This window comes from Odocoileus virginianus, chromosome 28, assembly GCF_023699985.2.
Source record: "Odocoileus virginianus isolate 20LAN1187 ecotype Illinois chromosome 28, Ovbor_1.2, whole genome shotgun sequence".
Taxonomy (NCBI): domain Eukaryota; kingdom Metazoa; phylum Chordata; class Mammalia; order Artiodactyla; family Cervidae; genus Odocoileus; species Odocoileus virginianus.
Window position 1 is genome coordinate 34,410,841 of NC_069701.1, and position 105,750 is coordinate 34,516,590.

At 51.6% G+C, this 105,750-nt stretch overlaps 2 protein-coding genes, 3 long non-coding RNA genes and 1 pseudogene across 11 annotated transcripts; 4 read left to right on the plus strand and 2 right to left on the minus strand.

Moving 5' to 3' along the window:
* The first annotated feature begins 529 nt into the window (after positions 1 to 529).
* On the plus strand, positions 530 to 1,534 carry LOC110153010 (transmembrane protein 183 pseudogene; annotated as a pseudogene).
* A 4,929-nt stretch (positions 1,535 to 6,463) lies between these two features.
* On the plus strand, positions 6,464 to 34,810 carry LOC139031861 (uncharacterized). 2 transcript variants are annotated; one of them, XR_011484370.1, is made up of 4 exons: positions 6,464 to 6,550; positions 8,466 to 16,270; positions 32,255 to 32,422; positions 32,810 to 34,810. It is a non-coding gene; the product is annotated as an uncharacterized lncRNA (long non-coding RNA). The 2 variants fall into 2 exon arrangements; XR_011484371.1 differs by lacking the exon at positions 8,466 to 16,270.
* On the minus strand, positions 11,496 to 40,860 carry LOC139031860 (uncharacterized). Its single transcript, XR_011484369.1, has 3 exons — positions 40,771 to 40,860; positions 22,478 to 32,557; positions 11,496 to 21,796 (listed from the first exon to the last, which is right to left on the minus strand). It is a non-coding gene; the product is annotated as an uncharacterized lncRNA (long non-coding RNA).
* FADS2 (fatty acid desaturase 2) lies at positions 40,634 to 78,292 on the plus strand. Of its 3 annotated transcripts, XM_070457470.1 has the most exons (13): positions 40,635 to 41,011; positions 53,340 to 53,450; positions 54,923 to 55,120; positions 55,240 to 55,341; positions 60,768 to 60,893; positions 63,814 to 63,897; positions 68,915 to 68,975; positions 69,380 to 69,456; positions 74,904 to 75,001; positions 75,264 to 75,360; positions 75,656 to 75,735; positions 76,196 to 76,321; positions 76,677 to 78,292. In XM_070457470.1, the coding sequence occupies exons 1-13, from the start codon at positions 40,805 to 40,807 to the stop codon at positions 76,726 to 76,728; spliced, it is 1,419 nt and encodes a 472-aa protein (XP_070313571.1). In that variant the 5' UTR covers positions 40,635 to 40,804; the 3' UTR covers positions 76,729 to 78,292. The 3 variants fall into 3 exon arrangements, with proteins under 3 accessions (XP_070313572.1, XP_070313571.1, XP_020772530.1); XM_070457471.1 differs by lacking the exon at positions 53,340 to 53,450 and having other exon boundaries at positions 40,634 to 41,011; XM_020916871.2 differs by lacking the exon at positions 63,814 to 63,897 and having other exon boundaries at positions 40,638 to 41,011.
* On the plus strand, positions 41,159 to 49,692 carry LOC139031862 (uncharacterized). Its single transcript, XR_011484372.1, has 2 exons — positions 41,159 to 42,340; positions 49,387 to 49,692. It is a non-coding gene; the product is annotated as an uncharacterized lncRNA (long non-coding RNA).
* Positions 78,293 to 81,149: 2,857 nt separating the features above from the next.
* On the minus strand, positions 81,150 to 99,146 carry FADS3 (fatty acid desaturase 3). 4 transcript variants are annotated; one of them, XM_070457479.1, is made up of 12 exons: positions 98,738 to 99,139; positions 89,659 to 89,769; positions 89,022 to 89,219; positions 88,297 to 88,398; positions 88,052 to 88,174; positions 87,729 to 87,789; positions 87,127 to 87,254; positions 86,613 to 86,710; positions 86,172 to 86,268; positions 85,954 to 86,033; positions 85,649 to 85,774; positions 81,150 to 84,365 (listed from the first exon to the last, which is right to left on the minus strand). In XM_070457479.1, exons 1-12 carry the CDS (start codon positions 98,942 to 98,944, stop codon positions 84,314 to 84,316), a joined length of 1,383 nt encoding a protein of 460 aa, XP_070313580.1. In that variant the 5' UTR covers positions 98,945 to 99,139; the 3' UTR covers positions 81,150 to 84,313. The 4 variants fall into 4 exon arrangements, with proteins under 4 accessions (XP_070313580.1, XP_020772545.2, XP_070313581.1 ...); XM_020916886.2 differs by having other exon boundaries at positions 87,178 to 87,254; positions 98,738 to 99,137; XM_070457480.1 differs by lacking the exons at positions 81,150 to 84,365; positions 85,649 to 85,774 and adding an exon at positions 87,520 to 87,631 and having other exon boundaries at positions 98,738 to 99,146.
* Between the last annotated feature and the right edge of the window lie 6,604 nt (positions 99,147 to 105,750).

Below are 105,750 nucleotides of genomic sequence, written 5' to 3' on the forward strand. Positions count from 1 at the left end.
CTTCGGGGCTTCCCTTGTGACTCAGTTGGTAAGAAAACATCTACTTCTGCTTCACTGACTACACTAAAGCCTTTGTATGGATAACAGCAAAGTGTGGAATGTTCTTCAAGATATGGAAATACCAGAGCACCGTACCTGCCTCCTGTGAAACCAGAATGCAGGATAAGAAGCAACAGTTAGAACCAGACATGGAACAATGTACTGGTTCAAAATTGGGAAAGGAGTACATCAAGGCTGTATATCATCACCCTGTTTATTTAACTTCTATGCAAAGTACATCATGCAAAATGCCAGGCTGGATGAAGCACAAGCTGGAATCAAGATTTCCAGGAGAAATATCAATAACCTCAGATAGGCAGATGACACCACCCTTATGGCAGAAAGTGAAGAAGAACTAAAGAGCCTCTTGACAAAGATGAAAGAGAAGAGTGAAAAAACTGGCTTAAAGCTCAATATTCAGGAGTGGGATGGCAGCGGAGCCAGCCAGAGTTGGCCCTAGGCTGACAGATCCCACACTCTGGCCTGAAACATGGCCTGGGGTCCTGGCCCTTTAACCCAGTCTCACCCCAACACGGTCGCCATGCCCAAGAGAGGGAAGCGACTCAAGTTCCGGGCCCAAGATGCCTGCTCAGGCAGAGTGACCATGGTGGATTATGCCAACTCAGATCTGGCAGAGGTCTTCAGGGTCAAGGGTCAAGGGTCAAGAAAGCTGTCGCCAATGCTGTTCAGTAGGAAGCCTCCCAGGTTCCTGCAGTGGAAGCTCTTTCTGGGGCTGGTGAGCCCTGCAACATCATCGACAACAGTGGGGAGACTGATGCCCAGGAGGAAAGCATCTGTGAGAGAACTATCTCCAGAGAAAAGAAAAGCAAGAGGCACAGAGAAGACTTGGATGGACTGGAGGAGAAGAGTATTCCATGGATATTTGGCTATTGCTGGCCTCCTGTATCTGTCCTGAGGACATTGTGAATTTTTCCCTGATTTGTAAGAATGCATGGACTGTCACTTGCACTGCTGCCTTTTAGACGAGGTTGTACCTCCCTCTCTGCCTTTGCACCTGTGACCAGAGTCGGTGAAGAAGCTGCTCTGTCTTCAGGCATGTGTGATCCGATCTCTGTACCATAAGTATGAGCCATCTGCTGCTCGAATCTCCGAGAATCCAGCCATTCCAGAAAGTACTTCTAGCACATTAAAGACTTACAAATGCTTACTTTTCTGATGCAGAAAGATTATTGGGAACAGACAGGATCCAATGTGGGAATTCAACTGCAAGTTTGAAAAACAGTCCCCAAGATTAAAAAGCAAGTGTATCGGAGGATTGCAGCCTCCCATTCAGTACAAAGATGTTCATAACAATCCAGACCAGGACTGCTGCCTACTGCAGGTCACCACCCTCAATTTCATCTTTATTCCAATTGTCATGGGAATGATATTTACCCTGTTTACTATCAATGTGAGCACGGATAGTGCAGCATCATCGAGTGAGACTGGTGTTCCAAGATTATCATGTCCGTGGTGGTCAGAAACTGCGCAGTGAACAGGGTGTGCAAGTCATCCTGAGCCCAGCACACAGCGTTCAACTTTTTGACTGGTGGCATCCTCAGTATCCGTTTTCCCTGAGCGTAGATATTGCTTCCTGTCACCGAGAGCAGCCCTGAGCTAAGCCAGTCCATTTGTAATCAGATTCCAGTTTGGAAGGGGCAGCTGGTTTGTATATCTAGTCAGTAATGCGCATGCTCTTTAGGGTTCTGGGGCTCCTGGTTGAAGAAGGAGAAGGATTGAATCAGGAGGAAAAACAGCTATGATTTATAGACATATTTTAATATAAAATTTTGCATTTGAAAGGAGAAACCTGGCCCTATTTTCTGTGTTAAGCCCCGTTTGGTGCTACTGAGTTTTTTGTTCTTTATTCTTTTATCCCAGCCAAAGTGGATGATCTTGTTTTAGGGGAAAATTAAACTCTTAAATCTCCAAACAAGGAAATTTTAGCATTCCTTTATGGATCAGAGTAACCTTAGAGGCCTAAAATTGTTGCTACTATTGCTTTCAGTTTAGCTGCCCCTCAAATTCAAGTGAATATTTCCTTGTTTCCCTTTACCCTTATCTAAAAATAAAGCAGGTGACAGGGTTTTCAGAATCTTAAAAAAAAAAAAAAATTCAAAAAACTAAGATCATGGCATCTGGTCCCATCACTTCATGGCAAATAGATGGGGAAACAATGGAAAGACTGACAGTCTTTATTTTCTTGGGCTCCAAAATCATTGCAGATGGTGGCTGCAGCCATGAAATTAAAAGATGCTTGCTCCTTGGAAGAAAAGCTATAGCCTAGACAGCATATTAAAAAACAGACATTATTTTGCCAACAACAGTCCATCCAGTCAAAGCTATGGTTTTTCCAGTAATTATGTATGGATATGAGAGTTGGACTGTAAAGAAAGCTGAACACCGAAGAACTAATGCTTTTGAACTGTGGTGTTGGAGAAGACTCTTGAGAGTCCCTTGAACTGTAAGGAGATCAATCCTAAACTAGTTAAACCAGTCAATCATAAAGGAAATCAGTCCTATATATTTATTGGAAGGACAGATGCTAAAGCTGAAGCTCCAGTACTTTGACCACCTGATGCAAAAAACTGACTCACTGGAAAAAACCCTGATACTGGGAAAGGTTGAAGGCAGGAGGAGGGAATGACAGAAGATGAGATGGCTGGATGGCGTCACCAACTCAATGGACATGAGTTTGAGCAAGCTCCAAGAGTTGGTGATGGACAGGGAAACCTGGCGTGCTGCAGTCCATGGGGTCACAAAGAGTCGGACATGACTGAACGACTGAACTAACTCACTGATAAGATATTGAGCGTAGTTCCCCATGCTATATAGTAGGTCCTTTTTGCTTATCTATTATGTTCAAGTTTTTGAAAAATCAATTTACTTTTGATGTCTTTTCCCTTAAGTGTCTAGACCTACACTGCCCAATACAGTAGCCCCCAGCTCCATCAGTTACTTAAATTTAGATCAGTTAGCATTAAATAAAATGAAAGATTCAGATCCTTAGTCACATTAGCTACATGTCAATTGTCCAGTGGCCACATGTGATTAGCAGCTCCTGTATTTCTATCAGCCCGGAAAATACTACTGAACCGTGCTGGTCTCCACTGTAAGACCTTTCCTGAGAGTGGGAACCAAATCGGCCTCTTTTATCACCATATACCCAACGTCTGGCATTTTATTGCTATTTTGTGAAGGAAGGAGGGAAAGGAGGAAGTAAAAAAGAAGGAAGGAAGGAAGGGTTGTTTTTAGAGCCATTCCTTCATTTCATCTTCTCCATGGATCTGTAGGGAGGGAGAATGACTTTCTATTTTTTTTCAGGTGAGGAGCAGGGTTGGGAGTGAAATACCACACCCACTGTCACTGATCATGACCCTAGACCCTCCCACTCTCTCAACGAGGCAGACACCCAGTGATTCCTACGACATTTGGACAGAATAGGGAGTTGATGGCCTGGACAGAAAACAGTAGAGGCAATAGAAAAGTCATTCTGACTCTGGTAGAATCAAGGCACTTTTGACTTGACAAGGACTTTGAGCAGGACCTTATCCACTCTCCATGTTTTATAGGAGAGAGGCCTTAAGAAGTTATATGTCCACAGGATTAGTGAAGAAGCAAAAAGGCTTGATTAGGATCAGTCCCTGGAGCTTGGCAGGCTGTGGCTTTAGGGGAGTCACTGAAGATTACAGCAGGGAGATCAGTTCCGTGGCCTCTTAAGATCAGTCTGGTAGCTGGACCAGACAAATCGAGGCTGAGGAAGGAAAAAGTCAGAAAGCAACTGTAACCAGAAGCAGGATGGTAGTGGCAGGGATAAATGGGAGTCAATGAAATCTGAATAACATGAAAGAAAGAATATTGAGGAGGGAAGAGAGAGGGCAATGGGGATCATGTGTTTTGTTACTGGGAGCCCGGAAGTATGATAATACAGATGATAATACTGGGCAGAAAAAAATTTGGGAAAGAAGTTGACGTATCCAGAAAGGTAAAGTGAGTCTTAGACATGATGAATGACTCACTCCTAGAACATTTATACTATTAACAAAAGCTATGTTATAAGTAGTATATAGTGTTTACATCTTTGTTTTATTTTGTGGGAAACAGAGGTCCAGAGAGGAGAGGCGCTGGTTTAAAGGCACACCGTTTGTGTAAAATAAGACTGAACTGGAACTCAGGCCTCCTGAGTTTCATTCCAGGCCTCTGAAATTCCTCTAATCACCCTCACCCAAGACCTCCCAAGGCAGATTTGCTGGCTGATAAACAGATGCTATTTAACTTTACACTTAACTTCAACTTAACCCTGAATTCTCTCTAGTAAAATCTCACCTGATCATGGATTACACAGAGGAAGTCTAAATTTATACAGATCCTTATCACATATCCTTGGGCTTGAACAACACAGTCTGATGAAGACCTCTGAATGGGTTTTCAGTTAGTACCTTTGTGGTTTGGAGTACATTATTTATTGTCTCCGAGTCTACATTTCCTCCTCCATAAAGCATAAATGAAAAAACCTGCCTCACAGGTAGTGACTCACTTGTGAAATAATACATGGAAGGCACCCAGCATATTTCTATTGTATCCTAACTATTGGCTGTATATATTCTAGTTCCTTCCCCAGAGTGCTGCATAGGTGATCAGTTTGGCTCATCACAGCATTAGGTTTGCTGAATTAGGGAGATCAAAGACATGAAAATTCCTTGAAAATAGAAACCCGCTGGTATTGCTAAGAGCACAATGAATTAGCGTAGAGGAATCAGATTGTGGGACTTCCCAGGTGGTGCTGTGGTGAAGAAGCTGCCTGCCAATGCGGGAGATGCAGGAGACACGGGTTTGATCCCTGGGTCAGGAAGTTCTGCTGGAATAGGAAATGACAACCTGCTCCAGTATTCCTGTCTGGAAAATTCCATGGACATAGGAGCCTAGCAGGCTATAGTCCATGGGGTCGCAAAGTGTTAGACACGACTGAGCATGCATGCATGCAGTCAGATTGGGGGGATGTTGTCTATGGAGATGGGGCAAAAGTCACGACAATGTCTTGAAAGAGGACACTGCAGGGTGTGGGTGTTGCTAACATAACATTGCCAGTGCTGGAAGAAGCATGGTGACCCAGCCTCCTCTTCCTTTCCTGTCCAGTTCTGGGGACACTTTCACTGGAACAGACAGAAGAGGAATCACTTTCCTATCAGCTTATTGACCAGGTCTCCTGGGGAGGAGGTAAGAATTTGTAATTTATCTCTTAGGTTAATTATCAACAGGCTTTGTGATTGATCAGCAGGGTGATCTCTCCCAGGGTCATTCTAAAACCGTGTACCTCAAACTGGGACTTGAACTCAGCCAAAACCCTGACTGAAACTTGAACCCACGCAGCCAGGACTTGAATCCAGCCGAAACCCACGGTCTTCCCACTGAAATCACACACCTGGTTTCAGGACTTAACGAAGCTCTGGCTCTTGATGTCTTATTGCAGAAAGAATTCAGAGAGAGACAAAGTGGTGGGTAAGAAGTGGATATATTTAGAGAGAAACACATTCCACAGACAGAGCGTGGGCCATCTCAGAAGGTGCCAGAGCTCTGAAATATGGTGGTGTTAGTTTTAATGGACTGGGTAATTTCATAAGCTAATGAGTGGAAGAATTATTCCAACTATTTTAGGGAAGGGGTGGAGATTCCCAGGAACTGGGCCACCTCTCACTTTTTGGTCTTTGATAGTCGGCCTTGGAAGTGTCATGGTGCCTCTGAGTGTGCCGTTTCCCTTGCTGATGTGTTACAATGAGTGTGCACTGAGGCTCAAAGTCTGGTGGAAGTTGACTTATCTGCATCTTGGACCCATTTGATTCTAATCTGTTTATGTCATGTCCTCTTTCAAAAGGCTATGTCATTCCTTCAAAGGGTGTGTCCTGCTCTCCTCCCTCCTGTTTCAATTCAGGTCCTATCCCCCAGAGAATATCACAGCACCCTCTCTGACTTCAGCCTCTTCTTCAGTCACCTGCTCATGTGAATCCTTAATAGCAGTCCTGGGCTTGAGTGTGGGCAGGCGGCCCAGAGGGGAGACAGTCTTCCAGTGTGTGTTCACACCAGCCTGCTTCTTACAGCCTGGTGTTCGCCTGTCCACGTGTTCACTCGCTCAATAATCACTGAAGCCTATGATGTGCCAGGCAGTCTGAGAGGGGGGACACACAGCAGGCGGGCAAAAGGACCTGGTCCCTGCTCTCAGGAAGCCTCCAGTCTAGTGGGAAGAAAAGCAATAACCCAGTCAACAAAGTGAGACAGCTGCTATGAAGGAAACCGGGCTGTAGAAGCTAAGGGGTGGGGGTGGAGGTGGTGATGGTGCTCAGTGGGAGGAGGCGGGCAGGTTGGCGAGAATCCTGCTGAGCTATGACTTGGGTCAGACGTGGGCGGGGAGAGAGGAGAACACTTGGGGAAAGAACCTGATTTTTCAAAACCAGCAAGCAGGCTTGAAGTGGGGCGTTTGGACAACTCTAAGTGCAATGGGAAAGGGCTCAAGCAGGTGGGTGACAGGACCCGGGGTGTATTTTAAGGTGGTTCAAGCTGAGTGGAGCAGGGAGGGGTCAGGAGGCTCTGCTGGGGAGCGAGAGGGAGTCTGGAGATGCTGCAGCTACAGACAGGCTCTCCATGGGGCAGGATTCTGGGGAGGGCGTGGGGGCAGGGAAGAGTTCCCCATTCAGCTAATGCGTCTGGAACGTCCTGCTGGAAGCTGGCATTAGAGCAGGGACTTTGCTTGTGAGAACAACTAGCCTGAGCCAGACCTCCTAAATCTTCTCCTGCAGCGCCCTGGGGGTGAGCTGGCCGCTTCTTACAATGAAAGAAAGCAGGAGGCCTCTGCAAGCCCAAGAGTGGCTGGTGGATGAATCAAAGCTTTGCATGAGGCCTTTGCAAAGGCTTTGCTCAAGGGTGGCAGACATGGGAACAGCCTGGGAAGCTTCCTGGGATGGCCCTGTTTTCAGGGTGCTCAGGAGTTTGGGGTTTCTTGTTATGAGTAACGGGACCTGGGTGTGAGTACGTCTGAGCAGAGTCCACGGCTCACTGCATCTGTCTACATCACAGCAGGACTTCGGACCCTCTAGGCTAGTGTATGCAAACCCTTTTTTATTCTCATGCCCCTAAGGATCCGTTTTAGACAGTTACCCCAAATCATATCCCATCTAGAAAGTTTAATACCATAGATGACTGTCCACTTATTGTTTGTATATCTATGTTTATTTCTGTTTGTCTTTTAACTTTTTTATGTTGGAGAATAGCTGATTAACAATGTTATGATGGTTTTGGGCGAACAGGAAAGGGACCCAACCAAATATATACATGTAGCCATTCTCCCACAAACTCCCCTCTCATCAAGACTGCCAGAGAGTATTGAGCAGAGTTCCCTGTTGCTTGTCTGTCTGTGTTTATATATAGAAAGAGTAAGATTTTTTCAGCCCCCAAGAAGGCAATTTTTGTCTCCTTGGCAGTGATCCTGCCCCCCTGAGATCAAAACCTCCTCACTTATTACAGGACCAGAGAGAGTAGCTCCTGTGACTCTCTGACCTGCCCACTTTGGCATCTTGAAAGAACTTGCCTGGTGGCCACCCAGTGTTGCAGAAGACCTTGTGCTTCCCAAGGTCGCCTTCCCACACTCCCAAAGTAGCTGGACCTGATGGCCCCAAAGGGTGATGATGTCTCACGGAAAGGAGGTGCGTGCCTCTCCCCTTTCCATCCCTCTGTGTCCCCTGGCCGGTGGCTGCATGGCCACCTTAAATCCCAGAGAGATCCCATGAAAGCATCCTTCAGGGAATCCCCTGGTAGTCCAATGATTAAGACTGTGCTCGCAATGCAGGTGGCATCCGTTCAATCCCACATGCCAGTTGGTGCAGCAAAAAAATTTCTTCAACCAAGTGAACCCAGGTTGAGCAAAGACACCACCAACCATCTGTCTGCCCTCAAGGCTCCCAGACACACTCTGTGATGAGCCCTCTCACTGACTCATCAGTAAAAGCAGCAATGCAGCAGCAGCCGCAGCCAAATCCCAGCTGGGCTCAGCTGGTCTGCACAGTCAGACCTTACGGTTCTGACAGCGTTCCATCTTTTTTTTTTTTTTTTTTAATTTTTATTAGTTGGAGGCTAATTACTTTACATCATTACAGTAGTTTTTGTTATACATTGATATGAATTAGCCATGGATTTACATGTACTCCCCATCCCAGTCCCCCCTCCCACCTCTCTCTCCACCCGATCCCTCTGGGTCTTCCCAGTGCACCAGGCCCGAGCACTTGTCTCATGTACCCAACCTGAGCTGGTCATCCATTTCACCCTAGATAATATACATGTTTCAATGCTGTTCTCCTGAAACATCCCACCCTCGCCTTCTCCCAGAGTCCACAAGTCTGTTCCATACATCTGAGTCTCTTTTTCTGTTTTGCATATAGGGTTATCGTTACCATCTTTCTAAAGTCCATATATATGTGTTAGTATACTGTAATGGTCTTCCGACTGCCGGCGACGGCCGGGTATGGGCCCGACGCTCCAGCGCCATCCATTTTCAGGGCTAGTTGATTCGGCAGGTGAGTTGTTACACACTCCTTAGCGGATTCCGACTTCCATGGCCACCGTCCTGCTCTGACAGCGTTCCATCTTACAGGTGAGAAATCTGGGACCAGATAGGTTCTCCTAGAAGCAAGGTCATGGAGTGACGATTGCAAGGCCTCCTTTCCTTGTCCTGCACCAGATGAGCAGGGAGCCTCCCCTAAGAGCCTCCACCCAGAAGAACTGGGGAACTGGTCACGCGTCCCGGGTCTCTCTGGAGCCTCACCAGCCACGATTTGGTTTGCTGCCTGTCCATACCCTGGCATTTAGAAATGCTGGGGCTTCGCTGATGGCTCTGCAGTAAAGAACCCACCTGCCAGTGTAGAAAACGCAGGAGATTCGGGTCAGATCTCTGGGTGGGGACAATCCCCTAGAGAAGGAAATGGCACCCTGCTCCAGTAGGCTTGCTTGGGAAGTCCCATGGGTGGAGGTACCTGGTGGGCTACAGTCCATGGCATTGCAAAAGAGGTGGACACAACTTAGCGATTAAACAAGAACAGCAACAATTTAGAGATGTTTATAGCTAATTGATGTGAGAGTTTTGTGCCTACTATCTCTAATTCTAAAGCATTCTCCTCCTGGATACTGGCTGTTTTGGCTTTCATTACTTTAATGATTCATTTTTAATTGTATTTTATGAAAGCATAGATCTGTGATGGATTGGAAATTAGTTTCAAAACACTAGTCCTTCACCATCGATAGTCGGAGAGGCACAGTGCAGAAGCTGTGTGCTTCCCACCTCCCACACACAGTGTGGAAGTTCTTTGACCTCAGCGTTAAAGAAAAATTAATACATGGTTGACTGGCTGAGCTAAAAATGGACGGAGCTCAAAGGTCTTTCTTTCAGCCCTGGGCAGATACAACCTTAGCAACATAAAGCTTGACTCCCGGGTGCTTCTCCATCCACCGAGCTCTGTCCCAGGGGAATGGCTCCATAGCCCATGGGATGTGCAGTGAATGGCTGCACGAACCTTCACTGGGGGCTCTTCTGATCAGAGATTTGGTGGAGCAGTTGTGATCTTGTGTTCTAAGTCACTTCAGTCGTGTTCGACTCTTTGCAACCCCACGGACTGTAGCCCGCCAGGCTCCTCTGTCCATGGGATTCTCCAGACAATACTGGAGTGGGGTGCCATTTCCTTCTCCAGTTGGGATCTTAAAAATCATTTAACCTCTCCTCTCATCGTACCAATGGGGGATCCAGACCGTAAATGGAGCTGACATTTGTTTTCCTATTTCCACTGTCTGGAAGGGTACCTGTCACAGAATACACTAAGAGCCAGAGTCGGGGTCTGACCTGGGGTCCGAGTTCCTGCACCAGTAGCCTGGTTCTGCTGTTGGTGTAAAGCGTCCTCCCTGCATCTCAGCAGCGCCAATTCAGGAGGGAAGATGGACACGGAGTGGGGAGGATGAAGGACAGACCGGAAGAGCTCTCACCACCTGCGATCTTCATGTTGTGGTGCCCTGGGGACCAGCTGGGGCCCCACACCCCAGAGGCGCACACACCCGGCCCAGGGTGGAGGGGCTGTGGTCTCAGGGGCCGCCCCACCACTGACAAGTGTGCCTGAGCCGCCCTGCCTCTGTCCTCCTTGCTCCATCCTCAGAGCACAAAAGGGCTGCACTTCCCCTGCACCCTCAAGTCCTGCACACCTGTCTCTCCTGGCTGCCCCACAGGGAGGGGAATTCCAGGAAAGGTTCACCTTAGCTAAGGTGTCACTCTCCAAAGTCCCACCACACCTAGAAATGCTGAATGAAAGAAAGAAGTGACTTGCTCACATAGCACATAGCTAGGGGCACATAGCAGGCAACTGAAATGCAGGAATGTGTTCTAGCAGAGGGCAGTGCTCTCCTCTCTACCACATTCACTTCTGAAGGGGGCCCAGGCTGCCCAGCCCAGCACTGGGGCCAGAGGCTGACATGACTGAGAGACTAACCCACCCACAAGGTGGGGGGGTGAGCAGTCTGTCCAGGAGAAGAGCAGGGACCAGGAAGACCGAAGGTCACGCATGGCCCTGCTGGGGGAACATGGAGTGCTTCCCCGGGGCTGCAGGGCAGGATGACAGGAAGAGAGGAAAGAGCCAGAAAAGTGAGGTAGGCACCAGACCACAGGGGATCTTCCACGCTGACTTCAGAACCCTGGCAGGAAGATGAAAATGCCTGGACATAAGTAGTACCTTGGGGGCTGGGGAGGAAATACACTTCAGAGATAATTAGAGGTGGAGCTGGGTGGACATGGGATCACTTTGAGGGCGTAAGAAGGTGCAGATTTGCATGTGGGGGCTCATAAAAGTGGCCTCTAGGGAGGATGCCTCCCCTGAGCCACACCCAGCATCAGGAGCTAGGGTGGGAGGTGAGGAGAGGCAGGCTGGCTGCCTCCTTTGCCTTGGGATGAATCTCTCCTACTAGCATGTCCTCCCTTAACATTGCCAGTTCAGACAGGACTCGCAGGTGACTCGAGCTGGTGGGTGACTCCTCTCGGCAGCCAGCATGGGTACCGGGCTGACCCCAGCTCACATTGCCCAATTGCCTCTTCGGCTCGGGCCCCTCGAAGCAGCGCAAGCGGTGCCTTCACCAGGAAGCATCATATGTCTCTAAAGCAGAATCAGAGGTTAGGAGAGAACTTAGAGACGGTCCATTCCTTTATAAGAAAGGAGAGAGCCAGGAGGCGCAGTGAGGCCAATGAACTTGGGCCTGTTCTGCCCCCACTGGTGTCGTATCTCCCTTATAGAACCTCACTTGTCTGCTCGTCCCCTGCTTCGCGTGGCCTTCAGACAGAGGTGGCCAAGGACAGCACGTGGTGCTGCCAGGGCTGGGTGTCGACTGTTCTGCCCGTAGTCCGAGTCCCCGGTCGGGAAAGAAGACTCCTCGAAACAATGCAACTTGCAATAGGGGAATTTATTACCGACTCGAGCCAGGGCCTCCCACCCTCACCAGGGGTGTGAGGACGAAAAGGCCCTGAGCCCCAGTTCTCTCGGGTATTTATTAGGTCAAAAAAAGCAGCAGGTAGTTGGCACAAGCGGATTGGTTACACAGCGGGTAGTTGGCGCAAGCGGATTGGTTACACAGTTGCAAGGCAATTTTTGTTGGCCCAACGTGGGGCTTTCAGCTTTCCCCTGATAGGTTCCCTTTTCTCTTGCTAGGCATATGTTGACTGGCTAGCTCCAGGAGGCCTAATAATTATGTTACCCCGGGAAACTAGGCCTACTCCTAATCTAGGCTGCCTGTCATGGCGTTAGCCATGACAGCCTCATATTTCCCCCCTGTCTTTGTACTTTTGTAGAGGAATCTTTCTCTTCACCCTGTGAAATTGACTGATATTGTTGTCTCAATACCATAATTTGGATGGTATTTAGGCGCTCCTTAATAAATGAGACCAGACGGTTTAAAATGCATGGACCAAAGGTCAGTGACAATATTAATATTATGAGTGGACCCAGGAGGTTGGAAATCAAAGTGGTCAACCAGGGGGAGTGCTGAAACCAAGATTCAAACCAGCCTTGTTGGGCTTCTCATTTTCTCTTCCGCTGGGCTAGTCCTCTCTTACTTTCTGGAGAGATTTTTGTACCACCCCTGAATGGTCGATATAGAAACAGCATTCTTCTTCCAGTGCTGCACATAATCCTCCTTGTTGCAGAAACAACAAATCTAAACCTCTTCTATTCTGTAACACTACTTCAGCCAAGGAGCTCAAGGATTCTTGGAGGCGTGAAATGGACTTCTCGAGTTTTCGCAACCCCAAGCGGCGCAATAAAAAGAGTCAACTCTCCCACATTTTTCAATTTGGTTCCGATCCCTTCTTCCCCCCGGGCAGACATAGACAGGCACCTGTTCGTAGTACCGTGGGCCTTTTCGCTCACAGTTACGGGTGAACAGACCGAAAGAGCCGTGGGCAAAGAACTTGGTCAGTTGGTGGGGACCAAACCCATTACCGTCAGCCGCCAGCACGCACAAATCAAAGGTCAGTACTGGTCACCATGTCTCTTTGGGGGCCACGTTGGAGCTCGAATTAAGCACTTCTCCAGTCTCAGGATTGTAGATCACCCAAGTCAGGTTAGCCGGCTGATGGGGGTTGTGGCTGGTTGCTCCTGGGCCGATGAAAACTGTATCAGCAGGAGAGTTAAGAGGGCTCCCGTCGTATGAGTTTCAGTTTTAAAGGATTTGACGGGTGAGGTCTTGCCTCCCATTCTGCTTGCGCCTTCTCCTGTTCTTCCGGGGTGGCTTGTCGAGTGTGATTGCAGTGAACCTAGGGCCCAATCCCGTCGACCTTAACAGCAGTAGAAGTGGTAAGGAGAACAACATAAGGGCCTTTCCATCTAGGTTCTGATGCTTTAGATTGGTGTCGTTTTACCCAAACCCAGTCACCCGGGCCAATATTATGTGAGGGGATGGTCCCCTTGCTTGTTCCCTCGTGTATCTCTCGAATTAATTTTCAAACATGGCTATGCACCTTACTTAATGCCATCAGTGTTTGCTGGAATTGTCCCAAGGTAGGGGGTGGTAGGCATTTTCCCTTGAATATAGGACACACAGGAGGGGGTCTTCCATACAGAATCTCAAAAGGGGTAAGATTCAGCTTATAAGGGGTGTTACGCGCTCGAAACAGCGAGAAGGGAAGGAGGGTCACCCAGTCTCCGACAGTCTCTATTGCCAACTTTGTCAAAGTTTCTTTTAGGGTCTGATTTATTCTTTCAACCTGTCCTGAGCTCTGGGGATTATATTCACAATGTAACTTCCATTTTGTCCCCAGATCTTGGGCCAGCCCTTGTACAATCTGGCTCACAAAGGCAGGTCCATTATCAGAGCCCATAGTCACTGGCAGCCCGTACCTAGGCACTATCTCTTCTAAGATCTTTTTAGCAACCAGTGTTGCTGTCTCTCCCTTAGTGGGGAAGGCTTCTACCCACCCCGAGAAGGTATCTACCAGAACCAACAGATAGCGATACCCGTACTTGCCTGGCCTTACCTCAGTGAAATCTATCTCCCAGTGTTGCCCTGGCTTTTCCCCTCAGTACCTCGTTCCCGTGTGCTGCTTCTTCCCTGTCCTCATCAGCTGGCACGCTTTGCAAGCCTGAATTATCTCTCGTACAGTTGCATTTTGTCGAGGGAACCTCAGGCAGGCCGTCTGGAGAAGTGTCAAGGTCTTTTTTTCCCCCAAGTGTGTAGTTGTGTGCAGGTGTTCACATAGGTGATGACCCAGGATGGCAGGCAATATCAGGTTGTTGTTTTGACCTCAGTACCATCTATCTTTGTCATCCTTCTGGAGGGTGGTATCCTCGTTGATCCAAACGAGGTCAGGGAGGGAATAGTCGGGGACTGGCGGCAGAGTCCCCATACCAGGAGGTGGAAGTCCCACGGCTAATATAGGGGCGGCATAGTCTCAGCTAGCCGCTTCTCGAGCAGCCGCATCAGCAGCCCGATTGCCCCGTGCCCTAGGGTCTTCTCCTTTCTGGTGACCGGGGACATGTACAATTGTTACTGTCCGGGGCAGTTGAACAGCTTTCAGGAGCCTGCGGATCTCGGGCAAATTCTTGACTCTTTTTCCCTCCACTGTTCTAAATCTCCTTTCCTGGTATATCGGACCTTGAATATGGACAGTGCTAAAAGCATATTGGTTGTCCGTAAAAATGGTGACTCTCTTTCCTTTTACTTGTTCCAGCGCCTGTATTAGGGCAATCAACTCTGCTTTTTGTGCAGACGTGTTTGGGGGAAGTGTCTCAGCCCATGTTGTCTGTCCAGAATCATCAACTATAGCGGCTCCCGCCTTTTTTTGTCTATCTTTTACATAGCTGCTCCCATCAGTGAGGGGAGTTTTTGAACCCTTCTGGGAGGCGGGTCCAAGTTAGTTGTACTACCGGTTGGCCTTCTCCATCAGTCCACTCAAAGGCAAATATCTCCTGGCTCTGGACCGCCAGGGGTAGGCTGAAAAAAAAGCATCTTTCAAGTCCAACACAGTGTACCAAGTGTACTCAGGCAGCAGACTGCTCAGGAGGGTATACGGGTTGGGGACAGTGGGGTGTGTGTCACTCACCCACTTGTTGACTTCTCGCAGGTCCTGGACAGGTCTGTAATCCATACTCCCTGGCTTCTTCACTGGTAGTAACGGGGTGTTCCAAGGGGATTGGCACTGCTTGAGAATTCCGGCATCCATGAGCCATCGAATGTGGGGAGTGATTCCCCCGCCGAGCCTCCTGGCTCATAGGGTACTGCCTCACCCTCTCAGGAGTCGCCTCGGCTTTTAGTTCGATGACGACGGGATGTCTCTGTTTAGCCAGTCCCATTCCTGCCGTTTCTGCCCAGGCCAACGGGTATTTGTGGACCCACGGTTGTATATATGGTGCTGTGACCTCTGAGGGCTTAGGCACAAAAAGTCTGTATTCATCTCTTAAAGCTAGAGACAAGACATGTATCGGCTGCCCAAGTCCATCCGTGACTGACATCCCCCAGGGTCAAAATGGATCTGAGCATTAACTTTAGTCAACAAGTCCCGTCCAAGTAGAGGGGCTGGGCATTCTGGTATCACCAAAAACGAATGGGACACCTGGTGGGTCCCCAGATTTCCATGGTCCAGCAATATCTTTTTGTCCCTGTGGCTCCCTGCACCAAGCTGGTTTTCTTAGACATTGGTCCCAGTTTTTGATTTAAAACAGAGTGTTGGATGCCAGTGTCCACCATGAAGCCAACGGGTTTCCCCTCCACATGTATGGTTACCCAGGACTCGGGGAGGGGTGCCGAGTCTCGACTCCCCTAGTCACTGTCTTCCCCCGCATATAGAACTCGAGTTCCAGGGGAGATTCTCTCTCTCTGGGTCGTTCCTCCCCTCGGGTCCCTCTTAGGGCACTCGTTTTTCCAGTGTCCCTGTTCTTTGCAGTAAGCGCACTGATCTTTCTTTAGGGCCTGCCTTTTTGGTCTCTCTTTTTCTCCCGACGAAGTCGTTTCTCCCTTTCTTCTGGGGTCTCCCTATTATTAAATACCTTTTCAGCTGCTTTCAGTAAATCCTGTATCGTCTGTTCTCCTAACCCCTCTATCTTTTGTAATTTTCTCCTAATATCTGGGGCTGCCTAATTCACAAACGCTAACAGAACTGCAGCGCGTGACTCCTCAGCCTGGGGGTCCATAGGTGTATATTGCCTAAAGGCTTCCATCAGCCTCTCTAGGAAGGCTGCCGGGCTCTCAGTGGGCTCTTGCCTTACTAAATTTACCTTCGCCAAATTTGTCGGCTTTCTAGCTGCGGCCCGCAGGTCAGCCATTAGAGTCTGGCGGTACACACGGAGACGCCCTCTACCTTCCGCTCGCTCAAAATCCCAGTTAGGCCGCAACAGAGGAAACCCCTCGTCCACGAGATGAGGCTGGGCGGTTGGTCTCCCGTCGGCCCCCGGGGCCCGTTTCCGTGTCTCTGCCAGGATTCGCTCCCGTTCTTCCGTGGTGAAGAGCACCTGCAACAGCTGCTGACAGTCATCCCAGGTGGGGTTGTGAGTGAACAAAATGGAATCTAAGAGGTCAATGAGGCCTTGGGGTTTCTCCGAAAAAGGAGGGTTTTGGGTTTTCCAATTATACAGATCACTCGTGGAAAAGGGCCAGTACTGATATGTTCACTCTCCGTCCAGATTAGCTGGTCCCACTCGGACGGGGAGTGCCTGTACAGTAAATGAAGGTAACTCTGGGTCCCCATGATCCTGCTCACCCCTATTTCCTCTATTCCTTCTCCGGGGTCGGGGTTCCCTTGTCCCTTCTGATTCATCGGGGGGGGGGGGTCTTCCCCCCGGGGGAATTTGCAACGGAGGAGGGGCATATGGCGGGGGCCTAATTTCCGTCTCCAAGTCAATCAGGTTCCTGTTCGAGGATTCCTGCAAGACCGGTTTTGGGCCCTTATTCTTCTTGGCTTCCTCTGGGGGAGTGGGGGTTTCCATAACCAGGGCCTGTACATTAGGAGAATCAGGGAGTTTGTGAACAAAAGGTTTTAACCATTCGGGCGGATCTTCTATTAGATCTTGCCAGACCATAACATATGGGACTTGGCTCGGGTGGCCCCAGGGATCAGGAGCCATAACTTTCTCTTTCACCGCCCGAATAATAGAAGGTTGAAAAGTTCTCTCTGGAGGCCATCCAACTTGGAAGGTGGGCCACTCTGCAGAGCAAAAGGTTATTAATTTACTCTTTTTAACCAGTAGCGACAGATCATACGCTCTAGCCCTGACATCCAAGAAATGATCAGTCATGAGAAAGAGTGGGGTAGATTCTCCTTGCCCCATAGCGAGAGTCAGAAGAAAGTCACCGAGAATTACCACCAAAAAAATCCTATCGGGAGTGGTGGTGGCCAGGAGGTTGGGCTTGTGGTATGCTTTGTGGAACTATTTGAGTGCCTTAGTCGTTGCACGGAAGTTTTCTTGTTGGGGGCGGGCACCCTAAGGGTTTCTAGCCCGTTCCGTGACCCCCTTATCCTTTTACGGGAGTCTTCCAGTGGCAGGTGCCCTATCGGCTCTTAAGTGCCTGTCCCGTGCCCACACAGACGGGTTCTTATTTGGCCAGATTCTCGGTTTAGAATACGAGAAAAAAGAAAAGAGTTTCACCCTCTCGGGCTCCCGTTACTGGGGCTGACTTGTTGGGAGGCCTTCAGAATCCACCAGGGAGTAGCCCTGGCCAGGACTCATCAGTTGCCCTGACAACTGTCTGCCTGTTCACTGAAACTCTCAGAAACAGAAATGAGGCTCCAAGGCTTTATAGGAGGAAGTAGACAACGACACACCAGAGAACAACGAGACAGGAGACAATGTCGGCAGTTATACAGACACGAAAGGGCATAGAAAAACACATAGACAGACACACATTGGCAGACAACACAGAACGGGGGGGCGGGACCCCCTGAGTTTCCCTATCCTCTGGAACAAGGGTACCTTACCGAATGGCGTCCACTATTCCCCAGATCCGGGCCTAGGAGAGGAGGTCTCCTTCCTGCAGAGCTGGCTGCCCTCCAGCATGCTCACTGGTCTCAGCCTCATGCCAGCCGGAACGGCCAATCCATTCCCTCATGGAAAGCTTTCCCTCATGCCAGACACCTTCCTGCCTTTTAGCATGGCCCCAGATTTACACTGGGCTTCCTGCACCAGATACCTTCCTGCTTCACAGCAGGGCCCCGGATTTACACTGGACTTTTCCAGACCTGCCTGAGCACCGGTGCTGTTACCTGTCCTTTTTCCCCTTTGTTCCAAAGAGCCTTCTTCCCCGGTCAAGGGATCCTGGACGAGCCCCCAAATGTTCTGCCCGTAGTCCGAGTCCCCGGTCGGGAAAGAAGACTCCTCGAAACAATGCAACTTGCAATAGGGGAATTTATTACTGACTCGAGCCAGGGCCTCCCACCCTCACCAAGGGTGTGAGGACGAAAAGGCCCCGAGCCCCAGTTCTCTCGGGTATTTATTAGGTCAAAAAAAGCAGCAGGTAGTTGGCACAGGCGGATTGGTTACACAGTTGCAAGGCAATTTTTGTTGGCCCAACGTGGGGCTTTCAGCTTTCCCCTGATAGGTTCCCTTTTTTCTTGCTAGGCATATGTTGACTGGCTAGCTCCAGGAGGCCTGATAATTATGTTACCCCGGGAAACTAGGCCTACTCCTAATCTAGGCTGCCTGTCATGGCGTTAGCCGTGACAGCCTCACATCGACTCCCCCGGGGACAGGACCCAGAGTGAGGGATGTGGTCCATCAACACAGGACGGGGCACCTGAGGTCTGACAAGCCTCTGCACAGCTGAGGCAATTGGTGGTGGCTGCATTTTAGTGATACTTTATATATTTCATCGAAGATTTTTAATTTCAATGAGGGTAGATCCAGATGCTTAGACTGCTGTCAGGTACAGGAACCTCTTAGATTTCCTAATTGCTGGCTGATCTTGAACAAGCCAATCGCTGGGCCTGTTTCTCTCTCATAAGGTGAGAAAAGGCTCCCTTCTAGCCCAAGTTACAGCATTGCTGCCACCCTGTTGCATCTTGGCCTACACCCTGGCCTGATACCCCAGGGGGAATCTCATCCGAGAGCCCAGGCCCACATATACCTCCTGTGTTTCAGCTCCGTTCCTGCCACGCCTGCAGCTCTCTTTCCTCCAGTGCTTCTTTGGCACCTTCTAAGCCTCTCAGAGTTAGTCTCAGAAGTTGAACTGTGAGGCCATCTATCAAACCTAACAGCAGTCGTGGGAAGAGAGCCCTAGAGAACAGTGGCAACATTTCTGCCCAGTTCTGCTGGCCTCTTTGGCAAGGAGCCCTTAGATTAGGAGCCAAAAATCTAAATTGTAGTCCTGGTTCAGCAACCTCCCAATTATATTATTAATGGATGCTGAATTGCCTCTAACCTTATAGATAGGTATAAACATCCTATCTATACCTTGTAACTCAGCTGGTAAAGAATCTGCCTGCAATGTGGGATACCTGGGTTCAATCCATGGGTTGGGAAGATCCCCTGGAGGAGGGAAAAGCTACCCACTCCAGTATTCTGGCCTGGAGAATTCCATGGGCTAAGTCCACGGGGTCTCAAAGAGTCGGACACAAGTGAGCGACTTTCATTTCACTTCACGTACGTAGATATGCTTCAGCATCATTTCATTAGCATCTATAACAATTTAAAAGTGCTTTTCTATTCATTAAGTGCAGCCCTCAGAAGTGAGCACTATGTGAAGGTATCTTTGTTATTTGTTTTGCTGCTGTTTTGTCACCAAGTTGTGTCTGACTTTTTGTGACCCCGTGGACTGCTCACACCAGTCTCCCCTGTCCTTCACTATCTCCCAGAGTTTGCTCAGATTCATGTCCACTGAAGTTGGTGATGCTGTCTAACCATGTCATCCTCTGACATCCCCTTACCCTTTGGTTTTCAATCTTTCCCAGCATCAGGGTCTTTTCCAATGAATTGGATCTTTGTATCAGGTGGCCAAAGTATTGGTGTTCTGGTTTCAGCATCAGTCCTTCCAATGAGTATTCAGGTTTATTTCCTTTTAGGATTGTCTGGTTTGATCTCCTTGCTGTCCAAGGGACTCTCAAGAACCGTCTCCAAGACCACAGTTTGAAAGCATCCAGCTTTCACATCCAAACATAACTATTGGAAAAACCATAGCTTTGACTACATGGACCTTTGTCTGCAAAGTGATGTCTCTGCTTCTTAATACGCTGTCTAGGTTTGTCAAATCTCTATTTTTACAAATGAGAAAGCCAAGCATCCAAAAGGTTAATCAATTGCGAGTTTGGAAAGAACTTATACTTTGCAATTAGACCTAATGTTCAAATCCCAGTTACGTGAATTACTCAACTTCACAGAGCTCCAATTTCTGCAACTGTAAAATGGGGACAGTAAGGGCACGTTCAGTTCTCAGGATGTTCCCTCCCGTAGGTCACTCCATGTTTGGGCACAGGCACTGGAGTCAGCTGCCTGGCAAACCAAAGACTATGAATAGGGGTGTTGGCTGGAGACCAGCCTGCCAAAGCCTGTAAGTTCCAGCAGATTGAAGCCTATGTACCCTGGGTCTCTACAAGGTGAGAAGAGAGGACAGAGATATCACCAAGGGCCAGGCAGGAGGAACCTTCAGGATCCAGGCTCTGAGACCCTTTGGAGCTCTGAGACCCCATCAGCCTCCTGTTCAAACACACATGTATGTTTTGTCATGTAGGATGAAGTCTTGCCATGTGAATCTGTCTTATTTGCTGTCCATAACTAGATCACTAATGAAAGAGCTGTGACCTTTGAGTCAGAACTTGAGCTTCCAGTCTTTTTTTTCCCACTAGATTGCCACACAGCCTTGGTTCAATGCCTTAAGCCTTGCTGGACCTTAGCCATCTTGGTGATTTAATGAGGTTGTCCCAGCTCTAAAAACTATGACATTCTGAAATGAGCAAATGCACTTGAACTTAGTAAACTTGGCAGTGAACCCAAGGTCCCCAGAGCAGCTCTTCTTCCTAGGAGGCCCGCTCCATCCACTGACTTTGGCCACCTTGTTCCTGTTGAGCCTGGTATAAGTGGGCCCTCGATCAACAGCTGTTGCATGAATGAATGAATGGTTTTCGTTTTTACCATTTAGCATTTAGACTCTACTCTTACCGAGAAGTACAATTTGGTGGAAAGCGCTTGGGCTACAGAAGCAGACATATTCCAAATCTGCATGTAAGCTGTGGGACCCTGGGCAAGCTACTTAACCTCTCTGAGCCTTAGTGTCCTTATTAGTCCTTGTAGGAGTTGTTATGAGGCTTCATATGGATAACGGATTTAAAGAATTTAACATAGTGTTTGGTGCATAGGAAATGCTCAGGAAATGTTCCTTATCAGTCTTGACAGTCAAAGAAACAAATAGTGGCAAAAGCACGTAAGCCCCAGAACTCCTGAGATGAAACATAGAAACAGCAGTAATCGTAAGTCCTTTATACTGTGTATATCACATCATAGACGGTCAAGTGTTGCTAGTTTTGTTGTATTTGTCTGATCGTATCTTCATAATCCTGTGAGGTAGGGTTTACCTCCATTCTTCAGAAGAGACAGGCTCAGAGGAATAAAGTGACCTACCTGGTCAAGGAGGGTCACACAGACTGTGGGGATCAGAGCTTGGACTAGACTCTGGGCCTTGTAATACCCGTATTCTCTGGGGTCTGGCCCATGGTCCACGTCAGTGTCCTTCCCTGACCTGGATGCTCTGTAAAAATGTATGATAACAACATCTGATATTAGAATGAGAAATCAGAATACTGGATTCCCAAGTATTCTAGACTAAGCATCACCCTTTCGTTCTTACACTGGTTCCCCACCAGATAGTCCCACCCTTGTTTGTTTGGTTTTTTTTTTCCTTGTTTGGTTTTTTAAAAAATATATCTATTTTCTTTTTAGCTGCTCTGGGTCTTCTTTGTTGCTGCGAGTGGGCTCTCTGTAGTTCCAGTGAGCAGGGGCTACTCTCCAGTTGCGGTGCTCAGGCTTCTCACTTCAGTGGCTGCCCTTGTCTCGGAGCACAGGCTCTAGAGCACATGCTCAGTACTTGCAGCGCACAGGCTTAGTTGCCCCGCGGCCGTGACATTTTCCCAACCTGGATCGAACCCATGTCCTCTGCCTTGGCAGGTGGATTCTTATCCACTGGACCACCAGGGTAGTCCAGCCTTGTCTTTATATACATTATGTTCAGTCTCCTCTTCATATCTCCAGGAAGCTCCTCCTATTTTGATATTCTAGAATTTCGAAAAAAAAAAAAAAGCTTTTCATCTTATATTTGTAATATGGCTGATTGACAATATTGTGATAGTTTCAGATGCACCGCAAAGTGATCCAGCCATACATACACATGGATCCTTTCTCCCCCAAACTCCCCTCCCATCCAGGCTGCCACATGGCGTTCAGCAGGGTTCCCTGTGGTACACAGTAGGACCTTGTTGTTTATCCATTCGATATACAATAGTTTGTGTCTGCTAATCCCAAACTCCCAACCCAACCCTCCCCCACACCCTGCCCCCCCTCAGTAACTGCAAGTCTGTTCTCTGTGTCTATGAGTCTGTTTCTGGTTTGTAGATAAGTTTATTTGTGCCATATTTTAGATTCTACATATAAGTGATAGCTTAAGGTATTTATCTTTTCCTTTTCCTCTCTTTTAACAGAGCGTCCACAGGGTTAATAAATTGCTAGTTTGGAAAGAGCTTGTACTTTATAATTAGACCTAAAGGTCAAATCCCAGTTATGTGAATTACTTAACTTCATTGAGTTCTGATTCCCCCTACTGTAAAAGGGGGACAGTAAGGGCACATTCAGTTCTCAGGATGTTCCCTCCCGTAGCTCACCCCATGGGAGTCACAAGCAAGGGAGTCAGCTGCCTGGCAAACCAAAAACTGCAAGTGGGGATGGTGTCTGACACTAACCTGCCAGGGCTTGTAAGTCCCAGTAGACTGGAGCCTATGAACCCTGGGTCTCTACAAGGTGAGAAGAGAGGACAGAGATGTGACCAAGGGCCAGGCAGGAGAAACCTTCAGGATCCAGGCTCTGAGACCCTTTGGAGCTCTGAGACCCCATCAGCCTACTGTTCAAACACACATGTATGTTTTGTCATGTTGGATGAAGTCTTGCCATGTGAATCTGTCTTGTTTGCTGTCCATAACTAGATCACTAATGAAAGAGCTGTGACCTTTGAGTCAGAACTTGAGCTTCCAGTCTTTCTTTTTCCACTGGATTGCCACACAGCCTTGGTTCAATGCCTTAAGCCTTGCTGGGCCTTAGCCATCTTGGTGATTTAATGAAGTTGTCCCAGCTCTAAAAACTATGACATTCTGAAACGACCAAATGTAGGAACTTCCCTGAGGGTCCAGTGGCTAAGACTCTACTCTCCTGATGCAGGGGACCCAGGTGGGATCCCTGGTCAAGGAACTGGATCCTACATGCTGCAAAGAAGAGTTTGCTTGCCAAAACTAAAGATCTCATGTACCATAACTAAGATCTAGCTCATCCAAATAAATATTGGGGGGAAAATGGTTCTTTCGTGGAAAAGAAAGAAATGAGCAAATGCATTTGAAGTTAGCAAACTTGGCCGCAAGCCCAAGGCTCCCAGAGCAGCTCTTCCTCCCCTGAGGACTGCTCTATCCACTGACTTTGGCCGCCTTCTTTCTGTTGAGCCTGGCGTGAGTGGGCACTCGATCAACAGCTGTTGCATGAATGAGTGACTGAATGGTTTTAGGTTTTACCCTTTAGCATTTAGACATTCACCAAGGAGTGCAAGTTGATGGGAAGGGCATGGGCTACAGAATCAGACATATTCCATCCCTGCTTGTGGGACCTCTGGCAAGCTACTTAACCTCTCTGAGCCTTAGTGTCGTTAGTGGTCCTTGTACGACTGCTATGAAGAGTAAAATGAATCGTGGGTTTAAAGAATTTAGCAGAGCTTTGTGCATAGGAAATGTTCAAGAAATGTTCCTTATTGGTCCTGACAGTCAAAGAAACAATGGCAAGAGCACGCAAGCTTCAGCACCACAAAGATGAAACAGTAGAAAGAACAAGAATCATAAGTCCCTTATATCATGTATATTACTTCATAGATGGTCAAGTGCTTTTAGTTTTTATTGTATTTGTCTGATTATATCTTCATGATCCTGTGAGGTAGGGATTACTTACATTTAACAGATGAAGAGACAGGCTCAGAGGGATAAGGTGACCTGGTCAAAGAGGGTCACACAGCCAACAGTGGCCAGAGCTTGTGCTAGAATCTGGGCTTTGTACACATCCCATGAAAGCCACAGCCTCAGAGGCAGAGGGTTCTCGTGGGCACCGGAGGGGCCAGGCGGAGGGCTTGGCAGTGGGCCCCCCGGCTGCTGATGCACTCTGGCCTGGAGCCTCCCCTCTGCCAACGAGTGTGCGCTTTCCGACCCCTCCTCCGGGCTCCTCTGTTCTTCCCGTCGATCCCGCAGCCCAGGTGCTCTGCAGTCTCCACCGCCTCTCAGGTACTGCCCTGCCCTCCCCGCCCGGGTCCCTGCCGGCTTGCCCAATGCTCCCCTCGGCTCCCCTCATAAAGATGCTGCCTGTAGTCTTTTTTTTTTAAACATTATTTATTTATTTGACTGTGCTGGGTCTTAGTTGCAGCATGCAGGATCTTCAGTTGCAGCATATGGGATCTAGTTCCCTGACCAGGAAACGAACCTGGGGCCCTGCTGCTTTGGGAGCAGGAAGTCTTAGCCACTGGACCATCAGGGAAAGTCCTGCCTGTAGTCTTTTAAAAAGTAAATATAAGACAAGCCCTGCCCGTGACTGTGGGCAAGTTGTCTCTTGTACAGAAGCAGGAGGGTAGCTTGGCTGACCTCCGGAGGTGGTTTCAAGCCCTTCTGTTGGTGGCTGCCTGGCGGGGGTGTCTGTCCAACAGTCACTGTCTGTAGCCTGGGTTAGCCTGGGTTCTGGCCGCAGACTTCTCACTGGTCACATGGTCCCTCTGTGTCTCCTGCTTGTAGTAAGAGCTCCCATACTGGGCTTCAGCCCAAGGGACATACTCTTCTTCTGTGCACAGTCTCCTAAATACCATTGAAGAGGCCACCCTTGAGGTTCCTGCTTGGCCTTCAGAGTTCAGCAAGAGGCTCTCACTGAGCTCGTCATGGCCCAGATGGCAGAGCGACGGCCACGGTGGCCCAGGCACTGCCTGCACCCCACATGGCGGGGGGGGGGGGTGCGGTGCGGGGGACGGCGTCTCTTCTCCCCTGAGGTCGTCACTAACAGGACGATGCCTGACACAGTTCATCTCAGAGTTACCTTAGTCAGTGTAACAGGTTACTTTTTAGATCCTGAATTTTGTAATAAAATTACATTACCTAAAAAAAAAGAAAAAAGAATCTGGGCTTTGTAATACGGGTATTCTCTGGGGTCTGATCCATGGCTCATGTCACTGTCCTTCCCTAACTCCAATGCTCTGTAAAAATGCACGTTTATATCTGATGTTAGAATGAGCAGTAAGGATACTAGATTCCCAGGTATTCTAGACTGAGCATGACCCCTTCGTTCTTACCCTGGTTCCCCACCAGGTAGAGTCACCCTGGTTTATATACATATATATTTATTGTGTTTGATCTCCTCTTTAGGTCTCCAGGAGGCTCCTCCTATTTAGGTTCTTATTCGTGCTTCCCCTTAGCCCAACCTTTATTATTTTTTGTTCCTCCTCTTTCAATCTGCAGGGCAACAAGGAGCATCTTTTTTGCAGTAAGACACCCACCTCCTTAGTCATTAGTTGGCCTCATGATCAGAATGATAGAAGATGTTTCTACTATGATTTGGCACAAAGATAAGGTCATTTCCCCTCATCACTGATGACATCCCGTATTTTTTTAGCCTTTTGAGCTGGATGTCTGGGCAAGACCAACATCTTCAGGAAACATTACTGCCATTTATGTCCTTTCCTCCCTTGCCTCATCCCTGGCTGATTCACTGGGCAGGGCATTGTGAAACCATGGAAAGTGTTGGGGCCGAAATCCCAGCAAGAGCTGGGCTGAGCCAAAGGGCACTGCAGCAGTGCATCAGTGGCTGGGGGTTTCGGAGAACCTTCAATGAGAGTAAGCAGCAGTGGCATCAGAACAAAAGGGGCTGATGGGAAACACTGATGGAGGTAGAATCTGTCAAACACAACTTTTTTTTAATCTTTTGGCTGTGCCTTAAGGTATATGGGATCTCAGTTCCCTGACTAGGGATCCAACCCGAACCCCTTGCATTGGCACCAGGGAGTCTTAACTACAAGGCCACCAGGGAAATCCCCAAACACAGCTTTTTTGCAAGAGTGGGAAGCAAGAGAAGTGAAAGTCACTCTAGAATTCTGATGGAATGACAGGAAGAGGAGTGGTACCATTAATAGAAACAGATGTGTTAAAAGGAAGGGCTTTTGGAATGGAAGAGGACAAACTCAGCTTTATACCAGAAACAGTGAAGGTTAGACCTGAGTACGCCCAGGGAACACACCTGCACAGGCCTGTCTCTGGACTCAGGGAAGCTACCTGGGGTAATGGGATGGTTAGTTTTGTATGCCTTGGTGGTTATATGGATGTAGATTTGAGAGGCGGAGTCACCCCAGATGTGGTGCCTGAAAGTGAAAAGACTGAGTGAGTCAAGGGTCAAGAACATTTAGTGGGAAGGAAGAGCGAGAGAAATAAATGGATGAGATCAAAGGGGTGGTTCAATAGTAGAATCAGGATCACGTCTTGACCAAGAGCCAAAGGACATGGCCTGGCGAGAGGGAGGAGATGTCAGCCTGCCAGATGCCTCCCAGAGGGCCAAGAAGGAGTGACCGCACTTGCTGGTGACTTTTCAGATCAGATTCCAGAAGCCTTGGTGGGGGCAGGCTCTGTCTAGTATCTGCTGGTTAAGGGTCTGTCATCTTCCTGAGCATTGGAGTCCTCTTCTGCAAAGATGGAGTCACAGTAGCTACCTCAGGAGTTAGGAGAAGGAGGAGGAAGTCACTGGACCAAGGGCTTTTGTGCACTTGAGAGCCCTTTGAGTGCCCTAACCTGATAGAGGTCACTGATGCTTTTGAACTGCGGTGTTGGAGAAGACTCTTGAGAGTCCCTTAGACTGCAAGGAGATCCAACCAGTCCATCCTAAACGAAATCAGTCCTGAATGTTCATTGGAAGGACTGATGCTGAAGCCGAAGCCCAATATTTTGGCCACCTGATGTGAAGAACTGACTTGTTTGAAAAGACCCTGATGCTGGGCAAGATTGAAGGCAGGAGGAGAAGGGGAGGACAGAGGATGAGATGGTTGGATGACATCACTGACTCAATGGACATGAGTTTCAGTAAGCTTCAGGAGTTGGTGCTGGACAGGGAAGCCTGGCATGCTGGACAGGGAAGCCTGGCATGCTGCCATCCATGGGGTCGCAAAGAGTCAGACACGACTGAGCAACTGAACCGAACATGCTGGACAGATAGGAAGGAAGGTTACCACCACTCTCAGAATTGGAGAAGATTATAGCAATCTGAGAAATGAATAGGAGACATAAAGTAGACCCAGAAAGGGTCTGTGGTTCCCCAAATTCAACAATTAATGGCCTGTGAAGGAGCAGTGGTGGCTTGAGAAAAAGATGACTGTGAAGACTTTTTAAAGATCCAAGTGACTTGGCCATATCTATCAACCAAAGGAGGGAAGAGATAAAAATGGCCAGAAAGAGCTTTTGGCTTGGGCCAGCTGGTCCTCTGCCTGTGCTCACATCACATTCCCTGTCACTGCCCCAGGGCCTGATCCCTTTGGCTGTCTTTGACTTTCACCCTTCTTCTGATTAACCAGTCTCTTTGCTACCTGAACCCCGCCAGTCTACTGCTGACTTCAGAGACTCCTAGTGAGGACAAGACAGAAAACCCCACTCACCAGTTCTGTGGGGACTGGTGTTATGGGCTCCATCCTTCCAGGCTCTGTCTTCCTGGGTAACCGCCCCACCCTGCCCACCCTTTCACCTGAGACGACCTTTCAGCTGAGACGACCTCAGCTCCAGGCCACCATGCTGGTCTGTTTGTTCCTGATAAAGTGCAAGGATCACAAAGAATTCCTGACAAGATCCCCAGTAACTGTGGTCCTTGGTACTGCTGCATGCCAGGGCAGGGTTCTGTGGGGCAGGAGGACGCCATGGCAAACTCATCCCTCTCCGAAATCACCCTGATTCCTGAAGGACCCTGTAGTCAAGTTGGAAAACTGGGGATTTTCTCTAAGGGGACAGTCTTACCAGTCCATCCAAGTAGTGAGAGTAGTGAGTAATAGAGCAGGAGGAGGTAGGTATGGGCAAGGCCATGATGCTGCAGACTTCAGCCTTCTAAAATTCTCCCTTAGGAGAGTTCCCTAGTGGCCCCAAGGTTAGGACTCAGCACCTTTGAAACTGTGCAACTCCGGTTGGACTTCAACCCACAGTCTTTTAATTGCCATCACACACTTCATTTTAGGACTTAGTGAACCTAGGATTCTTGATGTCTCATCGCAGAAAGAATTCAGTGAGAAAGTGATAAGTAAGACATGGATTTACTCAGAGAGTATAGAGAGAAACACACGCCACAGACAGAGTGAGGCTCATCTCAGAAGGTGTATGGGTTGTCAATTTTTATGGGGGGGGCGGGTAATTTCATAAGCTAATAACCGGAAGCGTCCCTGGTAGCTCAGCTGGTAGAGAGTCTGCTTGCAATGCAGGAGACCCCAGTTCAATTCCTTGGTTGGGAAGATCCACTGGAGAAGGGATAGGCTACCCACTCCAGTATTCTTGGACTTTACTGTTGGCTCAGATGGGAAAGAATCTGCCTGCAATGCAGGAGACCTGGGTTCTACCCCTGGGTTGGGAAGATCCCCTCCAGAAGGGAATGGCTATTTCCAACTATTTTGAGGATGGAATGGAGACTTCCAGGAATTGGGCCACCTCCCCCTTTCTGACCTCTTATGATTGGCCACAGAACACCATGACACTGGTGGGCGTATCATTCAGCATATGCTAATATATTACAATGAGAGTTTAATGAGGCTTGGGTCTACTGGAAGTCAGCTCATCTGCTATCTTGAACCTGGTTTGTTCTAACCAGTTTCTGTCATGTCATATGGCTATGTTACCTTGGGTTTCCCAGGTGACTCAGTGATAAAGAATCCACTTGCCAATGCAGGAGACATGAGTTCAATCTCTGGGTCAGGAAAATCCCCCAGAGAAGGACATGATAATTCACTCTAGTGTTCTTGCCTGGAAAATCCCATGGACAGAGGAGCCTGGTGGGCTACAGCCCACGGGGTTGCAAAAGAGTCAGACACTACTGAGTGACTAAACAATGGCTATGTCATTCTTTTAAAGGTTGTGTCTGCCTCGTTCCCTTCACTTTCGTTGTCAAGGCCCTGGGTTCAGACCCTGGTCAGGGAACTAAGATCCCACAAGCTGCATGATGGGGCAAAAAGAATAAAATAAAACAGAGTTCTCCCTTAGTGCAGACTCCCTCCCCTTCTCTCTGATGGGACACTGCAGTGCCTCTGAATGGATCTTACTTCTTGTAGGATGTCTCCCCTATATTCCACCCCAGCTCCAACTTGTCCCCCAAAGTCTCTTTTTACACCATAGATCTGGTCCTAGCACACTCCTGCTTTAGGAGTTTCCTTGCTTCCTCCATGATACAGTCTTGCCATCCTTCCAGCAGCATGCCAGGCTTTTCCCAGTTTGAACCCTACCCAGAGCAGTTCTTACCAGAACTCTCCTGGAGCCATTCCTCACTCTTCTTATATTCATTCATTCATTTGTGTCTTCATCACATGATTTTCAAGGTCTACTCTGAGTAGTGGTTCCCTGGGATCTGCTGGGAGCCCCACTCCTCCTGGCCGATCCACCATTCTTGCTCACCCCAAATGTGTTGGCTGCCTTTCAGGGCTTCAGCACCTTCTCATATGCCCCTTTCTCAGCCTGTGAAGCTTCCCCATGAGATGACCCCTGGGTCTTCCTTTCACTTAGCACTCCTTCCCCTGAGCTCCAGGACCTTTTTAACATTTTTCATTCATCTTCTCTATGTATTGTGTTAATCCCCCTTTCAAAAATTAACAATATTGGTTACTGTTTCAGTAAACTTTTTAAAAAATATATTTTTAAATTAATCTGTTTGTTTGGCTGATTTGCAGCACTCGGGATCTTTCATTGCTGTATGTGGACTCGAGGGTGCTTGGGTCTAATTGCTCCGTGGCATGTGGGATCTTCCCAACCAGGGATTGAACCTGCATCTCCTGCATTGGCAGGTGGATTCTTAACCACTGGACCACCAGGGAAGTCCCAGCAAACCTTTAACAGGCATAAAAGTCAGTGTACTCTTCCCAAGAGTTTGCCTCATCCTCTCTTACCTTGTGACCAAGGCTTTAGATGTGAATGTCTATGTCCAGTCTTCAATGCCAGAGAAGTCTCATTCGTGCCATCTGGAACTGAGACCAGCATGACATGACGTTGCTAGAGAGGAGGCTGACCACTGCAGGGATGGCATGCAAAGGACCCGCTTCGGCTCCCCTGTTGCCCCGCCCTCCCACCTGTTGTCCAGTCACCTTCGTAGCCTCTTACTGCATCAGGCTGCACCCAGCAGTTTCTGCAGCGGTTCCTCCCACAGTCCATTAGGAGAAGGCGTGTGATGTCCGTGGCACTTGTTGCAACCATGCATATTTGGCTGTTTCACCTTTCTTAAACTGCAGTCCCTCCATATTTAAGTAGCTATAACAGTGTGGATCCTGTCCACCTTACAGGGTTGGGATGAGATGCTAATGAGGAGCGTGTGTGTGTGTCTGTGTGTGTGTTAGTCAGTCAGTCATGTCTGACTTTGTGACCCCATGGACTGTAGCCTGCCAGGTTCCTCTGTCCATTGAACTCTCCAGGCAGGAATACTGGAGTGGCTTGCCATTTCCTTCTCCAGGGAATCTTCCTGAGCCAGGGGTTGAACCCAGGTCTCCTGTACTGGCAGGCAGATTCTTTACCATCTGAGGTTGCCACAACTCCGGGACTTGGAAATCACCCCACTGAAATATAGGACCACTTGTTCACTCCTAACTCAGTCGCTACGCTGTCTTCCCTTCTTCCCTGTTCTTACTACTATGGGGGAGCAAAAGTTGTCACCCCAAAATATGTTTCTTTGGCTGATTATTTTAAGAAACTGCAGACACAGGAGAAGCTCTGAAAACTGAGTATAAGTTACCCTTTGATAAGAGACATTCATGTATATAAGGGAAATTTCCATTTATAAGGGTATCGCCCTCTGTGTTCTGGGAAGAGGAGGATGACCTTACCTCTAGAAATTCTTATCAGTGCAGAAGACATAGAATTCAATCTGCAGAAAAATCTAACCTTTGTTCACTGCGCTTTTCCTGGTGACCTTCCAAAATGATTTTCCACCACCAACACTTCTATTTTTTTTTTTTTTTTAGCTGCTACCCAGGGCAAAAGGGATTCTTAGTTCCCAGACCAGGGATCAAACCCATGTCCCTTGCAGTGGAAGCACAGAGTCTTAACCAATGGATCACCAGGGAATTCTCTTTTAAAAATTTTTTTCCGACACCTTTTGTCTTCAGCTGAAGATGATGTTTAAGGTGAGGGTTTCTGCCATTTTGGAGAGTTACTTATTTTTCCTGTGGATCTTCCACGTATACAAAAGGTGTTGCTGTTGTTTAGTCACTAAGTCATGTCCGACTCTTTGCGACCCCAGGGACTGTAGCCTGCCAGGTTCCCCTGTTCATGGGATTTCCCAGACAAAAATCCTGGAGTAAGTCACCATTTCGTTCTCTGGGGGATCTTCCCAACCCAGGGACTGAATCCACATCTCCTGCATTGACAGGCCGATTCTTTACCAGTGAGCGGCCAGGGAAGCCCCACACGGGAGGTATACATGTTCTTAAGCTTTTTTTGTTTGCTTTTCTCCTGTTAATCTGTCTTGCATGCTTGCGTGCTAAGTCGCTTCAGTCGGGTGTGACTCTTTGCAACCCTATGGACTGTAGCCCACCTGGCTCCTCTGTCCATGGGATTCTCCAGGAAGAATACTGGAATGGGCTGCCATGTCCTCCTCTAGGGGATCTTCCCAACCCAGAGACCGAATCCACTTCTTTTCTGTCTCCTGTATTGGCACTTTACCACTAGCACCACCTGGGAAGCCCATTAATCTGTCTTGTATGTGTGTTAGTCACTCAGCCATGTCCAACTGTCTACGACCCCATGGACTGTACCCTGCCAGGTTCCTCTGTCCATGGAATTCTCCATGCAAGAATATCAGAGTGGGTTGCCATTTCCTTCTCCAGGGAATCTTCCTGACCCAGGGGTTGAACCCAGGTCTCCTGTATTGGCAGGTAGATTCTTTACCATCTGACCCACCAGGGTAATCTGTCCTACATCAGTTAAACTATTAGACTAGACAAAGACCCTAGAAGGGTAAAAGAAGAAAATGCTTCCCCGGTAGTTTAATCTGTGTAATCAACTGCTGCAGCTGAGAGAACCTGGGGCCTCAGGCAAAAGCTGGTAGAAATTAAGAATTCTTATCACATCAGTCTCCTGGATCTCTGCCTGCAGGATCTGATGGAAATGAGAGGTGAGAATCCTTTACTTTATGTAAATTTAGATTAGCAGGAGAAAATATCTGTGGAATTAGTTCCTTGGTGCTCCTGGATTTTGGTAAGAATGTTTTGAGTTTTCTAATGACCCCTATCTTTCCAGGGAGGGCTGCTGTTTTCTTTGTCTCTGTCATCCATGTCCTGAGGGCGTGACTTTATGCCCAGGGAGAATACTCCGTCAAGTCTCTTGCCAGCAGGGAGGAGCACGTACCAATGTGCATCTAAGGGACACATATGAGCTGTGGATCCAATCAGCCAGTCAGATGCTCAGGTAATGACTTGGGCTTGCAGCTGGGCTCTCCGCAATCTCTCTGTTCAATTTTGCCAGCTCTTATGCGACTTTGTCATAAGGTGTCCTTGTCCATAAGAGGCCTTTGTCTTGTCAACTTCTGTTGCTCTGTTAGTGCTAAAAAAAAAAAAAAAGAAAAGAAAAGAAAAAATTCCATGCCGGGAGCACCTGCCAGGTGTCAAAGATTAGCAGTTCCATAACCGGAGGCACACGGCTTGCTATCGGGAAACTGGAGATACATTTTCACAACATCATTCTTTACTGCCTGTAGCAAGAAAGGGTTTTACTTCTTAGGCTGTCTTTAGAGTGAACTTTCTGGATCGTGTGATGTCTGCATGTTTTTCACTCTCTTGTGGACGCCTCTTGCAGGAAAGAAAGGAAGGCTCGAGAAGATGGTCACGTCCCAGGTCTCAGGCAAGTCCCTGGGATGGCTGCCAAGGGTGGATTCTTGGCTTTGCACAAGAAAGAATCAAAGAGCAAGTCATGGTAAAACGAAGGAAGGTTCGTTGAGGGAGATACACCCTCTGTAGACAGAGTGAGGGCCATCTCAGAAGGCGAGAGAGGCATCAGGACACAGTGTTATCACTTTTTATAAGGGTGGGTAATTTCATAGGCTAAAGAATGGGAGGATTATTCCAACTATTTGGGGGAAGGGTTGGGGATTTCCAAGAATTGGGCCACAGCCCATTTATTTTTAGTTTGTATATTTAATCATTTCTCTCTTCTTTTGTATTGGGATAAAGCATCTGCCTACAATATGGGAGACCCGGGTTCAACCCCTGGGTTGGGAAGATCTCCTGGAGAAGGAAATGACAACCCACTCCAGTATTCTTGCCTGGAAAATCCCATGGATGGAGGAATCTGGTAGGCTACAGTCCATGGGGTCACAAAGAGTCGGACACGACTGAGCAACTTCACTTCACTTCGCTTCAAAGCTGATTAGGGCTTCCCAGGTGGCGCTAGTGGTAAAGAACCCGCCTGCCAATGCAGGAGACATAAGAGGTGTGGGTTCAATCCCTAGGATATCCCCTGGAGGAGGGCATGGTAACCCACTCCCATATTCTTGCCTGGAAAATCCCCATGGACAGAGGAGCATGGCGGGCTACAGTCCATGGGGGTCACAAAGTCCGACATGACTGAAGTGACTTAGCATGTCTGGCTAGGCAGAAAATGTGGGTTACATTTCATTTGTGGCTAGGTTCTGACCCTAGCCCTTTGCTGCCAGCCCTCAGAGAAATTGCAGCCTAAAACTACCATGACCAAAATGGGGAATGTTCTGATTAGATAAGACCATTTAGGAAGTGCACTTACAAGCAAGGGCTTCTGAAATCAAACAGTTAGAGGGATACCTATTTTAATTGGTATGTGGAAGCCTCCCAAAGGTTCCAAAATAGCCTCTTGAAAGATTTGTTGTAAAAGGCTAATGAAAAATAATGATACAAGAGGTATCACAACAAAAGGTTAGGACTTCCCTGGTGGCACAGTGGATTGTAATCCACCTGCCAGTGCAGGGGACATGGCTTTGATCTCTGGTCCAGGACGATTCCACATGCTGCAGAGAGACTGAGCTTGTGCGCTGCAACTGCTGAAGCCCATGCTCTGCAACAAGAAGCTCGCACACTACAGTGAAGAGTGGCCCCTGCTCGCCACAGCTAGAGAAAACCCAACTGCAGCAATGAAGACGCAGAACCACCAAAGCTAAAATAGCTAAATAAACTAAAACAAACAAACAAATGTAAGAAATTTAAACTAAAAGATAATTTACAGAAAAAAACAAAACAAAACATGAGATTAATTTAACTCCTACTGCTCCTCTCTGTCCTCCTTTGAGTGCTTATCCCAGTAATCCTTTGCCTGAATTCCCTTTCCACTCTGAAGAGACTATTAGACAATTATTTTTGAAAATAAAACCATTTGAGGTTGCAGACAGTCTTTCTTAGATACCTGTCACTCCTAGGTCAAAGGCTAAGCTAAGGGCCATAGTTAAAGAATGCCTTAAATGCAGGAAGGATTCTCTAAAGTTTTTGTGGATTACCTCCTGAGATTAATGGTTTGATAAAAGACAGAAAGAAAGTAAGGTGAGAGGCCACCAGTCTGGCTGAACTCATAATGACAGCTGATATTCAGATCCAGCAGGAATTTTTCCTAAACTAAATGGAGCGAGAGGAAAAGCAAAACACTCCAATGTATGCAGAATCAAGGAGATTCAAGAAAAGGAATTCTGACAAATACACATTTCTGATAACTTTAAGACCATAAAACTGAACTGGATAAGAATTAACAGAACCCTAAGGAAAAACTGAATTCATAAAACTGCTAACAAGAGATCAAGAATTAATAATATGGAATTGAATAAACTGATAAGAATGATTATAACTTTTGTGACTTTGTTTTATTGCTTTAAGGTTCTTTAAGGTTTTGTCTTTTCACACTTAGGCATCCCAGGTGGTGCAGTGGTAAAGAATCTGCCTGCCTGGGGTAGCAAAGATTTGGACACGACTGAGCATGCATACACACATGCACGCTCTCCACACTTAAGGAAACTTTTTTCTCTTAAGCTATCTATGACTTACAGTAATTTAGTAAAATATATCTTGTGAACAAAGATGAAACATTTATGTCTTCTCTCTACCAGATCCCTCCAGAATTCAGAAACTCTTAGTTTCTAAGAATCTGTTCTCCTTATAACAGGACACAACGAGAAACACTGGTTATAGTACCAAACCTTTGACTGGAATGCCATATTTGAGAGATGTGCAGAGACTCAGATTTGACCAGACAGTTTTAAAGAACTCAGGTTGACTTTATGGAGCCAATAAAGCCCCTTCACAAAGCTGGCCTGGCACCTTACTTACAAGATTACCAGCAAGCTTACCAGATGAATAAGGCCTTCATCTGCCACTTCCTGGCAGGGGTAGGAATCTCATAATATTTAGGGGAACCTCAAAAATAGCGGACTCACTCAAATCTATAGGTATTGCAGGAGAGTCTGATGGTGTTGCCCTAAAACAAAACAGTCAGTTATTTTACCAGCAAAATGGGTGTATACAGAAACAGCAAAGAACTGCAATTTGGTACATACAACCTACAGCAAATCACAAGCAAATCTGGAGAACAAAGGGGAGAACTGATAGGGACAGAGTAGGATAATCAAATAGTTAGCTCAGAAATCCCATTAGGCAATTACAGAGGGAACTTTAGGGGGCTTTAGGAGACCTCAGTAAGTTAATGATCACTCAAGAAAACAGGTTTGCTTAACCATAAAACCATGAAACAGAGGCAGGAGACATGCCTCAAAACAATAAAACAATGGTGGCATGAGACCCACATTCAGTCCAGTGAGCTCAGTAAGTTAATGACCTCTAGGACATGCTCTTTGCACACATAAAAAACAACAATTTCTGGAAAGGTGACACTTCAAAGTGAAAGTTCCTCATTGTACTGAGACCCGAAATTATTTTTCCATAGTGCCATGACAGTCCCGGCTTGACCATGTAGGGATATGAAAACTCCACTGCCCAACCTGGAGGAGGAGCTGATGATGGAATCGTGACGTCTACTCAAGAACGAGGAATAAAGTGGTCATTCCCCCACCCCCACCCCACACACTTTTCCTTTGATTATAAAACTGTAGCCCACTAAGTTCTCAGGGCACAACATCCTCTCTCCTACCCACTTGTAAGTACCACAAGTGTCCTAATCTGATAAATCACTTCTTAGCTATCACTTTGCCTCTTGCCGAATGCCACCTAGCAGTTTCAAAATCATTCTTTGATAGAAAAGAAAGGGAAGCTGGGAGGGGCTGATATAAACAAAGAGTCCACCGGAAGAAACAGGAAGTTTGAAATGTAGTGACTTTTCATTGGCCGGGTTATGACAGTCTCTCGTTGGCTAGGCTGTTGCAGGGCAAGGAGAAGTTCTTCCTTCCTCCTGCTGGGCGTTAAGTAGTAACCTTCTTCTGCTGGAGATGCAAAGTGCAAGTTGCTCAGTCGTGCCTGACTCAGCGACCCCATGGATTATACAGTCAAAGTACTTTCTGTCGGGTTTGCAGTTGACATTGAATGGTGGGGCATGAGAGCTCCCTCTTCTGACCTCGCAACTCCATCTTAAATGAGGTTTCTGTTAGTTAATTAATTTTCACAATGGCTGGTCCTTGGCTTGGCTTCTTGACCTCAAGAAGCTGTGAAAATTTCACTCTGAAGTTTCCTTATATAAAGTTCCCTCAAACCAGATTTTAGAGAGCCTACATGATCAATCACTATTCTTGCTGCACTTATGTATATAATCTGGCCAAGTCTGATGAGGCTATACTTCTTTTGCAAACAAACTGGCCTTAATTTGTCTATCTTTGGTAGAAATTAAGGTGATTTTAAGATGGCTTAAAACGCAACATTCCAAAAACTAAGATCATGGCTCCGAGTCCTATCACTTCATGGTAGATAAATGGGGAAAAAGTAGTAACAGTGACAGCTTATATTTTGGGGGGCTGCAAAATCACTGTGGCTGGTGACTGCAGCCATGAAATTAAAAGACAATTGCTCATTGGAAGAAAAGCAATGTCAAACCTAGACATCATCTTAAAAAGGAGAGACATTACTTTGCCGACAAAGGTCTGTATAATTATGGTTTTTCCAGTAGTCTTGTATGGATGTGACAGTTGGATCATAAAGAAGGCTGAGTGCCAAACAATTGATGCTTTTGAACTGTGGTGCTAGAGAAGACTCTTGAGAGTCCCTTGGACAGCAAAGAGATCAAACCAGTCAATCCTAAAGGAAACCAACCTTGAAAATTCACTGGAAAGACTGATGCTGAAGCTCCAATACTTTGACCACCTGATGCGAGGGGCCAACTCATTGGAAAAGACCCTGATGATGGGAAAGATTGAGAACAGGAGAAGACGGGGGCAACAGAGGATGAGATGATTGGATGGCATCACCGACTCAATGGACATGGGTTTGAACAAACTTCAGGAGACGGTGAAGGACAGGGAAGCCTGGCGTGCTACAGTCCAAGGGGTTGCAAAGAGTTGGACACAACTTAATGACTGAACAGGTTGATTTTAAAGAGAAAAATTGTTTCAATAGCACACCTTTGTAGATATCAGACTCTAGTGCTGTTCATTGTCTTTGAGATTTTGTTATTTACTTGTGAACTGAACTGGATCCTGAATTCTACTGGTTTCCTTCAATATCTGGTTATGATGCTCCAAAATAAACTTTCCAATTTTCTCCCAATCTTCTGACTTGGAATCACCAAGAACAAAAGCTGCTCTTTTCCTCAAAGCCATACAGACTGAATGACTTCATATAAACTTCAGAGAAATTGCCACAATACCTCATGTTTAGACAATCTTCTTTGTGTTTGTTGTTGTCTGGGCCATTCAGAAAAATTTGATGGGCCACCAGCATGCATGATATCATCAGACATTCAAACTGCAAATCAGGAGAATCTGATTGCCACCACTTGCCCACACTGCATGTGAAGATGCTTTGAGCCTGACATCTAGAACTGATGTCAGCTCTCATGGCAGCTCTCAGGACTCAGACATTGGGTTATAACTTTCTCCAACCATTCACTTTGTTTCCTTAGAAATTCCTCATATTAAGACTCACAAACTTGGAGAACGAACGTATGGTTGCTTGTACACGATCCTGGATTTAAAATGGATAACCAGCAAGGACCTCCTGTATAGCACACGGACTCTACTCAGTGTTATGTGGCAGTCTAGATAGGAGGGGAGTTTGGGGAGAATGGATACACATATGTTTATGGCTGAGTCCCTCACTTGAAACTATCACAACATTGTTAATCGTCTATACCCCTATACAAAATTAAAAGTTAAAAAAGAAAAAGAAATTCCTCTTATTACCCCTGATTTCCTGCACAATATAGGGCTAACTTTGGGGACCCAGTTGCATCACTTACCTCCTGAAATGAGATATATAACTCTAACTGAACTGACCTAGTCTCACCATTGGGAAACTGGTTCAACGTGGTATGGACCAATCTATCAACTTAGTTTCTGGGCTGTGAGACATCTTGGGAAATTTTCAAAGGAATTTCCTGCTATACAGGAACAAAATTTGCCACCACAGAATTTAACTCTTTGGCATAAGGCTATTTCAGGCTGATTACTTTTAAGAAACTGCAGACCATGAAAAGCTCTGAAAACTAAGTAGAAGTTACCCTTTTGTAAGAGGCGTTCACATGTACAGGGGAAATCTCCATCTGTAAGGGTACCTCCCTCAATGTACCAGGAAGAGGAAGATGACCTTACTTCTAGAAACACTTACCAGTGCAGAAGTTCAGTTCAGTTCAGTTCAGTTCAGTAGCTCAGTCATGTCTGACTCTTTGCAGCTCCGTGGACTGCAGCACACCAGGCCTTCCTGTCTATCAACAACTCCCGAAGTTTACTCAAACTCAAGTCCAGTGCAGAAGATAACGCCTCAAAACCGCACAAAACCTAACCTTGTTTACTGTGCTTTTCCTGGTGACCTTCCACAGGTCTCCACCCCCACCCCCAACATCTTTTTGTTTGTTGTTGTAAATATTAGCTGTGGCATGTGAACTTTTAGCTTTGGCACATGGGATCCAGACCAGGGATGGAATCTGGCCCCCTTCATGGAAGAGCGGAGTCTTAGTCAGTGGACCACCAGAGAAGTCCCACATCTTTTGTTTTTTTTTTACTGAAGATGGTATTTAGGGTGAAGAGCTTTCACCGTGCAATTTTCAGGGAGTTACTCAGTTTTTCTGAGTATCTCACATGTATACAGGAGGTATGAAAAAGTGAAAGTGTTAGTCCCTCTGTCCTGGCTGACTCTTTGTGACCCCATGGACTGTAACCCACCAGACTCCTCTGTCCACAGAATTCTCTAGGCAAGAATACTGGAGTGGGTTGCCATTCTTTTCTCCAGGGGATCTCCCCCAACCTAGGGATCAGAATTGGGTCTCCTGCATTGCAGGCAAATTCTATCATCTAAGCCTTCAGGGAAGCCCTACAGGAGGTATACATACTATTAAATGTTTCTTTTTCTCCTGGTAATATCTTATATCATTTTAGTTATTAGACTAGGCAAAAACCTGGGAGGGTAGAGGAATTCTAAGGAATTCTTAGGAATTCTAAGCCAGGCAAACCTTTCACTAGGGCACTAATCCCAAGCAGCTCGGTCCATTAGCCCTGGGGGCCTGCACAGGCCTATTCTTTTGATATCCCCATCTTTATCTCCTGGAGTCTGTATAACAGCACTGAACAGTTCATCGTAGGAGGTCCTGTATCATTTCCATAGTATTTCTTCCCAACTGCGAGATTCCTGAGTTCAGGGCCAGAACCAAGTCCTCGCGTCCCCACCACGGCGTCCCCCTCCATCCTCTCCCCACCATGGCGCCGAACACAAGGAAGCACATAAGAGGTTCCACAATTCTTTTCTAAGATCCACTGATTACAGGCTTTGGAGCCCTGGGCCAGCCGCAGGCTGGCGTTCCCCCAGGGAGGCTGCAGGAGGGCGCCAGTGTGGACAGCGAGCACAGTGTGGAGATATTGGAGTACCGATTCCAGAGGGTTAGGGGAGGGCGTCATCTAATCAGGCCGGTCCCAGTGGAAATAGCCCGCCCGGTGGCTTGGCCGCGCCTGCGCGCCCGCCAGCCGGGCCTTGGGCCGGTCCCCACCGCAAAGCGCGCGGAGCCGCGCGGCCCTCTTTGTGCGGGCATCAGGTGCACACCCGGGAGCGCGGGTCGCCGGCATGCGCGTAAGCGCCGGGAACCCCAACCGCCGCCCCCTCTTGCCCGCCAGGCTCCCCTGGGATCTCCTCGGGCGCCCGGGGCTGAAGTGGGGGGAGGGAGGAGTTCGGACACGTAACCGGCCTCCCGGCCCCTCAGGACTCCGAGTGGCCCGGCTGGCGGGGGAGCCGGGAACCGCTGCCCCAGCCCGCTGGCCTTCGAAAGATCCTCCTGGGCCAATGGCAGGAGGGGCGACGTGCCCGGATTGGTGCAGGCGCTCTGCTGATCACTGTGGAAACCCAGGAGGAGGGGAACGCGGGAGGATGCGGAGTCCCGGGCGGGGGGAGGCGGAGGGGCGGGCAAAGAAGGCTTCGAGGCCCTGAGCTACCCAGGAGTTTTCTCTGGAGGCAAAAGTCCGCTGCGAGCTCGGGGTGGGGGGGGTGGGGGGGGGAGGCGGAGGGAGGGCCGGAGGGAGGGGACCGCTTCGGGGCACTTGGAAGCGGAGAGGAAAGGCAGGGATACTCCGGAGCTAGGCGAGGAGGCTGGGGGAGGGGACGTCGTGGGAGGAGGAGAAGACAAAAGCCGAAAGCGATAAAGGTCCGGACCGCACTCACCTCAGTGCACTGGGCCACCCGATCAGCAGGCAGCATGGGGAGCGGGGGGAACCAGGGAGAGGGGGCCTCCGGGCTTGAGGCGCCGATGCCCACCTTCCGCTGGGAGGAGATTCAGAAGCACAACCTGCGCACCGACAAGTGGCTGGTCATCGATCGCAAGGTCTACAACATCACCCAATGGTCCAGGCGGCACCCCGGGGGCCAGCGGGTTATCGGGCACTACGCCGGGGAAGATGCTACGGTAAGGGCCTGGGGCCACTCCCGCCACCCTTCTCCGCTGAAGGAGGGAGGCAGGAGCCGTGGGTCTCAGGACGTCAGACAACACCTCCAGCGCCGAGTGGAGCTTGGGGGGGGGGGGGGGGGGCGGCGGGGAGCCGTCCCGGTGGGAAGGAAAAGTGTCTACGGCGCTCACCTCCCCCTCCGAATCCTCGTCCCGTGGCACAGCTGGGTCAGCGTGCGGTGGGGTTCGGATTTTGGAGCCCCGGAGGCAGATCCAAGCGGTGGAGATCCGTGCAGGATCTACCGCGCGCGCTCGGACCCTTGCGTCCGTTCCTTCCTCCGAGTTCAGCCGGAGCCTGGGAACTCCCCCAAACCGGGGAGCCGGGACCCTGAGACTTTAGCGCCCCCAGCGTGGAAGATGGCCGCCCCTGGGTCCCGCGGAGAGGAGCGGGAGAGGAGCCAGGTGTAGGACTCCGCGCGCGTCCCCCACTCTCCGGCCAGACAAGGGGGCGGGGAAGGAAAGCTCGTCCCCGGCCGGGGCTCGCTCCTGCTGGAATTGCAGTCTCAGAAGGTCCGCAATGGCTGCCTCGGAGACCCCGCCTGGTAGCTCCTGTTCCCACGCTTTCTGAGACTACCGAGACCCCCCCTCCTCGCCCCCACCCCCCGCAAATGTCGGCGATCTTGAAGGGGAGGGAGGAGACGGTGCTGATGGAAACTGGTGGAAAGAAAAAGGGCTGGAGTTTGCAAAACCCAGGTGGAGAGGGGCCTTGGGACGGGACGTTACAGCAGCACCAGGCTGGCAACAGATCCGGCTGCACCCGAGGTTACTCTGGGATTTCAGCTCAATGGTCCTCTGTTCTCAAATCCTGCCAAGAATGCCTTTCCTTCATCCTTCCCTGGGAGAGGTAGGGGCGCCCTAGGATCTTCCCCGAGCCAGGGCTGCCCATCTCACCCTCAACTTTACTCACCAAACCGGCAGCTCTGTGACTGCACAGCACCGCTATCGCGCTCCCTCTTCCCCCACCTGCCCCTGAACTCGGAGAGGCAGGGAGGAAAGAAAGGGACCACTCTTGGTGGCAGTGAGCCGGAAGCCGAGAAGTCTGACAGCGAGGAGAATTTGGGAGAGTGACTAGGGAGGGATCAACTTGACATAGCTCATCCCACCTGGAGTTCTGGCATGCCGAGCTGATTGGGCTTTTGCTGTTCAAGCTCTATGGGCCTGTCAGTGGGTGGAGCTCTACATCTCCCTACCTCTTCTATCTCTTTGGGACAGGCAGAGTCAAAGGATGAGGGCAGGTCAGACAGCTGTAATCTAAGCTGTTACTTGGCTCCTTGCTTTGACCAGCAGAGGGTAAGTGATAGCTTTTGGCCCCATCCCATTTTACCTGCTTGTGAATTTGGCTTAAGCCCTTGGGGCTGTGAAAGTGATCGTGACTTAAGTGGGTATAAGATTTTTAAGCACCATCAGTTTATTATTTCATTGGGACCTTTATACAACCGTGTGAGGAGGTGGCGTAAGACGAGTTCCTAAGTAAAGACTTGACTCTTGGTTGGAATGCTGCCATGACTTCATTAATAAGTTCTGAAGGTTCCTGCCCATGGTTGAGTCGTCATTGAAAAGTTTCCTAGAAGGAAAAGTCAAAAGCCTGTGGATTGGTCTGGTGGATTGGTCTGTTTATTCCGCTGTTTTCTTTAGTCGCTCAGTTGTGTCCGACTCTTCTGCAACCCCATGCACTGAAGCCCACCAGGCTCCTCTGTCCATGGAATTCTCCAGGCAAGAATACTGGAGTGTGTTGCCATTTGCTTCTCCAGGGGATATTCCCCACTCAGGGATCAAACCCGGGTCTCCCACATTACAGGCAGATTCTTTACTGTTTGAGCCACCAGGGAAAGGGAAGCCCATTTATTCCGTAGTGTTAAATAAATATGTTTTCTTAGGTGGCAAGGCATTTCATAAACTGCAAGCATTAGATAAATGCAACGGAGTGTTATTTACTGCAACATACTAAGTCTAAGCTTGTACTGCTCACTGTATGACAAGCTAATAGTCAAGAGACAGTTGTTGCGACAAGGAATAAGGACCTTTTACCTAAGGCCAGCAAACTGGGAAGACAGTGGGCTCCTGCCCCAAAGATCCATCTTGCCTGAGTTAGAATTCAGGATCCTTTTATACTGAAGGGGCAGGAGTAAAGTCGAACACTTCTGGTTTTCATCAGCCTCGAAAGGGGATGTGTTAGTGTCTTGTTCCCTGCAGTCATTCACAGGTTTGGTCAGGAGGTTTTCTGGGAGCTAAACAAAGGTATTAATATTTTAGCTCAGTGTTCATTACCTAGGAAGCAGGGCTCCCAGAGATGAGCCGTTATGTATAATTTAAGTTTATAGGCAAACATCCCTTCAGTGATTAACTTGCAATAGAGTACAGACAAGATTCTTCCATATTACGTTATCAGAGAAGTGAGTGTAAGAGTGAGGATTATGTAACAGCTGGAATGTAAAGTAAACAAGGAGGAATTTGGAGGAAACTTTTTAAAATCTGCGCCAGGTCCATTTGGTGTAGCAAGACACAGAAAGAATCTCTATGCCCAGAGCTTACTGCCTTGTGAGATAAAACTTTGGGGGCATGAAATGCATTAATCTTGTTGAATAATGGTGGAATGAGCAACTGGATTTCCTTTCTCCCTCTCTCTCTCCCTCCCCATCTCTTTCTCTCTCTCTTTCTCGCTTGGGACCACAGTTGCATAAGACCACACAGGAAGTCTGGTGTCTCTGGAAAGGGGACTCCTGGGACACTGGCACAGGCTGGGAATGGAGAGACTACTTTTTGGCTGTTGAACAAGTGGCTTTGCCCTTGGGCGTGGACTTCCTCAGAGTGGGAGCAGTGAGAATATTTACAGTCCTATAAGGTTTGGGAAGTGTTGATGGGTAGATAGAGGTCAGCTTCCTGGGAGCACTGGAATGCACCGTTCTGAGTCAATCTAGATGCAGTAGAATCCTCACCTGAGGCTGGCAGTCAAGGAAGCCAGATAATCCGGGGCCTCAGCAGGGGGTTTTCCTGTTACCGAAGAGCAAGAGCAAGCAGTTGTCATTTGGTCCTGCTTTCAAGCAGAAAAAATGAAACTAAATTTTTACAGCTCACAAGGCACAATTGTACAGATCAGGCCTGTAGTGAATAGCTCTTATTGATCTTGGGTTTAAAAACCTTGCTTTCTTGGCAGCATGCCTGCTAAGTCACTTCAGTTGTGTCTGACTCTTTGTGACCCTATGGAGCCCGCCAGACTCCTCTGTCCATGGGATTCTCCAGGCAAGGATACTGTAGTGGGTTGCCATGCCCTGCTCTAGGAGATCTTCCCAACTCGGGAATCAAACCTGCATCTCTTAACATCTGCACTGGGAGGCGAGTTCTTTACCACTAGCGCCATCTTGGAAGCCCCTCTTGGCAAAGTGAAGTCGCTCGGTCGTGTCCAACTCTTTGCGACCCCATGGACTACCTACCAGGCTCCTCCGCCCATGAGATTTTCCAGGCAAGAGTACTGGAGTGGGCTGCCATTTCTTTCTCCAGGGGATCTTCCCAACCCAGGGATCGAACCCAGGTCTCCCGCATTGCAGCCAGACGCTTTACCATCTGAGCCAGCAGGGAAGCCCCTCTTGGCAACACTCAGACCACAACTCAGGATCTACCATCAGGGAGACCTCTTAGCCCAGCTTCCCATCCCTCCTCCTCTACTCTTTCCTTCCTGTTTTCACCTTGGGTTTCTTCCCCTCTAGTCCTCTGGCTCTTCTCCGGTCTTTGCCGTGCTGTGGGCAAAGGGAGCCCTTGCCTGTGTTCCAGGGCGTCTTTCCTCTTTCAGAGGCAGGGTCCCACCACTGCAGAACTTTTTTTTTTTTTTTCTATATTTCAACTGAAGGATAGTTAATTTACAATGTTGTGTCAGTTTCAAATGTACAGCAAAGTGATTCAGTTACATACATACATACAGATTTCAGATTCTTTTTCAGAGTCTATTACAAGACATGACATATAGCTCCCTATGCTATACAGTAATGTCCTTGTTGTTTATCTATTTTATATATAGTAGTATGTATGTGTTAATCCCAAACTCTTAATTTATCTCAAACCTCCTTCCCACCCTCCATCCAGAATTTTTCATGCTTAACAAAGACTCATCATACATTTTTGGGCTCCCCTGATGGCTCAGCAGGTAAAGAATCTGCCTGTAATGTAGGAGATGTGAGTTCAATCCCCAGGTCAGGAAGATCCCCTGGAGGAGGAAATGCAACCCACTCCAGTATTCTTGCCTGGAAAATCCATGGACAGAGGAACCTGGCGGGCTGCAGTCCATGGGGTAAAGAATCACACACAACTAAGCATGCTTGTGTTACAGTTACTCATCACACGTTTTCCCCAGCATCTCTGTAGCAGCAAGTTGGTCCTGGGCACAAAGGTGAATAATTAAAAGGTAGTGAATGCACCTGCTGGATTTGCTTCTCTCCTTTCAAACTGAGACTTGAATCTGGAACTTTTACCTCTAGACCCCAGCTGCCCCACCTCTGTGCATTGTTACAGTGCCTTTTCTTACCCTGTCTGCATCCATTGCCTCTGGGAACCTAGGGAAGGTGAGAAGAGGTCAAGATTCATTCCTCTTTTCACTTCCTCCTAGGCTGTTCTTGGGAAAAGGCAACAGATTGAAAATGGAATGAATCTCTGGCCTCCTCAAGTCAGGAGGCTGCAGGTTTGAAAGGCAGAGGACCTGGGTTTGAGTCCTAGCTTTAGGAATCCTAGGCAAGGCACTTAACCCTGAACTTCACTTTCCAGGTCTATGAAATGGGAAGGTTATTTATCATCAGGCTTACATTGGCTGTGGGTGAGTCATTCTTTAAATTTCAGAACACTCCACTGGTGTGCAGGGTCATTACTGTGGGGCCCTTAGCCTCCTGCACACGGGTATACAGGTTCCCAGCATGCATAATAGTTCAGTTCAGTCACTCAGTCATGTCCAACTCTTTGCAACCCCATGGACTGCAGTACACCAGGCTTCCCTGTCCATCACCAACTCCCAGAGCTTGCTCAAACTCATGTCCAGCAAGCTGGTGATACCATCCAACTGAAACCGTTTACCTCAGATTGGGACTCGAACCCCCATGGCTGGGACTCAAACCAGCCAAAACCCTGCTTGGGACTTGAACCCACATGGCTGGAACTCGAAACCAGGCAAAACCCTGCTTGGGACTTGAAACAGCCAAAACACACAGTACCTGGTTTCAGGACATAATGAAGCTCAGGTTCTTTCTGTCTCATCACAGAAAGAATTCAGTGAGAGACAAAGTGATAGGTTAAGAAGTGGATTTATTCAGATCCAGAGAGAAGGGCCATTGCAGAGGGCGAATGCAACCGCAAAATTTGATGTGGTTAGTTTTTATAGGCTGGGTCAATTCATATGCTAATGAGAGTGGGAGGATTGTTCCAGCTATTCTGGGGAAGGGGTAGAGATTTCCAGGATTTGGGCCACCGCCCACTCCTTGGTCTTTTAACAGTGCTGTGGAACTGTCATGGCACCTCTGGGTGTGTCATGTCACTTGAGGAGTGAGGATTAAGATCTAGTCTTGCCTGCTACTTTGGTCCCATTGGATTCTAATTGGTTTATGTTGTGTCCTTGGGCTATGTCATTTTTTTAAAAGTTGTGCCCTGCCCCTTTCCCTCCTGTTACACAACGATCTGTCATCCCCGTCTCCTCCTCCCTTTAGTCTTTCTCAGGTCGGGGTCTTTTCCAAAGAGTAAGTTCTTCGCATCAGGTGGCCAAAGTATTGGAGTTTCAGCTTTAGCATCAGGCCTTCCAATGAATATTCAGAACTGATTTCCTTTGGACTTGACTGGTGTGATCTCCTTGCAGTCCAAGGGACTCTCAAGAGTCTTCTCCAACACCACAGTTCAAAAGCATCAATTTTTTGGCACTCAGTTTTCTTTATGGTCCAACTCACATCCATCCATGACTACTAGAAAAACCACAGCTTTGACTAGATGGACCTTTGTTGGTAAAGTAATGTCTCTGCTTTTAAATTTGCTGTCTAGGTTTGTCATGGGCTTCCCTCATGACTCACAGTTGGTAAAGAGAATCTGCCTGCAATGTGGGAGATCTGGGTTTGATGCCTGGGTTGGGAAGATCCGCTGGAGAAGGGAAAGACTACCCACTCCAGTATTCTGGCCTGGAGAATCCCATGGACTGTATAGCCCATGGGGTCACAAAGAGTCGGACACTAATGAGTGACTTTCACTGCACTACTTCTACTACTAGGTTTGCCATAGCTTTTCTTCCAAGGAGCAAGTGTCTTTTCGTTTCATGGCTGTAGTCACCAACTACGCTGATTTTGGAGCCCCAAGAAAATAAAGTCGGTCACTCTTTTCATTGTTTCCCCATCTATTTGCTCTTTCACTTTCATCAAGAGGCTCTTTAGGTCCTCTTCACTTTCTGACATAAGAGTGGTGTCATTTGCATATCTGATTATTTGCATATCTAATTATTGATATTTCTCCCAGCAATCTTGAGTCTAGCTTGTGCTTCATCTAGCCCAACATTTCGCATGATGAACTTTGCATATAAGTTGAATAAGCAAGGTGACAACATACAGCCTTGACGTACTCCTTTCCCAATTTGGAACCAGTCCTCATAGTAGGGAGTTCAGTAAACCAGAAAAGAACAAGCAGGAAGCAGAGGAAACTTGGTGACCTCTTTGCTGCCAAAGGTAAAAGATATTTACATGAAATCCCTCTGGTGTTTGTGCCTGGAAGGCAGCTCCACCCCCTCAGCTAGATTTTTGTCAGCAGTCCACTTCCTGCTGGTTGCAGCCTTCGGAAGGTCGTGTACCCAGCCCCAGCATTGCTGGTATGTTCTGCATTTTACTGAGATGTGTTTCCTTGCTGTAATCCCTTCATGCCTGGGTTGCCTGTGCCTGGCATCAGCAGGGACCATCTTGTCAAGAGCCCTCTGGCCACAGAACACTGCCCCCCACCCCCACCCCGGCCTCCATTGCTTCTTTCCCTTGGAGGGGACGTGACACAGGGGCTTCCCACCCTGCCCTCATCCTGCTTAAATCTCCCCACTGTGGAAAGGAAGTCAGCATCCTTGGATCCAGCTGAGAATAAAGGATCCCTCCTCTGCATCTCACTCTGTAACCCCTTGTTCTGCAGAGTCCCTGTGCCTGGGGCCACCCTGAGTTTGCTTCTCCTTGAGCTTCCCCAGTCCCTGGCCATGTGCCCAGATATGGGGAGCTGGATTAGAGATTCATCTTGCTCTGCAGAGCTGGGAGGCTTCCCAGAATCCACCTGCCAGTGCAAGAGACATAAGAGACGCAGGTTCGAGATCTGAGTCTGGAAGATCCCCTGGAGTAGGAAATGACAGCCCACTCCAGTACTCTTGCCTGGAAAAAAAATCCCATGAACAGAAGAAGAGCCTGGCTGGCTATAATCTATAGTCTTGCAAAGAGTCAGACACCACTGAGCACACACACACACAGCACGCCGCAGAGGTGGACACAGTCAGAAATAAGCTGTGACACCTGATGGTCAGTGCAGGAGGAGCTGTGAGTTCTGCTCAGCGCATGAGGGCTGGGCAGGGAGGATCTCTTCATGCAGAAAGGGCTGGCATGGGAAATGGGAGATGGTGGAAGTAGGAACTGGTGAAGGTCTTGCCTTGGGGAATCTGGGTGTTTTGGTCCTTTATCTACAGCCTAACCTCCCTAGGATCTAATACACACATCTACCCTCCTAGGGGTGGGTCTGCCTCCCCTGCTCCCCAACCGCTGGCCACTCCCTCCCCTTCACCTATGTCCCTGGCCTTCCTGTAAAGTCTTTGGTTGCAATCTCCCTGCCAGAGAAGGATAAAGCCTGCTTCCAGTTCTTATTCCAAAGTCAACATTTGGATTGGTCTGTACTATCTTGCCCCTTGGCCTACCTTGTGTCAGTCAGATGCTTTAACCAAGCAGCTGCTGGGAGCCCCCTGCAACCTTGTGAGGCGTACCTGTGACACTTGTAAGGGGGATACACAAAAAGTGGTCAACTTTCAGGAGGAGGAAGTTCATTTTGATTGAGGCCTTTGTATGAACAGGGCTTCCCTGGTGGCTCAGATGGTTAAGAATCTGCCTGCAATGCAAGAGATCCAGGTTCAATCCTTGGGTCAGGAAGATCGCCTGGAGGAGGAAATGGCAACCCGCTCCAGTATTCTTGCCCATGGATAGAGGAGCCTGGCAGGCTACAGTCCATGGGGTCACAAATAGTTGGACACCACTGAGCAGCTATCACTTTCACTTTTGTATGAAAAGCAGAAAAGTCTAGAGTTAGGTGCACCTGGAGCGTGACCCATTGGCTTCACCTCCATCAGTCTTCTTTTCTCACCTCTAAACTAGGAACTGCGGCACAAGTAAAGATTCATGGGTATACAAAATCCATGGTGCAGTGGCTGACCTGCATAATCTCAGCCACCAAGAAGGCAATGATATTCTGGAAGCACAAGAGCTGCAAAATGGCTGAAGAGTGGAAAAGTCTGCTGAGCTGAGAGGGTGCACGGCTGTGGGATCCTGTGAACCCCACATCGTTGGAACATCGCCGTTGGTACTGAGGTCATTGCAGTGAACGAGACAGGCTTGGCCTTTTGGTGGAGCTTATGTTCTAGTTGGGGAAACAGGCAATAAAGAAGTGAGCATGTAATATAACTTGTGGTTTTTGATAACGGTTATGAAGAAGGTAAAGCAGGGTGATGTCCCAGAAAGCATGGGACTAGGGCGTGGTTCTTTCAGATGGGGTGGTAAGTTGGGGCAAGCCAGCCCTGAGATGCTGAGGAAGCAGGTCGCCAGGCAGAAGAGCATGGTAACCAGCTTGGCAGGTTCCCAGGTAGTTTCCACCAGGCCTGCTCAGAAAGCTGCTGCATCTGCCGTAGACAGTGAGACAATTAACAGAGCTTGGCTTTCTCAGCCTATGTGAGGCTTGTGGGGATGTGGTCCCTGGGCCGGGTGAACCTGGATTTGACCCTGAGGATTTCCCTGGTGGCTCAGTGGTTAAGAATCCACCTGCCAATGCAGAAGATCTGGGTTCGATCCCTGGGTCAGGAAGATCCCCTGGAGAAAGAAATGGCACCCCCCTCCAGTATTCTTGCCTGGGGAATCCCATGGACAGAGGAGCCTGTCAGGCTGCAGTCCACGGGGGTCCCAAAAGGGTCAGACATGACTGAGCGACTAAACAACAATGCCACTTGAATGAATGTCACCTTCCCGGGTTCCAGGGCCTTGATCTGTAAAGTGGGGCTTGAGGCTTCAGGGAGGTAATGGAGACCACTTTCCTTTCTCCCCACGTGGCACGTTGTGGCACTTCCTCTCCCTTGGCCTCTGGAGATGGCCCAGGGGTGGCTTCGGTCAGGACAGGAGTCTTATCTGCTCCACCAGTTTCCTCAATCCAGGCAGAGGCTGGGAGATGTGACCTGGACCTGGTTGGGGGAGGCCATAGGCGCTGGGTGAGAGGCGGTGGCCTGGCAGAGTAGAGATTGTTTCATTATTATCAGCCGTTGTTCGTCAGGAAACTGCCATACCGAGAACTTCCCCTTTTTTCAAAAGCTGTGGTGTCATTTGAGGTGAAGCAGTGACAGGGCCTTTCTCAGCTCTGAATTTGGAAGGCTGTGCTCACTGCAGGCCAGCTCCCCGGTGCCTCAGTGGTAAAGCGTCTGCCTGCAATGCAGGAGCCGCCTGGGATGCAGGTTCGATCCCTGGGGTGGGAAGATCCCTGGAGGAGGGCATGGCAACCCACTCCAGTATTCTTGCTTGGGAAATCCCATGGACAGAGGAGCCTGGGGGGCTACAGTCTATGGGGTCACAAAGAGTCAGACCCGACTGAAATGACTTAGCATGCCCGCACGCTCACTGCCTTACCACCAAGGCCACATGCAGAGGAGATGGAAGCAGGGGTGGGGCGGAGGTACCTGCTGGCCCAGAGCAGACCCCAGGCTCCTCACTGCTTGATCCGGGCCCCTGCAATAGCAGCCCATCTCTTCTCTGAAGGGGTACTTGCTCAGATCTTCTGCTACCATCCCTTCTGGTTCAGCAAGGTAGGGGTGCAGACATTTTTAAAAGACTCCGGGCCCAGTTTTCCTCTGTACAAAGTGTTGCTTTGTCAGTCTGTTCTAGACACAAATAGAATAAAGACCAGGCAGAAGAGCTTGATGCCAGGAAACGGAAGAAGACTGGCAATTACCCTTGTGAGATACTTGGGCACGGGGGCTGAACACACTTTTATGAGTTGTCAGCATCTTCCTCATTTCTTCCTTGTTTTTTCTTAAGTTATGAAAATTTCCAAATATACAAAAAAGTTGAAAGAATTGAACACTTGTGTATCCTTAACCAAGATTCACTAATCTCAACATTTTGCCACATTTCATATTCCTCTTTATGCATATATGTATTGTTTTTTGCTGAATCATATGAAAATAAACTGTATCATTATTATGCCATTTCAGCATCCTCTAAGAACAGGGACATTCTCTAACAGGATCTCAATACTTTGGTTACATTTAATAAAATTAATACTGATTCTTTATTAATTTTTAATATTATTTATTTATGACTGTGCTGGGTCTTTGTTGCTGCTTGCCAGCTTTTCTCTAGTTTCGAGGTGTAGGCTTCTCACTGCAGTGGTTTCTTTTGTTGTAGAGCAAGCTCTAGGGCCTGTGGGCTTAGTTGCCCAGCAACATATGGAATCTTCTCAGGCCAGGGATCAAACCCTTGTCCCCTGAACTGGCAGGCATATTCTTAACCTCTGGACCATCAGGGAAGTTCAATAGTGATTCTTTTAATATGACCAGCTATCTTGTCCATATTCCAAATTTCTCATTCAACCCCAGAATGTCTTGGAGAACTGCTGGGTTCCCCCCACCCCAAACAGGAGCCTTTCAAATCAAATACTGCAATCTTTATAGTTTTTTGTTATATCTTTTTCTGTCTCTTTTAATCTATGGCCCCTCCTCCCCCACACCTCCTACACACACACAGACATCCTCACTTTTCTACAACTGCACTGATTTTTCCAATTGTTTCTCGTGGTGTCATTTGATTTGTTCTTCTCTCCAAGCAATCTCAAAACTTGATTTTGTTAAAATTTTAAGTTGAAATACAGTTGATGTCCAGTATTATGTTGGCTTCCCAGGTGGCTCAATGGTAAATAATCTGCTTGCCACTGCAGGAGATGCATGAGATGAAGGAGACATGGGTTTGATCCCTGGGTCAGGAAGATCCCCTGGAGGAGGGCATGGCAACCCACTCCAGTATTCTTGCCTGGAGAATCCCATGGAGAGAGGAGCCTGGTGGGCTACAGTCCCAGGGGTCGCACAGAGTCAGACATGACTTATTGACTATGCAGGGACACACAGTATGATGTTAGTTTCAGGTGCACCTTGACGCTTTGTTTGATGCAAGGGGAACACTGTTTATCACTGTGACCTCACACTGCATACTATGGAGGTAGGGGACTCTATTGTCAGCTCATCTCTAAGAGAAATGCTGTATTTGTTTTATGTAACATACATGTATAGGAAAAAAAACTGGGAAAAAAATCCTGATATATTAGCAGTGGTAGTCATTCTCTGAGTGATATTAATTTTCCTCTTTATTCTTCTGTACATTTTGTGAATTTGCCAAAATTATCCACATTGCTTAATAATTGGAAAAAAAGATTAAAAGGCACAGCATTCATTCTTTTAATTTTAAAAGCAATGCAGCAGTATTAGAGAGTTTGGAAAGTAACGCAGATAAAGCAAGGCCTGATGCCACAGGCTTAACACATAACAGTTTAGAGATCTGCATAAAAAAGCTTTCATAATCTTCATAATTATTTTCATACCTTTTCAAAATATGAAAGAGCTCCTCCCACCAATGCATTTATGTAATCGTGTATCTGTTTTGGGTATAGCATCATCTAAGCATATTTTGCATACCTGTGGTACGTTCCAGGCTTGTTCTTTGCTGACAGCTGTGTGTGCTGCATGGTGGGTGGCAGTGTAGCCCTCAGAGAATTTGGTTCCCAGCCCTGCCCAGCCCACATCCCTGGAGGGGCACATTTTTTGGTAAACATCCTTGGTGAGCTCAGCGGCCCCTCATCACGGTGCAGCTGCAAGTGGCATCTCCATGGGAGTCCGGCGCCGAGGGACCTGCCAGGAGGAGGCTCAGAGAACACTTGGGGTCGGATCATGGATGCCCCATTTGGGGTCCTGCTGTCCTAGTGGCACAGAGCTTCTGCTGGCAAGCCCTGCCCTCCCTGGGGTGGAGGCGCTGGCCAGAGCCGGGGTAGAGGTACTCACCACCTGCCCCCTGCTCTCCAGGACGCCTTCCTGGCCTTCCACCGCAACCTTGATTTTGTGCGCAAGTTCATGAAGCCCCTGTTGATTGGCGAGCTGGCCCCTGAGGAGCCCAGCCAGGACCGCGGCAAGAATGTGAGTCTGACCAGATGAGGAAGAAGGGGAGGGGATCGCCCCAAAATGGTGAGCGTAGGGTACGGGGTAGGAGCCTTTGTGCCTGCCCAGGGAGAACCACTGCTCATCACCTGGGGTCAGGGAGGACTCCCCTGGCCCTGGTGAGCCCTCCTCCTCCTGTGCCAGCTTAGGCTTGCCCCCCACCCCTGCCCTTGGAGTAATTCATTCCTAGCCTCTCTACCTCTGGGGCCTCAGTGGCGCCAGGCTGGGCACAGAGGGTTTCTCTCTTCCCCAGTCACTTGCCCTTATATCTGGGCTTTCTTCCGCTCATGCCCTGCCCCTGCCTCCTAGCTTCCCTCTTTCTCCCAGTGATACCCTCTTTCCCAGACTCACCCTTGACTCTGCTTCCCGTGTGCCCAGCGCACGGAGCCTTCTCCTGTCTGATAGAATGTTCAGAACAAGGGGTGCACGTCAGGTAGTGGGAAACATAAGCTTCTTTATCATTTAATTTAGTTCATGTATTTGGCCACACCACATGTGGGATCTTAGCTCCTCTGACCAGGGATTGAACCAACATCCCCAGCAGTGGAAGCATGGTCTTAATCAGTGGACCTCCAGGGAAGTCCCAAAACTTTTTAAAAAAGAAAAAAATGGTGTAAAATAGACATAATAAAATTTACCATTTTAACCTTTCTTAAATAAAATATTTATTTTAAATATTTATTTTATTTTGGCTGTGCTGGGCAGCTTGCAAGGATCTCACTTCCTTTACCAGAGATTGAATCGGGGCCCTTAGCAGTGAAAGGGTGGAATCCTGACCACTAGGCAACCAGGGAATTCCCCATTTTAACTCTCTGGAAATACACAATTCAGTGGCTTTGAGTACATTCACACTGTTGTGCAACCATCGCCACCATCTGTCTCTAGAACTTTGTCATCACCCCACACTGAGATTCTGTTTCCAATAAACATTAACTACCCATCTGTCCCTCCCAACAGCTCCTGGTAAACGCTATTCTTTCCACTGAAGAATCTCTTCTAGATACATCATAGAAGGGGACTCATAAATATTTGTCTTTTCATGTCTGGCTTAATTTCACTTAGCTTAATGTCTTCAGGGTTTGCTCATTAGCAGTATGTGTCATCATTTCCCTCCCTTTTGAAGGCTGTGTAATATTCCATTGTATGTATGCACCATATTTTATTCAGCCCTTCCTCCATTAATAGAATTTGGGTTGTTTCTGTCTTTGGCCTATCTTGAATAATGCCGCTACACAAAATGGATAGCACTTTGAGTGAAATCCTTTCTCTGCCACTGAACTGGCTGTGGGCAAACACATAGTTCCAAGGCTGTGCCAGGTCCAGGCAGGTACAGAGCAACAGCAGCCGTTATAGTGCATAGCAACTGGGCTCCTCTGGGGCTTGGGTGTGTGGATTGGTCCCCCCTGGAGCAGCTGGGCGGTTGACTCCTTCCTCGTGCTCTGGCTCAACAGTCCCAGATCACTGAGGACTTCCGGGCCCTGAGGAAGACCGCTGAGGACATGAACCTGTTCAAGAGCAACCAGCTCTTCTTCCTTCTTCACCTGGCCCACATCATCGCCATGGAGAGCATCGCCTGGTTCACTATCTTCTACTTTGGCAATGGCTGGATTCCAACCATCATTACGGCCTTCGTCCTTGCTACCTCTCAGGTGAGGCGTGACATCCTCACCTGTCACTTGAAGCCCCCGCCCCCTGCCTCCCCCAGCTGGCAGAGGCCTGGTGCCTAGGTGCCGACGCTCTGAAAGTCTCTGTGGCCCTCTCTCCCCAGGCCCAGGCTGGATGGCTGCAACACGATTACGGCCACCTCTCTGTTTACAAGAAGTCCATGTGGAACCACATCGTCCACAAGTTCGTCATCGGTCACTTAAAGGTAAATGTTGGCCACCCTGGGCATCCATTCCATCAATTAGTGGTGGGCACACTGCCATCTTGGACCAGGTCACCGCTCCGGTCAGTGTCCTGGGTGAGCTGCAGGACTTGCCAACCCTCTGCTTCTCTGAGCTTCCAAGGCCTGTCTCCTAACCACACTAGACACACAAAACTAGGGTAGTTGTTCTGCAAACAGGCACATGCTTCTTAGTTGATTATATTTGTTCCTTACCTAAGGACTTACTGATAAATTCCTTTCAGTTTGGAACCAGTAAAGAAGCAGTCTCTCTCACTTTTTTTTTTTTTTTAATTAAAGCAGAATTGGTTTACGATGTTCTGTTAATTTCTGCTGTATAGCAAAGTGATTTAGTTATATGTGGGCTTCCTTGGTGGGCTTCCCTGGTGGCACTAGCGGTAAAGAATCCGCCTGCCTATGCAGGAGATGTAAGAGACGAGGGTTTGATCCCTGGTTCAGGAAGATCCCCTGAAGAAGGAAAAGGGAACCCACTCCAGCATTCTTGCTTGGAGAATGCCCTGGACAGAAGGAGGAGCCTGGTGGGCTACAGTCCATAGGGTCACAAAGAGTCGGGCATGACTGAGCAACTTAGCACGCAAGCATATACACATTCCTGCATTCCTTTTTCATATTCTTTTCCATTATGGATAATGAATACAGTTCCCTGTGCTACACAGTAGGTCCTTGCTGTTTATTCATTCCATATATAATAGTTTGCATCTGAAGAAGCAATCTCTCTTGATACATCGGTATGCTCCCTCCATCAGGTGATGTTTTATATCTGAGACCTCGTGTTTCTCTTAAGTCTTTAGATAAGAGACTTCAAACAGTGTACTGAGCCAAAGGGCAAGAGTTGTGTAAAACCCAGAAGGGCAGGTAGCTGTCTCATCACCCTACAGATCAGGAGGCAGACCTGCAACAGCCTTGTAGCTTGGCAAGTTTGTACAAAGCTCAACTGGACTTGCCAGCGACCTTGTGTTCATGTGATAGGCATTATCTCTTTGGTTTTGGAAATAAGTCCTTGCCAAGTCTCCCTTTGAAACAGATTCTCATCCTCCTGCCCCGCACTACCCCAGCAGCATCTAGCTGCAAAGACTCCTGTCCTTCCCTACCTTGGCTTGGGAAAAGCTACGTGTCTGGGTTAATGTCAACCCCTGCGACCCAACAACATCCAGTCTTTCACTTGTCCACTCAGGGTCTGGTTGGGAGTGAATCACCACTGAACTGGTAACCAGTTTCTTAGTAAGCAGTTTGCCTGGCCCTGAGCCTGGAGCTGTCTGAGAACCTGGTTTCTTTCCAGAACTTCAGGGGTGAAGGATGCACATAGTAGAGGGATTTGTTTCATTTTATTCCCTTTTCTGTTGGAGAAAACCCTCCTCGGTGTTGAGAGTAACATTTCACTCCAGACCCAGGTTATCCCTACACACTTAACAAAGATGAACTTTGTCCTGTTTCCAGATTCTGGGTGGGAGCCGGGAGGGCCTGTCCCTCCTGATGTCTGTGTAACCTTGAAGGGCTCTGGGACACAGCTCTTGTGTTAGAAGATGAGGTCGGGACAGGGGACTGGCCTTCTTGTAGAACGTTGATTTGTGAAATCTGGAGTGACGGGGTACTCGGGCTGGAAGGTTCTAGGAGGTCAGGGCCCTGGGTTCTGCTGATGGCTTGCCAGCTCCCTGCTAGCTGTGTCCTGCGTGCTGTGTCCAAGCCAGTGGCGTAACTGGGCAGCTCAGTCAGGGGTGCCCCAGAGCGAGGAGCATTCTGGCTTTCACGGCATCACTCTGGCACGTGGTGGGCACATGGTCCTATCATAGTCTTCAAGGACCCCACCAACTTGGACATCTTAGCTCAGCCCACTGAGGGCCCTGAACGGGGTGCTGGGAGCTTCGGGGTGCTGGGAGCTTCAGGGTGCTGGGACCCACTTCTTAATGCCAGCCCAAGCTGCCGTGGGATTCCCCGGGTGAGCCCTCCACCTCTCGACTATGCCTTTTCCTTTGGTCCCCATCACTTCCGGCGGCCATTTCTCCCCATGTCACTTCCGGTGGCCATTTCTTCCTGGGGTTAACCTTGTACAGACATGGTTCTGTGAGGGTGAGCATCTATTTGGCATTGCACTCAGGATAAAATGCAAACCGCCAGGCCTGGCACCATCTAGACTGCATCTGAAAATGGAAATCTTTGGAACCCACAAGTCTTTCCTCAGCCTTATCTGGGGTCACCAGGGCTGGGACTAAGGTGAGGCAAGTGAGCACACAAGTGTGTCCCAGGAACACAAAATTTAAGCGATGACAAAAAGAATCAGGAATGAAATAAGTAGCATTTTAATGCAATATTTTAAAAGCTTTTAAATTTTATATTGGGGTATAATCTGATTAACAATGTTGTGATAGTTTCAGATGGACAGCAAAGGGACTCAGCCATACATATACATGTATCCATTCTTCCCCAAAGTTCCCCTCCTATCCAGGCTGCCATGCAATTTTTTTTTTTTTTTTTTTGTCTAAGTAAAATTGATGCAAAAAAAAAAAAAAATCCACAATGAACAAAATACCAACATTTTAAATAAATATTAGGACTTTGAGACTTATTGGAATATGAAACCGAAGGACAACTTGTATCTTACATACATGTTTTTATGTGTTCTCTCTCTTTTTTTTTAAACTGGTTGCATTTCGTTCACCAGAGAGTTAAAGTAGTTGAAAGCTACTTAAAATTTGGAAAGGTGGTATATAAAAAGCCCCAAGATGAAGTTTAAGTTTATTATTTATACTGAAACCAAATTTATTATTATTTTACTTCAACTTAATTTAATTAAAAATTACTTGACTGTTGCTTGGTTGAGAGAGATCATCAAACTCGGCAGTTCTCTCGTTTCAAAACAAGATGAGCAAAAGGGTGATAGATTTTTGAAAATATTGTTAATGAGGCTCTACTATGGCTCTGCCCACCCTTGCTGGCACCAACCAAGGAGGCTTTCTCTCCTCTCTGTGACAGCTCACGCTCCCCTTCCCCCAAGGCCGTCACCCCACCTCTGTCAGAAAAGGGACCCTCACTCTGTCTGCCCCCTCCTACCCAGTATGCTGCCCAGGGGCAGACCTTCTGAGTGGCCTCCCAAAGCTTTTACAGCTCTGTCAGCACATTCCACTGTGGAGTGAGACCCACCCAACCCCAGTGTGGGGTGAAGCACCCCAGTGTGGAGTGAGGCCCCCTACCCATGTGGAGTGAGGACCCCCTACCCCAGTGTGGAGGGAGGCCTACTCTCCCTTGGTAGACAAGGGCCGGCCTCCTTCCCTGCTCCATCCCCGGGACAGGCATCACTGAATCATGGCTCCAAGGCAGGCAGGGCTGCCGTGTCCCAGGAATGGTATGTAAAGTTGGGCCTAGTGAAGAAGAATGGAAGAGAATCAGCAGAGAAGAGCACCATCAAAAGCTACTTCATCGTTGCACCCCATGCCAAGTTCGGGGGTGGCCCCACCTTGCCACATCTCATCCTTAAGGTGCTCACAGCCCCTCTTTCTTTCCTGCAGTTATTCATTCAACAAACATCTCTTGGTTGGTATATTCTAAACCTCATGTTTCACATACCTTGCTCCTTAATTCCTTTGTACCATGGACTCCATTGTGCTTTTCCCAGGAACTTGGCTTCTTTTGGCTAGAAAGACCAATGTATCATCTCATTTTCCAATCCTCTAAGCTCTCATTTGCTGTTATTTTTTATTTTTGTTCTGTTGGGTTTGGAGGCCCAGAGACCTGAGGTCATTGCAAAGGCCACAGCTGCTCAGAGCTGTTCCCGCCCTTGGCCCTTAGGGTCCAGGGACTACGTTTGTACCCAAACATCTTCCAAGTAAAATGTTTGTTTTTGCAATTAGGCCTTTTTGTAGATGGCCAAACCCTAGGCCAAAGCATTGATTGATTCAGCAGCTGCTCACTCATGAAACCCTCAGGCTGACGAGTCAGAGGGTTTTGTTTCCTTCTTTGTATGACTGGGTGACTCCATGGAGGGACATGCCCTCAAAATACATCTGGAGTTGGAGCTGGTGAGACAGAAATTCGTGGCCTTGAAAGAAATACTCATGTAATGCGTCTTGTCTCCTAGAGTTGTAATTTTATTATGACTTTTATTATAATTTTTTGTTATTTTTGGCCACATTGTGCAGCATGTGGGATCTTAGTTCCCTGACCAGGAACTGAAGCTGGCCCTCTATGGTAAAAGCTTGGAACTCTAATCCCTGGACTGCCAGGGAGTTACCTGGGATTATCATTTGCCTGTTGGAAGCAGAAAGCTCTTACCTGCTTGTGTTGGTGATTGTTTATTAAGCTCCCCCAAGCCGTTTGGACATGGTGTGACACCCACATGACTCAGCGGTCACCTCTCAGTGCAGTGGCCCCTCTGGCTGTGGGGCTGTCTCTTGCCAGCTACTCTCTGGGCCCTCTGAAAGCAGGAGCCATTTGTGGTCTTCATTTTTTTTTTTTTAAGCTTTCTTGATCTAATTCACAAGCTCTACAGTTTGCCCATTTACGTGTGCAAATCCATGACTTGTAGTATATTCACAGATTTGTGCACCCTCCATCCCAGTCAGTTTTGGAACATCTTCATCACCCTGAAAAGAAACCCCACACCACTTAGCCGTCACTTCCAAACCCCTCATCCCAACCCTGGAACTAGGTAACCACTCGTCTTTCTGTCCATGGATTTCCCCCATGCTGGACATTTCATGTAAATGGAATCTCAGGACATTGTAAATAGACTCCTTTGAGGCTGGTTTCTTTCACTTAGCGTCGTACTTTTCAGGTTCATCCATACTGTAGTGTGTGTCAGTACGTCACACCTTTTCATGGCATGGCCAAACAAGATTCCATTTGGGTCTGCCACATAGTGTTTATCCCTTCTTCAGGGCATGAGCTTTGGTTATTTTAAATAATCCTGCTAGGAATGTTTGTGTACAAGTTTTTGTGTGGCCATGTTTTCATTTCTTTTGGGTACACATACCTAAGGGCACAGTGCTGGGTCCATATGGTAAGGGAACACTTCTTACTGTTCCCCAAATGGAAGTGTTCCCCTCTGCACAACAGCCACAAATGAGAGACAAGCAGAGGATGAGGGGTGTTGGCCTCCCCCCTGGGACTGGTGGACAGCTGAGGCCCCTCAACGTGTGCTGAAGTGCTTGCCTCTCCATCCATCACCAGCACCATCTTATGATCAGGGTGGAGGGGTGGCATAAACTGGCTCCATGCAGAAGTCCTGTCCAAGGGGCTGCCCAGCACTCTGGACCCAGCACTTGCAGAGTCAGTTTCTGACTTTTGGGACCTGAGTATCGGACCTGCTAGGATCTGGTCCCAAGACGTGCGGGTCCTGGGCTCCCCCGCCCCTGCTGCCAGGATTGCCCTGCTCATCGCTATTCCTCCCCTGACAGGGTGCCTCTGCCAACTGGTGGAACCACCGCCACTTCCAGCACCATGCCAAACCCAACATCTTCCACAAGGATCCCGATGTGAACATGCTGCATGTGTTTGTCCTGGGCGAATCGCAGCCCATCGAGGTACGGATGAAGGGGACAGGGTAGCCACGGGAGTGTTTGGCTTGCGCAGGAATCAGGGGAGGGCAGGGTGGAGAGTCAGACAGACACCTGTGTCTGATATTTACACAGAAACCTTTCCTGGACACCCTGAGTCATTCCAGCTGGAATTTCTATGGAATGGCCTCCTAAAAAACAAAGGCAGCTCCTTATCAGAGTGTTAGATACCTCCTTGATGCCCATGGGCTGGGGAAGAGCATTTCCTAGCTTGTTCCTTACAGTTTGGCAGGAAGGCACAACTCCAAGGCTCATGCTTGGTTCCCAAAGACCAGCTCCAGGAAAACTTACTTGGAGAGTCACAGTCCCTGATGCTGGAGGGACCTTCACAGGGTCTGGTTCCATCTGCTTCACCACGGATGCCAAGTGAAGATCAGCAGGAGGAGGGCATGTGGTCAGGGTTACATCATTTAGTGGCCATTCTAGGATGAGGCCCCAGATCTGACAACTGAGCCATTTCCTTCCACTCCATCACACTGCCTTGTCTTTATTTTATTTATTTAATTAACTAATTTAATATATATTTTTAATGTGGGCCATTTTTACAGTCTTTATTTGTTAGAATATCATTTCTGTTTTTTATGTTTTTGTTTTTTGGCCACAAAGCATCTGGAATCTTAGCTCCTGGACCAGGGATCGAAACTTCACCCCCTACACTGGAAGGCAAAGTCTTTTTTTTTTTTTTTTAAATTTTTGGTTGTGTTGGGTCTTTGTTGGTGCACACTGGTTTTCTCTAGTTCTGGTGATGGGGGCTTACTCTCTAGTTGTGGTAGAAGGACTTCTCAATGTGGTGGCTCCTCTTGTTGTGGAGCATGGGCTGTAGAACTCGGGCTTCAGTAGTTACAGCACATGGGCTCAGTAGTTTTAGCATGTGGGCTTAGTTGCTCCATGGCGTGTGGGTCCCTTCCCAGACCAGGGATCAAACCCATGTCCCTTGCATTGGCAGGTAGGTAGGTTCCCAACCCCCGGACACCAGGAAAATCCCTGCCTTGGTTTTATATTAGTTTATTTTTTATTATAAGTATAGACATACCTGTTGTAAGCATTTAAGTAGTAACAGTAATTGACCAGACTGAGAAGCAAGTCGCCTGTTCTCTCTCCCATCCCTGCTGTGCCTCCTGTTGTCATGCCCCTGACACTGGTGACCACTGTTGGTGTCAACATTGGTGACCACTATTGACAGCATTCTCTAATCCTTCCAGGTATTTTCTATGTGTGAAGAAACATAGACACACATATCTTTTTTAAAAACAAAAATTCAAACTTAGATAGTTTTCCTGCAACTGGCTTCTTCACCAAATGTGGTGAGTCCAAATTTGCTGGAGTCCAAGTGCATTAGCCTCCATTTGGGGCTGTCCAGTGCTCTGTTGTGTTTCTAAGGCAGGAAAATTTGGTGTTGCTGAGTCTTTGAATAAAGCCATGCCCAATGCTTTTAAAGGATTTAAAGACTCTCCTCATTTAATTTTTTTTTTTTTAAGTAGAGCTTCTAGGTGAAAAAAAAAAAAGTTATAGAAGCTTTACTTTTCTGAAATACATTGATGATGTAAACCAAAGTTTAAAAGATCCCTGTTGCTTTTATGTAGATCTTAAGTGTGACCAAACTGTGCAGAGAGTAGGGGCCTGATAAGCATTTGCCAAGAGAGGCACTTTTACCCTCCATAAGGAGCAGTGTCTTGAACTGGTTGTATTCCCAGCAATGTTGGCATCCAAGACTTCAAAGAGGAAGAGGAGGGAGACTGTTTCCTCAACTCTGGTTGGTACCCCACTCCTCCCGTCTCATATCTGCCCAACAGAATATTTGAGCAGAAACATAAGTTTTCTGTGACGTTGTCAGTTCAGAGGAAATTAGCCAAAATTTGGCTCTTTGGACATGTGGAGCCTCTCTGGCTTGCCAGGGACTTTGTTGTTGTTGTTCAGTTGCTAAGTCATGTCCAACTCTTTGCAACCCCATGGAGTGCAGCACGCCAGGTTTCCCTGTACTTCACTGTCTCCCGGAGTCTGCTCAGACTCATGTCCATTGAGTCAGTGATGCTACCTAACCATCTCATCCTCTGCTATCCCCCTTTGTCTTCAATCTTTCTCAGCATCAGAGTCTTTTTCAATGAGTCAGCTCTTCATATCAGGTGGCTTCACATCAGTATTGGAGCTTCAGCTTCAGCATCAGTCCTTCCAATGAATATTCAGGGTTGATTTTCTTTAGGATTGACTGGTTTGATCTTGCAGTCCAAGGGACTCTAACGAGTCTTCTCAAGTGCGAGGATTTTCTTTGCCAAAATACATGCTTGCATTTTCCTTCTCGGGACGAGTTTGCTCGCTTTGATTTGAGGTGTCTAGATTAGTAGGACTGATTAAGTGGAGTCCATGTGATAAAAAGACAAAGTCTTTGCTTTCTAGGCGGGGAGGCTTCATGTCATAGAGCTGTTGACTGGCTTGACAAGTAGTCTCTGTGTTTCTGACAATAAAACCTAGTCTCACCAGCGATGCTGCCAAGGTGTCTCTTTCTGTGTGGTAGCTGTGAAACTCCTTCCAACATCTCTCCCTGGACGCCTCTCAAGTGCTGACTTTTGGGACGTGCAGTGGAAGTTTGGGGGATCTGGCCATCCCGTTGCCATTGACGTTAAGACCATGACCATAGTGCCCTGTGAAACGCTCTCTCACATACTCGGGAAGAGGCCAGCTGTTCCTGGATTCCTGGTGTTGCCAGGACCATGCTGCTTGGAAGGAATCTTTATTTTACGCTTAGGAAGTATTTAACAGATTTTTAGTGTTTTATGGTTTCACTTTTCTAAGATTTCTTTTTTTTTTAAGAATGTGGACCGTTTTTTAAAGTCTTTATTGAATTTGTTACAATATTGCTTCTGTTTTATTTTTATTTTTTGGCCATGAGGCCTGTGCGACCTTAGTTCCCCGACCAGGAATCAAGCCCACACCCCCTGCATTAAAAGGAGAAGTATTAACCACTGGACCACAGGCAAGTCCCAGAACCTTTCTTTTATGCTTAGAAAGTTCTTCATATATTTTCAGTGCTTTATGGTTTCACTTTTTTTTGGCCCTGTGGCAGGTGGGATCTTAGTTCCCCAACCAGAGATCAAACTCATGCCCCCCACAGTGGAAGCGCAGAGTCATAACCACTGGACCACCAGGGAAGTCCCTTGGTTCACTTTTGAAGGCTTTACTTTGGCCACATGAGGCTTGGCTAAGATGATGGTCTACGTCCATAACTTGCAGGAGTCAGTCAGTTTTTCTGGTTTCCCCTTCCCGGGTCACGTTGCACCTGCTTAGGGGTGAGGTGTCCTCTCCTGAAGCCCAGCGCCTGGTCTGGACTGAGCATCAGTGCAAGACACTGTCTGGGTGACTTGGGCATCCGTGGCTCCTTCTAACTCACTAAGAGCTTGTCGTGGACTGACTTGCCCCTTCCAGAAAAAATTTACATCATTTCCATCCAGAAATACGATATCTTTCTCCATTTACACTTGAGCCTCTTTTTTATACCTCTTAGAAAGCTTTTCCTCTTCTTTATATGTCTTGTGGCCACATTTCTTTCAACTGAATCCTAGATAACGTCTATATTTTGTATAGGGGTTTCTGTGGTATTCAAGAAAACTGTTGCCATTTGGCTAGTTATCTTATGTCCAACTAGGGTCCACTGACGTCTGCTTGTGATTCTAGTTGTTTTTCAGTTGATTCTTTTGAATTTCCTGAGTCGACAATCATATTTTTGGAAAATAGTGAAAATTTAGACACTTTCTAATAGCTCTCCACTCTTATTTCTGGTTTAGGCTTTACGACGTTACTAGAACTTCAGAACAGAATTGAATAGTGGTGATGTCAGGGGTAGTCTTGTTTTTGCTCCCCGCCGCCCACTTTTTTTTTTTTTGGATCTCTGTAAGTGGATTCTCAGAAGCCAGGAGTGTTTCCGCCTGCCTCTGAGTCTGAGAGCCTGCTTTTCAGACCCCATGGGAGGCTCTCCCTGCCCCATGGCCTGTCAGCAGTTGACCCTCCAGATTACCTTTGCGAATAGGCCAAGTATTCCCTTGGAGCAGCCGGGGCCCTTGGGCTGGAGTCTTGCCATTCCTCGCATGCCTGCCGGGGCCGGCTCTGTGAGTGTTTCTCTGCCTGTGAGTCTGCACTTTCCCAGAGGCAGGCAGGGCTCTCCAGCTGCCCCCCTCCCCCAACCCTGAACGGACAAGGCAGGCCCTTGTTGCTCAGATATTTTGTTCCAAGCCTGAAAAGTCCCCTGTACATGCCCCTGGCACCCCCCCCACCAGCCCGTAATCCAAGTCGGGCCTCGTGGTTCGTGGAGAGGAGGAGCACTGGGGTGTCAGCTGGCCAGGCCCCCAGGGTCGTGGGCCTCCCGGAAGCCAGGCCACCAGGGTTCCCCCTGCCGCTGCCTCTGACCTGCGTCCCTTTCAGCCTCAGCTTGAGGACACGTAAAAGCGGGTCCTGCATGTGCCGCCGCGCCTCGGGGTCTGGACACGACAAACTACCCGGAGCCTCGCCTGCAGTTTGAGTCTGCATAGCTCCCCTGTGACCGCCCCAGAGCCCAGGCTTTCTTCGCGTGTGATGAGGACTCTCCTGCAGGGGAGAGGATTACAGGCTCCCCTCCAGGGCCTGCGGGCCCCCGTGGAGGGGGAGGCTGATTTTGCTTAGTCCCTGGGCCCCGCACCATGCTGAGCACCACATGTGGGGCGTCACTTAATCCTTGCTTAACCATGAGGCAGGAGCTCTCATCCAGCCCATTTTATAGATGGGACAGCTGAGGCTCAGAGAGGTGAAATAACTAGCTCAAGGCTACAGCTAGAAAAGGCAGTGAGTGCCACAATCCAAACCCTGGCTGAATGACTCACAGCCAGGGCTTCCAGGTCCTGCAGGGCCCTGCCCGGGGCCACCACCTGCTGGACGCTAGGGGCCTGTGTTTCTTGGATCCCTCCAGCTTCCTGACATAGTAAGAAGCCAAGAGCCCCTCCTCTGAGGGTTTCTTATCCCAAGACACCTCTCCCCTCCCTTCCCTGCACCCATGGCAGACAACCGAGGGCTGCAGAGAGCTGAGCATGGGAAAGTCAAGAAACCAGGTTGGGCCCACACCTGACTTGGCATCCCCGAATCCCTGCTGTGCTTGCTGGTTTTCAGAGGAGAAGCTAGCGCCCTGGGTCAGCCTCACACTGACAGGCGATCTTGCAGTCCCCCTAGCTGAGGTCATCCGGATGGGATCAGATGCCCTGTGACGGTCCGTGTATCGCGGCACACAGGTGCCTGTATAGCCGTGACCTGCCTTCTTTAGTCCTGAAGGGCTTTCATCGCCCCATCATCCACCGGCCCTCAACAGATCTAGGGAGTACCCATAACAAACCCAAATCTCATGGCAGGGGAAGGGGGGCTGCAAAGCAATTTGCTCAAATAACAAATTGCTTCCAAATCTGGAACCCCCCACCGCAAAGCTGGAGCCCTCGGGGGTGGGCAGAGGGGCCAGCTGCTGCCTGGGGGCAGTGACATGGCAGCTCCCACAGGGCAGTCTAGGCCCTTGAAGGGATGCACGCAGGAGCTGGCAATACTGACTGGCCAGGGAGCACTAGCCAGGGAGCATCAGCCCGGTAATCTCCTGTCACCCCCTACAGGGCACCAGGGATCACTGCAGACAGGGTGCTCGCTGTGCAAATGCAGCTTCAAACCAGCTTCCCGGGGTGCCCACTGCCGAGTCCCTCTGTGGGGACCCTCTGCCAGCCTAGCCTGCCCCTAGTGCTCACTCCCAGAATAGAGCTGGGCCAGCCTGAGGTTCCTCTGGGCCTGGGGCTGTCCCTTGGGACGACCTGTGGGGCAGAGGTATGGTGAGGAGGGCACCTATCAGGGCTGGAGAAGCCTGCAAAGTCTGGGCCTGTTTCCTGGCTTCTGGGAGGGAGCAGGGGGACTGTTCTGTGAAGCACACACTCCCCAGAACCCAGACCACCAGACCACTCAGATTAGCGGGGTGCCTCTAATCCCTCCCTCCCCTGCAACGTTGTCCAGGACTGTGTCTGGGGTGCCCTGATTGGGATCTCTCCAGGGCCTGCCTCGATCTTTTTTTTAAAAATATATATAAGAGGAAAGATTGGTAGAAAGAAAAGTTCCCTTTATTTCAGAGGCTGGCAGCATAGGGGCTGGGGTGCAGAGGGTAGACTCGTGTCCAAAGGCTGACTCCTCCCAACTGACAATCAGTAGGCAAGAGCTTTTAAATTTTGTTTATTTGGCGGTGCTGGATCTTTATTGCAGCGCACGGGCTTTCTCTAGTTGCAGTGAGCAGGGGCTCCTCTCTGTTTGGGGTGCAAGGGCTTCTCATTGTGGTGACTTCTCTTGTTGCTGCTTGAGGGCTCTAGGCACATGGGCTTCAGTAGTTATGGCACACAGGCTTAGTTGCCCTGATGCATGTGGGATCTTAGTTCTCCGACCAGGGATTGAACCCACGTCCCCGGCATTGGCAGGTAGATTCGTAACCACTGGACAACCAGCCTCAGCCTTAACGACAGCCTTCGTGCAAAGGATTCGTGCATTCTGGGGTTTGGGGGAGACCCCTGCCAAGGCACAGGAGGCCACATGGACCAAACAGATTCTGGCGGTGCTTCAGCGGGGTGTGCCAGCCCTGTGGTCACTGGTACCAAGATGAATGCCCTGGGGACAGACTTAGCTCTGCTTTCACCCAGGGCTCCTCCGTGGGCCCTCCCTGTGATGCTGGCACTCACTCCATCCCGTGCCTGGAGAACGGGAGCATTGGCCAAGAGGACATCCGGGTTTCTCCCTCTGTAACATGCTTTGCTCTCCTAGCTGCAATAAGCAGGAGTGGACATCATGTGATGAGGGTGGCACTGACCTTTGGAGCTGGGGGCGGCGGGAGGTGGCGGGCAAGTAAAGAGCCGGGCAAGTAAAGAGCCATGTCCCAGGGGTCAGCCCCTGGCATTTATGCCCGTGTTCTCACTGACTCCTCTTAACTGGATGCCAAGCAGGGCTCAGGCAGGCTAAATGACCTGTACAGTCTCAGCTGGTGAGAGGCAGAGCCCAAGCCTGGGCTCCCTGAACAGTCCCCCTGCATTGCAGGCAAGAGCAGGTCCCCCTCTGTGGGTGGCATCTTCTGGTCTCATTCCCCAAGGAGCAGGGTGGGCTGGTCCTCGGGGGGCTGGACTTTGGAATTAAGGGGCTTGCAGGGACCCTGTGGGGCTGTGGGTCTCCCCGCTCCCACCCCCATCCTGGCTCACACTCGCTTGGTACACTGAGGATGTCCACACCCCAGCCAGACCTCTCAGCCCTCCTGACTGGCATGCCTGGGCATCAGAGTGCCCGGGGTAAGACCAGGTGACCAGGTGTGTCCTGAAGAGTCCCTGTGGTAATCCCCTCTGGCCTGGAACCTCAAGTGGTAAGCCTCAGCCTGGAAATTGCAGGCGGCTCAAGGGACTAGAGGCTCAACCTTGTAACTGGTAACAATTTCCCGAGCCCTTACCTGGGTTCTCCCAGCCACTGAGGGCTCCAGGGAGCTCCTCAAGGGGACCCAGGGGCTTTTCTCTCTCCAAAGGGGTGCAAGCTGGCCAAGGAGCTCCCTCTGAGTGCCTCTGCACACTCCCCCGCAACCCCAGTTCCTTGTTCCATGGTGCATTCATTCAACAAATATTTATTTGCTGCCTGTCTCATGGGCTCTGAGTCCGCTTTCTTGGGTTCAGATCCCGGCCAGCCCACTTCTTGTGTGGCCGTGGGCAGTGACTTGACCCCGAGCTTCAGCTCTGGAAGCACTAGCTTCCAGAGGAGCGCCTGAGCTGAGAGGCCAGCTTGGGATCGGTGCGCCCAGCAAAGGCTGAGGAAGTGTTGACTGGAGCAACCGGGAGCCCAGAGGGGCCCAGGGTGCAGAGGGACAGAAAGCCCCCCTGGGCGGGAGGAAGGAGCAGGGACGGCAGAGCGGGTGGAGGAGAGCATGGGAGGCGGGGGTCCGAGGGGCCCTGGAGGCTCACAGTCTCTGCTTCTCTCCTCAGTACGGCAAGAAGAAGCTGAAATACCTGCCTTACAACCACCAGCATGAGTACTTCTTCCTGAGTGAGTGCCGGGGCGCCCCACAACCACACCCCGACCGCCTTCCCAGTGTGGCCGTCCATCCCCGCTCCCACCCGACACCCTTCCAGACCCAGAAAGTGACACCAAAGCTGTCAGAGCAGCAACAGCCACAAACCCATCCTGGCCCGTGCTACACAGAAGGGACACTGGCCCAGACACCCGGATGCCAACACTCGGGCTTCCTGGGCAGGGTGCCAGCGGGTACTTCCAGCCCCCTTCTCAGAGTGCCAAGGTTCTAGTCTCCTCTGCCCGGGAGCTACAGAGCTGGCACCACATCCTGGCTTCTGCCCTCCCAGTTCCTCCCCATCTTCCAGCCCCGCCAGGGGGAAGAGGTCGCTCCAAGCCCCTCTCCTCTCTCTCTCTCTCTCTCTCTCTCTCTGTCGCAGTTGGGCCGCCGCTGCTCATCCCTTTGTACTTCCAGTACCAGATCATCATGACCATGATCATTCGCAAGGACTGGGTGGTGAGTCCAGGGGACCCAGGAGCGTGGGGAGGAGGGCGACTCGACCCTGGGGCGGCCCACGGCATCTCCTCCTGGGGTGACTACCTTGTCACCCTCAGGAAGGGACTTGCTCTGAGGCCAGCAGGAGCCAGCGAGGCTGTAGAACCCCAGCCCGAAAGATCCCCCCATGCAGGGCGTCCACTGGGAGAGCCCCTGCCTTGGCGGAGCCCCCTCAGAAAGTTGCTGAAGGCTGAGTGATGAGTCACACGCAGTCACACCATCCAAGGCTCCAGCCCTCACCCTCCTGAGTCCCCGTGAGGCCCCTTAGACCCAGTGGTCCAGGTCACACTGCTCTCCGGTTGGTAAATGGAGAGCAGCCTGGCACTTAGTTTCTAATCTGCGTGAGAACGTGCCGCACACGGGGTGGCACTTCTGTTAAACAACAGGGTCTTATTGTCTCACACTCTGGAGGCCAGAGTCCAAGATCAAGGAGCCTGCAGGGCTGGCCCTTCTGGGGGCTGTGAGAAGTGGCCTGGGCTGGCCTCTGCTTCTGATTCGCGGATGGCCAACATCTTCTCTGTGGGTGGTTCTGCCTCCCTGTTTCCCCTCTGTCTTAGGACACCAGTCATGGATTAGGGCCCTCCGTCATGACCGCATCTTCACTCATGACATCTGCAAGCACACTGTCTCCAAATAAGGTCCCATTGTGAGGTCCCGGGGATGAAGAGTCATTTTAGGGGACACGATCCTGCCCATCACTCCAGAGAGAGACGGGGACCCTCGAGAGGAACAGTCCTTGGCTTGATGTAGATGCGTAGGCGTGGTTCTCAGAAGAGAATGATGTGCCCGTGATGGGAGGCCCTGGGGGAAGTGGTCATCCTGGGCAGAACCTGCTTTTGGCAGAACCTGCTTTTGACAGAACCTGCTTCTGGCAGAACAGGGTTCACTGGGACTGCAACTGGGACAGAGACAAGACCTCTGCCTTTCAGACCGAGCAGACACTTGGTCGGTATCGCTGGTCTTTTTTTGTTTTATAAAACCCGATTTCATAAGTGAAGATACTGAAACTCTGAGAGTTTGGGGCTTGCCCAAGGTGACACCAGGGGGTGGATCAGGCATGAGAACGCCCCAATGCCACCGCCTGGACTCACCCCGCTCCCACACCCCAGACACTGCTCACTCAGTAACAGGTCCTCGTGCTTGTATAGCAATTGGAGGACTTCAAAGTACTCTGTCTTACATGCTTCCCTGGGTATTATTGGCAGAAGTGCCTGTTGATTCTGCTAAGAGGGCCAGCCTGGGACTCAGAAGCAGGTTGCGAGTGTTTGGGGACGAGGAGGGATTTGGAAGTCCCTGCCAGCCCTGTGCTGGTAAAACCTGTACTCCACGCTTGTCGGGCATGCTCTTTCATCAGTACCCGCTGTGCTTCAGGAACAGTTAGGCCCTGCCACCCACAGTGAAAGTCGCTCAGTCATGTCCGATTCTTTGCGGCTCCATGGATTATACAGTTCATGGAATTCTCCAGGCCAGAAGACCGGAGTGGGTAGCCTTTCCCTTCTCCAAGGGATCTTCCCAACCCAGGGACCAAATCCAGGTCTCCCGCATTGCAGGCAGATTCTTTACCAGCTGAGCCACAAGGGAAGCCCAAGAATACTGGAATGGGTAGCCTATCCCTTCTCCAGTGGATCTTCCTGACCCAGGAATCGAACCGGGGTTTCCTGCATTGCAGGTGGATTCTTTACCAGCTGAGCTATCAGGGAAGCTGTGTCTGGCCATTAAGGCGCATCCGGGCCGGAGAGAAGGAGTTTCTGGGTCAGTGAGGGGGTGGGAATTGGAACCCAGCTCTCCTGCCCCTGTGGTGACTGTTGTTTTCACCAGGGCTCACCTCATAGTGGAAGAGGACAGCGCTGCTCGGGACACTCTAATCTAATCTGCTTTTATGGCAGACGCCTGACATGAATATTTAATCCTCCCCCTTTTTTTTTCACTGTGTGTGTTCCCTGAAGGACAAAGCATGAAATAGGCACAGTAGGAAAGGGAAACAGACTTTATACCTGAACTGGCTCAGGTGGCCCAGCCAGGGATATTTGATCGGGCACCTGGGGTCAGGGCTCTCTTGCCAGGGAGTAGGGTTCAACTTTGGGCTTCTAGTACACAGCAGTAGCTGACTAACCAGGCTTAGCGCCAGATGCAGGGGCACCCCTCAGAGGCCCACGTGACAGAGGCATGCTCTGTGCTGTGATTTTCTGATTTATGGTAACTGTGAGCTTAGGTGCCAAGTGCAGATGGGACCTGGGGTGGTGGTCCTCAGTAGGAAGAATTCTGTTGAGCCACTGGCAATATTGGGGAGAATTGGGGGATTTTTTTGGCCACATCTCACAGCATGTAGGATCTTAGTTCCCTGATTAGGGATCGAACCCGGGCCCGCTGCCGTTGAAAGCACAGAGTCTTAACCACTTAAGCCGCCAGGGAAGTCCAGGGTGACATTTTTGATTGTCACAATTCAGCTGGGGTGGAGTGTACCTGGCACCTAATGGGCACCATGCCATGCCTGGGACAGCTCCCCCAACCCCCACCCCCCTGCACTGCTGAGAACTGTCCAGCTCCAAAGGCCAACCAGCATTGCCAGTGGCTACATCCTGGAGCTGTCCCCAGGCCTCAACTTCCTGGAGGTCGGTTGCATCTGATCCCACGATCCGCTCCTTCTTGAAATTCTCCCTGTCGGCTTCCAAGTCCAGCCTCTACTGGTTCTCCTCCACCTCTGTCTCCCTTATCACCTTTATCCCTTCACCCCTGACACCAGTGGTCCATGGTCATGCATCATTTTGTACCACAGTTAATAGGCACACGCCTCCATTAATATATGTGTACATACTACTGCACTGCGCGCACACAAAAAAGGAATTAAAATGAATGTGATGAAAAGTAGAAACAGAACTTAAAATATTGGCTTCCCCCACCCGCTAAGGGCTTCCCTAGTAGCTCAGACAGTAAAGTATCTGCCTGCCATGTGGAAGACTCAGGTTCGATCCCTGGGTTGGGAAGGTCCCCTGGAGAAGGGAATGGCAACCCACTCCAGTATTCTTGCCTGGAGAATCCCATGGACAGAGGAGCCTGGCGGGCTATAGGCCATGGGGTCGCAAAGAGTCAGACATGACTGAGGGACTTGTTAGTCGCACACGCGCCCTTAAAGACCACCTCCGTCCCGAGGTCTTGCCCTCCACTCACTTCTGGCCCTTCAGACCCCTTCCGAGCCACTCTTCCCACCCCTTTCCTCCCTAGCCAATGACACCGACACCCGGGACCAGCCTAGGTTCACCATGACCAAGCAGTCTCTGCACAGAACTGCCCCTGCCTCCTAGAGTCCTGGAGACTGTTGCCCCCTCGGCAGGGCCAGGGGTCCTGGTTTGGGCCTCCCTCATTTCATTCCTGAGCTCCTGGAATAACCGAATCTCCTCACCTCCAGTTGGCAGGGACCTATTTTTATGATTTAGATGGAACCACATTCTTGTCATTTAAAGCATAGTGGGTCTTCTTCCTTGCTGCCAAGATAGAGGCCAGTCTCCCCCAGGCGGATGTGACCTGGCCATGGTCTCTTGCCCCGACCTGGAGCGCTTGGGCTGGAGTATGTGGATCATATAATCTATATGTAAAATAGCCCCTCCCTGCTCGCCTCATCGGACTTTTCTATGCATTGTCATTTCTGCAAACATCCATCCTACTGTTCTTTGCTTGGCCAACCTCTGCTGTGTCTCAGCCCGTCTCGGGCACCACCTCCCGATGGGGGTCTTTCTAAATCAGGACAGGGTCGGGACCTCATGCCATGCTGCTGTCACCCCTGTAACTGTGTTTCCCCTTCCGTATGCTATGGAAGGGATCTCCGTCTAAAGTCTGTCCTTCCAGACAAGGGGCTCTCAAGCACTTCTGTTTGCCTCCAGCACCTAACTCAGCCCCTGACACAGGGAAGGTATTCACTGCATGCTTGTGGAGATTAACTGAACAGAGCTCCTGTAAAGGATGAATTTGCTGAGCAGATAAGGGGAGAAGGAGCCTCCAGGCAGATCCAGCTAGACACAGACAGCACGGCACGGCTGGGCCGTGGGAGACGTGACAGGCTGCAGGCAAGGCCAGGATGGTGGACAGGCACGTGAGGGACCCGTGCATCCTACTGGGAGGCTGGATTTTGCCCTTTATCCCCCAGCGGGGCAGGAGGCTCGTGATGGCTTTGCGGATGGCAGTGGCGTGATCCAGCTTGCATGTTAGGAAGGTCTCTATGGCAGCCAACTGGTGCCAGGACCAGAGCGGAGTCGTCAGAGCTCAGACTTGCAAGCTCTGCTTTTGTTGCCACACCTTCAGGCCTGTAGAATCTCGGGGGGATAGTCTTTTCCCATACGGAAGACGGAGGACCAGAGGCACAGCTCAGAAAGTTACAAGCTACACAGAATAGCCACTAGTGGTAAAGGACCCACCTGCCAATGCAGGAGACAGACACTGGTTCGATCCCAGGGCCCTAAAGATCCCCTGGAGGAGGGCGTGGCAACCCACACCAGTATTCTTGCCTGTGAATCCCATGGACAGAGAAGCCTGGTGGGCTATTCAGTCTATAGGGTCGCCAAGAGTCGGACACAACTGGAGAGACAGCACACACAGAGAATAGGGTGGAGGAGCCTTTGCTGTGACCGCTACCCTGCCGAATGTCTGGGGAGAAGTGATTAAGGGGGCTGAAACAGTCAGTGCAAAGGCCCTGAGGTGGGAACGCGCTGGGGCAGGGTGGCTGAGCAGAGTGGTCGCCAGTCCCTGTGGCTACTCTGGGTGGAATGGGAGGGCTTAGCTTAGGAGGACAGAGTGGGCTTGGAGCTAAGACAGTTCTCTCCGGTTGCCATGGTTGCAGAGCCACGGAGGCAGCTGGGGGGGGTGGGGGGGTGCTTGCCCAGGAAGAGAGTGCAGAACGGAAGAGGGGCTGGTTGGAGACACGGGTGGGAAGAGGACCAGCCCTGTCAGGCTGCTGGGAGGGTCCTGAGGTGGGTGATGGACGGCGTCCCTGGCCTTTGTGGCGCTAGAGTGAGGACCTCTGGGGGTCGATGAGCAGTTTGTGAGCCTACGGGTGTCGGGGGTGTGTGCACACTATGGTGCACCTTCAGAATCCCCAGGACCAGGAACGAGCTGCCAACTCCCGGTGTCTGCTAGCCCCCGTCCCTGCGGATTTCCCTAAATGCAGAGCTTGTAGCCCCTCCATGTTGCTAAAACCTCTCAGCCTTCTCCTAGACACAAAGACTGTTGTACACACGTCCTCTGGCAGGCCTCGGATCCTTAGCTGGACCCGGTGTCCAGCTTCCTGGAGGCCCATAGGGTTTCTTGGCCGCCTTCACTCAGCAGTGAGCCAGGCTTGCTGTGTGCACACCTGTGGTTGGGACCCCATGCCCAGGAGGGTGAGATACTCCCACGTCTAACTGCGTTTCTCTCCGCAGGACTTGGCCTGGGCCATCAGCTACTACACCCGTTTCTTCATCACCTACATCCCTTTCTATGGTGTCCTGGGATCCATCCTTTTCCTCAACTTCATCAGGTGCCTGAGTTTTGCTGGCTACTAGCCCCTTGGCCCCCGAGCACTGGTGCTGATGGGGGTTTGATGTGAGGCCCCCCCGAGGAAAGCCTCAGAAGTCCCACTTTCTGCCCGGGCCCCTCATCAAGGAGCTCCACTCAACCCCCTCCACTTGTACCCGTCTTGCCCTGATTGGGGTCGGGAGGGACACTTGGTTCCCACCGATTCCCCGGACCCTGTGGAGACTGAGCCACCAGGCTGCACGCTGAGTTGAGCTCCCTTTCAGGTTCCTGGAGAGCCACTGGTTTGTGTGGGTCACACAGATGAATCACATCGTCATGGAGATTGACCGAGAGCCCTACCGCGACTGGTTCAGCAGCCAGGTGAGGACGGCCAGCGCTGGCTGCCGGGGGGGCGGCCCACGGAGCCCAGGTCCACGTCCCCAGGAGCGTGGCTGCCCAGTAGGCCCCGCACTGTCCTGCCCTTCCCTGGGGCTGCCGGTGTCCTTCCACTGGGAAGCCCAGAGCTGGGCAGGAGAGGGTGGCCGGGAGCTTCTGTAGGGACCAGTGGGAAATCGGGGCAGGGCAGTGAGACCCGGGGAAGGCTGGGCCTCGTGAAAAGGAGAGGGGTCCCTTTGTGCTTCTGCTCCCAGCCATTCAACACCCTTCTTCCCCACAGCTGGCAGCCACCTGCAACGTGGAGCAGTCCTTCTTCAACGACTGGTTCAGCGGGCACCTCAACTTCCAGATCGAGCACCAGTGAGCGCAGGCGCGGGCGGGGGTGGGGGGGCGGTAGGCAGAGGGCATACCGTGGAGGCAAGTTGCCAGCAGCCTCACCTGGCAGAGGGAAGCAGGCGGGGGCTCCCTCTCTCTGTCTTTCCCCCAACGACCCTAGATTGTATCTCTGCCCCACCACCACCCACGAGCCTCCTGGAGGCCTAGAGAGGGGCTCTTGTTCCCCGGACCATGTGATCACAGTGGCACCCACCCCTGTGCGTGGACCCTGGCATCTCCCTGGATCCCATGAGCCTGGCAGGGCGGGCGACTGGTCCGTTTATTGACAGGGAGCCCGAGGCCCAGCCCTCCCTCGCTGCAGGCCAGCTGCCCCTGCGGGCACACAGGGAGAGACGGACAGGGTCTCCCGGGCCTGGCCAGCCTCCCTGTGGGCGGTGGAGGCAGTGGGCCAGCCCTCACGCCCGCCCCCACACGCTCTCCCCAGCCTTTTCCCCACCATGCCCCGGCACAACCTGCATAAGATTGCCCCCCTGGTGAGGTCACTGTGCGCCAAGCACGGCATTGAGTACCAGGAGAAGCCGCTGCTCCGAGCCCTGCAAGACATCATCGGGTAAGGAGGGGCGGGCACGGGTGTCGGAGACGCCCCAGGTCTTTGGGAGACAAGGAGGGGATTGGGAGGCACGGGGTCGTGGGACCGCTCGAGGTGGAGACCAGAGGGGCCCTGCTGGCACGGGTGCCCCTACCTGGCCCCTCTGTCGCCAGGGATTGCCTGGCCTCTGTCTGGGTTGGACAAGGTCTCTCCCTGGGTCCTTTCAGGGGTCCCCCGGGGGGCCCTGGGCTCCTGATGGAGAGCTGGGAGGAGGCTCCCAGGCTGGCAGAGCCCGATTCCCTGGGGCTCCTTGTCCCAGTCGACCCTTGGCCCCTGTCGACCTGCTCCCTGACCGCCCCTTTCCTTCTCTCCCCAGGTCCCTGAGGAAGTCTGGGCAGCTGTGGCTGGACGCCTACCTCCACAAATGAAGCTGCAGCCCTCGGGGCGCCCATGGGGACGGTGGAGGGGAGCCGGTGGGGGTGGTGGCCGAAGGGGAGGGCAGGGTTTTGTTCAGAGAGGTGTCGGGAGGCTGTGATGCGCGGCTCATAGACTTGAGGCTCGGTTTCTCCTCTCTTGCTGTCTGGTTTTGAGGCGTTCACGCCTCCCTCCCACACCCTCCCTCCTGGGTCCCGCCCCTCCACCCTCCATCCTGAAGCATCAGCCAGACCAGATGCGCACCGCTGCGGCCTGTGAGCCCCTTCAGCCTGGCCTCCGGGCTTCACACCACCCTCTTTTCTCCCTGCTCTTGAGGTCCGCAGGGCTGGGTCCCAGCCGGCAGGTGGGATGGCTCCCTGAGCCTGTGGGCTGGCCCCACCGCCTTGGACAGCCACCCACCCTCTGCCCTTCTGTGGGGTGATGTGCTGGATTCCCCGGGTCTCCTTCCCACCGCCAGGTCGGTACTGGGGGCGCCCCTGCAGGCCCCACTTTCTCTTCAGATGTCTGGCCCTGACGTCAGGCTCCCTTTGCCCGTGTTGCAGCCAGATCAAGCCTCCGGGCCCAGGGAAATGTCCGGGCCCCACCAGAGCCCTCTGACCCAGGGCTCGAGCAGTTCCATCCTGCCGCCTCCCAAGTCCAGAGCCTGTGACCCCGGGACCATGGGGGCGGGGCCACAGATGAGCTCAGCAGAAGCAATGGCCAGGTCAGGGGTGAGCCGACCTGTAGGCTCAGATGTTTGTTCTGGTCGGGAGACCCGAGATTCTGAAGCAACTGGACTGTTCGCTGGAGCGCTCCGTTCCTGCCAGGCGGTGCCAGCCAGTCCCTGACCACTTGGCTGGTGGGGACTGAGGCCCTCCAGGCTGTGAGTGGGCGCTGGAGCCCAGAAGCTCAGCACAGCCCCTCCCCACGCTGGGGCTGCCCGCATGGACACGCTCTTCCCCAGTCTATCACGCTCTCTTGTCTTTTACTCATTTTCTAACCTTTTGCTACAGGATGTTTTGCTGGGGGTGGCAGTGGGACTGGGCCTTGGGACAATCTGCCTGTTCCCACCCCCCAGCCCCTCTGCAGCTGGGCTCACTCACTGAGGCTTCCATGGCCCTGACTGTCAGGAGACAGAAGGAAGGAGCCCCAGAGGAGGGTGACCCCGAGAAGCTGGGAACTTGGTGAGGTGGGGGTGGGGGTACCCAATGGGACAAGGAGGGGTTGGGGCTGAAGGCCAGACAGCTGAGGGGACAAGAAAGTGAGAGGGTGGGGAACCTGGTGGCCACTGGGAAGATCCAGAGCTGCTGCATTTGGAAATTAACCCACTAACCCGTAGATAATTCCAGGGGAGGGCGGGGCAGGAGGGACCAGCTCTGACTGGTGATGGACCTGAGGGTTGCCATGGCGATGAGGGATGGCCTGCCTGAAGCCCTCCCATTGAGAACACACCAGCCCAAAGAGCCACTGTCCCTCCCCTGAGGCAGAATGGATCCATAGGGAACTGACCTTAATTTTTATCATGTTGCTTCCCCACCTCTACACTTTTGGAAATAAATGTGATTTTATTCTCACGTCCTTGTTTCGCGCCAGCCTGATTCTCCTCCATGTCCTGTTCGCCGATGCTGGGTGGGGTGTCGATGGAGTATGGAGAAGGGGGTATGCTTTGCGCTGGGAGCACTTTCCTCAGTCCACCCCCACACCTTTGCTCAAAGAGAACTTCCTTTCCCGTTCCCTAAAGTGCACATCAGGCCAGGAGTTTTGGGCAAATGGTTCAGATTAGTAAGCCCTCCTTCCTCTTCCTGGGGACTCTGTGGAGTGAGGCTTTCCAAAGGTCTGTGGGGGGCACAGGCCACCTTCCTGACATCCTCATTCACCATCCCCCTCCTCTTGAGGGACCACCCACAGGCCCCGGGTCACTGGCTTCTGCCAACCTCTGGCCTACCCCTTCCTGGTCCGTGTACCGAGCTCTGGGGGCAGAGGCTCAGAAGGGCCGAGGAGAGCCCCTGTGCCCACGCACCGGCTCACTGGGTCCCCCAAGCCTGGGAAGAGTCCCAGGAAACGTGCCAGGGCAGTTAGCCTCCTAGTGGCCCCTATAGTGCTCTCTGCCCTCCCCTCTGGGCTGGCTCAGCTCGGCAGATCAAGCTGGGAGTACCAGGGAAGTGCCGAGAGGTTTCGAGGGAGCCAGAACCTCAGGAGCTCCCCACCTGGCCTTGCATCTGCTCCCAGCAGGGTGGGGGAGGGCTCGAGAGTAGACCCCTGTCCTCTCTGCTGCTTCACCTGTGACCTCAGTGTAGCTGGCAGGGACACCCAGCTGATCCGGTTAGTGCGTGATTCCCCAGTGGGCACAGGTCATCTCGCAACACCCTGTGAGCCCTTGGCCTTGGCCTGCCCCGACACCCATCAGAGGCGTTCGAGTCTGGGAGGCCTTGGGGAATATACCTTCCATCCCCCTTACCTGTGCCTGTCTTGTCTCTTACCTGGGCTGGGCCCAGCACTATGAGCCTCAAGATAGTACAGTAATAGACACACACACACACACCTCCAGCCAGCTGTAAGTGCCCCCAGCTGTAAGTGCAGCGTTCATCACCAGTGACAACCAGGATCCCAGCAGGGGGAGACTGGTGGGAAGGATTCTGCTGCCACTCTGAGGGCATCTGGCAAATCTTGGCCCAGGTTGATGGGGGCCTAGACCTTCTGTGACTTCTTCCCCCACACGCCCAACCTTGTCCTCACACATTACCCTTGGGGCCAGGGACTGGGGAAAACTCATTCCTGCTCTCTGCCCAATTGCCCCTCCTTTCCCACACTCTGCTGAGGCTCTTGCCCAGCACAGAATCATGGGCTTCTCATCCCCACCCTCTGCCAAACTCATAGCCCCCAGGGTGGTCACAGAACCAAACCTCGATTCACAGAGAAGGAGGCTGAAGCCAGAAGGAAAGGACTGGGCAGCTGAATTCCAGCCCCTCACCCGGCCTGGCCCTCCCCTTCCCCCGGCAGGGCTGCCCCACAAAGGAAGGGCCATTTTCCAGAGCCTGGGCTCTTCCTGCCCCACGTCAGAGTCAGACTGCTCCCCAGAGGAGCGAGGGGCTGGGTGGAGTGGGTGGAGACGAGGGGAGTTAGTCCCTGTGGAGGGGATAAGAGCTCACCATGCAAGGTGTCTACTCTGATAAAAGTGTATCAGCTTTGTGGGTGGCATGGGCATGTGCTGGGCACTGGGCCCAGAGGAGGGGCTGGCAGGGAAGTCCGGGCTGGGTGTGGACCTAGAGCCCCAGCGGCGGTCACTAGCCTGGCAAGTTCCCAGGCTTCCAGTGGGACACTCAGACCCTCTTGACCCACTGGGAGCCAAGAGGAGGCCTTTGGTGAGCCAAGTGGGGCAGGGACGAGGTGGCAGCCACCTGGACTGGGTACAAACTGCCCTGGGAGTGACAGGCCACCGCTCATGTGATACAGAGCCTTGGGGCAATCAAAACTCAGCTGTCCCAGCCGTGCCATCCCTGGAGAGGTGTGCCCCTCTGGACGGGACGCAGCTTCTCAAAGAGCCCCCTGGTCCGAGTCTGAGGTGGAAAAGATTAGCTATGGATCCAGTGGGGTACCTACACCCATCTGTGAAGGAACCAGGGCCTGAAGGGTGGAGGCAGGCCCCAGGACCAGAACTAGCCCATCATAAACAGAACAAGCAAACGCCTAGCATGCCAGGACTTAAACAGATCATATCTCTATTGCCCTCTGCTATTAGAAATACATTTCTTTGAATTCTGAAGACATTTGAGTCTTTTTTCCAAATTATGTTTCAAGAGCAAGTAACCAGGTGACAGATGACAGGTACCGGGGGCTTGGAAAGGGCCAAGGAGACAGAGGCAGCCAGGTGCTCTGGAATGGAGGTGTGGGGAGGGGGTGGGGGGAGAGACCCACTGCCTGTTCAGGCATGTGACCTACCAGCCACTCCCAACATTACAGGCATGGGCTGGTTCTTGTGAATTTCCATTTCCCCAATCTGCCCAGGCCATCTCGTGGAAGACTCCAAGTAAATAAATGCTGGCTGATTGAAGGGGCAAATGAACAAGGCTTCCCTAAAGACTTTTGCTTTTCTTCTGGGTCCAAGACTGTGCAGACCATAAAGCAGGGACATGGCTTTTCTTAGCGGCTCTACCAAGGCCCTTCCCTTCTTTGTACAGATGGGCCCAAGCCCTGAGACTGCAAAAGAAACCTAGACAGAGGGGGAACTCAGCTAGGGAGAGGGGTGGATGACTTGGCTCCAGGGATTCTAGCATAAGGGACGAGGAGGAACAAGGGCAAAGAAGACCCACCAGTGAAGGATTTCACGCAGTAGGCAAAGGGGTGGCTAACTGAGGCCGGGGGCTTCCCCGGTGGTCCTCTTGTGGTTGTTCAGTCACTAAGTTGTGTCCGACTCTTGGTGACCCCCATGAACACATCAGGTTTCCCAGTCTTTAATCATCTCCAGGGGTTTGCCCAAATTTACCTCCATTCAGTCGATGATGCCATCCAACCACCTCATCCTCTGTCACCCCCTCTCCTTCTGCCCTTAATCTTTCCCAGCATCAGGGTCTTTTCCAATGAGTCAGTTCTTCGCATCAGGTGACCAAAGTATTGGAGCTTCAGCTTCAGCATCAGTCCTTCCAATGAATATTCAGGACTGATTTCCTTCAGATTCTACTGGTTTGACTTCCTTGCAGTCCAAGGGACTCTTAAGAGTCTTCAGCACCACAGTTCAAAAGCTTCATTTCTTTGGCACTCAGCTTTCTTTATGGTCCAGTTCTCACATGCATACATGAATACTGGAAAAACCATAGCTTTGACTATGGACCTTTGTCAGCAAGGTGATGTCTATGCTTTTTAACACATATAGGTTTGTTATAGCTTTTCTTCCAAAGAGTAAGCATCTTTTAATTTCGTGGCTGCAGTCATTGTCTGCAGTGATACCAAAATCACTTGGTCCTTTAAACAAGCTTTTTTTTTTTTTTTTTTAAGTCACTTAGTCGTGTCCGACTCTTTGCAACCCCGTGGACTGTAACCCACCAGGCTCCTCTGTCCATGGGATTCTCCAGGCAAGAATACTGGAGTGGGTTGCCATTTCCTTCTCCAGGGGATCTTCTGGAACCAGGGATAAAACCCGGGTCTCCCGCATTGCAGTCTGACACTTTGACCTGTGAGCCACCAGGGATGCCCCCTTAAACAAGATATTCCTAGGCAATTAAACAAGTTATTCCTAGGCAATTACCCATTTGCAGACGTGAGGGCGCACTGCCCTCGGTCACCACCAGGGGCAGCACGGAGCACAGCCTGCTCCACATCGATGCAGCTATTCCAGGTGCCCCTGGGTGGTGCTGCAGGCTCAACATTCCTGCTGGGAGCGGGGGCGGGGGTGGAAGCGCGGAGGGCCTGCTGACCCTGAGTCTAGTGCGCTAGTATTTCCCTGATAAGGGCATCAGGGTCGCCACAGTAAAGGCACTGACCGTCTGCCCTGGGGGACTGCCATCCCAGGGCCCACAGGGCACCAGGGGTCAGCAGGTGACCACAGGAAGGGGACACTCACAAAGAGAACAAACAGCCTGGGCAGGGGCCCTGAAAGTGGGACTTACTTTCAAGGTAGGAGGTACCTTTCAAGGAAACAGGCTGGGAGCAGCCATGTGAGGTGAGAGCTTGTCCCAGGTGAGAGCTTGTGATGACCCCAAGGCCATGGATTGTACACATTTTTAAGATAAATGGCTCAGCCCTGTTGCTGCAGGCTCTCAGAAAAAGCCTTCCACAGGTATCTTTTCTGTCACCCTAGGAAGTCACACTACCACTCCAAGAGATTGCCTAACTTCCCCAAGGTCACAGCCTGCAGTCCAGGACTGCCCCCGCCCCCGCCCCCCCGGCTGCTGGACTCTAGAGAAAAGCGGGACACGGTGTGGAGTGGGACTGGATGGTCCAGGGAAAGAGTGGACAAGAACTGCAGTACCTGCCCCCTTCCACTTTCTGTAGGAAACCCAGTCTGGGGCCCTGGGGACAAAGAGTGGGGGCAATCCTGCAGCTGGTGGGGAGATTCCGGCCCCCGGGGCCAGAAAGTCCCTCAGAGAAATCCTAGCTCAGCGTTTCCATTTTTTTCTCAAGCTGCTGACACTTCTAATGAAACTGTCTACTTGGCTCGGAGCTGCTGAGCAGAGGGGTCCAGCAGCCCAGCTCTCCCTCCTTCCCACCTTCAGGAAGCCCCAACAGCCAGCTCAAAGGCCCCCCCCCAGAAGTGTCCAAACACCATAGGCCCAGGTCAACCACACCCATGTTCCAGATGAGGAGCCCAAGGCTCAGTGAAGGACCACACCTTTTTCTCAGACTCCAGGGATGGAAAGAGCCCCGTTCCAGGGGTCCTTGGACTTCCAGGTGTCTCAGATGGTAAAGAATCTGCCTGCAATGCGGGAAACCCGGGTTCAATCCCTGGGCCAGAAAGAACCCCTGGGGAAGGGAATGGCTACCCATTCCAGTATTCTTGCCTGGAGGATCCCATGGACAGAGGAGCCTGGCAGGCTACAGTCCCTGGGGTCACAAAGAGACAGACACAACTGAAGGGAAATTCATATACACACACAGGGTCCTGCTTGAATGGCTCACTGCAGCGGCTAGAAACCAGCACGAGGTCCTGGGCAGGCATGGGGCAGGGGAGATCCCGATCACCTCCTGTGGACCCCCTCACTGGGGTGATGCCAGGTATACTTCTGAGCTCAGCAGCAGAACCCCGCCAGTGGCCTTCTAAGGCCCCTCAGCCATCAGGCCAATGCAGATGCCAGACAGGGGTGCCTCCTGTGATCCGGGGGGTGCCCCCAACACATGGCCCTTGGCCCCTGTCTGCCTCCGTCTCTGTCTCTCTGTGTTGTTTAATCACTAAGTCTGGTCTGACTCTTTTTGCAACCCTATCCCACCAGGCTCCTCTGTCCAGGGGATTTCCCAAGCAAGAATACTGGAGTGGCTTGCCATTTCCTTCTCCAAGAAATCTTCTCAACCCAGGGATTGAACCTGTGTCTCCTTCACTGGCAGGCGGATTCTTCACCACTGAGCCACCAGAGAAGCCTCCCTGTCCAACTATGCAACGGAGTAAAGTGGGGTGAGCCTGAAGTGAACTACCAAGGTTGCTGGTGACTGGGTGAAGAACAGGAAGGGACCAGGCCCTCAGGGCATCTGAGCTCAGGGCAGATGCCAGCTCCCTGACCCAGGGAGGAGGGCAACCCAGAAAGCCACCATCCATCACCACCCTCTCACCTCCCAACACTCTGATGGCCCAAGGACCTGAACTCCAGTTCCAAGATCCATGCAAATATTCTACTCCATAACATACCTGGGTGTTTTTATATAAAAATAACATTTTTTCCCCTAAATTTTTGCTCTAGGAAAACATGTCACGCTCACTGTGTGTCTTTATACACCAGGCCCCTAGCCCTGGTCCTGGTGGGTCTAGAGCCACGGTCGTAGGGCTGTGGAGCAGATGGGGAGGGGACCCAAGAGGACAGGCAGGGCCTCCAGCCTGAGGCAGGGCGAGGTGGGGCAGGTGAGGAAGCCTGTCTGGGTGGCTTGGTGGCTGCTGGGGCCCAGGCGCTGCGGTCTTCACTGGTGGAGGTAGGCTTCCAGCCACACATTGCCAGACTTCTTCAGGGACCTGGGTGGTGGGGGTAGGGAAGATGTGAGGGACTCAATGGCAAGATATTAACCTCTTCCCCCCACGATGATGAGTGTGAGTGGAGATGGGCAGGCAGCTCGGGTGGGGCCGGAGGAGAGGGCTGGGAGAGGCGGCTACCCCCTCATTAACTTGAGTGGAACCTAGACCTTGGGTGGGAGGGGGAAGGGCCCAAGCCACATCCAGCCAGGAACCAGGGTGGGTCTGTCCCTCCTCACCCGGCTCTCTCTGTCGCTTCCTCTTGCTGAACCCTGCGATCCAGAGATTTGTAAGGCATGGAATGTGCCCACTACCAGTCTGACATCAAGCGGGGGAACCAGAAGCATCAATAACTTGCTAGGAAAACCCTGTGCCAGGTGTTTGAAAGGGGCCAGGCCAAGTGGCAGGGGCTTCGAGGATTGGGCTGGGAAGGGTGATGAAGGAGGAATTCAAACACCAGTAAGAGAAGGAAGGGCCTCGAAGTAAAGGGAACAGCCTGTGCTAAGGCACAGAGGTGGAAGAGCTCTGGCTGAGACTCTGGCCTCTGTTCCTGTCAAGGGTACCACCAGGCCCGAACCTGGTCACCCCTGAACAGCTGCAGGAACCCCACTCTGCTCTTCCTGCCCCATCAGTTTGTTTCTGCAGTCAGAGCATCTTTCCAAAACCCAAGTGCTATGTACCCTCCTCCACTCAGTGGCTCTCCCACACATCTAGCATGCTCCTGCCTCGGGGCCTTTGCACGGTTATTTCCCGGCCCCAGACATGCTGCCCACAGATGTCTCTACAACCAGCCTTTCTCCTGTCTCTGCTCACATGTTGCCTTCTTACCACCACCCTGCCACCCAACTAAAAATTGCATCTCTGCATGGTAGCCCCCATTTCCTCTCCTGTACCCACCCAAAGGTTCTGTGGTTTTGCTTTGTTTTTTGTTGAAGCACTTCTCCCTTTCTCATGTTTTCTGTCATTTACTTATTTTCTGTAACTAACTGCTTGCTTTCCGTTTCCCCCTGCTCAGATGTCAGCTCTAGGAAGGCAGGGATGTCGGGAAGTTCTGCTCACTGATGAGGACCAGGCCTGGGCCTGTGTGTGTGAGTGGATACTGGGAAGGACGGGGCTGGGGTCACAGACCAAGGGCAGAGAGGCTGATGGGAAAGGCCCTGAATGCCAGCTCCCAGAGAGGAAACTGCGAGAACTCCAGAGAGCCGGGTGGATGCTCAGGACGGGGCTGACGGGCCCCAGGGGTGGGTGGGGGCCCCGGGGAGCCACCGTGAGCGGAGGGCCCTTACCTGATAATGTCCACCAGGGCGGTGAGGAAGGGCTTCACCTCATAGCTGAGGCCATGCTTGGCACACAGGGCCTTGACCAGCGGGGCCACCCTGCGGTAGTTATGCCTTGGCATCGTGGGGAAGAGACTGCGGGGGAGACAGTGTGCTGGCACCCCTGGACCTGCTAACCACCTCTCTCGGGCCCTCTGGGAAGTCCAGGGCAGATGTCTTGGTCTCTCCCCCGGAGTAGATGGGACATGGGGTGGGGGGTGCTCAGGCCTCACTCCCACCCCTGTTGCCCCCCCTGCCCCTGGGTCTGTGCTCACTGGTGCTCAATCTGGAAGTTGAGGTGTCCGCTGAACCAGTCGATGAAGAGTGAGGGCTCCACGTTGCAGGTGGCTGCCAGCTGCCAGGAGTGGGCGGGGCACAGGTGAGGGGGCTGGCACAGAGCACCAACCCCACGGCAGCCCCATCAGCGCCCCCATTCTTCCCAGCTGGGGACCCCACCCCTACCCCCAGGATGGGCCCCACCCTGGCTGCCCACCTGAGAGCTGGCCCAGTCCCGGTGCTTCTCATGGCCAATCTCCCTGGGGATATGGTTCATCTGTGTGATCCACACGAACCAGTGGCTCTCCAGGACCCTGTGAGAGGAGATTCAAGGCACTGCCCCACATCTTGCTGACCATTCAGCTTCCCCATCTGTACTATGGGCCTCAGCTTCCCAATCTGTACTATGGGATTGCAACTCCTCCCCACTGGTGTTTTAAGCAGCCAAGTGGTGTGGAGGCCACTGCCAGGCTGAGCCCAGAGCAGCCCTACTCAAGAGGGTGGACACCCCAGATGGCTTCCCTGAGACCTGCCACCCCCTGGATGCTGCCACTCAACAGCCCAGGGAGACAGTACTGCTGTCCCCATTCTGCAGATGGAAACACTGAGGTCTGTGATCAGGGTGCCCTGCTGATTGTCATGCCAAACCTGGCCATACCTGACAGCCACAAAGAGGAGCAGCGCCCCAGGAATGCCATAGAAGGGAATGTAGGACAAGAGGAAGCGGGCGTAGAAGCTGGCGGCCCAGAGCAAGTCCTGGAGAGGAGGGAGGAAGATGGGGAGGCCGAGAGGCAGCCGGGAGGGGGAGCTGGGGTCATCCCCATCCTTTCGGCTCGATGTGCCTCAGACTGGCACATCACCACCCCTTCTCTGGGCCTGGGTTTCTCAGCCAGGTAAGGGGGCAAGTCCTCGCCCTGCCAGCCTCACGGGACTGACCATGGATGCTGTGCAAGGATGTGGGATGAAGGAAGCCTTGCGCAGAAGACAAATACCTGGCAGAGGGGGCCCAGAGGGTCCCCACCCTCATCTCTCACTGTGAGAAACGCACACCACACCCTGACCTGGCAACCACACATGCACACACTCACTCCCCCTTCTCGAGCACACGTGTTCCACATCACTACATGCGCACCTGTTTACAATGGCAGACTGGGCTGCCCCCGACACCCCACCTTCTGCCGCCACAGCGGTATGCCCAGGGGAGCTGGCAGGGCCCCGCTCACCATCCACTGCATGCACACCAGCATGTAGGCCAGATTTTCCACTTCGAAGTTCACCAGCGTGAGCAGCGGCGGGCCGACTGCAAGGAGGGGCATGAGCGGGGCTCAGGAGCAGGGTGGGGGTGCAGAGTGGGCCGGCCAGAGGGAGGGGGAGGGGGCTCCGTTCCTCCAGGGGGGCTGGAAGCTGGTCCCACCCGGCAGGGATGAGCCTGCATCACCCACAAGGCCTGGTCCTCACTCAGGCCCCCAGGGTCTGAGCCTTTCCAGGCTGGTCCTTGCCCCATCTCCTCCCCCATGCCCCTTTTGCAGGTTGGCACCAGCCTGATACATCCCTTTAATCCTCACCTTGTGGCCCCAACAACTGCCCTAGGGCTCGGGATGCCCTGACCGAGGGCAGGAAGGAACTCTGAAAGCTGCAGGCAGGGCTGTGACCGCCTCTGGCCGTATGGGCTGCAGGCTGGGGTGACCAGAGACGTGCAGTGGACAAAGTAGGCCCCGGCATGACCCCCACCCCATCCATGCCCCCACTCCCAGGAGGACAAGGGGACACTCACTCAGGAAGAAGTACAGGTGCTGATGGTTATAGGGCAAGTATCTGCGCTTCTTCTTGCCGTACTGTGGGGATATAGGCAGCCCGCTGGGGAGGGCGGCTCTCCAGGCCCTCCTCGCCCCGGGGCAGGACCAGGGGGCTGGCTGGGCCAAGGGGCCAAGGCAACTCTGGATTCTAGCCACTGGGAGGTGGGGAGGGGGCACCCTGGGGACAGGGGCTCAGCCCAGAATTAGATAGAGTACAGGGCGGGGCCACCGCGGGGCTGGGGGGCTCTGGGGCCACCAAGTTTCCGCTGCAGGCCCGGCCTGAGCGTGTCCCCCCACGCACCTCGACGGACGACTCCCCCAGAAGGAAGACAGGCGCCACGGTCACGTCCGGGTCCTTGTGGAAGATGTTGGGCTTGGCGTGGTGCTGGAAGTGCCGGAAGTTCCACCAGTGCGCAGAGAAGCCCTGCGGGGGGAGGGGGCCCTCAGGGGTGGGGCAGGCCACGCCCACCCACGCGGCCACGCCCACTCCATGCAGCCCCGCCCCCACTCGGCCTCCTGCTGCCCGCCATCCGCCCCTACCCTCACCTTCAGCTGCCCCATCACAAACTGCTGGGCCAAGTGGTTCCACCGGGAATTTCTGAAGATGGACGTGTGGCCCAGGTCGTGCTGCAGACACCAGCTCTGGGCCTGGGGAGACGCAGGGTACAGGGCTGTGGCAGGGAGCCTCCGGGGGTCCAGCCCGGAGCCCTGACCAGCCAGCCCTCCCAGCTCGCAGGACACCCCCACAGCTGGCGTTCCACTCTAGACCCTAGTGGGCCAGCTTCCTCTTTTTTTTTTTTAATTTAGTTTTTGTTTTCTGGCCGCCCGGCACGGCACGTGGGATCTTAGTTCCCCTACCAGGGATAGAACCTGCACCCCCTGCAGTGGAAGTGCCGAGTCTTAACCACTGGACTGCCAGGGAAGTCCCCAGATTCCTCTTTTAAGAGACAAGGACAGCTGAGCTTGGGAGGTGGGCTGCAAGACTGTCATGGAGCTGCAGGCAGCAGCCTTCCAGCTCTGGATCCTGGGCTCCCTGCGGGGTAACTAAGTAAAGAGCTTCCTTAGTTCACTTAAAATGAAGCTGGCCTTATGGGGCCACTGGCTAGTCATTCTTTGTTTACAGACAAAGAAACAAAGAAATGTTGTGTTTGCTGCAATGATTTTTGTTTGCTGATCAATGTTTGTTTTCAGCAAACATTTCCCAAGTGCCCGCGTGTGCCAGCCCGTGGCTGTTAGTCAGTCTAGGTATCTGCAAGACAGTGCTGGGTCACCTGGGAGACGGCCAGGATGAGGGCGGCCAGGGTGCTGGGCACCCAGCCGGGGCCGAGCATGTAGATCATGAGCCAGGCGAGCACCTCCATGGCCAGGATGTGGCCCAGCAGGAGACCGAAGAAGGTGGGTTTGGCTTCAAACAGCTTCATGTCCTCGACCGCCTGGCGCAGGGCTCTGAAGTCCTCGATCAGCTGGGTCTGCCACGGTGGAACTGCTGGTCAGCCGAGGAAGCGAGGGAGGCCCCCTACTCCCACCCTCCATCCCCCCCACCCTCGTCTTCCCTGGAAGCCCCCCACAGCTACTCCTCCTAGGGTCCAAGGGGTGTGGCCAAAGAGGATGGAGTGCCCAGCTTGGGGTTTTCCCCACCCCCACAAAAGGTGTGGGGAGCCTGAGAAGCAGAGAAAACCCTTAGAGCTCAGTTCCTCTAAATCCTCATTATAGATGGGGATGCAGGGCCCAGAGCAAGGAAGGGGGTCTGCCTGGGGTCCCCCAGGAAATGTTGGTGCACGCATCCCTACAGCTCTGCCGGCAACTGTCCACTTGGGAGGGCTGGCAAACCACGAAGCTGTTACCAGCAATGCCCCCATTCTTCCAGCCCCACACGAGGGGCTTAGCCTCCACCAGGGCCCTGCTCACATTCTGGGGTCCATCCTGGCTGGGCTCCTCTGGGGCCAGCTCTCCAATCAGCAGAGGCTGCAGGAACTTGCGCACAAAACTGAGGTCCTGGTGGAAGGCGTGGAAGGCATCCTGAAGGAGAGCAGAGAGTTAGGTGGACAGACAGCCAGACAGCTGGAACAGCACCCAGAGGCAGCAGGCAGAGACAGCAGAAGGGCTGCTGATGGAAGGGCAGAACAGGCAGGCAGGCGGGCAGGCAGGCAGCTGGTTGTTCAGCAGTCACAACTGAGCAACAGTCAGCCTTGCCCATGAGCCCTCCCTGGTCCTGCCCAGGCCCTGGGCGCCCTGCTTGGGTATCCCTCGCCTACTGGGCTCCAGCTGCTTCACCCTGCCGTGGGGCCTTTCCCCAAACTTGGTTGGGTGTTTTAAAATCTGGATTTACAGAAAGTTTTCCCTGCTTCCGTTCATAAAAGGGTTTGACTTTTCCAAAAAAGATCACAGGTAAAGCTTTCTCAAAATCCTATGCTTTTCTACTGGGTCACAAATGTCAGATCTACCAGCTTTTACAAACATAAGCAGTGAGTAATGTGCGAGTAAGGAAACTGGCAGTTGATGACCACTGGGCCACCAGGAGGAAAAAAAAAAAAAATCCACCGAAGACCACACAGCCTGAAGATGCTTTAACAGTTAAACTTATCTAATTTGAAAAGCAGGAGGCGAAAATAAGTGTTTTTTTTTTAAAATATAAGTTTAATAAACAATCTAACATTCCTGTTATTCTCTGCAATGGTGGCAAGGGGTAGGGGCAGGGCACAAAGCAGAAGGGGTCAGAGGAAGAGAGGGACCTCAGGCAAGATAAAGGGCCGAGGGATAAAGATAAAGAGGAGAGGACTGGTCAGGAAGTGACCCCCACCACTCACGCTTGGCAGGGCTGAACTGTGCGTAAACTTGAACGTCACACCTGGGGCTCAGTGTTCCTGATCTAGCCCTTGTCCTTGGCTCTCTGTCATTCACAACGGGTTTTTATCCTTGGACTTGCAGAGGCTCTCTGAGTGAGCCAGCCCCAGCTGACCAGCAGCCTGGATGGTGGAAGCAGTGCCTGGGGCCAGTTGAGGTGGGGGTGTCCCCAGGAAGGTGACTGCTGGCTGCTATTGTCCTCTCGCTAATGAGCCTAGCAGCACCTGGTGGGTGTTCCAACAGCCAGGCAGGCCCCTTGGAGTTACTGCACGATATCCCCCACACCATCCTGTGCCGGGCTCAGAAGAACCTCAGGCCCCCTTCAGCCCCCGCCTAGAGGCCACACCTGCAGGATTCACCCGGGGGGTTCCCCTTTCCTATTAGCTGCTCTCCCCTCCTGGCCCAGGGGGTTGGACCAGCCTGAGGACCTGGGGGCTCCGAGGCTGTAGCTTCTGGAATAACCTAGGTCCTTGGGAAGGCTGACTTGGGGCCCTTCCCTGGAGCTCACAGTAGGGGATGGGGCTGTATTGGAAGAGCTCTGATGGCAGGGGAAGCACCCCTGGGAGACAGGGGGTCGAGGGGAGGGGGCCCCCCAGGAAGCTGCCGTGGCGCTGGCCACCTGGGGAGTGCTGGCCAGGGAGCTCAGAGGAAGAGTGCTCCAGTGCTTGGCTGAGCCTGCTCACCATGACCCCGAACGAGTCTGTTCTCCTGCCTGGAACTGGGCAAATCCAAGGGATGAGACTCCAGACCTTTCTGGCTCTAGAGCCAAGAGCATTGACTTTTTATTTTTTATTTTTTAATTATAGTCAAACATACATAAAATTGACCATTTTCACCATTTCGAAGTGTACAGTTCAGTGGCATTAAATGTATTCACATTGTCGGGCAACCATCCCCGCCATCCATCTCCAGAACTTCTTCATCTACCTCGGCTGGAATTCTGTCCCCATGAAACACTAGCTCCCCATTTCTACCTCTCCCAGCCTTCATAGCTCAGTTGATAAAGAATCTGCCTGCAATGCAGGAGACCCCGGTTCAACTCCTGGGTCGGGAAGACCTGCTGGAGAAGGGATAAGCTACCCCCTCCAGTATTCTTGGTCTTCCCTTGTGGCTCAGCTGGTAAAGAATCCTCCTGCAATGTGGGAGACCTGGGTTTGATCCCTGGGTTTGGAAGATCCCCTGGAGAAGGGAAAGGCTACCCACTCCAGTATCCTGGCCTGGAGAATTTCCATGAACTGTATAGTCTATGGGGTCGCAAAGAGTTGGACACGACTGAGCGACTCTCACTTCACAGCCTCTGAAAACCATAGGTGCTGCTCTCTGTGAATTCACTTGAAGAAAATTCCCTGGTGGTTCAGTCGTTAGGACTTTATGCTTCCACTGCACAGGGAACAGGTTCAATCCCTGGTCAGGAAACTAAAGTCCTGCAAGTCATGCAGCTTAGCCAGAAAAAAAAAAGAATTGACACTTAGAAGAGGAATCATATAGTCTATGTCCTTTTGTCACTGACTTGTCACTTAGCATAATGTCTTCAAAGTTCATCCATGTGTAGCATGTCAGAATTTCCTTCTGTTTTAAGCCTGAATGAGCGTTGATTCTGATTCTCATTTCCTCTGAAACCCCCCTGGTGGTGCATGGAGCCCACATACAAAGAGGCACACGGCACGCTTTCAGAGGGTGTAACACCCGAGGCTCACAGGTGTCACAGAAATTCAGTGCCATAAGCGTGTGCCTCTACACAACCAGACACCACCACCAACCCACAAAGGTTCACAGCCACGCTCGGGAACAACGCACACGGGCAGTCACCCAGACACCCAGAGAGACACGGCCTGGCGTGCGCGTGCACACACACACAGCAGATGTGTGTCCTGTGGGTATGGCCCCAGCATGTCCACCCTCCCAGTCCCCCTTCTCTCCCTTCCTCTGGGTCTGTTCTGCGGCCACCCTAGGACCCAGCAGACCCCAGATGCTCCGAGGCCAGGCTCGTGAGCCGAGCAGCTGGGGCAGCCGGTCACCTCCCCGACTCCTTTCCCCTCACCCAGGTGTACCCAAGCCAGGCCTGGAGATGCCCTGAGGGAGAGGCCAGAGCCAGGACCGCCCGAGACCTCCAGCCAGGTGTGTCCCTTACAGTGAGTAAGGAAGGGGTGAGCCCCCTCAGGTCCAGGTGGGACTATCCCGGAGCTCACCAACAAGTCTCTAACTGATGGGCAGGAAGGCAGTGCTGCAGTAGGTACTGGGAAAGCAGCTCAGGTTCCTGGGGCTGGGTGAGCACTCCAGACAGAGCCTACACTTCTTGTGGTCTGAGCATCAACAGAGTAGATCCCTGGCTTCAAACCCAAACCTCAGCAAACAGTTTTTGCTTTTTTTTTTCCCCTGGACTATTGGCTGGGGCTGTGTGACCCAGTCCTCTTTGGTCTCTGTTTAAACATTCAGGAATCTCAGTGGGCAGAAGACTCAGAGAGGTTGAGCCGCTTACCCAAGGTCACACAGCTCCATCTGATGAAGGCTGGACCAGAACTTGGTCTGACTGTAAAATGGTGCTTGTGGCCTCAGGGTGACCACTCCCTGGTCAGAGGGGAGGCGGTGGGTCTCCTAGGTGGGAGGCTGGTCACCATCCTGAGTAACCAAGAATCTGGCTGCTCAGAGGCCAGGGTGTGGGGGTCAGGAGGGTGGTCCTGGCATTTCTGGGGCTGCACTGACCAAGTCTCAGGGCACTGCAGGAGGTCCCAGCCTTACACTGCGCCCCACCCCCGGTGCACCTGGAAACATCTTCTCAGGGGCACGGGTGCAAACCCTGTGACTTTCCCCCACGGAGGTGATAATTAAGGCCCCTCACTAGTTCTTGGAACAAACTTGGGTGAAACTTCTAGAACTAAAATGGTGTCTCTAAACATAGACTGCAGGTGGCAGGGACAGGCCCTGTTCACAGCGGTGGCCTCGGAGCCCTGCACAGAGCAGGGTCAGGATGGCAGGTGTGAACATGTGGACAAGAGCCGACCCTCCACAGCCCACCAGACAGGGGGTCTGAGCCATTTTGCCAGGGAGGGAATGGAGGCTCAGAGTGGTGGGGCCACCCGCCCCGAGTCTGCAGTGGCAGAGCGGGGATTCAGAGCCAGGGATCTCCTGTGAGGTCCATGCCCTCCCAGGGCACAGCTCCCACCCAGCCCTGCTTCAGTGCCCGGAAGCCTCAGAGCGGCTCCTGCCCAGGCCCCCAGCCCTGCCTGCCTTGAACTCCAGGGAGCAGCTGGTTAAGGGCAGGCGTGGGGAGACTCTGGAGGCAGCCTGCAGAGGGTAGGGGCCGAGCCATTTATGAGCCACGCCAAGCTGTGGAGCCGCAGAAAAGATCACACCCCTTCTCCATCCTGTACTTGGTCACCAGTAAATCAGGAATCACTCATGCCCATCTCGTGGGACTGCCGGAGGACTGAGTCAGTGCAGGCGGAGCACTGCGAAGGGGCCCGGCATCCAGTCCCCGTGGCCTCAGCTGCCCTTCCCCACGGTCCACCCAGAGATCCAGGCCCGCGGGCGGGAGGCAGGAGGGCGGAGGGCGGAGGTGCGCCCTGCTGGTCACGTTCTGGGCAGCCTGAGGCGAGCAGGCAGGACACCTTCCACCCCAGAGATAAGGTGGGGGCGGGGAGCATTTCTGGTCACTTCTTCAAAGAATCTGGAATGTTCCAGATCAAGAAAGGGGTGGAGCAGCTGGGGGCTCAGGTGGCCTGGGTCTGCTCCTTTTAACCTCGGCTCAGGAGGCACCAGTGGGTTGTGAGGATGGGGGTGGACACACTCAGGAACTTGTCTCTCTCTCCCTCCCTCCCTCCCTTTTGAGTGGGAAGATTCGAAAGGACAGCCGGATCTCACTCCCAGTGGCCAGATGCTCCTTCCAGCCAATGAGGAGGCACCATCAGTATCCCCATTTTATAGATGAGGAAACTGAGGCCAAAGGGCACACAGCTCTGGACAGGAGTATCCAACTCCTGCCCAAGCAGCAGAGTCCCGCTCAAGGGCAGATGCCCCCAGGAAGCTGCCCCTATCCCCCCAGCACCCCTGGCGTCCTTGGTGATGAGTGCAGTGGCCTGGGAGGGGGCGATCTCCTCCATCCAGCACCCTTGGCCTCACAGGTGCCACTGACTCAGCCGTGGCCTGAAGTGGACCCCTGGGTCCTCTTTCCACCACTGAGCTCTGGTTCTTTCCCGCTGCTGTTTTCTGAGAAACCCATGGCTGCCGCTTGGGCATCCTTACGAGGAAATGCAAACGGGCTGCCAGGGTGCTTAGGCCGCTAGCATCCCCACATTCCTGCCCAGCACCACACAATCCTGACACCTCCCCAAGGCATGGCAACCCCCCTATCGCCCCACCCCCCAGCCCCGCCAGGGGCCTGGGTGGGTGGAGACATTGCAGAAAACGCCTATAGAGCCCAGAGAGGGCACGCTTCACAGGAAGAGGCCATTAAGCAGCTTTCAAGGCAGCCAGCATGGTAGGTGGAAGCAGTGTGGGCCCTGGGGCCAGATCATCTGAGTCCCCCACTTTCACTCCAGAGCCTCAGATCTGCTCAGACCTGCCCCTACCCAAGTCCCAGACACAAACCCCACCTTCCAAGCCCAAGGACCAAGGTCCTGCCCTTTGAGGGTTCCAAGAAGGTACCTTTAAATCACTCATATTCAGCCTCAGGGTCTCCTCATCTGCAAAATGGGCTAACACTGGAATCACCTCTGAAGTTTATTGTCTGAATACCACCCGGAGTTAGATCCTAATGGTTCCCGTTGGTGTCCCTGAGCCCACAGCATCACCTGCCCTCTCCCCTGGACACAGCTGCACCTCAGGGCCCAGGTGAACGGCCGCCTCTTCCAAGTGGCTTCCCCTGGCAGGGCATGGGGGGAGGTCCCCATCATCTCGTAACACCTCCCTCTTCCTCACTAGGGATCCTTTCAAAATATATCGATATGTCAGATTCCCCTGTCTTCTCTGTTCTGCCCTGCATTCTCCCGTTAGAATAAAACCAAAGTCCTGCTTCCCCTGCTACCTCCGGTCCTCACTGCTGGCCCTTCTCACTGCTCAGCTCCAGCCACACCAATGGTCTTGCTATTCCCTGAACGCACAGAGTATGGCCCCACCTCTGAGCCTTTGCCCTAGCTCAGGCTTTGTCCCTCCACCAAGGAACATCCTCCTAGCAGATTTTTTTTCTGCTGCCTCATGCAGCATGAGGGATCAGAGTTCCCCAACCAGGGATCATACCTGTGCCCCCTGTAGTGGAAGTGTGGAGCCTTAACCACTGGCCTGTCAGGGAAGTCCCTCCCAGCAGATTTTCTGTTCCTAGCAGTATCTTCAGAGGTTAGGTCAAGGTTTGGCATATAGGATATGCTTGCTGGTATCTGCTGTTGAATCTAGCGAGTTAATAATTGAAGAATGAATGAATGAAATAAACAGCTAAGTGGCAGTGGGGCAGGTGGTTAAGAGCGTGGGTTGTGGATTCACATCCGAGACCCATCACTTAACTTCAAGTCATTTTGCCTCTCTGAGTCTCAGTTTTCTCATCTGTAAAAAGGAAATAATACCAGTACCTGTCCCATAGAAGTATCATGAGGATTCAAAGAGGGACTGTCTATAAATCAAGTGCTGAGTTGGGAGCCTGGCACATAGTAGGGGCTCAGCGCCCAGCCCTGGTCAACTTATGACCAGCAGCGGCTGGGCCTTGCCCCTCCCTGGCTGGCTCCACTAGTCTCAGACCGCCTGTGACTCTTAGACAAACCTGGCTCGGGGCCCAGAGCACTCTCCCCAGGGTACCCGGCTTTGTATCCCAGGATGGCCACAGGCTGACTTCACGGCACAGGAACTCTGGGAATTTCCTGGCAGGAAGGCCTCTGTGGCCTGAACAGGGGAACAGCTGATGGGCTGCAGGGGCTGGTAAGAAGAGGTGGCTGCGGGAACACAGCCCCTGCGACCTGGCTACCCCACCCCCACCAGTGCTCCAGGGCAGGGGCTGGGGTGCCTGGGGGTCTGGGCTGGACCACACTGGGCCCTGGGTGATCTGAGTCCCACTCTGCCCTGTGGGCTCACCACAGACAAAAACTGGGGTTCCCCACCCCCAATCTCATCATAACCCCTTTGACCTGAACAGACCAGGTATTGGTGGCAACTTAAGCCCAGTGTCTGGGGCCTCGGGAAAGCTAAGAGATGGCCTAACATCACGCTCTGTTACAGACATGAATGAACCAGACAAAGAGGTGGCTATGTCATGGCTGTCCACTGCACTCTACGGTCTGCAGGGCACACTCTTATCAGCTGGCAACACACGCTGACTGGGAACAACTGCGTGGCAGCTGTGGGGCCGCCGAGTTGCAAAGGCGCAGTCCCGCCCTCAGCTGGCTCACTGTCCGTCCCCGCTGTCCCCACTTTACAGATGAGGAAACTGAGGCTCAGAGGAGTGACATGCCTGGTTCAAGGTCACTCAGAGCCTCCAATGGCAGAGCCAGTACATGGCCCCAGGGAACAGACAGCATGTTTTTTAATGGAAATGGGAAAATGGACCCTGTTGGTGAGGAATCAGTGAGAAAGTGGTCACGTGGGGTCTCAGGGTCTAGAGCTAAATGGATGATGGGGTTCCCGCACAGGAGGGTCCCCAGCACACGCCTGGGCACCAAGCAGGAACAAGTGATTCACAAACCTTCTTCATCAGCTTCCTCTCGCCAGCCTCCATCCTGTCTGCCAGGTCAGAGGTTGAAAAAAGGCCAGAGCGGCCACCTCCAGGATCCTGGAGGGGTGGCCAGCGCTCAGCCCAGGGAAGCAGGGAGGAGCTGCAGCTCCTTACCAGCCCACCCCCCACCCCCACCCCGACACCCTGGCAGCAATACGCGCATGTGTAACCATGTACACAAACATAGGCCTCATTCACACATGTATAGGCCTGGAGATGGTCACACACTCACCAGCCCGCAGTCAGCTCATACTCCCTGGCCACCGCGTGGCCCCCTGGCAACGCGCAGAAGGGTTTCTCCATCACCTTCTAGAATTTCAGGAGATGTCTGATCCCTAACCTCTCAGCTTCCGGGGAAAGTGAGGAAGAGAGAGTTTTTCCTTAAAAGAGTCCCGGGAAGATCACCCAACCCACGAGAGAAGGCAGTGGGCAGAGAGGAGATGGTTCTGGCAACAGGGCCACTGACCCTGCTGGGACAGGACACAATCTCTTTTGTTATCTAAAGCCCCGCCAGTTAGAGATGCATCCCCTGGAATCTTGAAGAACTTCCTGGTGCCCAGGGTGACCATCCTAGAATTTGGGATAGTCAAGGACAGAGCATCATGGCCCCAAGTCCTATTGTTCAGCTGGGGGTGGTGGGGGGCGGGGGGCGGTCTGCGGGAAAAGGGGCTGGTAAGGAGTCTCACCCTGATGGTTCCTCTGCCAAACGGCCCCACTGGACAGGCCACATGCCTCCTTGACCAAAATGTCTCGACATGGCTGCAGCGGGGAAGCTGGGGTCCACAGGAGCCCGCCTGTTCCTGGGGTGACTGTGCTTTCCGAAGAGGCCCACCCAGCCTGACTGGCAAAATTCTCCCACACGCAGCTGCTAGCCCAGGAGAGGTGAGTCACTGCCCCTCAGAGCCATTCACAGCAGCTCCTGGGAAAGCCACAGACCTCCAGGCCCTGCCCAAGCTCTGCTGCCCTGCCTCCAGCCTCTGAGGGCACATCCTTGCCAGCCCCTAGGGAACCCGCCCTGCCTCTGGCATCCAGCAAGCACCCAGCATGAAGAGCCCTCTCTGGGGGGACCCAGCACCCAGCGGAGGAACACCAGAGCATTAGGGAGCGCCATCACCTAGGGCCAGAGCTTTCTGCCCGGACACACCCACCTCTGAGACCCCCTCCCTCCCACGGACATCTGCTGCAGCCCAGCCCGGGTCCACCCCCAGGAGTGCGGGTCCTCTTGCCGGGCTGTGGTCTTCTTACTCCACATCAGGCCCCCGTCAGTCTCTCCCAACTCTGGGTCCCCCGCCAGGAGGTCAAAGGTCAGCGTGAGTAGGAAGGATGCTAAGCCCCCACCCGGCTGCCACCCCTCCCGCCCCCACCCGCGGTGGAGCAGGGCACGGTGCTCAGCGACCAGGCCCCAGCCTAGCACCGGGGCTCCACCCGGCCGGCGGTGGGCGGCCTTACCGTGGCGTCCTCGGCGCCGTGGTGGCCGATGAGGCGGCTGCCCCCCGGGTGTCGCTGTGCCCAGCGGCTGATGTCGTAGACGCGACGCTCAATGACCAGCCACTTGTCGCCTGGCAGGTTGTGCCGGCGGATCTGCTCCCAGCGGAGGGTGGGCAGCGGCGCCCCCCGCTGCTCAGGTCCCCAGTCTGGCTCCCCGACGCCGCCCATGGCTGCGCGCAAAAGTCCTCGCGAACCCGGGACCTCGCCGAGCGGAGACCCCGAGGGGAGCGAGGCCGCGATCGGAGACTTCCTCCGCCGCCACCCGCTGCTCCGCGGCCCCGCCCTGCCGCTGCGGCCGCCGTACGAGCGTGCGCCGGCCCGGCTGTCCGCGGGCAACTTTTCCCTCCCTTATAACCGCGCTGACAGCGCTCGCCTCGCCCCCTCCCCGCGCCCCGGCCCCCGCCGCCGCCGCCCCAATCCCGGCGCAGCGGCTCGGCCCCCATTGGCTGCGCCGCTCGCCGGCGGGGTCGGCGGGGAGGGCGGCGTCGAGGCGGGCGCGCCCCGCCCGCGGGGCTCCGCGGCCACCACACCCTGGCCTGTGGGGGGCACCGGCACAACCCCGCTCGTGCCCGGCGGGGCAGGGAGGGCGGGGCCGGAGGGAGGTGAAGCCGGCAGCCGGTGTCCGCTGCGCGCTCGGGGGCCCGGTCCGCTCCCGGTGGGGCCCTGAACTAGAGTCTGCGAAGAATGAGCTTCCCGCTGCGCCCTCTGGAACGTTAAATTCTGAGCTCTCAGAGGTAGGTACACTACCTTGAGATGACTGTAAAGAGCTCTCGAACCAGGGGTCCCCAGCATTCGCCCAGCGAGGTCCCTCGGTCGGGGCTGTTACTGGCCTGACCACCCCCACCCCCGGGGGACCATCTGTGGAGGTCAATGACCTTCTGCCTTCGGAGATTCGGAGTTGGGGGGGCCACGGGATGGCCATCGGGCAGAGCAGGGGCCCCGGAGCGGGGAGTGGGGTCCTGTCATTCACCGGATGTGGTTGCTCAGTTGGCTGGCTTGCTCCTTATAGTACCCTTCCCTGTTTTTTTACTTAAAATAAATTCCTTTTCAGAGTGTAGGTTGCTCCCCTACACTTTGTCATTTGTCAGAGACAAAAGATTTTGTTGTTGTCTAGTGGCTGAGTAGCGTCCGGCTGTTTTCCAATCCCATGAGGACTGTAGCCCGCCAGGCTCCTCTGTCCATGGGATGTCCCAGGCAAGAATACTGGAGTAGGATACCATGCCCTTCTCCAGGGGATCTTCCTGACCCAGGAATCGAATCCGCATCTCTTGCATGGCAGGCGGATTGTTTACCACTGAGCCACCTAAGCCCCGGAGACAAACATACCTGTTTCTAAAAGTTAAGAATTCACACCTGACACAATTTCTCACACCTGACAGGGCATGAAATCAGGCTAAGGTTTATGCTTCAGGGCAGCAGGTATCAAAGCTGAGCCCACATCAGTATCACCAGAGGGGGCGTTAAGGCACAGACTGCTGGGCTCAGCCCTCAGGAGGGCTCGGCAGGTCTGCATTGGGGACAGAGAATTGCTTCTTAACAAGGTCTTAGGTGATGCTGATGCCAACGTTCTGGTTTGGGGGACACACTTTGAGAACTCTAACTATAGTTTTCTGATGTGCTAGCATTTTATTTTCATTTAACGCTTCGTAGGAAATCACTCAGTAATATTTGTGGGACCAGGTTGGCCAGGGTCCAAAGATGGGTTTGAAGAGGCCTCTGAGTTCTCCTTGGTACCCGGAGCACCTGCATTCGGTTGCCAGGACAACCAGTAAGAGCTTGTGGCAACCACGGCTGAGGGCTGCCTGAGCTGTCTCTACTGAGGCGTCCTGGAATCCCCTTCCTGAGTGTGTGTAGGGGTAGAGGAGTGTGGCTGGCAGCTAAGCAGCTGGAGATAGCTGCTGATGCCCCTGCCCCATCATATTCACACATGGGCAACAGGAGAGAAGAGTCGTGGCCTTCACCCGGTCTTCAGCTGCCATCACTGGTCAGTTACTGACCCCTGACCCTCTCCCTGGGCCCTCGCCTGGTCTCAACTCCTGTGAGGTAGCAGGGGATTGAGTGGGTTAGAACCTCCACTTGCCCCAGCTGCGCCCAGAGAGGTGAGGAATATGAAGGCCAACAAAGGATCCCCTAGGAGGGAAAGCAAGGACAAGGCTCAGGGCTAGGCCACTGCCTCCAGCTACTTCATCCCAACACGGGGAGAAGGGCAGCTGAACCTTCTTGCCACCTGGAGTGTGTGCTAAGTGGCTTGAATCATGTCCGACTGTTTGCGACTCTGTGGACTATAGCCCGCCAGGCTCCTCTGTCCATGGAATTCTCCAGGCAAGAATACTGGAGTGGGTTGCCATGCCCTCCTCTGGGGCATCTTCCTGATCTGGAGATTGAAGCTGCATCTCCTGAGTCTCTTGCTTTGCAGGCGGATTATTTACCACTGAACCATCGGGGGAAGCCAGTTGCTCTAAAGCCTGAACTGTGCGTTCTCCCTGGAGCTCCCCGAACAGCTTTCACTTTTCTGTGGGCCTCCAGACCTTCCGTGGCCTCTTTGGGCTTCAAACCAGGGAATCTGGCAACTTTCCTAGAGTCAGAGGCCCTGGGGAATCTTGGGATTCCATTGTCTCCAAACCCCCGTCAGGGCAGCGAGGCCTCAGGCTACTTGGAGAGAGAGAGGTACCACTTGACATTCCTGAGCTGCCTTGGGGCTACTGTCAAGGCTTTGGTTTGGGGCAGGGGGAGGGGAAGTATACCGAAGGCAAAGGAGGGTCTGACTGGCTGGGGCATTTTTTTCTGTGGGGTGGGGGGAGTCCTCTGAGCCCCCGCTGGGCTTCTCTCAGAGCTGCTTCACAGCCTTTTGGACACGCTGAAGTCTCCATCCCCCTGCGGAGCCACCAGCCGCTGTCCTGGAGCCGAGTGATGCTTGTGTAGGCCAGTGGGGCTCAGGCAAGTCACAGAGGAGCAGCAGTGGCCCAGTCAGGCAAATTTCTGAGAAAAGCTGTGGGCCTCCCAGAAAGAGCAGTCACAAACCCAGGTATTTGTTCTGCAGTGGACCCAAGTCAGAGGTTAGTAATTTGGCTTTGAGTTAAAGCTCACTGCAGGCTTCGCATGTGGCTCAGTGGTAAGGAATTGGTAAGGAATCCACCTGCTAATGCAGATTTGATCTCCTGGGTCAGGAAGATCCCCTGGAGGAGGAAATGCCAGCTGGATTCCAGGATTCTTGCCTGGGAAATTCCATGGACAGAGGAGCCTGGTGGTCTACAGTCCCTGAGGCCGCAGTCAGACACGACTTGGCGACTGAACACACACACACACAAGCTCACCAAGCTGAGCTTGGTTATTAGGCCCTAGACATAATTTCTCAGTGAAGAGTTATCATTTGTTGTTCAAGAGTTGTGGCCCTACCAGGCATGAAAGACTCTGGAAGCATCACTATGATGGTGCAGTAGAGCTCCTTAGAATACACCTTAGTTTAAAAAAAAAAAAGAGGCTGTACACAAATGGCCAATGGGCATATGAAAAGATGCTCAACATCACTAATCTCAGAGAAATGCATATCAAAACTGCAGTGTGGTACCATCTCATACTGGTCAGAATGGCCATCATTAAAAAGTCTACAAATAACAATTGCCAGAGAGGGTATAGAGGAGAGAAAAGGGAACCCTCTTACACTGTTGGTGGAATGTGTAGCCACTGTGGAAAATAGCAGTGGAGGTTCCTCGGAAAAATAAAAATAGATTTACCATATGATCCAGCAATTCCATTCCTGGGCATATGTCCAGACAAAACTATAATTCAAAAAGATACATGCACCCCTATGTTGGTAGCAGCACTGTTCACAACAGCCAAGACATGGAAACAACCTGAATGTCCGAATACTACTCAGCCATAGAAAAGAAGCAAATAACGCTATGTGCAGTAACATGAATGCAACTGGAGATTATCATACTAAGTCAGTTCGAAAGACAAATACCATAAGACATCACTTATATGTGGAATGTAAAATATGACACAGATGAACCTATTTATGAAACAGAAACAAAGTCAGGAACAGAGAGAACAGACTGGTGGTTGCCAAGGACAGGAGGTGGGGGGAGAGGGGTGGAATGGGAGCTGGGGATTAGTCGATGCAAACTGGTATATATAGAATGGATAAACAGCAAGGGAACTATATTCAATAGCACAGGGAACTATATTCAATACCCTATGATACATCATAGTGGAAAAGAATATGAAAAATATATGTACCAATGAGTCACTTTGCTGAATAGCAGTAATTAACACAATACAGGAATTGAACTATACTTCAGTTAAAAAAAAACATCACAGTGAGATATCACTTCGCAGCCATTAGGATGGCTATTATCAAAAAACACCAATGAAGCAAGTGTTGGCAAGGATATGGAGATATTGGAACCCTTGTGCCCTGCTGGTGACATTGTAAAATGCTGCCTCTGCTATGGAAGACAGTATGAAAGTTCCTCAAAAAAATGAAAAATAAGACGGCTTCCCTGGTGGTTCAGTAGTGAAGAATTCGAGGCAGGAGACAAGGGTTTGATTCCTGATTTGGGAAGATCCTACGTGCCATGGAGCAACTAAGCCCATGTGCCACAACTACTGAGCCTGTGCTCTAAAGCCCAGGAGCCACAGCTACTGAGCCCACACGCTCTAGAACCCTGCGACGAGAGAAGCCACCGCCGGGCAAAGTCTTGCATTGCAGCTAGAGAGCAGCCCCTCTCTCTGCAACTAGAGGAAAGCCCGAGTAGCAGTGAAGACCCAGCACAGCTAAAACTACAGAAATCAAAAATAGAACTACTACATCATTGAGCAGTCCCACCTCTGGGTAAATATCCAAAAGAAGTGAAAGCAGGATCTCAGAGATATCTGTACTCCCAGGTTCATAGCAGCCATTATTTAATCACTAGCCTAGAGGTAGAAGCAGCTCAAGCCAGCATCAACAGAGATAAACAGATAAAATGTGGTCTCTGCATACAGTGGAGTATTATTCAGCCTTAAAAAGGATGGAAATCCTGATGCAATGCAGGTGAACTTTGGGGACATTATGGTAAGTAAAATAAGCCAGTCATCAAGAGACAAAATGCCACCTGATTCCCTGGTGGCTCAGATGCCTACAATGTGGGAGACCCGGGTTCGATCCCTGGGTTGGAAAGATCCCCTGGAGAAGGAAATGACAACCCACTCTAGTACTGTTGCCTGGAAAATCCCGTGGACGGAAGAGCCTGGTAGTCTACAATTCATGGGGTCACAAAGAGTTGGACACGACTGGGCAACTAAACTTTCCACTTAGAGAAAATCACTAAGGTAGTTATAGCCTGGTGGTGGCCAGGGGTGAAGGGAGGGGAGTTCTTTAATGGGTTCATGGTTTTAGATATGCGAGATGAAATCTTCCTGGAGATCTGTTTCATGGCAATGTGAACATACTTGATGTTCCTGAACTGTCCAGTGAGAAATGGTTAGGATGGTAAATTTTGTGGTTTGTTTTTTAAACCACAATAAAAAAAAGGGGGGGGGGGGAGTAGTGGTGCTGCAAAGGTCATTTAGTCCGATATTCCCAACTCAAAACTGAGGCCGAGAGGGGAGTGACTTGCCCAGGTCCTCAGCCCTGGTGAGATCAAACAGGAGAGGCTGGGAAGATGGGAAGATGTGACACATAGTATGAGGCCAGGGTGAGGCTGGGCTCAGGCTCAATGACTGTGGCTGGTGCTGGCTCTTAAGATGTGGCTGTCTGTGCCAGCGGCACTTAGCAGGACCTGAGTGGGTTATCTAGAAGGTTCATTTGAGAGGAACAACTCCTGGTGGCTGATGTCAGCTAGCCTTCCCCTCCTTACTCCCAAAGCCCTGAGAGCCCCCGCCCCCAGAAGCCTGCAGGTGCAGCTGTTAGGAGGTAAATGTGAGAAAGAAACCTAGATTAAAATCCCCATCTGCCACCACCTGACCCTGATTCTGCACAACTGAAAAGCACAGAAGGGCCTGAGGCAGCATCAGGAACTCTGCAGGTGGTGAGAGGAAAGCTTCTAGGAGGCTGGCTGATGCCGTGGGCTCTGGGACGGGGTTCATTTATTCCTAATCTGGGGCCACTTTTTCCTGTGCGACCTCTTGGTGCCTCAGTCAATTCATCTGCAAAATGGGGAGAAATAGTACCTCACAGGGGTGCCCTGAGTATTAAGTGAATTTGTTCATGTTGTCGACTAAAAGCAGAAGGAAATGGCGACCCACTCCAGTGTTCTTGCCTGGGGAAGCCCGTAGACAGGGGAGCCTGGTGGGCTGCTGTCTGTGGGGTCGCACAGAGTCGGACACGACTGAAGCGACTTAGTAGCAGCAGCAGCAGCAGTCGACTAAAAAATAAAGTCACAACTGGAAAGTAGAGTTATTTGGTGGGAATGCTTAGGACTCCAAGCCAGGGAGACGGCATCTCAGTAGCTCTGAGAAAACTGCCTCCAAGGAGGCGGGAGTGGAAGTCGGGTTATATTCAAATTTGCAACAAAGGGTACAAGCAGTCTGAACAGTAAAGATCAGGTATCAAGTTAAGGTGGAGAAGGAAATGGCAACCCACTCCAATATTCTTGCCTGGAGAATCCCAGGGAAGGCGGAGCCTGGTGGGCTGCCGTCTATGGGGTCGCACAGAGTCGGACACGACTGAAGCGACTTAGCAGCAGCGGCAACAGCAAGTTAAGAAATTTAGTATTCTATGTATGGAAGTGAAAGTGAAGTCACTCAGTCGTGTCCGACTCTCTGTGACCCCATGGACTGTAGCCTACTAGGCTCTTCCGTCCGTGGAATTTTCCAGGCAAGAAGACTGGAGTGGGTTGCCGTTTCCTTCTCTAGGAGATCTTCCCAACCCAGGGATTGAACCCGGGTCTCCCGCGTTGTAGGCTTTGCCATCTGAGCCACCAGGGAAGGGGATCACTGAATTCATTCCTTTCATACACACCTCAGCTCTCTGGGCCCAATCCTGTTTGCTT

What these genes read in the sequence shown, in the direction of transcription:
- FADS2 (XM_070457470.1), top strand. Translation starts at nt 40,805, where the DNA reads ATGGGGAGCGGGGGGAACCAGGGAGAGGGGGCCTCCGGGCTTGAGGCG. An exon ending in TCGTCCTTGCTACCTCTCAG is followed by an intron (nt 55,121 to 55,239) that starts GTGAGGCGTGAC and finishes CTCTCTCCCCAG; the next exon opens with GCCCAGGCTGGATGGCTGCA. An exon ending in TCGTCATCGGTCACTTAAAG is followed by an intron (nt 55,342 to 60,767) that starts GTAAATGTTGGC and finishes CTCCCCTGACAG; the next exon opens with GGTGCCTCTGCCAACTGGTG.
- FADS3 (XM_070457479.1), bottom strand. Translation starts at nt 98,944, where the DNA reads ATGGGCGGCGTCGGGGAGCCAGACTGGGGACCTGAGCAGCGGGGGGCG. An exon ending in ACGGCGCCGAGGACGCCACG is followed by an intron (nt 89,770 to 98,737) that starts GTAAGGCCGCCC and finishes GCTCTCCTTCAG; the next exon opens with GATGCCTTCCACGCCTTCCA. An exon ending in TACCGCTGTGGCGGCAGAAG is followed by an intron (nt 86,711 to 87,126) that starts GTGGGGTGTCGG and finishes CCTCCTCTCCAG; the next exon opens with GACTTGCTCTGGGCCGCCAG.